The sequence below is a fragment of the Pelecanus crispus genome, chromosome 3 (assembly GCF_030463565.1).
Source record: "Pelecanus crispus isolate bPelCri1 chromosome 3, bPelCri1.pri, whole genome shotgun sequence".
Lineage (NCBI taxonomy): Eukaryota > Metazoa > Chordata > Aves > Pelecaniformes > Pelecanidae > Pelecanus > Pelecanus crispus.
This window is the reverse complement of record NC_134645.1, coordinates 43,302,938-43,425,393: the sequence shown is the minus strand read 5'-3', so window position 1 is coordinate 43,425,393 and position 122,456 is coordinate 43,302,938. Positions and strand designations below refer to the sequence as shown.

General features: G+C 43.9%; 2 protein-coding genes and 1 non-coding gene across 4 annotated transcripts; 2 read left to right on the top strand and 1 right to left on the bottom strand.

Annotated features, from left to right (window-relative positions):
• Positions 1-31,017: 31,017 nt before the first annotated feature.
• On the top strand, positions 31,018-31,104 carry TRNASTOP-UCA (transfer RNA opal suppressor (anticodon UCA)). Its single transcript has one exon. It is a non-coding gene; the product is annotated as a tRNA-Sec (tRNA).
• Positions 31,105-58,044: 26,940 nt separating this feature from the next.
• MRPL33 (mitochondrial ribosomal protein L33) lies at positions 58,045-65,014 on the top strand. Of its 2 annotated transcripts, XM_075707635.1 has the most exons (4): positions 58,045-58,084; positions 59,480-59,498; positions 62,374-62,480; positions 64,707-65,014. In XM_075707635.1, exons 1-4 carry the CDS (start codon positions 58,063-58,065, stop codon positions 64,754-64,756), a joined length of 198 nt encoding a protein of 65 aa, XP_075563750.1. In that variant the 5' UTR covers positions 58,045-58,062; the 3' UTR covers positions 64,757-65,014. The 2 variants fall into 2 exon arrangements, with proteins under 2 accessions (XP_075563750.1, XP_075563749.1); XM_075707634.1 differs by lacking the exons at positions 58,045-58,084; positions 59,480-59,498 and adding an exon at positions 60,414-60,701.
• Positions 65,015-66,035: 1,021 nt separating this feature from the next.
• On the bottom strand, positions 66,036-121,755 carry RBKS (ribokinase). The gene is made up of 9 exons (XM_075707685.1): positions 121,739-121,755; positions 121,460-121,525; positions 117,222-117,354; positions 111,966-112,029; positions 109,077-109,139; positions 101,237-101,401; positions 95,998-96,089; positions 86,076-86,264; positions 66,036-66,209 (listed from the first exon to the last, which is right to left on the bottom strand). The coding sequence occupies exons 1-9, from the start codon at positions 121,753-121,755 to the stop codon at positions 66,036-66,038; spliced, it is 963 nt and encodes a 320-aa protein (XP_075563800.1).
• Between the last annotated feature and the right edge of the window lie 701 nt (positions 121,756-122,456).

Below are 122,456 nucleotides of genomic sequence, written 5' to 3'. Positions count from 1 at the left end.
GCCCGTCCTCCGGCACCTCCCCGGCAGAGCAGTCAGCAAAGTTACCGGGGGTTGACCGGGAGCTCCCAGCCGCTTTGAACTCACAGGAAGCCACCGACAGGTTTGGCAGCAGTAGCAACAAGGGCTTTCACCCGCTGCCAACTCCATGCCAACCCCGTGCCAGGTGAAAGGTCCCTTTTGCCCATTACCAGTCCCCTGGGGCCAGCCGTGCCTTTTCTCCCAGCCTGCCTCCTGGGACCTGTTCGGAAGCACTGAGGCGGCCTCCACTTGTGTATGAACTCCAGAGGAGCACAGGCTGGTTAACGTTATCGGTTCCCCGTTCTCAGCCAGCACGCTTGTAACGAGATAAGGAAAGAGCACTCATAAAATGCTGACTGCGGAAAAGAAAGAGAACATCTTCGCTGCAGGGGACAGGGCCTCAGTTCAGCTCCAGTTAGCAAAGTATTTCTCTTGAAGGAGTACAACAGGCACAGAGTTTGAGACAGAGAACGTTTCTGCTTTTCAGATAGTGCCTTCTTAGAAGATACCTGCAGTAGGAAACTATCTCATCTATCAAACTCTGTGAGTTCTGCATTCACCCTGTGGACTTATTTTCACCCGGTTTTCCCCCAGTTCACACCAAACTGAAATCAGCATCCAATCTTATGACTCTAAATCACCATATGTTGTTGTAGATACTTCTGGTTTCCTTATTGCGTGAATACAGGAAAACAGGTGATAGTGCACATTATCAGATCGTTAGTCTAGCATCCTGCCTCCAACAGGAGAGAGTAAAATGCCAGATGAAAGCAGAAATCCTCCATATAGATATGCAATAATGTATCTAATATTAAGTAAGAATTACTCCTGATCCCTAAGCAATAATCAAGGTACATCCCAAAGCCTGACAACTGAGAGTCTCTTAAGTGAATGTCTCTTAAGGAGATTCTTTTTTTTTTATATAAAGCCAAATTCCCCAGGCCTTTATTCATTCCTTAATCTGGCACTGGAGCCACTGGCTTTCCTTGTAATGGTCTGTAAGATATGACCCATAAACCACAGTCAGCTTAAACTACTGGGTATGATTGCTTTCCCATATTTGAGCTCTCTGGGTTCAAGCGCTGAGACAGGCACATGCCAGGGCCCAGTTATTTATCTCAGAACAGATGAAGCTGGAAAAGCTCCCTGAAACAGAGCAGAGCAGAACATGCCACCCCACCTGCAGTACCTCACAACCTCTACCCGAACTCACACCTCCCCACTAAGGTGCTAAACAGCAGCAGTGACCACAGCCTTGTGGTGGGTTCCTTGCTAGACTTCCTAACCTGCTCCAGGGCCGGTGCTGCTAAGGACAAGCAGCAAAAGCAAGTGCTGACAAGGCTTTGTCATGGCACTTGCGATGTGAGAGAAACTAATACTATAATACTTTGTATTAACTCTGCTTCCGCAACCTTTGCCTACATGTGTTTCAGCAGATACCTGCAGAGCAGCTATTTCTTTCTTGCTTTGTATTTCATATAACCAGAATAGCCAGGAACACCAACTTAGGGTACACCCAGGTCTTTTGGGGGTCAAGTTATACACACCTGCTCCTAGTGTTTTCTCAGACTGCGCAGCCTTGAGCATCTCCGTCTTCCAGCAGGCTCAGAAGAAACTCAGGCTCTCAAGTTCCTCCTCAGCTAACCTTGCGCCTCGCACTGGTAAAGTACCATGTCCTCTCTCTTGCTCCACTGCTACGATGCCAGGAGCAGCTGATTGGCAGATCACAAGCTCTCCATTGATCCACAGCATCCAGCGTCTCCTCTGAATGAGGCACAGTGACACACTGCTGCAACCAGCAACAAGCAACTTAGCAGACCCCCAGAGGAAAAGAAGCCGTTGCAGAAAGCAGAGCTGCAACCTACTGCTCCAACTCTTGTCTTATGTGATCCTGCCCCAAGGATGAGGCTTGACACGCTAGATGGTTTCCCAGCAGATGACAAGTCATGCTGCTGCATTGTATACTGGAAAGAAAGGTTCCTGAGAGGTCTGGAGGTTTTGCTCCTCCACACACATACAGGTTGCCGAACACTACCAAGTAACTTCCATCCAAAGATAGCAAAGTATTTTCCAGGGGTAAGTAATAGTATTATTCCCAAAGGAGAAAACTAAGACAGAGGAAGGTTACTTGATTTTCTGAAGGTCACTGAGGGAAGCTGTGGAAGATCCAAGAATAGAAGTGGTATCTCCTGGCCCTTAGCTGTGTGCTCCCAGACTGTAATCTAGCCTGTTACTAGATCACACTGCTGGAGCTATGCAAAATTCAGTGGTTTCACTTCCCAAGCACCTCATCTGATCGCTTTGCTTTGGTTTTGGTTCCTGTGGGTTTCTCACCCTTGGAGTTTTGATCTGCCTACTGGGTTCAAACCAAATCCAAATCTCAAACCTAGTCAAAGGGGCCAAGTTTCCTCTGGTCACATGATAAAAACATGAAAAATGCATTGCATAACATTTATGGTAAGCCCACACACCTGCTCCAGCATTGCTTGAAGATCTGTTTAAATTCCTCATGGCCAGACCAGGAGCAGAAGGAAGGCAAGCCGCAAGTTTTCCCTGCAAGAACACATGGCATTGTGGAGATGGAGGCTGTGAGCTGAGCCAGGATCCTGATTCACTTCCACAATACCCACAGGTCCCTGCCTGCTGCTGCCATGGGGAAGACATCCCTGGAGAACTGCCTTAGCTCTTGGTGTGCCACATCTTATTTTCCCTCGGAGACATTCCTCTGTGGGAATCCTGGCCAAAGAGTACAATAGGGGAGACAGGCAGGAGGGGTGAAGACAATGCAGCGAGGATTAGTTTAATGCACAGATTCTCTCTGAGCTGTGTTTCCCATTGTTCCCGGAGGACAATCTAATACCTTCTGCAGCTTATCCTGCCCAGGGTGTACCACTGACACTGCGAGATGCAAGAACAGGAATGTGTGTAGGTGCAGAAGGCCCCATTAGGCAGGCCTGGCCAAGCCTTCTCATAAGGAAAGAGATGCTATTTTCACGCTTTGAAGTCACCGGGGGATTTGCCCAGCCCACCTCGCACACTGAACTGCTCCATAGCAGGATCACGCTGCATCTGTGTGCATGCTGGTCTGAGCATCCCGATGCGGAATGCAAAAAAAAAAACCTGCCAGCGAAGAGGTTCAAGTGCCATCTATTGGGGATCTCCCCTCATTACACCAAGGGAGACAAGGATGAGCTGGAAAAACCCCATCCACCCCCTCTCACTTAGACACTAAATGGGTGATGTCCGAGGCAGACACTGGACCTACAGCCAGTGCCGGGCACGGAAAGAGCATCTGTCTGCCAAGGGCCATGCTAAAAGCAAGGCAGAAGCAGGATGAAAGCTGACCCTAGAGCTTGCTTGGAGGGAGACATGGGCACATCTTGTGATGCCACGGAGCAGTGCCATCCACCATCTCAGCCCAAGTCCAATGTATGTAGATAAAAGCAGGGGAGAAGGACAGTCCACAAAAAATAATGAGAACTGTTCCTAGAACAGTATGACTGACAAAACAGGCAAAGAGCACTGAGCTCTATCCCCAAGCCAGCCACCGATCACTTATGACAGGTACCACAGGGCATCTCTGCTCCTAGTGTGTGAACTGCTGAGCTTGTAGGCTCCTCCAGAAGGGATCATCTCTGTCTTTGCCTCTATGCAATGTCTGCCCTAACACAGGCCAACCTAAGCCAAGTACCCACCATACAAACCATAAACACCCCATGACCCAGCTGCAGGGGTGAAGTTGCAGTGCACACAAGTGCTCTCCGAGCTCTGGCCATGTGGTCTTGATACCAGGGGTGTGGGGCAAGCAGTGGGGAAACGTCCCACATGCTGTCACAAAGGAGCCCTTCACTAAAGCTATAGGTACCCAAAGGTGGGACCTGCCCACTGTTGCCTTAACGGCTATAAAGTGTCCCAGAACTGAGCCAGCTGCTGTTGTGCAAACACTTCGGACACTCAGGGAGTATCAGGAAGGGCTGGTCAGAGATGGTCGGGACTGACAGCTATCCATTCTCTTTTAGATACATCTCTTTCAGGCACATCTGAGCGATGAGCTACCCAGGATACATGTTTTTGCAGATGCATTTTTTGACTGCCACGAAAAGAGGAAAAGAAGCAGAAAAGAAATTGAAGAGAAAGGTGTTCAGAAATTACTGATGCCTGCTATTCGACAGAGAAACAAAGACCATGCCAGCACAGGCCACGTGACAGCAGTAAGGAAAAGAGATTATCCTCTTAACAGCACTGCTGGGCAGCCCCATCTCTGTTATAACTCCCTTGCTGCCCATTCTCTCCCTGCAAATTGCTAGGGCCAGTTGGAAAGTCAGCATGTGGCTAATACACTGAGAACCAGGCAGAGCAGGGTTACCATGGCTGTTTACACTAGCTGGTACTGCAGACATTCATTCCTCTGCAAACAGGGCTGGAAGGGGCCCCCTGATGCCCACTGGGTAATGGGCTGCTTGAACAGCACTCACAGAGACAGAAGTTGAGCTTGGTCAGCTGGAAGCTCCAGGGTAGCAGGGCAGCCTGGCTCCTCAGAAACACAAGCAAAGAAAAGTGATGATTTCTGCTTTAGATAGCTTCTTCCCTCTAACCCCTGGAGAAGAGGCATCATCTCATCTGGCTAAAGGATCTCTGACCTTCTTTCCTTCAAATACAGTCACTGCGACTTACTCACATCTTTTCATTTTCAAATGCCTTCAAGCTAACAGTCCTCAGCTGGGATCACACAGTGGTTCTGAGCCCTGCCATGTAACTAGCCAGGAGCAGTAAGTCCAAAGATGAAAGAAACATCCAGTCCATACATCCTACCCCCACAGAGAGGACCAACCAACTCTTTGACCCCTGAAGAGGTCAAAGACAAGAAACCTTAACTACAATGCTTAGAAGGGCAGCATCAGAGAGAAATGGCCTAGGTTGCTGTGAAAGCAGGAAATTTCTTAAGCAAAAGTGCTAGGAAATGAGCATGCTCAGTCTCGCAGAGGAAGGGAGAAAATATTATTGTGTTTACTAGTTTGATGGGGGGAAATTCCTTTCTGGAACTTCCTGGCTGCCCAGACAGCCTCTGGGCTTATCCCAAGTGTATAAATAAAATACATCTTTCAACATCAAAGAGGTTTCCCAGTTCCTCTTGTTGGGCACCCCATCTAGATCTGTATTTGTGAGCAGTTTCAGTGCTTCTAAGGATAGTGAAAAAGAGCCAGATTAGTATCACCAGGGAAGGAAATTCCAGGAAAAATTTCCAGGAGGTGCAAGTTTGATCTTGCTGCCTTGCAGGAGGTGCGAGTTTGATCTGCTGCCTTGCAGCTCATCCCTCCCTGGGCATCATGCATGGATGCGGAGAGCAACAGCCAGGCCGCACCCATGCTGTAAGCTGGCTGGGCCAGCCTGGGGGACTCCTGCCCACAGTGCCTCACTGTGTGCCTGGCCAGACCTCTCAAATTGCCATCAGATGATCAGAAAACACCAGCCTGGCACTGGTGATGTTTCACAGAACTGCTAGGAGTCCCATCAGCCTACATACGCCCCATCTCCAGCTGCTGCCAGGCTCCAGTTCATCAGTGGGAAAGGAAGACAGCCAGCGCGTAAACCAGTGCTACTGAGCTGCTCTCAGCATGGCAGGGAAGGCTGGGGAGAGGAACACGAGTACTGCCTGAGGCCTCCACAGGAGTGACAACACAGCAGAATCCTCAGAGAAAGGCTCGGGCGTAAAATATACAGACCTTAAAATAACTGTAAAACTGAAAAATGCTCTAATGACTGGGGATTTGTGGCCACAAACCAGCTGGAAGCCAGCTGAAGGGGTCCAAGTATCCAGTAAAACTGCACTTTGAGGAACTGAACAAGACAACCTGTCTTCACAAGCCTGTGTCTTAAAAACTCAGATTGCTAGACTGGCCAAGAAGGACCGACCTTAGAAGATTTTGTAATGAGAATAAATCACAAGCATGTCATTCACTCCTTGCTTTCTGAACTCTGTGAATGCACATTGCATCTGTACATCGCCCCCCGGCTCTTCTAGAGGCCAAGGCCAAATGCTGAAACCTTTATCGGTTTCTCACAACTAAGGACAGTTATTTGCACGCTATCCACCAGAAATCCCAGTTGGAACAGCTCTCTAGGCAGCATGGCTGTGTAAACAAGGATGAAAATGGCCTTGGGAGAGAGGAAATGAGTTTGGCATCAGAAACTGTGAGCTCTGCATGAAGGCACGCTAGCACTAAAAATGGTCAAAAAAGGGGCAAGAAAGGTGGGCTAAGACAAAGGGCAGATAAAGGATGGAGGTGGGATATTTTCATGGAAATCTTGTATATCGCTCCCTTATGTCTCTTTGTTTCCAGGGTAAAACCTTTCAGCTAAGAGGTACTGTCAGGACAGAAGCAGGATCTGGTTGATCCATGGAGACAGAAGAGCCATGGCCTACTCCTGTCCTACAGACCTCCCCTGTGGGGAGGGTGGCTAAAAGAAATCTTATGAAAAGCCCTATATTGTATCTGACACTTTCTGTTGCCTGTATTACATACCAGCCGTCCCCAGAGGGCACAAGAGACCACACTTTGCCTCTGCACCAGCTCACCCTTTCCAACCAAGCACTGCCAGGAGAAGGGAGAGCGGTCTGGAGGGGTTCTTGGTTTTTCCCAGCTCTGCCTCTGTGTTCTTCCACATGGGCTGAGGGCAGAACCCGGATTACCACATAGCAGCAATGAGCTGCTTTATGTTGCCAAGCACATGCGCAAGCAGGAAGTTGCACTTTATTAGCCAAAGGTCTGGGTGTCTCACGCACAGCCAGCCAAGTTGCGGATCCCAGGCTCTGCACGCTCCTTGGTCAGTGCTTAAGCTCAGCGACAGTGCAAAAGGCCAGAGTGAAAGGTTCAGGCCTGCCTCCAAATCCCACCCTAGGATGACCTCTCCTTGTCTGAGTGCATGAGAGGTGGACACTTACTAGGGTCTGACAGAAGTTACCCCCCACCACCAGCCTCCTAGCCCTCAAAGGAGAACATAAGTATGGCACACACAACCTGACTGCGTTCAGAGGAGCCAATGCAGAGACAAATTCTCTTGGTCTTAGTTTCCACACTGCAGCCAGCATTCCTAGAAGAATTAATGACTAATTTTCTGGAGCCTGTTTTTGAAAAACCTCTCTCTTTCTCAGCCAGATCTGCTCAGCTGTATTCTGGCTCCCCTCTAGATGGGTAATGGGCCCAGATACGTAGCATCAAATCCCCCAAATTAACCTGCTTACACATCGCAAAGAAGCACATATAGCAGATGCATGCGATTCCGTCTCTGGGAGACCTACGTAGCTGTGTAGCAAATTGCCAGAAAAATAGGAGAGACAGATTCAGTCTAAAGGATCAGATGTTAATCTCATCACTCCCCAGCTGTCCCCTTTTCTCCCTTGTAAACCCAAAGGATGACTTCTGAAGATCCAACCAAATTTGCTGTACATATGGCAGACACACATCATACCAGCAGGTAAATAGGTTTTCAATATACTTCTGCCCAGTTCCTTGCTGCTATCATCACCATACTGTATCATCATCACACTGTCAGCGCTGTCCCAACACTTATTTCCACATCGAGCAGGCTGTGGTTGGGATGGTTGGATACTCAAGTCACATATTACAGAGTGGAGTGGCAGTCCCACCAGATCGACCAGAATCACACAGATAAGAAGAGACACTCGTTATGTCAGTGTTCATCTCAGCCCTGGCCTAAGTACTCTGATGCTAATGTGGTGGCTGCATTGCCAGAAATGAAGATAAAGTTATGGTAAGAGTCAGGTAAGAGGATAACAGGCAGAAGGAGTTAGGAGAACGAGCTATCGTTAGACCAGACAGATGGGTCAGGAAAAGTACACGACTTGGAGCACTGTAATTAGCATCCTGACCAAAGAAGTTTTATTCCTTCATATCAATGCAGGTTTGCTGCTATCAGTCAGACACCCTTCTGTGCTGCTCTTCAGAGGACATAAAAAAGCTAAAAACTCAAGTACATTCACATAGTGGAAACTTGATAGCACCATTCCCAAGAGATGTTATACCACAAGGATCGTTATAACTGAATACAGTTGCAGGGGTGTTCCCTTGCAAAATCAAGTCAGTCCCTCCATAATATCATATAGCAAAATTAGTACAATCTTAAAATCTCCAGGTTTTACCTGAAGGCAAAGGAATTTATTTTCTACAAAGCCTGATGAAAATGAGCCATGCTTTGAAAAAGTACTGTTTCGTATGGTTTTATTTTTTTCTCTTATGTTTTATGTGACTTTCTTCCTAAAAATATAAAAAAAGGTTAATTAAATGGAGTTCACTGTTGTTTTCTGTCACTGTCATGAAGGCAGCAATAATAAAAACTGTGTAATTACAACGCACTTTACCTTCCACTGGGTGTCTGCTATTTAGGGAAAATGCTAAAGGGTCATTAACACCAGAAGGCAAGGCTTTTTAGCTAAGGTGATAGAAGATTTAAAGGATCAAGGCCCATGTCCACAAAAAACACAAATTCCATTAAATGGATCTTGGGAGAAATCAAATATCTAAGTCCAGGCATGCAGCCCTTAAAACCCTGCCTAATCCCTTGGGCTCCTAGACTATGTCTATACCAGTAAAGTAAACGTGCCCAGGGCTGTTCTCTGGCACTGAGGGCCCTGGCACAGGATGGCTTGCACCCATAACATTAAACTCTTCTATCCTTCAAGCAAGGCACTTGGATCCAGGTGGTTGTTGGGAACGGCCCCTGGCCCACACTAACTCCCTCAGTCACGCCTGGGAGTTGTTTGGAAGAGCGTTAACCGGCACAGGCCAAAACCATGGCAAGAATAAGTTAACAGGAATCAGCTATTAATTTCATAGACAATGGAGTTGTAGTGCCTCAGAACATTTGCTGATACAGATGTAACCCTAAAATCCCATCATGTGCACATTTAGTATCTATATATACTTATATACTATCTATATGTATATGTTTATGTAGAATATTATGCACTTATACCATATACTTGCCAGTATCAAGTTTGGTCTGCACAGGAAGGACTTCCTGGCAAAATTGTGTTGGGTGGATGTTTATGTTGCTGGTTGACTAGCCATCAGGAGTCCTTACTCTTCATTCCTCCCCTCCAGGTTAACCTTGAATTTCTACCTTCTCAGACACTGCAATTTTATTCTGAGTAACTGGAAACATTTGGGGGTAATTTCCACATTCATTTGCACAACTGGAGTGTGTATTTGTCCATGCTTAGAGGTGTTTGTCTGGAGATTGCTTTTGCTTTTGAGAGATGCTGTGAATCTCTAACACAGTCTCGTGTCTCTGCTGTACGCAATCTGGCAGATCCTGGGAACAGCATGAAGCCCGGGACTCTCCTGTGGTTGAGCACCTCATGTCCACCTTGCCAGAAGGGAGCCTGAACCTCCAGCTCTACCTGCTCCTCATGGTAAACACCACTGCAGCTCTTCAGAGCTGGAAGCCATTGCTCTGTCCTGCCTGCCTGACGTCAGTCACACAATGTCATTTTGCAGAGGCAAACAGGACACACAGGGATGACGGGATTGGCACAGCAACTGTGGGCCCGTTCCTGTAGCAAATATAGGACCTTGAGTGTGTCCCAAATTACAAAGTACACTTTGATTTCTCCTGGTAGTAACAGCTGGTTTTCCCTAAAACTACTCCAGGCAAGTCATGTGGAGGCATAAGTTATTTATTTACAGGTTTAGCCTTCAGACCACTCCTGTTTATCCATAGATAGGATAGCATCCTTTGTCCATCCAGTCATCTTGCTTCAGGGGTGGAACACAAGCAGTAGCTGGTCTTGCCTGTTACAGGAAAGAGGCTGAGCTACAAAGTCAAAATCTCGTGCTGTAAAAGAAGAAACCTTTCATTCACACAAACTTGTCCATATAAATTGTATCATGTACTTGTTCATATAAAACAGTACACTGTACACATCTTAGGTGCAGGGGACAGCCTCTAAACAGTCTGGGCAATATCTGGATTTAGGTTATGTTTCACTGTACCAGAGGTGTCTGAATCAGCATGAGCTAAAACTCACTGCCTTAAGACATGACTCCGCATGGGGCTGGGACATGCAACGCCGGGACACTCACAGAAGCCTGTTGCCCTGTGCAGCGGATCTTCCATGCTAACGGGGCAGTCTGAGCTCGGAAAACCTGCTCAGTGGGACCCTGAAGCTGGCTCGCCTGGCCCACGAGCCACGCTGGCACCTTTAAATCAGCAGGGGATATATATATAATGGCCACCAAGAAGGCTGGGGAACAGCACCCTGCCAGCTGCAGTTAGTGCCCGATGGGTGCTAAGGGGCCCGCAAAACAGAAGCCCAGGGCTTGTCTCCAAGCTGCCCATAGCCCACGTGTGAGTGGGTGAGCATGTGTCCGCATCTGGAGACCTGAGCCAAAAGCCAAAGCAATATACTCGGTGACTGATGCCGCTGAGTCAAAAGGAAATGACCCACTCCTAGATAGCACTGCAGGAACTGTTGCAGGGGTAGAGTCATACACATGCACGATCAGGCAAGGCACCCTGTAACCGAAAGCATCTGCAAACCCGCTCTGCAGCAGGGGCTCAGCCAAGCCGTGCCCCGCGAGGGCAGCGAGCGGGGCTCACAGAGCCAACGGGTCAGGAAGGAGGGCGCAGCCTGCCCTGGCAGCGCCTCTCTGCCGCCAGCCGCCGAGAGAAGCTTTTGCTCATCCCTCAACCCAGGCGGGGAGACACTTTCCCCTTGCCAAAAAAAAAAAAAGCCCTCCCGGGGCCTCCGGCCCTCTCTGCTCCGTCCCCGCAGGCCGAGGGCCGCCACCCCGCCCGCCCGGCGGGCCCTTCCCCTCAGCGGGGCTCCCGGGGCGGCGGCGGCCTGCGCCCGGCAGGGGGCAGCAGCGGCGCGCGCACCAACGGCCGGCCGGGCCCGCGCAACGGCCCTAACGGCCGGCGGGGCGCGGCCTCCCGCCCCGGCCTCTGCCCGCCCCGGGGCCTGCCGGCTCCCGCCGGGCAGCCCGCACCCCCGCGGGAGCAGCCGTCTCGCTTGGCGGCGGGGCGTCGGCCTGGCGCGGTTCGGCGGGGCGAGGAGAGGAGCGGGGCTGTGCCCTGAGGCGGCCCGGGACAGAGGCAGCCGCCCAGCATCAGCCGGGCGTCCGCAGGGGGCTCCGGAGCCCCCCAGCCCTCGGCCTCTGTCTGCCCTCTGTGCTGCCCCCAGCACGGTCACCTCCAAACAGGGCTGCCTGAAGGAACCCCGTGCTCGACTGCAGCAGCGCCGGTGGCCCGTTTTAGCGCATGCAGCGACCAAAACCATCTCAGTCCCCTTCTCCCTTGGTGGGGACACAGTATCTCCGGGTTTCCTGTCACTACAGTAGGGCGGTGGTATTGAGCCTAAGGGGAGCATGGCCTCGGCTGCCTCCTCGCTTTACCCCAAGGCCTCAGCCAAACGCACCAATCCAGGGTTCGGGTTTATGTTTGCCTTTGCACACCCCTTTTCCAAGCTTCCCTCGCTTCAGCGCAATCCCAAATCTTCTTGTAACAGTTGGGACATCAAGGCCAGTTGCAAGCCTGCGTGTGCAAGTCCCTGGCAAGATTTTCCCATTGTCACAGCTTGCTGAGTTCCTTCCCCTCCCTCCACCCACCAAATCCTGCTGGGTTACTGGAAACACTGCAGTCCTAATGTACCAGTGTCTTCAGGCCACCTATGGCAGAAAGGGATTTTTCCAGGAAAGGCACTTAAGACAATCACAGTCATTCCCGACTTCTTTGCCACTTGCAACTGCTTCTTCTCCCTTACTGAAAAGGGGTGATAACCTATTTTGACACCATAAGCTACTAGAGAGGGGAAAAAAAAAGGGGGGGGACGACGTTAGGTGAACCTATATTCTCCAAGCTCCAGGACGCAGCCAGGCTGGCCAACCTGGTCCATATAAAACCTACTCCGGTCGCTAACTCCATCACTTCTGTAGTGACCAGCCAGCAGGTGTGCAGATTGCCTAGACAGTGTCTTCGCCTCCCCCCAAACCTCAGGAAATCTGGGGGGAGGGGCCCAACCAAAAAAAAAACAACCCAAAACCCAAAACCAAAAACCCTAGGGAAACAAGGTTGTCTAAGACTCAGAACAAGGCCATAAGAATCAACATTTCTGTATTACAGGGTGAGCTTTCATTTTCCAAATCCTTGATCACATTTCTTAATCTCACTGAGCATCATAATTTTCAATATAGCAGCATCCTACCCACCTGTGCAGTGGCTGGAGCATTCTGATGAAGGTGACTATGTAGGCAGGCACTGTAATTATATGTGTTTAAAGTGACAACTGGATCTTTTTATGATTGTGACCTGAAGGAAAATCAGACTGCCAATTAACTAGAGGTGGAGAACACTCCATTAATGAAGGCAATGAAGGCAGTAAGTCAGGACTGTGAGGTTCCTGTTCTCTTTCTTAGGGCCGGATTATTCTGTAGTTCTGCAAAAGCCAATTCACTTTTAAATGCCTTGGCTCCCCAAACTGCAAAATGGAGGAAAATGCCTATTGCACAGGAGCAATATGAGATTTACTTAAATAAATAACACTGGCGAGGTTCTTGGAAATTGCCAGATAAAACATGTCACATCAGAACAGAGAACAAAGTAAATATGGCCAATAGCTTTATCATGAAGGAAGTAGCAAATAACTTTGTATGACACTGAGAAATATAAGGGATGAACAGCCTCTTTTTACATTGTACCTTGCATTTGCTTGCTGAACATTCCCTGCTAGATATCCAGTTTGCTACTGAACAGAACTCAGAAGGACTCACATGTTATTTTCCCAGCATATCAGACACAACTGTACAGAGAGTGAAATGCAAACAGAGAAACAACCAGAAGCTTTCTTGTACAATCAAAGATGTAGGAAAAGGAGCAAGGAAAGGTGGCAAACCACAAAGTTTGCCCAAGAGAGAGGCCAAAACAGAGGCCAAAACAGGGAGAGAAGCATCAAAAGCAGCCACAGGCATCTAGGAGGAAAGCACAAGTGAGTGGGAGGAAGACAATGCAATAATACAAAAATAAAGCCCCTAGCCCATTTGGGCACGTTCAGATTAAAGGGCAGGGGCCAGCCAGACTGACAACTATCTTGGAGCTCTTCCCCAAGGAGCAAGGCATTGGGTGCTTTCTGTATATCATAAAAAGGCTTGAGGCACTTCTGTTCATGCCAGATCCCTTTATTACTCACTCCTGAGTGAACTAGAGTCTTCCCCCAGCAGCCTTGCCTGAACCCTTAAGGCAAGCGCTGCTTTCTTCTGCCTGCAACAGCAGCAAAAGACAATATCCACCACACACCCCACCATTGCCTGCCCCACCAGACCCACCAAAGTACAAAATCTGCTGGAGCAATTTGCTAAAGACTTCCTTGGTTTGGCCATTCTGAGGGCAAAAGTCACAGGGTTTTAGTCACATCTCAGGTGCACACTTTACCCAACAAATCCCCACTGACCTAATGCATGAGAACCACTAAGCGATGCTGGCCAGCTGCGTTGGATCTTCACAACCATATGAGCACGCAGCAAGCCAGCTCAGTACAGCACTGTAGTGGTGCAAACTGGAAAGGCAGCTAGGTGATCTCCCTCCTCTCCATAACTCCAGCAAAGATATACACCTGGGAATACCCTGATGTGCTTTTTAATGGCTTTTAAAACATCCAGTTCTTGCCCCACAATTCAGACCCCTCTGCATCCCAGTAGCACAGCGCACGCAGTATAGCATAGCCCAGCAAAACCAGGGCATGAGGTAGGCAGACTCAGAGCCCCTACCTCTGTCTAAAACTTTTCTACAGAAGTAATCCTCACAGCCCTGTTCATCACCCGTAAGTAAATTCTGCTCCAGGTTTGGCATCCTCTGTGCACTGCTGGAACCTCAGGACTCTTCCTTGTCTATGAAGACCTTTGGTTTCCTTAGGAGTTTGCATTCACAGTATAAGAGCAGGCCCTGTAGTTGCCCTTTTCTCCAATGTATTTGTGAGATATGGAGAACTGGACTGGTGGGAGCCCCTGGACACCACACTTGGGAGAAGTACAGCAACCCAGAAAACGCGAGAAAAGCTGGTACCACTTCAGGCTTTTTATTGCCTCCACTTAGTTAGGGTGTGATCCAGCCCCATCCTGCTTGAAGAACCTCCAGCCAAACTGCCCACTGATCTTTAATGAGATGCATGAGGCTGAAAGGACACAGCCTGGTGCCCCCCACAAGCTTGGCTCACCAGGTTGATGGTAGAATGCTTTTGGTGTAAAATGATGGGAAGAGCCTGAGTGTCAGAGCTGTTGTTTGTCCTGGCTCAAAGATTCACTAGGGAAACCTGGTCCCTTTGCTTTCCTAGATCGGAGGAGCTTGGCTTGACTCCAGAGAGATTAAAGGTGCTGAACTGGGGAGGGAGGGAAGGATGCTGCCATTAACAAAGGACCGGTTGCAAGTCTGGAGGAGTCTATTCCATTATTAAGTTATCTCCGTTCCCTCTGGGAAGCCCTTGACCGGCAGGAAGGGTCTGAGTTCGATGTCATTCTTCAGGCAGGTAATTAAGCAGGAGGCTGGTGGAGGAAGCAATCGCTTCGATCTCTCCTTCCTGCTCCTGTCTCCGTAGACATGAAAACCCATGAAACAGAGTTCCTTACCAGTGCACAACCTTTACCTATTGCCAAGTGTTGGGAAAGCAGTGACTTCAGGAACTGTTAGGAAAAGGTCACTGAACTGCTAAAATCTGACAGCATCTCCATCACATCCAAACCACGGCAGCCAGTTTGCTCTCTGTACCTCCTTCCACAGCTACAATAAAAAGTGGGCAGCCCAGCAGTTAATGCTTGCAACTCAGAGTAACTGAAATTGCACAGGGCCCAATTCCAACCCTGCTATTGTGCAAGTCTGGGAAAGGCACCAATTCTCCCTGTGTTCTCCCCCCCGCCCCCTGAGTGAAACAAAACACCCATCAAGCAGCAGGCTAGCTTGTCTGAACGAATTAATAGCTGTAAAACAATTCGAGTTCCACACATGTCCGTCAAAGCCATTATCAGGAGTCTGACACTGGCTATCACCCGCTCCTTCAGAAACAAGGGGCAAACAGAGGCTACATCAGGCAACTGCAGAATGACCTAGCCTGAGAGAGAGATTTGACATCATGCAGATACCTAACAGTAACATTTATCCATCAGGACTGACATAAACTAGACTTGAACCTGGCAATCTGGAGTTTCACAGCCACCCTCTTAGTTCCTAAGGCTCAGAGCCTTAAGATTTAAGCAGCTAAGTAACATCAGCTGCCTGAAACCTGAATACCTTTGAAGAGCAGGGCCTCGGGATTAGCCTGCTAACCAGAAGAGCCTAACTTCATGCCAACGGGAACACCAGCCCTGACGTCTCACCTGATACTTGCGAAGAGGCAAGTGACGATTGAGAACCCACCTAGTTAATTTTAATTAGTATCTTGCTTCTTAATAGCGAGATATAATCAATGTTAATCTTTTGGGTGTGCTCCTAAATATCCAAAGGGGATGTTTGGTCTGCAATTTCCCTCTTCCTTAATGGCAGCTTTTCCCTAACCCTGCACAATCAGTCACCCTGCAATTCACAGCTATAAATATTTTGGCTTGCTTGATAGCTGTAGCATTTCAGTGTCTTTCACCTCAAGCTTCAGCTCATCCATTATCCGCTCTTCCTTTGTGGCAGTTTCTGACATGATCTCCTCCTGTTAAGCTACACAGGCTGTGAGCTCTACGTAGACTTTTCCTCAAGCTCTGGATGCCAAGCTGATCCACACCAGGTACCTGGAAGGGATAGTATCAAAGGAGAGCAAGCTCCTGCCTTGGGCAACTCAGAGAAGATGCAAGCCATTTGCCTGAACCACCACAGACAACAGAGATGTCCATCTATGAAGAAGACGGATTAGACTGGGAGGCAGGGTAGAATGAAGAGGGGAATAGAGAAGAAAAGGGACAGGAGGGATAGTCAGGAGAAGGGCAGGGGGAAGCATAAGGCAGGGGAAAGCTGAAGCAACAGGCAGTGGGGAGAGGCAGGATGTCTAGGGAGAAATAGGGTTTGAAATAAAGGAGTGGGGTGACTGACAGAGTGGGCATGGCTTAGAGTCAGAGATGAAGGCTAGCTGAGGAGACAATGTACATGGAAGGGTGGAGATCATGTGAAAGAAGATGAAGACAGTTGTGAGTATGGATGGAAAATCTAGTTATGGATACACTTGGGTTCCTTCCTAGCTATGGAGGCAGTTTGGGAGTTGCTATACAGTGGGCTTAGCAAGGGCCTAAGAAAATCCAATGGCTTTTTACAATGGGGCTTGAGATATCTCTGACATGACGTCTGGAGAGGACATGTCCAACATGTGACTGGAGAGAATGAAACTTTGTAACCTGGAGACTCTTCCTAGGCATAAAGTTTGGGAGGCTTGGGAATAGTTGGTGAGTAAACAGCAAAGGTGCCATTAGTATTCCTGGAGGAAGAAAAGCAGAAAGGGTGTGCAAAGAATATGAATGGATTGAAGGAAAAGCAACGCTGGTACCATTGTTCCTAGCCTCTTGGGCAACCATGTGCAAGTGCCCTGGATGAAGCTGGCTTTGCTGCAGGCTTTACAGCTAATGCCATTTTTACTTCTGACATGTCACTAATGGAGAAAGATTTAACATGTATTTATTCAATGTCACTAAAAATACTCCAGCAGTTGCGGGGGAAGGAGGATAGGGCTGATTGATGGGGGAGGGTGGGGAGGACCTGCACTTCTGTGAGGACTGAAATGCGACGCTTACAAGCAGGGCTTGGAAAGGCTCTCTCCCAGTAACTGCTGAGTATCCTCTGCCACGAAAACCTGCTGTCAAGTGTCATGTCAAATCAGGGAGACTGCGGGCAGAGGCTGAGAGAGACCCTTCTCCTAAGTGCAGCCTGATGGACGGAAATTGCACTGCTATGGCGTTGCCTGAACCTGGCAGGGTCTCATTAGAAACAAATACTGTTTCCCTGGTAATGACAGAAAGGTTTAATCTGATTTCACTCCAGGTGAGTATGTTCAGTACAGTGAGTCCCTTTGCCCCTGTTAACACTCACTGCGTTAGCCGTGAGTGGTAATCTGGCAGGTTTTAATCTATTTCACAAAGTCTGCAGAAAGCACGGGGCAGTAGGTCAGCTGAGAGGACAGCTGGGTGCATCATTCTCTTCCCCCTTCTTGGGCATGGTGCAAAGCCAGGTCAGTGGCTCCTATCTTGTGCTTTTCCCATGTGCTACGTGGGGAGGCTTGGATCTGCAGTGAGGGGTGGCAGAGGGCCTTCTCTCTTCTTGCCCCAGAGCTGGATGCAGCCTTGATGCACAGACTGTGCAGGCTGTTCAGATCTGCAGCTACTTCCACATTGTGTGACTGGAAGTGGGCGACACACCGGGCAGGGGACCACAGCTCCCTGCACACCCTTGGTAAACCTGCCCCTGCCTTCCCTGGAATAATGGAAAGAGGATTTAATACCTCCTGGGCCAGGAGTGACTGTGATGTCCTGACTACTCCAACCCAGCTGGGCTTTTGGTCGGTAAATCATAAAGCAACAGGAGGCTTCTCTGCCCACAGTATACAACTCTGTCCCTATGCTTGCTAATTAGAGATGGGCTCACGTAAAATGCGATTCAAGCCTCCACGAGCACCAAGGGAGCTCGGATCCAGATTAGACAGTGCTTGGATGCTTTGGTGATTGGCACCTTAGAAATTACATAGATAGACAGAGCACAGTGGAAATAGATGGGACTTTGCAGCTTTGGCTCTTCTCCGCTAGTTACAATTATTTAAGATGATGTTTCACATCACATTCAAGCTCCTGTGCAGATAGCAGAGGCAGAGAACAAGAGATCTCAGCCACCTAGGAGAGGATTATGTGGATATGACAATGTTCAAACCCACTGGGCTCTGCCACGCTGCATTATTTAAGCCCAGTAACCAAATTTAGTAACCAGCCCCTGAGGCGCTGAGAGAAAAACACAGCTTCCAGAGTTCCTTGCCTGCAGTCCTGTCAGCTTCCTCCCTTAAAGGAGCCAGCGGCTTTTCTCTTCCTCTCTCGGCCCCGCCAGCCAGGCCCGACCTCCCACATTACTCCCACAGGAGCAGCGCGGTCCTTTGCACAGGTGTAACACGTGACCCAGGTACAAGCCATCACACACAGTGTGAAGCCACAGGAGTCCAGCGCGGAGTTACCCACACGGGGCAAACAAGAGCCATTCCAGCTCCAGGCCTTCAGGATGCAGGGCACAGAGGTTGCATCTGTGCAGTGAGGCGTGAGCTCAGGCATAGGCAGGCCAGCCCTGCAGCCTGTCTGGACTGCTGACTGTCCCCCAGCCATAGCTCTGTCCCAGATACCCATGTGTGCTCAGGCTGCTAACGCTCTCCGCTATGCCCGGACCAGGCTCTTACCTTCCTGGGAGCTTTGCAGCTCTAGCCAAATCTATGCATGAATGTGCCTGCTGGTAAAGTGTGTGGACAGAAGCAATTTTGGACATGCAGACAGGCTCAAACTTGTGCTTGGGTGAAGATCTCTCCTTGCCTCCCTTGCCCACCAAGCGCTGCAGCTGTTGGGAGGACATAGGCCAAGCTCTACCTCCCACCGGCTCTAGCCTTCCCTCAACAGCAGAGCTTTGTCACTGCTCCACAACGTCACAATGCCAAATGATGGCACTTGTTAACCAATTTTCAGAAGGATTAAGGCAGAGGGAGCCTGGGAGGCTTGGGCAGACCCTCTTCGCTGGCACCTCAGACTGTTGGTCATCTGGCTTGCGTTCAGTGAGCAGGTGCTATGCTGTGCCACAGCAGGCCCTTGTCTCCCCACTAAGATGGGAGTGCCCGAGACCATGTGTATGGCCAAGCTGTCTGGAGCGATCTGTGGGGAGGAGAGGTGGAACAGAGTGAATATTTAACCAGCACTGTGTCAAATGCAAACACATGTCCACTGTGACGTTCGTCATCACGGGGCACTGATCTTGTACATACATTTGAGGCAACGCAGCTTAACTCCCTGCTGATTCTGACAAAGCTGGCTTGAGAGACCCAGAATTTACCTTGGCATGTGAAGAGGTCATTTCAGTAAAACCCAAGCTCAGCCTCAGGGAGCCACGAAATAGTGCTGAGACCTGCTGGTACTGTAGGTGACTCCCGCCACCGTGGCTATTAACTGTAAGGCGTGCCCTCTCCACGGCGGCGATCGGACGCCACAGCCTCTTAAACCTGTCTGCCGTCTCTTAGATCCCTCCCTGGCCTTCTGCCCAGAGCCCTGGGGGCAGCCAGTCGGAGACTGGTGTTTACAAACACAGCCTTTTAAACCTTGTGTGGAATGAGAAAAAGGAGCAAGCCCAGCTGAAGGGCCCTGGGAGGAGCAGATCTCATCGGAGCTCACTGGGAACATCTCCTCTCTTGACCTGGATGAGCCGTGGCTGAGCTGCCAGGATAAGGAACCGTGACAGGCCAGCAGCGAGGGGGCTTTCTAGGCAGTCAGGCCTCCTGCCAGATCTGCCTCACACAAGCTGGGCCTCTCTGGTGGCTACCGTGCCAGGGAGCATGCAGCAACACTGATGATAAAGGCCAGCTCTGGAAGGAAAGGAAGACTTTGGGGCTGCACAGGCAGTATCAGCTAGTCCACAGGCCATGAAATCTCTTACCATCTTGGGCCATTCCCAGATGCTGAACTGTGGGTATTCAGCATTGATCGGGCTTTTTAACAACTTTGTTGGTGGTGGTTTTGCAATACTCAGCCTGACCAAACTCGAAGATGGGTTATTAATCACATACCTTGATGCCGTGACACATAGGGCCTGTTGCACCAGTGCCCCTAAGCTACCCCTACCCCACAGCCATTTTACCTGTAAGCCACAGGCTCCTTCCCAGTACTCCTATTGTTTCAGTGACCAGCAGAGCTGATACCAGCACTGGCTTCTGGTGGATGGTCCCAGCAAGCCGGCGACACTTGGCGTAAACTGAATTCTTCTCCCTCCCTGAGCCCCCATGCCCAGTCAGCTCTTCCCTCCACCACACAGACCCCCACCAAGGTGCTGCGAGTCTGTGCCAGCGAGGATGGCAGTAGTGGCTGTCATGTGGGCATCGGTCCTTGGGGAGCTGTCCTCATCCAACGCATTTACCCCAGGACACCAAACCCCTGTCAGCCACTGGCTGGCTCCAGCTGCGCAGTGCTGGGTGTGATACCCAAGAGCAAGGTGATTTTCTGTGAAGCCAATTTACTCGAGCCCTTTCTGAGGTCTTGTCTTGAGGGGGAAATTCTCCAGCGTTGCTGTTGTGGGAGAAGTTATTCTGCAATAACTTTTAAAATAGCTGCCCATGGGGACACAGTATGCTGGCAAAACAGTCATTTCATTCTGGTGTGATCCCTCCAATTCATGAGTCTGGCTCTTTCCCCTCCCTCCCATCCACTGGAAATTAGCTTGCTCGACTCAGCTGCAAGCTCTCTGCAGGCAAGGATTTGAGGGCCGCGGTTTGGCCTGCGATAGGAGAGCCGCCCAGCTCTACAGGCTGGTGTGCTCTCTTCGCTGCTTTTAAACAAACGGCAAAGCGTGCAAATGTGCAAAGCTAGCGTGTAGCCTGCTCTCGGGAAGGGATGTGACTCTTCAGCCTTCTCTAGGGACTGGCATGGAAACCGAGCTGTGAAAATAAAAATAACGGTCCTGGAGAGACCACAGCAAAGACTTCCAGCAGCTGTGACTAACATTAAACCACTTGGCAGAGGCCTTCTCGCTCTCGCTCTCTCTGCCTCTCCCACTCTCCGGCAACCTCAGAAAGGGCATAACTGGAATCCCTGTCTGGGGAAGAGGAGGATGAAGAACACATAGATACCCAGCCTGGGATTTCCTGCAGCTATTGCTCGTACCAGGCAGACAAGGGCCACATGCAGCACCTCCGAAAGCAACTCACAGGAAGAGAAAGGCGTGAGATTGTTTGTGTGAATTATATACACCAGGGCTGGCTGAGGGCAGCCCAGACCTCTGTTTCCTTGGATGTGGAAGCAAGGCCCGGGGCTTTGCCAGCAGCCTGCCACCACCCAGCCTGCTCTCTTACACTTGCGGGGATGCATCTGCAGCAGCAACCATCCAGGCAGAGGAGATTTTCAGGATGGGTTGCTTGGCAGGGAGGGAAGGGGCGAGTGGGTGTGGAAGAGGATAAACCTGTAACATTCCTCAACTGCGGTGCAGAAACAGGCCTCAGATTTCCTCCGAGGGCTCGAAGTTACCTCGGCAGAGCTCTTATCAGTGCTCAGCCACGCACTCACGCAGGGAAAGAGCCACCCCTGCCTGGTGCACTGGGCCCTTCCTGGGACTGCTGGCTCCGTTCTTCTTCTGCCCTACAGAAGAAGTAGGGTGCGTTACAGCCTTCCTCAGGGCTGACCCGGTTGCAGCTGAATGCCACAGGAGGCACGTGGATGCAGCAGAACCAGACAGACATAAGCTGTGCTCTGGCACAGGCAGGATGAGGCAGTTGCCTGTGGGGGAAGCTACTTGGGGGCTAAGAATCTGCTGACTGCCTCTACACAGAAGCAGGCTCAGGAATGAAACCCCTCCTAGAGAGCTGAGCTCTGTCCTATCTCCTTTACACCACAGAGCGCGTGCCACTGGTGTAATACCCTCTTCAGGTATCAGAAGAGTACACCGGCCATGGCCCATCATTAGCTGCTGAGCAGCACCCTTCCTGCCCAGCCAGACCATCCTCTCTACAGCGTTAACCTCGCTGAGGAGGGGCAAGCAGGGGAACAGCACTTTTAAAGCAGTCTGCCCCGCAAACCGTGGCCCCAATATTGTTGCACTGAAGTCCAAAAGCAGGAAGAAGATCAGTCTGTCTTCTTTTTTTCCAGACAGTCAATAAGTAACCTCTGGGACCCGGCTGCTTACGAGACACGGAGAGAAAAATTTCTAAAAGACAGCAATAAAGAGAACGTGGGTGCAGGGGGAGGAGGAAGGCGGGGATGGGGGAGAGGAGGGATACGTATGTCACAGCTTACCTCAGAGCCAGAATTAGAAGCTGGGTAAAAAAAATAAAATCACAGCAGGAAATAATGTGTGGCTTAAAATAGCAACATCAAATGGGAGCGAGAATGGGGAGTGGGTGGCATTTAAGGTTGCTGCTCTGTTCCTCCCTCAATGGCAGGGTGATTAATATGTCTACACTACTTGTGTTTATGTAACAAAGGGCACTAAAGGCCAAAGCTGTATTTTCACTAACACTGCAGGGGAGTCTGTGAATCTTTTCTTCCCCCCATAGCATTAAGTGGGAGGACCTGCACTTATGCTTCCTGCCCCAGAAACAAACAAAAAAAAAAGCTAAAAAAAAAAATCCGTGCTTCAGCACTGCACACACATTTCCACGGCTTGGCAGGGCGGCACAGAGACCTTTAAGGCTTTGAAGGCGTTCTTCTGTCTTTCATGGCTCCCCACAGAAAAAGCCTGTTCCCAGAGCACACCTGTAAACATGGTTGGGTTGTCTCTGGCTGGAGGCTGCACTGTAATAGCAGGCAAGGTACCACTGCATGTTACTACATATTTTCGTGCTCATTCTCTGTATTCGCAGTGAATCATAGATCTCTGAGACGGGTCATGCAGTCCATTTCCTTGCCAGCGCAGGATTGTTCCCAGCCATATCCTTAATCCCTCACGTTTCTCTTGGGAAGACAGTGATTCAGACTGATCAGTCTTTTCTCTACACACCTTGTACCCTGAGAACTGCATTAAAGACTGGCAAGCACTCACGTGTTTTGGTAAGGAAGGGATATTTCTCTTGGGTGCATCAAGAAATAAAGCCCACCGCTTCACTGTTTACTGATGATGCTGAAGTTACCTAGCAAAGCGGCTGAGGGAAGTATGGCACTTGTTTTTTAGACTGCTGTGGTCTCCTCTGGACTAATAAGCAGAACAAGCCTGCTCTGAACTTGCAGAGAAAGGTGGAAAAGAGTCCCAAGTGAGCCCCAAGGGTGCAGGAAGCTTGCGTCTCAGTTGGCCACACTTAGTACCTCCCACTCCTCTGAAAGGTGGTGTGCTGCTACAGCTCACCTCGCTCAATGTTTGGTCCCCTCAGAGAGCAAAGCCAAGAGCAAAGACTTTCCTTTACCTGCACACATGGTGTAAGCCTGCACACCCTCACAGTCACTCCTCCTATCAAAATACCTGTTTGCAAATATCTGTACATGCAAATAGGGTAAGACCAAGTTTGTTGTGTGATAAAAACCTGCTGCACGGGCCTGATTCTGATACTCTCTGACATCAGCAAATATCTTTGACATAAGTTGGGCCTTGCTGCTGTCAGAGGAAGGAGAATCTGGTCCAGATCTGATGCAAATCTTCCCACAGGCAAGCAGAGCAGCACGATTTGTTTAAACATGGCACGCTGGTGGCTGCAGACAGAGATCACTCCCAGCAACTCCATCAACATGTATAATATCCTGCTAGTTAAATCCAGCCGTGGTAAATATCTCCACCATGTTATCCCTCCAAGCAAATATAGTACCTGTATGGAAGAAATTCCTCAGAACGTTTCCCGTCTGGAGCTGAAGCTTGCCAGGGACTGAATTTCCTGTGAGGCTACAGTTGGGAATGCAAAGCAAAGAAGCTAACAAGAAAATGAGATGATACACATTTGAACCTGCTCTACACAGATCCCCCTCAGCAACCACATTCCCCCCTACCCCATTTAAATAAAAATGAAGCACTTAGATTTTCAAATATCGGCTGGGTTATTTTTCATTAGTAATTCTTATTTTTATCCCACTGCCTTTCTGCCTATTTTTTTTCCAGCTGCAATTCTGTGACTTACACATCCTGAAAATGAAAGAGGTTGTTTTTGCCAATAGCAAAGTGCTATGCATCCTTTCAGCCATCTGGAAATGGATTTTTTATTCTTCCCCTCTCCCAATCACACACGCACGTGCACACACACAACCAAGTCTTTGTCTCCTGGAATCATTTCCCGCACCAAAGCTGATGGCCATGAAAAGAATTCAATAAAAAAGTTCCACAGGCATTAAGAGGCCGAGACAGAATAAATGGGGCGACTTCCTGAGCACTTGTTCTCGTCCAAACTGCCACCTCACGAGGAAGTGATGAATGCAATGGAGCATACGGTTCAGTGGTTAGAGATGAAGAGAGGGAGTTAAGGCTCCTGTGTTTTTGTCCTGGCTCTGCTACAAATCTCCTTTGTCACTAAAAGCAAGTTGCCTACCTGCTTAGTGCCTCAGCCCCGCCCCCAGCCATAAATAGGAATACAGATACTTTCTAACCCCGTGTGAAGATCAATGCATTTGTGTTTGTAACGTGAGCTGATCTCCAGAGATCAAAGAAGTAATCTAAAGTGAAAATTGCCATGATAGCTCTATGCTGAGACTAATAGAGTCAAGCAGGACAGTCTGGGAGCCAAAGACTAGACTTGATCATCTCTTGCCCAGAGGCAAATGTTAAGTGAGCTATGTCACCATGCTATCCAGATGACTGCAGGTCTGCAAGAGGAGACAAAGAAGAGCCAGAGCCACACTGACTGGTACAAACATGCTTACGGTGTCCAGCTGAGAATGAGTAACAGCTGCTTGCTCATCATCCTGATTTCTGTCACTACTAGTGCTTCTGAATGCTGAAGTGTCCCAATGCTCTGACTCAGGACTGTGAGTCATGGGCTGTATGTCTCTACCGCATGGAATCACTCACTTGCTCTCTCCGATGAGATTGCAGAAATCATAGATCATCTTGGGTCTCCTACAGTGGTTAGTCTTAAAAATATAGGCAAGTATTTACAAACACATCCAGAACAAAGTCATTCTGTCTCCACTGACTCTCTATCCAGGATTTGTATTAGAGATCATTTTCGCATACACAACCCCACCCAAAAAATCTAGAAAAAGAAGTCTTTTTTTTCCTTCTGTGGACATTTAATTCCTATATCCCTGAAGCTCTAGTAAATCTGGACTAAACAGGATGCAGTGCAGGTAGCATTCAACCTTTTGCCTCCCCTGCTTTTACCAGTCACATATTTAGACCTGAAATGCTGACAGCAGGGCGACACGCTGCTTTTTGGCACCGGATCTGCCTCATCCTTGTCCAGGCTCTCCAGCCTTCCTGGTAAGGAAGCGTTGATCTAGTAGCATTCTCCTAACCTCAGTGCTAGGCTGCAATTAGTTGCACGCAGGGCTGCAGCGGGAGCCCTCTCTGAGCTGGCTGGCAAGACCTCTGAGAAGACACCAGATACTCCCGAGGTGTCATCAAGACCTGCGTTGACCACATACAACACGGCGGACAATTTTCCCATCTACAGACTGCGAGAGCAACCAGCTGTGCATTCAGGAGCTCACCTCCAGTTTATATAAATTCTCTGTTGATACAGGTGCAGCTGAGATGGCTGCTGCTTCCTCTTGAGATGAGGGAGCCAGGGCTCACCTCAAAACTGAGGTGCAAAACCCTGAGTGATCTCACCGGCTGGGAACCTCCTGCACTGCCTGCCTGTACAGCACCTAATCAGTGAAACAGAGGCCCCACGCTGACGAGAGTGGGATTGCCACTACTCCTCTAGTGGCAGCGTGGTTTGTGTTGGCCAAAGAGTGTTTCTCTTGGCATATGCCTCTTCCCTGAATTGATTAAGTCCTGCCTGTTTTTGCAAATATCTCTGCAGCAAGGTGTTTTGTTGGTGTAAAGCTGTGGTAAAGAATCTCTCCCCCTGCTCACAGCCAGTCTGAATCCTTCCCCCAAAACAAGATAAAAGACTCCGACGGCAACCTCTCTGAGTGAGCCTTCTGTGTGCTGAGACAGGGTGAGTGCACTTACACGTCTGAACTAATGCAGACAACCCCCGAGATCCATACTAGGAAAGCAAACACAATGCTCCCAGCACAGGGACTCCCGAGTGATAGGAAGTGACTTCAGCACACCAATTCCTCTATTCCCGTAACTCTCTGTGGGCTGGCCAACAATCCTTATCGTCCTTGCTGAGAAAGGAGTGCCTTTGCTAACTGATTACATCCTTCTTTCCTTACTGTGGTCAGCCAGTTGCTGCATGCCAGAAACAGCTGGTATGATTGATAGATAAGCACATGTCTCAATGTATTTTCCTCTGCCTGCTGTAACAACATCCATCCCTACAGCCACTAGAACAGCAGTTCTAGAAAGGAGTGAAACAACACAGAGCAGTTTTGTTACCACTACTGGTTTTCTAAAAACACTAATCCAGGGAATCTCAGCTTTTCCCATATTTCTGCGCAAAATACTGCAGATCTCCATGAAGGCAGGCAGGATGGTCACAACCCTCCTTACCACCCCCCAGCAACAGCAGGTCCCACAGCCCAACAACCCCTGCAGATGAGGCAACTCATCTGCTGGACCAAGAAGATGCAGGGCTGGAGACCCTGAGATATCAGGACCCCGAGACACCACCTCCCAGCTACCATCCGTGCCCTGCACTGAGGCAGGGTGGGGTCTAACAACGCAACCTGAGATAACCAAGAAATGCGCAAGACCAGACTCTCTGAGGTCAAGCATGAATGCATTTGGAATTTTACCCCATTTTGATTAAAGCTCTGTCCACCTTGAGTTCAGCATTTTTGGATAGCCTGAAAGCATTCTTCAAATGCAACAGCACAGCTAAATAATAAAATGCTTCAGGATCACCTCTACTCCAAGCACATCACCCTCTTTTAAGCAGCACATCATGACAAAAGGCATCTCAGGCCAAATTCCTCTTCGATTTGAGTCACAGGAGTGACATCAGAGATGGAGTTAGCCCAGCTTGTTAAGTGACTAGAAGATGGCCAATTTTATTTTGTTTTTTTTTCTGTACTAGTTCCTGGAATCTGGTTTGTAGACACAGCCCTTCCCTTGCTGTTAGCTACACCATGAGGTGGGCAGGGACATTCAAATAGCATCTTCTTTGACCTTTCTGGTTCTGGGATGATTGTTGTTGCTTTTTTGGAGGCTTCTGAGAAGCTTCCACAAGCCTCTGTCCCCCCATCTTCTGAACTGCATCTGCAGCATCCAACCACAGTCCCTCTGGAGGGCAGTGCCACTCTCACAGTGACGACACCACACTCTTAATTTGTTCCAGCCTGTTTCACACTGACATTTTAGCACTGACGTCATCAGCTGCTGAAATTTCATTGATGCTGCTAAGAATAACAGCCCTTCTCATCCCCCACCTTACGCCAAATAATTATTTATTAATACAGTAGGGATCTAGGCTTATCTTTTCTGACACAAATCAGGTTCTGGTGGTTAAAAGAAGAAGTAAGAACAAAGCACGGAAGATGCTTATATGTTCTGTCAGCCTGGGACCCAAAAAAAAAAAAAAATCAAGAGTGTATTGTTAAGTAGTAAGAGTGCTATAAAAAAATGAACAGGAAAAGTTCAGACTGATTTGTTTCAAGGCTTCCTTGCTGGACAGTCTTAGACACTGTGAATTGCTCAAATAGCCTAGGCTACAGTCTGCCCCAGAAGTCACTGACAAAGTGCCTTCCAAATTCTCCAAGGCTTTGTACCTTGAATATTTGCTTACACTAGTGCAGCGTGGGCATAAAATACTGCCAAATCAGAATTCTCCTTTGACCAAATCCCATTGATTTCTGTGGGAGGATTTCTATTAACTTGAATGGGCATTGAATCAAACCTAAATTGGCACTGCTCTGCACCCATTTGGCATAGCGTAGTTGTCTGCATAAGGTGGAGAATCAGGTCCAAAGACACTGAGAAATGCTTTAATTAAAAGCTTTACTGAGGAGAGCGAGCTTTTCCGTTGTTAAGCTGATAAACTGAATTTATTCTATACTTTTAATGGCAAAGGGTCAGATTTTCAAAGAAAGACACTTGGTCTAAAGATGAAGCTCAGTGCTTAGCGGACTTCCAAGAAATGTTTAAAGGCAAATCAGGTGCTGAGGAGTCTTCCAAATCAACAGGTCCGTTAACTTATTTACACACTTTTGAAAATCCTGCGAGGTACCTATTTGCATTTTTGGTAGCCTTATAAATCTAATCGTAAGTCACTAGCCTCCGATAATAGTTCAGGGATTTAGTCATCGTATGCATCAGCCAGGTTCCTCGTATCCCAGTGGCATCCGCAGAATTGCTCGTTAGGGCTGGAGTCAAGATAACCGCTACCTGCAGCCAGCAGCCAGCTCAAACCCACTGATTCCTGATCAGCACCTGGGCCCTCAGAAGCATGCTGAGCATCAGCAGCTGAGAGAAAATGGCACCAGGAGCGATAACTGCACAAAGTATTGCCTATAGGTACCTGCCCCCTATGGCCCCTCCTCACAGAAGGAGACCGACACCTCCGGCCGGGGCAGCAACTCACGCACAGTCCCTCGTGGTCAGGGGTGACAAGGGCATTTGAACAGCAGACACACAGAGGTCCTGGAAATGTTATTTTCAACCACTGCTGGGGAAGTCAGTGGCTAGTACAGCTTCCGCTCCAGAAGCAGATCTGAACCTAGACGCACTAGCATCCGGTCAAGGAGAAAATTCTCAAAACTTCTTTGTTACCGCTTCCCCGCCAACTCTGAGGTCCGACATCATTTCCTATGTTACTGCTGACCCTCTCGGACGCCTTCCTCCGCTGCTTGATCTTGGGAAACTGCTGCATTCGTTATCTCTGCATGTGCCTTTACTGCAGAATAAGGGAAGTTTTAGGAGCTGGCCCTTCCGATGGATCCTTTGGTTACTTGGCTGGAGTATTCTGCCTGGCTGTTATTTTTCATTTGGACTGGAGTGCTTGGCGTAGTCTTTTTCTGGAAAGCACGGGGAGATTAATCACGAGACATGAAAGACCGACATCTCCGCTTAAAAGTCCTAGAGGCCATAAAAGAGAGAAGATGAGAGCAGAGAGCAGCATTTTCACAGCCCTTCCCCTGAAGTGCCACAGGGGAAGAGATCCAGAAAAGGTAGATGCTAGAGAGGAAAGCAAAGAGAAAGTGAAAGTGTTGTTAAAGTCAAGCCTTGAAAATGAAGTACAGGAGCTAGGAATGTCTCCTCCGACCCCTGGCAGCCATTCTTGCTCATTCTGAATCGGTCAGCAAAGTCACATGCCTCTGGGCCGACAGAAGCATATCTCTGAGTTGACGTGCTTTTCCCAGCAGACGTCAGGACCGGCTCAGCTGGAAGCCGAAGGGATTACTGCGGCCACCTGATTTCCTCAAACCCCCACGCTAACCTCTTCCTCCCCATGACTAATTTCCCTGCACCTCCTCCCACGCTCGCCCCCAGTTCCTCACCCCGTGCATTTTTATGCACAACAGAAACTTGCTAGATTACGCCACCTGCTACTGGGATAAGTACCAGGTAAAGAGATAGGAATGTACTGGGGGACACGACTCCTACAAACCAAGGAAGGGAAGAAAAATTCCTGCCTGGCATTGGCAGGTACAGGAGCAGCTCTCCAACCAGCTCCTTCTGATAAAAACCCTGCTTCTGGGTTGGAGTTTAAAACGTGCTCTAAAAACCACATTTAAATTCCTAAAAAACCTGTTCACTACAAGCAATAAGGCCTCAGATACACTCATGCCCATGTTGGGGAGTCGGCAGGCCCGATGGTACCAGAGCTGGTCCCGTTCCAATGGGCTAAGTCACGCTTGGAGCCACATGCTGAAAGCAAAGCTGTGTGCAGCAGTGTTCCCAGGTGTGAGCGGGAATGGTGCTGCCGCACCATGTATTTTTTGCTTTCTTTTGCTGACATCTACAAAACGGCTCCCAGCTTCGGGCTGTCACCCTGGTTCTGTTCCCTACCAGTTTTACCCTGGTGCTGCTCCACTGAGGACCACTTTTGAGCCTCAGCTTCCCTGGGGTGAGCAAGAGAGGGAATGGGCCTATGGTTTTATTTGTTGCTTACACCAAAAAGAATCATCTAATTAAGTATCACTGGAAACCACATGCATTTGCAGAAATGGCTCCACTTCAGAGGAATCTCTCGAGGCAAATAAGTGAGTAATTTTTCAAAGGTTTAGACATTTATGAAAATAGCCTCTATAGTTACGCTCGCTAGGATAAAATTACAAGTGTTTTCAATCCTCATACTTTGGGGCATAAGTTGATCCTCAGCTGGGGGCCAGGGAGGAATTTCCTCCCAGAGGATATTATTGTTCTGCGAGGTATCTCGTGGGAGATTCACGTCTTCCTCCAGAGTATCTGGCATTAGCCACTGCGGGGGGGGGGGGGGGGGGGGGGGGAAGACACTGCGAAAAGAAAAGAAAAAGGTATTTCTCAAAATGAGCCAGTGCTCTGGTCTCCTCTGCCAGGCCCTGCATATCATATTTATATGTTCTTAACTAATTGGGCAGCTGTATTTACACACACTTAACGAACCGGGAAGCCCCACGGGTGGGGAGAGAAAACGCGGACCCGCACCCCAGCCGCTCCCGCAGGGGGGAAGCGAGCGGGAGCGGGGGAAAGGCGCAGGGGCGCCGGGACGCCGCCAGGCGCTGGGGGCTGCACAAAGCCCGATCCCGCAGGGCCCGCTGCTCCGCCAGCCCCGGGGCCAGCGACCGCGGAACAGGGGCGATCGCATCACCTCGGGGGCCAGGAGCGGGGCCGGGGCCGGGGCGGCCCCCGTTGCACAAGCTGTCCCGTCCGATGTTGTAAGGGACCCCGGAGATCCGGGAAGGGCGGCGGGCAGCCCGCGCTGCTGGCACGGCCCCGCTCCTTCTGGGAAGCGCCGTGACTCACCGCCGGGCCCGGCCGGGCCGGGGGGCGCCGCCAGCGCCGCGGCCCCTTCCCGGAGCGCCTCCCGCCCCGCCCCTCACTCGACACCAGCCAATCACCGCCCTTCATATTTGCATACAGCGCCCGGGGGCTTCTGGGCCGGTAGCGGGAGCTGCACTCGCCCGTACCCCTCCCGCCACGGCGGCACCCTCGGCCCGGAGCGCGGGGATACGGGGGGCTGTCCGCAGAGGAACCGGCGGAGGGCAATTCCTCCGGGAAAGCGGCCCTCTCCGTGGCCTCAGGGCGGGTGGATGGTGGGGGTTTATATAGGGAGAGGAGCGGTGCTTGCAAGCTGCCCGGATGACCCTCAGTGGTCTGGGGTGCAGGCTTCAAACCTGTAGCTGTCTAGCGACAGAGTGGTTCAATTCCACCTTTCGGGCGATGGGGACAACCCGACCACCATTACACTTTGCCCCGGGGATGGTCGGGACCCGGCGCCGGGTCCCGACCATCCCCGGGGCAAAAAGCCTGGCCCGCTGTAGCATTACCCCAAGATAACACAGCACAGGGAGACATTCTCTTACCCTCGTTCCACCTTACCCCACAGAGCACCCTCTCAGGCCACAACAGGGAGGTCACATCCAGCGATACATCTCAGTTCAGGCCAGCAAACACAAATTTGGGCACATCAGCAAAGCAAGTTTTTTTCCCTTTCATTGTTTTTGACCATCGGCCTCGGAGCACGGCACTGGAGCGATGAAATGGCGGTGCGCTGGGTGCAGCCGAAGCAAGGAAAATCTCCCCAGGGTGCCTAGGTGACAGCTCAGATTTTAATTGAATTCTGCTAAGCAGATCTTTGTTAAACAGTCACACATCTTACAAGAACAGAAAAGAAGTAAATAACAGAAGCCATTCTCTAGATCTGCTCCATATTGACGATAACCCATCTCCCACCCACGCTACAACAAAGATGCTTCACTTCAGCAGTAAGCACTGGTGCTAATAATGTCACCCAGCCCCATGAAAAATAAAGGTTAACGTGAAGCTAAAAAACATATTCTTTAAGCAGAAGGCATTTATTTCGTGATATCCTATTGCAACGACTCCAACAGATGATTTGTGGAGACTCTAGTTAGGATGAGACCCCAGCCACCCCACCGCAGGGAAGAGTGAGGATTTGGAGGGCATTTCCTTGTCGCCTCCTGGTCCTGTGGGCAGAAAGGGCGATTCTGCAGGGTGAATCCCCCAGAGGGAGAGAAGAAACACAGCGTGAATTATCAGGTCTCCGATGTTCCTGGGTACTTTTTGGGGGGTGCAGTGCCATCCGGAGTTAAGTAGGTAAGCACCCCTGAGGATCCAAGCAGAATGACTGTGCTTCCTTTACACCAAATGACTCACTCCACCTGAAGGCCTGGGAGAAGGGAAGGGCACAGAGGACCCTGACACCGCTCCTGCTGGCTGTGCTGCTTCCAGCCCGCCGAGCGCCCGACTCAGTCGGAGAGGAGCAGCTGCGGTGCCAGCGAGGCCCGCCGCTCCGAGAATACACTGTCCCGTTATGGGAAATCGGGGGGGGGGGGGGGGAAACCCTCCGCGGCTCACACGGCACATGCCAGCTTTTTTATGGCCTTGCAGGAGATGTGCGTGTGCTCTCCCCAGCGCAGTTGGGAGCGCCCTGAGCCCCAGATGGCTATCTATCTGCTCCGTGCCGCCTCGTTTACCAGCCTGCCTCCTCTGCCCATAATGAGCTTTCTATGTGGAATTTTGCTGCGGCCTCAGAAATTGGTATCTGCACCGCAGTTTGGCTGGGGGCTTTTGTTTGCGTCGAGGGGGGGAGCGCTGGAAAGGCCTTTGCCCAGTAGTGGGCAGCTGAGAACGTTAACATTCGATGTCAGTTACCAAGTAGAACATAATACCGCTCTTTCATGTGGTGTTTATAACTGAACATGCTGTTTTGTGTCGGCCTGGTTTTTTTTTTTTTCTTCCAAGAAGTAGTTTTGGATTAAATTATGACAATTACATTCTTATATTCACCCCCCTGCCAACCCCCACCCTTCCCCTGCGTGCACACAAACACAAATGGGAATTATGTGCTCTGAGCGCGATTTGAACTATACAGCCTGGGATCTGTGCCTGGCATTGAGTTCACTTTTTTTCCTCCAGAACAAAAAAGGCCACATCCACTCCGCACTCTTTCATCGCCTTAGAATAAAATAACATGGTCAGATTGCTGGTGTGGATGATTTGTCCCTCAGGGAGCTCGTGGGGAAAACAGACTTTCAAGCACATGAGAAAGGAGGCCAGGGACCCCCGGCCAGGGAGATTGTGGTAAGCTGTAGGGGTCTAGGTTTGTGAAATCCTGTGTGAATCCCCACCCCGAGCTGCTTATGCCCCTCCGGCTGGCTCGTGTACCTGGGCAGTGCCTCATCGGGTCGGTAATGCAGGCGCAGGGCAGGAAGCGATCCCATCTCCCAGGGCTGTGCCCTCCAGGGCTGCACCTCTAGCACAGGACTGAACCTAGGAAAACACGAGGGTTAATTAGGACAGGAGACACAACCAGGCTGCTCTTGCAGCCTTTAGCTGACATGGTAGGTGGGACAAGGCCTTAGGAAACAGGGCACTCTATATTTTGGTGCTATTTTTTAACCACTGGTTGGAGGAGGACACCACTGTGGAGGCCTGTGTAGATGATCTGGCTGTAGGAGGGACATTTTGCACAATGCTATCCATGTCTTCTTGCCTGAGTTGGCTTTGTTTGGAGTCACTCATTAGTCAGGCAAAGCTTTCAGCTTTTGAACCTGAATGTCACTTTCTTCCCTGACAAAGGGCCAAACTAAGAGGAGCCAAGGGCTTCACTACTGGTTAGAAGGCAATCCAGGGGTTACTCAGAGCCAAGATGCACGAGAGCCTGGCTCCCCAGCCGAACGCAATCTGCCTCCTGTTGTTTTCCCCGTGGAGTCACAGCACTGTGAGGAGGATGTGCTGGTGACAGATGGCTGACGCGACTTGCTAAGCGTACGGGTGACTGGGCTGTGACTCAGCAAGTGTTTGGTTACAAGAGATCGGGAACATGTGCTTTTGCACTGGTAACAGTGGCCCTAGCTGGGTCTCCTGGAGGACTAAGCACGGGCTGTCACCTGAAGCCTGTGACTGCCATCCTCCCTGGGAGGAAAGCAGGCACACGCGGCCTATTTCAGCAGAAAGTCAAGCTCCTAATTACTGTTTACATTGGTAATGGATAATGTCTGAGTGCGTATAAATATATGACCTGCCAGTGGTGCTTAGATGTCCTACTGGCCTTCAGAAAGGAAACCATTCGACATCCTGGCCTAAAATAATGACGATCTGGCTTGGAGGGAGTGGGACTCAGAAAACTTCTTTTGTAGTCGAGTCACTAGAGGGGGACAAAGACCTAGTCTGGGTACTCATCCCTCTACCAGCTCCCCCACTGCAGCTGTGGGAGGCACCTTGGAGAGGCAGAAGCAAAGATGGCCCTTGTCTTCCTGAGATTTGAAGGTGCCCAAGTGCTGGGACAGCTTTCTGGAGGCTGAGCAGGCAGCTGGGGATCAGCAACACGTTGGGGAAACAAAGCCACTCCTTTTCCCCCAGAAGCAGGATGGCGCATGTATGTGCACGTGTAGTTCAGCAGCCTTTATATTGGCTCTTCCAGCATTTCTCCCTACCTAGGGCCAGCCCATCCATAGCTGGCCGGGGCTTTCAAAGGCTAAATTCCAGCCATTGCACAGCACAAGACAGCGTCACCTGGGCAGAGGACCCAGGCAATCATGTATGTTTACAGGCACATGCCACTTTTCTCCCTTCTCCTCTTTTATGAATGGGGAAGAGCTGAATTCTCAGGTCTGGATAGGTGCCAGGTGTTATTGCTGTCTCTGTGAGTTAAAGACGTCATGGAAATACTGGAGGACTTGAACTCAAACAGAGTGTACCTGTGTGCATCCCACACGCGCAGAGAGAGCTGAAGTGGCCGTGGCAAGCAGCAAGGCAGTGTTTGCAACTAACATATTGACCTGAAGTGCTTAAAAGCCACTACACACGCTCCCCTGGCGAAATGTCGGCCGGAATGACTCATACGAATGGATCGTGATACGCAGCCCTCAGCCCAGCCAGGCTATGCATGGAACCAAGACACTCCCATTTTCTTCCCTCCAGCATACTTTCCTGACCAAATCCAGGATTGAGCCATTTGGCTCTGACTAGAGCTGGTCAAAACATGTTTTTCTTTTCTTCTCTTTCCCCCTTCTTCACCCTTTGGAAAATGTTGACATTTCAGCAAAGGGCTGAAAACCCAAACCCTGAATATTTTCCATTGGAAAACGCTGGGGGAAAGGGAGGGGAATAATCCCCAAACTGCCAACAATCAAATCTCTTTTGCTTTTAGGGCTTTTGGGTTTATGAGAGGGGGGCACATTTGGAGGGCAGCGAACACTTTCTATGAAAATATCTGTTCTCTCAAAATCCATTTTTTCACTAGAAAAGTGTTCCAACTGGCGCCCTTTTCACTGGTGATGGTTTGGACATTCTCTACATCTAATTTTGGAATCGACCTGAAGAAACCTTAATTCATTTTATTGGAATATAAGGCACAAATGACACTCCCACAGCACAACTGGTATTCGCTTGGTATTCTCAGTATCATGAGAATATATCCTGATATTCTCCCTTTGTCAGCAGCACTGTTTACAAAAACATCTCAAGCAAGTTTGGCACCCGGTCTCTGGAGACGCCACGCTCCCAGAGCCCCAGCTGACTTGCCTCAGACCTCATTCCTGAAGGGAATCTACCTTTCACGAGATTACATCAAGCCTGTAAAGGAGACAATATGTACTGAAAGGCATGTTACCTGTAACTGTCCCTTGAGTAATTGATAGCACAGAAACACTTACAAAGCATTTTATTCTGAGGTCTTCAGCTGATTTAAATTTCTGTCTGAATTGTAACATAGACCTGAAACATCTGTTTCATCTTGTCTTTGCATATTATTCTGCTTCCCTGTAAGTTAAAAATAAAAAAGGGACAATGTTAGCATAACAGAAAACACATATTTGTAGGAGATGAATTATGCCCTAAAACTTTTACTAAATGTGGCTAATAGCAGGTTAGAGTTTAAAAAAGGAAAGATCTTAAAATGGGCATACACTGGTCATAAATAAATTCAGGCTGCAAATTAGCAGAAGCTTTCAAAACAACAGCAGAGTGAAGTTCAGAATAACCTCCGAAGAGGAACAATGGGAATAAAAACTTTATTGAAGTTTGAAGACAGATCTTTATCAGTTGTCGGGTATCATGACAGCAGAGGAGTAGATTCAATGACCCAGAGGTCCCTTCTAATTTGTTGTGCCCCTTTCCCATTTTCTCCCACACTGGAGCTTCCCAGTTACACTTTACATTCTTTCTGGTATGATTTAACAGTTGCACCGCTGCGCTTTGTTCTGATTTAACTCTCTCCCTTGTCACCTCCAGGTTTTTCTGAACTAGCTACCTGTGTTTGAATTAAGTCAGTGCCAAAGAAGGGGCATATTCGACTCCATCAAATCCCTATTTTTTATTTTCTTTTCAGTTTAGGAACATCTCTCTGTCATTGTTAAAGCTTATAAAGCAGTGGGCTCAAAAAGACAATGATGCAAAATCTCAGTTTTAGACCTCATCTTTGTCAGGTGGGCACAACTGAATTGCACATTGATAAAAGGAAGAGGCACTGAATGTCTCTGATACTTTAGTGGCAAGAAACACAGAGCTCCTAAGGACCTGCATTGGTGCTCTGTGTCCTTTGTCATAATTTTTCAAGATAAGTAAGCAATTTTTTACTTACAGAACTCTACTCTTGAGTTAATAAAGTCAAAAGATCAAGAGCTTTAGTCTCTCATCCTGGAAACACAACTGCATGCAAGAAGCCACAGCAGAAACCTGAGAAATAGCCATCTGGAGATGCAGAGCTGTAACTAGCCATTGGAAACCCATACACACATAGCTGAGATGTAGCTGTATGATCTGCCAAAGGCTGAGCTGTCCTTGCTCCCGTCAGTACTAAAAGGGCGGGCGCAGAAACAAGGAGATCCCAAATAAGAAGACAAAGGGTCAAATGCATCAGCCAGTCACTGCATGAAATGTAACGACTGGGAGACCAAACAGATTAAGCCAGGGCTTGTGACTGTTAACATTCATGGAAACATGTTCCTCAAATCCAGCTTTCCGAGAAAAATCAGATTCTATCTCCTTCTGGTAATTCAAAGAGGCAACAATCTGTTCATATGACCTTCAGATTGGGCTGGCACAAGGACTGAATCCTACAATAAAAACTGAAGAACGGCCCTTCTGGGCCACAGCAGTGGTCCTCCCCACCCAGCACTCTGCTCCCAGCTGGGACAAGATGAGAGAATACCCGGGGAGCACATAGAGGCCTGGACATTTCCCTCTCCCTTGTGTTTCCTCAGCATTCACTTTTATTGGATCGGAATGTGAGATTGTTCATCTTGCCTGTTCCTTTAGTGTCCATTTATGGACCTGTTGTCTGCAAATTTGTCTAATCCCCTTTTGAGCCTGCTGATGCTGTCTGCCTCTGCAGCCTGCTGGGACAGCAGCTTCCAGAAGTTCTCTACCTAATGTGATGTAATTTCTTTAATCTGTTTTAAACTTGTCTCCTACTAGTTTCACTGAGTGCTCCTTGTTCTGCTGTTGACGGATTTGCCTACTAATGGCTCTGCATTCACCTCTGCCACCCTGATTTTGTGAACCCAGTCCTTAATCATCAGAAAAATAGCTAAGAATTGCAATACTGGGTTGCTCAGCTCACTTCCGTCCCTGTTGCTTGCTGACCTGCCCAGAGTGGTTTTATGCCTGGAGCACTCTGGCTGTTACCAAACTCGGAGGAGAGAAAAACGACAGCAAAGCACATGGAGTGCAACTTCCTTCCAGTGCTCTACTCCCTGCGCAGCTGTTCACCGGTGACGCAACGGGTCCGTTTTGCGGTTAAGAGCTGGATGCTGATGGACCCTGTCCTTCCCTTGGGGATCTGCAGTTCCCAGCCCAGCAGGGGGCTGCAAAGCAGCAAGCAGGATTTCGGGGAGGGTAGGCTGGCAGCCCCGGCGGGGGTGTCAGGGGCATCTTCCAAAGTGGCTTTAATTAATGAGCACATGTGCAGCGAGGAGAGTTACAGCATCCCACTCAAATTGTTGACTTGGAGCCGCTTCTGGAGACAGCCGTATTCTGCTCATTAGGAAAGAGCTTTTTTGCAATGCCCTTGGATTGGACGGCTCTTGGATTGCACCACGAGATCAAGTCCACGTACGGGCTGCCTGCCTTTCGGCTGCCAGCTCCAAGAGGGTTGTTTTTCTTGTCTTCTCATTCTCAAGGAGTGCTCAGCCAGATGGCCTGTTTTTGAATGCACTGTGCGTTGGTTGGATGTGTGTTTGGAGAGTCTGCCAGCTTCACGAGAAGGAAGAAAGAGCAAAAGAAAGGGAAAAAAGCGCCATTTGGTATCTATCTCTGGGACCCAGCCAGAGTTGAGGCTCCGTTTGAGGAAGGGGGGAGTCTTAAGAGAGAAACTCTAGACCAAATTGAAAGCTGGAAAAACTTTCAAGCTTGACAGACTGGGAGACTGAAGTTCTGTACAACACCCATCCACTACCTGGCTCCCTTGCAAACGTATAGCAGAGTCCCTCAAAAGCAACAGTAAAAGCAAGCGCAAGCACCAAGCATCTATCTCGCTGCTCTCCCAGCATACTTCACCTGTGGGCTGAGTTGCGGAGAGGTGACCCCACAAGCCTGCCCGCCGAGGCTGGGTAATGCTGCCTGTGGCTTCTGGGATTTAGCTCTCAGTTCACCAAAAACTGAAATTACAGCACACAGCCTGGACACATCAGCCCAGGAAGCGGAGCCACAATGGAGTAGTACAAAATAACCACCACTATGGCCCAACTCTCGAAGAAGCTAGCCTTAATTTTACTACAGGCCAATGTCATTTTCTTGCAGCCCCTGATGTTTGCTTCCCAGAAATACCTTCTGTTGATTTTGGGCAGCAAATAAATACAGGCCAAACCAGAGCAACGGCTTTTTCCAGCACTTATTGGCAAATAATTTGAACCTGACGAGAAAAATCTGTTGGTGAAGGGAAGGGGGAAATTTTGAAGTTTGGATGGATTGTGCTTGGCTTTCTTTTCTTAACTAGATGTCGTGTTGTGGTAACAATACATTGTTCCAAGCAGCGGGAGGAGGTCTTGTTAAGCAGAGCCGGGGAAAGCCACGTTTGTAACCAACCCTGCTGGCTGACACGCCACTGTGTCTTACAAGCAGACTTGTCTGCTCGCTTACTGAAACCATGGCACAAAGACGATGGTTGCAGGAGCGTGTGTATCTGTGCAGGTGGGTGTGCTAACTGCAAACCCCACATCTCTGCTGATTGCATCAAATTGTTTTCCCTGAAGTGATCAGAATTCGTGGGCCCAGGGCGGACAGTGTGTCCATGGCAACACCAGCTGGGCTGTGGATTGCAGACACTCTGCAGACAGCCAGGGCAAAGGGGGCTCTTCTCACTCCTGCTGTGGGCCACACATCTCGGGCAAAACCTGCTGGTATCTACGGCACGTCATAAGCACCTGTGGCTTCCCAGGACTTCCCGACCGTCACTGTGCCAGGCCCAAGAGGTACACAACGTTCACTTCACAGCAGTAGCAAGGACAGCATTTGCAGTCCCCGGCACGTAAAAAGCGGGACCCTTCCCCGAACACAGGGAAGCATCGTCAGCTGTTGGCAAAACAGTAACTCTGACACTGAGACCTAGTGGTGCGGACACCATCCTGGAAGGGAAGGAGGATTAGCTGCTTTAGGACAGTGACTACATCACGCAAATACATTCTTGTATGGGTAGGAAGGCTGCACGATGAGATCACCTCCCTTCCCACTCCGACACGACCCAATTTTGGTAAATAACCCTGGCATAAAAAACAGGCTGCAGTACCTACATTCACAGCTAAGATCATTACAAGAGATTTGACCTTCTGTCTGCCAGGAAAGCAAGGTGGGAAAATCCAACAGCAAGTTCAGCCATTCTCTCCAGGGCTTTAAAGGGCTCATTAAACCATTCAGGCAATTACCTGATTGTCACCGAGTGTTGCATCATGGAATTGGTAAAGGAAGGATTTCTGTCTTTAATTGCACAGAAAATTCAGGGGTCCAGGAGTCACAAGACTGTGCTTTGCCGCAGCCTGATGAACTGCCTTAGGCTATTTACTGCACCTCTTGGCAAATGGAAATAATAGTTACCAGAACATTCACATTGAGTACTGCTGGGAGGAGGTAGCTGCACATTGACAAAGGTCCTCGGTGCGCTTTGGGTGGGAGATCAGCTAGAAACAACATCCAGCCATTTGCTCACCCAAGCTGCACTGGCTGTGTCAGACACCAATACCAACCTCTGCATTTTTTGCATATGGTAATTTTCACTTGCTTTATTTCATCGCTGTAGTGCTGCCTGACTCCTGGACAAGTGCATCTCCAGCACACTGCCAAACATGGGGCTTCAGGCACAAGTTGACAGGCCAGTCTGAAAAAAACAATTTCCTCTAAGTTATCTGGCTGGGTGTCATTACATACCTAACATTATCCAAGGAGCGGAAGCTGGAAGAATTGCCCAAACATGGGATTTTGGAAATTTGTGTACTGTAAGAAGGGGGGAGGCATGCCTTGTAGCACCAGTCCTGGCTGGTCTGCCACCAGCCTTTGTGTATAACTTTTTTAGCCAGAGTCAGTACTTGGATGGGAGAAGTCCAACAGATAAGGCACCAGAGGTTCAGAAAGTCTCCTCTCTCCAGCTAGGTAGAGGTCAGTACATACCTCAGCATGGCATGGGTGGTATCGTGTTGTCCATTATGAACAACAATCTTGAGTGTGGCTGCACCCGAGTTCAGTAACACCTGCTGAGGTACTGCGGACAATGGCTCCAATTTTGCATCAAATAGCTCACTTAGGCACCATCCTCCTTGAACGGCTCAAGGCTTTGAAAGGGAGTGAGCCCCCCAACCCTGTTAAAAAATGGCCACACACTCCGTCTTCCTCCATGCGTGGCCTCACTCTGCACCCAGAAGCTCTCAGAGCATATTCTTAACTTCATTAGAAAAATAATGTTGCTAGCAAGAAGAGATGATGAGGAGCACATTCAGCTTCTATTTCACAGTTGCAGGGGAAAAATTCTCTCTGCGCTATGTCTCCAAACAGCAGGAGATGAGACGACAGGCATAGGACAGAGCTGAACATTAGTAGCAAGGACATGATGATTGAAGCTGGAGATCTGGTTTAAGTTTGAAGCCTAGATATACACAGAGTGGATGGTGCCTGAAGATCCATACTGCTTGTGTTGACAAGCCTACGCAGGCCAGACATGCAGCCAATCCTGTTCTCCTGGAGTATCTCACTTGCATCCATTCTCTCAGTCCATGAGCTTCCCGTGATTTTGTTGGTGGTCCATATCTCCTGTAGACCATATGCTTGACATTACTGGGGAAAGCAGAGGTTAAAAAGATTAGAACTCCTTTTGAAGTTAGGGAAAGGAAAAACTTTAGAGAATGACTTATGGCCAGAAGTAGCTTCATCAGTCAAACGCAGAGACCCATTTGACTCATGACTGGAGTTTGATCTAAGGACAAAGATGGTTGCTTTAAAAAATCCTGGTCAAAGGTAAAATAGAAAACCATGAAGTGGAAAACAACAGAGCACATGTTCAAGAAATTGAACTCTAAGACACAAATTCACTTCACTACCATGCTGCCTGGCTTTTAGACTGTGACTGCCAGTAGTTCACAAGTCTGTTTTCAAAATGCGCATGCACATACACACACACAGAGGTAAATATAATATATGTAGCTATTCATACGTGTTTTCTTGGCAGGCATTTTACCATGACTTGAGCAAGGCTTGATGCTGTCTACCACAGTATTCTTGTATTCAAGTTAGGATGTTATGGTCTGGATGGGTGGACTAGCAGAAGGTAAAAAACAGGTTTAGACAGTCAGGCTTGGAGAGGAGTGGATAACATGTCATACTCTACCTGGAGGCTGGTAATAAGCAGCGTACTGCAGGGGTCTATCCTGGGGCCTGGCCTGTTTAAACATCTTTAACAGTTGTCTGGATGAGGCAATGGAGTGCTTGCTTGTCAAGTTTGGAGATGACATCAAAGTGGCAGGGGGCAGTTGATATGCTTGAGTGCAGGGCTGACATTCAGAGGGCCCTGGACAGGCCGGAGGAATGGGCTGATAGGAACCTTATGAAATTCAGCAAGGACAAATACAAAGTCCTGCACTTGGGAAGGAAAAGCCCCTGTGGCAGTACAGGCTGAGGGCTGATGGGCAGGGGAGCAACTCTGCAGAAAAGGATCTGGGGATCCAGGCAGAGAACAAGCTGGGCATGGGCCAGCAGTGTGCCTTGGCAGCAAAGGTGGCTAAAGGCATTCTGGGCTGTATTAAGAGAGTCACAGCCAGGAGGTTGACAGATGTGTTTATCCCCCTTCCCTAGGTACTCAGATGGCACTGGAGTACTGAACCCAGTTTTGGGCCCCCAATGCAAGAAAGACGTTGACACATTGGAGCAAGTTCAGCAGATACCACCGAGATGGTTGGGGGCTAGAGCCCTGTGAGGAGACGCTGAGGGACCTGGGCTTGTTGGGCCTGGCAAAGAGATGGCTTTGTAGGGGACAAACAACAGCCTGACAGTTCCTACAAGGAGGTTATCAAGAAGATGGAGCCAGGCTCTTCACCGTAGTGCATGGTGGGAGGACAAGAGACAATGGACATAAATTAAAATAAAAGAGGTTCAGGCTGGCTATAAGGAAAAGCATTTTTGCCATGAGGACAGTCAAGTATTGCCCAAAGAAGTTGTGCAGTCACTATTCTTGAGGTTTTCAGGACCCAACTGTTGAAAGCCCTGAGCAACCTGTTCTCATCCTATAGCTGAGCTCCTCTTCATTTGAACAGGAGGTTAAACTAGAGACCTTCTGAAGTCCCTTCCAACCTGAGCAATTCTGTGATTGTATGGTTTTGAAAGGTATTTGGGAGCCTGAGCATTATCCACTTAAGGAGCAGACACAATACCATGTGAGTTGATTAGCCAATCACTCTGCACAAGTAGAAACTACTCAAATAAAAGTCACGTTGAATCATTCGCAAAAGGATTTGTTTGCATAAAACAATTCCTTGAAAATTTAGACTAACAAATAGTTAAGCAAAAGTCTGTCTGTCTGTTCTTCACAGTCTGAGAAGAAATGCAATTTCAGTGAATTTATTACCCAGTTACACACCAGTATTTCTTAATGCCCAGTCACCAGTTACTAGCTTGAAAGCTCTGTTGTCTCTCATTGAGGGCTGTCATCTATACATGAAAAAGAATGAGAATGCCAAATACCAAAGGCAGCTAGAAATATTTCTTTATTACTATGGCATCTTCCAACTGAAAACTCAGATTGCTTCACTGCTGTTAATTAATTAAGCCTAGAAACACTTATGCCAGGAAGTTCGATATCATCACCCCTTTTTACAGATGGGGGAAAACCAAGATATAACATTCACTCAGGGCCACTCAGTGAATGAGGGGCAGAACCAGAAATAAAACCTGGGAATCCTGGCTCAGAGTCTCCTCTTATAATCTCTAGACAAAGCTTCTTCCCTGTAAAATTCCATCTAAGCTCTTCATAGAATAATTAGAGCCAATTTATTTCCTCACTCGTTAACAATGAAATCTGACAGGCTTTGTACTCAGGATGCTGAAGCTCAGCTAGGGGACCAAGGCTCTTCTTCATGAGGGGAGGCCTGGAATGTCAGTCTTTAGATGGCTTAGTGGGGTCATGGTTCCAGCTGCCAGGTACTTGAACTCCTGTCCAAATCCCTGTGGCAAAGCTTTAGTGAAGAACTGGAACGTAAATGACCAAAGGGACCTACCACAAATCTTAGGGAAGGATTTAGACAACTAGCAGCTGGTTTTGTAATGATAATGCTTTGCCCTCAGTGGCACTTAAGAAGTATGAAAGAACATTTACCTGCCTCGGTATTAGGTTGGTTTCTCTTTTCCTTCGATTTCATTTGTCTATGAGCTGCGCTGGCAGCTTTTCAAGTGAGAGAGCTGACAAAGCTCTGAAACACAGGGAGGTTCATGGCAGTACTTCAGATGTGCCCCTCAATTCTGCCTTCTTCAGTTCCTTCAGATCCGGAGCACACAAAGTTCCTAAGGGCTTACAGCTCACTAGCGGTGACTTGCACTACTTTGGCATGTGTAGGAAGGTAATGAGTCATGGACTTCTCTACCTTCCCTACCCAGGGCAAATGGCTCACCATCCTCTCTGTCATCACTTCCAAGGTTTCCTCAGAGGCCAAGAAACTGAGACATGAAGAGCTCCAGAAGTGCTGACCATCCAATATTTTTAAACTAATGACTCTGAAGGTTGCTCAGCACCTCCTAACCACAGGCCATTATGTTTGAAGCTGGAGCATCCCAAACTAGGGGATGCATTTAAAAATGTGTCCTACTTGCTCAGCATCACATGAAGCAGGCTCTGACAAAGGAGGGGCAGACTCAAGATTTCCACATTAAAAAGCCTGCACTTTTGCTGCTCTGATGTGTTTTCCCTCTGCAAAGCAATACAAGAAAGACTATTCCCACAAAGCTTCCGGGGAAACTCTGAATGCCCTCTGCCTTGCTCTCTTCAGCTTTTGGCTATATGAAAGCTTTCAGCAGAGTAGAGTTGAGGACACTGATCATAAAGTCCAGAGACCAGAAGAGGTGAAGGAGGGACCATCTTTTACAAGAAATCCTTGGGGACTGTAAAAGTTCATTTTCCCTGGTTCTTTAGTGCCATCTGCCCCATCTCTACCAAGTCTCCAAGCTCAGGTCCAGTAGGTGGCATGTTTGAATTGACTTTGAACATCTGGAAATAGTTTGCTATTTGCAGTCCCCTCCCTCAAAGCTCCATTTGTGGCTACACGTGGTTAACAAATCGCTGCTTCTTTGGCCCCAGATGTCTGCTATGGCCCTTCCCTTTCCCTCTCAGGCATTTTTAGCCACCAGGACAGAGTGTGCATCGCCTCCTGCAGTGAGGCAGACTGACAGAAAACAATGGCAGGAAAGCCCATTGTCTTAACATTTGGGGCCAAATCACCTAGGTTCTGCCTGCCTACTTCCCTTGGTCCAGCACTGTCTGGGTGACCTATGAAGCAGAAGTTCATACACACCTTCTCCCGCAGGGATGATAAGGTTACAGACTCTCAGCCAAGGTCTGGGGAGTCAGGGGGTGAAAAGGGGAAACAGAGAAAAGAGGGAAAGCACAGAGAAGAGCACTTGTGTCTGTCAAAGCAAAACTAAAAGGTCTGGGGAACAAAGGAGGCTGGCTTTGGCTTTGGCTCAAGACCAAAGCCTGGAGGTGGCTGTGGCTTTCTGAACTGCTAGCTGAAAGTAGCAGAAAGAGGCTCTTTTTTACCATACAGATGGCACTGAGAGCTGCTTGTAGGGGTCCAAAACTGCAGAAAGAGAGTGAGACCCAAGGATGCAAGCTTTCCCATCACTCTGGTTTTCACTTGGAGGGGGAGAGGTTGGTGGAATTCGAGTGTCATGTAGCAGGGAAGAAAGTTTAGACCATACTACCTCAATGGCTTCAGAGACACCAAGAGCAAACACAACCACAATTGCCCGTCTGGTTGAAGTAGGGTCAGGGGAGGCTGCAGAATAGGGAAGGGGCTATTTCTTCACCAAGCTGTGTGTTCAATGGAAACATGCGCTGGCAAGAAAGCAGAGTTCAGCCGACACCTAGAACATGAAATTGAACAAGTGGCTTTCTAACGAAAAGCTAAAGGGGAAGTTCCACAGCCTGTTTCACTGCAGCAAATGACGGCAAAACATTGCAGCCAAGGAGAAGGCAGTCAGGTTAATTTGTAATTAAGAAGGGACTTGATACTCTGCTGAGCTAAAATTTGTGTAATTGTTGTATAGACACAGTTTTCTTGTGGGCATCTAGGTCTTTCAAATGTAGATGGGAATGACTGAGGACATTCTCAAGAGATGATAGCCTTCTATGGTGTTGAATCTTTGCCCAGAAGTCACACCAGCCTTCTGTTCGTTTGCAAATACCCCAGTATGTCAATCACTTAGCATGGGGCCTGAAAATTAAGATAAATCACTGGGATTGATAGGTTAGGAAGCACTAGATACAGTAACTAGCATCAGTTGAAGCAGACACTTAAGAAGCTTCTTGGGGTGATAAACATGCTCTTCTTTCAGGAGTTCCCCAGTTCAGGAGTATAGTTGATGTATAATAATCTCTCTCTCTCAGAATTTCTTGCATACCAAAGGATTCTGGCAATCTGCAGGAAATGAGAAGGGCAGAGCTAACCCAAGAGTGGCTGGTTTTTATGTCCCTTTCCATCCTGAGACGTGGGAACATTTTTACACATTAGCATGTTAGTTTCTCACTGTGGCTCAGCTGGGATCAATGGCAGATGGCATAGTGGCTTGTCCAGAAGAAGGACTAACGACACATAAAAATGTCTTCTATGGCCATTGGAGCTGTAGAAGAGACCTCTGCAGCTGTTCATGTTAACAACTCACAAACAATATAACCAACCAATAGGAAGGTTACTGTAAATTCATCAGGCAAATATTATTCAACCATCTGAAGAACGGCTTGACTAAGAAAAGGTTATTCCTGAATAATTCCAGAAGGATGATAACACATTGGAAAAAGTACAGAGAAGAGATACTGGGCTGATTAAAGGACTAGAAAGCATGCCTTACAGTGAAAGACTCCAGGAGCTCAATCTGCTTGAACAAAGATCATGTGAAGGGTTGACTAGATCATAATCTCTCAGCGCTGATATAAAAACAGAGGTTTGATAATGTAGGGCTATTCAAACTGGCAGACAAATACATAAACCAATGACAGAGAACTGAAATTGGCCAAATCCTGACTAGAAAAATAACATGATTTTTTAGAAGTGAGAGTAATTAACCAGTTTATGTAAGGCTTCTGTTGGATTTCTCCATTCGCTAGCAATATGTAAAAAAAAAAAAATAAATTGAGAAAAAGCAATTCAGTGTGATCCTGCAGCCTATGGTATGCAGGAGCTCAGACTAATGATGCCACTGGCTCCTTCTAACTTTGTAATCTCTGAACCAACAAGCAAGTTACTCAAAACTGATAGCAGAAGGTAAGGTGCTAAACATACCAATGCACCGATGCACCCTTTGTGAATGTTATTCAGCAAGCTCTAATTATGATGTTTGTAATGACTGAGGAGATCAGTGGAAAGACTCCTAGTGATGACATCACCTTGAGTAAATCACTGTCTACAAGACACACCTTCACTCCCTTTATTCTTCAAGGAGCAAAATCCTCTTTGCAGATGCATTTTGCCCCTTGCCGTGCCTATCTCTTTGCCTTCCACCAGTGAAAGGAACTTAGCACTGACTCGGGAAGGATTTGTGAGTTTTAACTCACTAATGATTGCACAGTGCTTTAGGATCCTCATCTGGGAGATTCAGTCTATGCCTGTGTGATCCCACTCACTTATTCCCTTAGACAAATGGGGGGAGGCACTTGCCTCCTTATATCTGGCAGCTACTGCAATAACAACTTTAAAAATAGATTTTGGCAGAGAATTTAAAAAATCAGAAGTGTCCTGACTTTAAAGGCTAGAACAGGGATTAGACAAGGCTGCTTGATCTGGTAATTCACAGGGAAATGAAAAGTTCCATGACTGTGTATCATTCGTTGAATAAAGAGCGAACATTCCCAGTTCCATGTAGCTAAAAAAAAAAATATGCCACTCTTCTTGTGGCCAAATGCAAAGCCACTCTTTGGATCATGCAATAATGTCATAAGGGTTTGGTGTGATTCATTTTAAGAGAGGAGGTTTTCATATCAGTGAACAAGGCAGTTCAGAAAATCAGTTCAGCCTCTACCCCATCAGTGGATTTCACATCTAAAATCATAACAAAAGCTGCCAGAAGGGAAATAGGCCCACTGCCCAGCTGCCTTTCTTTGCGTATCTACTTGAAACCAGTCTTGCAGAAAGCTCTTAGCCTCTAGACTGAACATTAGTTGGAGCTGACAGTCACTTGGTAATGTGGTAATGTGGTTGTACTGGAAGAGAAGAGAGGAGCTGATGAAGACAGAAGTCCATGTATGTGGATTCCTTTGACAGTGGGTTTGCTTTGCTGAAGTATAATAATTCCTTGCATTTCTATAAAGCTTTATTTTCAAAGACCTCCAACTTTTTTATACATGGGGAGATAAAACTGTCCTTATGCTAGAGCTGCCAAGAGGTACAAACAAGGTAATGTAACTGTCCTTATCTCAGAGCTGCCAAGAGGTACAGAGAAAATTAACTGCTTGAGACCACACAGGAGGACTGCCTAATGTAAGGCACTTAACTAAAAGACCTAAACTGTAGTTCTCATGCCAACCTACAGCTAATGGAAAGAGATATGATTTCATTTGCTCTCTGGAGTGGTACATTCCCCTAGTTGACTATAGCAGTTGATGAGGCTTTAAGTATCGGGTTCGATGGGATGAGGTTAAGACCTCAGCCCAACCTCTTTGTGCTTTGTTTTAGCTGAAACTCCCTCCACAAAACTCACTTAAATCAGTGGGAAACCTCTCGAGGATGCCAATGAGCTTAGAAGAAAGCCATACAGCTGAAGATCCAGGTCTTGGTGGTTACCACTTTGTTTTGGGAATTTTAGTCTAGATTTTCAAAACAGTTCAGCTGCGGGTTCCAACCCATTACCAGGACTGTTTCATTCGGCCTGATTGGGAATGGGTGTCCTTTCCTGTGGGAGAGTCAGAGGCTGGGGAGACACAGCATTTCCCCAGTGACAACTCTGAGCCATGTGTGTGGGTCAATCATGCATGTTTCCAAAGTGGCTGGAGTCCTGGATGCAAATGCAGTGGAGATGGTCTCTGTGTGTGTGCTGTTCCACTGCCCAAGATTTCTGGATAGCCACTGTCATACTGGAAAATTCATAATTTTGCTCAAGAACCTCAGCCACTCCTACCTAATTTCTGTTGATCAGTCAGTGAGGTACAGGCTCCTTCTGGAACAGAGAAAACCTTGCAGGAAGCAATGGCAATGAACACAGCAGAGCAGGCAGCTACTCCATCCTCTGTTAACCTAAGATTGCAGCAGAATTATGGAAGATTACACCCACCCATCCTGGACTGCATCGCTAATTGCAAGTTGTTCCCTTTCTCAAGAAAAAAATCATCATAAATCAAACAGCCTTTGCTTATTGTTGTATTTCACACTATTTGACCTTTCTGCTCAGCAGTTATTCTTAAGAATGAGTTGCCAAGATTGGCAACTGGTAGATTTGCTTAGAAGGGTTAAATGATAAATTGCATCTGACTGAATGAACCCGGGAGGCCTACAGCAATTCAGTCTCTCTAAATCTTGGGATTTTATTGAAGGGGGTATAGCTGCATGTGATATGAACATATGCAGTGGGAAGACACAAATGCCCTATTTCTAAGCTTACTTCTGACTCTCATATTACCAAAGCCCTTGGATACATAATATATTCTTTCTTCTGCACTGCCACTGCAAAGCAAATGTGGGACTCACTTCACTTCATATGACAATTTTGGTGCTTACTGTGGAGTAGAGGCAATATAGGTCATCTTCCATTCACAGCTGCTGCAAAAGCCTAGTTCCCCTTGCAGTCCATGAAAGCGTACTATCTGTACAGCCTGGCCCTCAGGAAGGACCTGACCAACCTGCTGTTGCTCTCATTTCTGCTCACAATTGAGTGTGTTTGACCAAGGGACCATACAGCTCCTTGTAAGCTGAACTCATCACTGCTGTATCTGAGCGTCTCCATGCAGGGCCAAAATCAGGACCATCAAGGACTTGCTGGCAGTAGGGCAGAATTTGATCACAGCAGCATTTCAGGGGTGTGCACCCCAGAGGATCATCTAGGCTCTTACAGAGAGTCTGACAGCTCATGATGTCAGTGATACCTAACACCAGGAGATTTAATGGGAAGAGGGAAGCAAACTGCAGAGATATGTGAGCAGGCAGTGATTTTTTAACTCTTGCAATGAAGGAGACCTTTCAGCTATTTGCTCTGAAAGTCTGTTCTCATACCATTCCTGGCAGTGGCCCATGCAGAGCCCAGTCCTGGGGAAGAGCCTCCCAAGCATTTATAGCAGCTGCAGATGTAAGATACTATTGTGGCTGAAGAATGGGCTAGGATTCTTGTTGAGGTACCAGTTAGTCACTGGTCTCAGTGTGCTGCTCTCTGAAGACAATGCAGTGCTGGGTCCTCACTGCACATAAAAAGAAGGAAAAAGAAAACACGAAAAAAAGCCCAACAGAGGATATTTTCCATAGGCAGAACTAAAAAAAAAAAAAAAAAAGACGACTGTCCTTTTTTGGAGGAAAATCTGAAACCCAGAGACTTTTGTATCTAAATTACTTGAATTTTTTTTTTTTAATTTAAAAAAGACAGTGAAAAATGTTTACTCTTTTCTTACCTTTTCTTTCTCCCCTTCCACTTTTCTCCTGTGCCATCACCGAAAAGGGGGTAAGAGGAAAATTGACAATAAAGCCTGGGTCCCCCAGGCTTCAGAAGAGAGTAAAATGTTCTTTGTAGGAAAATTTTGGAACAAAGGACTATGAGCAGCTCCACATCTTGACATTTGACATGTTGAGCTCCTCCCTCCATAGTTTCTTTGTTCTTCGGGGAAATCCATTTGCCCCTGGGGTTAAGTGCTTCAATTATTAATCCAGGTATATAATCAGGGCTGAATACAGCCACTATGTGAAGCGTGACTGCTCTCTCATTATATGACTGGGAATATTCACAAAAAGTGTAGAGAAGGTGTGACCTCTTCATGTTCCTGTGTAACTCTGCTCCTGATTAACTTCCCTGAAGGTGAGTTGATCAGCATGAGACCTCCTGTTGGACAGGTAAGTTGGTACGGAGGGTTTTCATTCTCCCTGCTTTCCAATTATTATTTCATGAAAAATACATCAGTTATAAAATGTCTGGAATGGATCCTGAGCTACATATGGAAGTGGATTGTTTGCCAGTGCCGGATGCTACCGTAACATGTACGTCACCATGCCTTTCTCAGTTGGTGACTAGTAGTTTGCAAAGTCTGGGTGAGCATGGAGTGATTTTACCAGACATGAGTGAGATGCTATGTAAAAGCAGTCGTATGGTGTTTGAGGTTTGTAACTGGCTCCAGCATTCAAATACACCTCCTCCCAAGCTGTTGTTTCCTACTCTGTACATAAATCTTCCATCCACTTAGCTTGAATTTTGGTTTTTGCTATGAAAGACCTTATAGATATGAGACATGATTGCCTAAAGAGGGCAGGCAGATAATCTCAGTTGTAGAGTTATATTTTTCAGTGTTAGCTTTCCGGGTTTGCCCTTTAAAGATATGACAGTTGTATATAAGTGGAAGTAATTTAGCCCTGGAGGGGTGAAATTCTTTTTTAAGCTCTTCGTGCAATCTTAGTTTGTTATTGCAAAAAGATCTCTAACCAGGAGCAACTGGGTCCAATCTGATGCTGAATTATAAATAACTAGAAATCCTGGGGCAGTCCTCTGCAGTGCCAGAGCAGTTGCCAGATGCAGTTGGCGTCAGATGTATGTCCAACTTGAAGGCATTTGCCTGTGTTTCACCTGCAGGTATCGCAGACAGGAGGGCCGCTGTGGAGGTGTCCTGCTGACTGTCCTGCAAGTGGAGGCTCACCAATACCATCATATTGGTGCAGAGGATCAGACAGGGTGGCACCCTACAAAACTAGCAGCTGTGCAAATACAGAGTAGAAGGCAGTCCCTGCCTAGAAGAGGTAAAAGGCTGCAACTGGCAACAGAGAAGTGCAATGACTGCCTCTGGTTGTTCAGCAGCTCAGAAAACCCTTGCAATTGATTTGGCTCTGCAGACACTTTAAAAACAAATTTAATCCCTTTCCAGTAAATCCTTCTGTCTTACCGCTAGCATGAAATGCCCTGATCACCATTTTACATACAAGCATGAGGTCACTACAGACAGTATTGGATTATGTGCACTCTTCAGTGGGATCATCACGATTTCAAAATGATGCAAGAGTATTTTTGTACTGAGGAAGCAGTGAGATCTTCAGTTATGCAGAACTAGGTCATCAAAAGCTAGTGCAGGGCAGGGCTGGGAATATCAACCCGCCAGTCTTCTCCCATTCCATCTGGAGTTTAGACTGGGGTGTGTGAGCAGGCAGAATGTTTGGACAGGAATTTATCTAAGGTCAGGTGCTATGGACCCGGTCTGCATCACATTTACATATGTGATTCTTAGGCAGCTATGCCCCTTGGACACTTACTGAGTTTAAACTAGATAGCAAGGCACCCTTAAAGAACTGGACTAGAGTTACGGGATCAGTTACCTTTAGGGAGCAACACCTAGTCTCTTGTTGATCTTCACAGTTGGCAAGAGCAGTTTTTCCTGTAATGGTGAATTTAGAGCCCATGTTGTAAGAGTTGAGAAAAAAAAGGAAGGTGAATGTTTTTTCTGGTTCCTTTGGGTAGGCTAACTTTTGGCAAAAACATGTGATTCAGTCTAGCTTTGGTTTGTCAGCAGTTCAAGAATATCTTGGTCTATCTAATGATGCAGGGAAATAGCTTGTTCTTTGTCAGACAAGGAATATTTCCAGCCAGCTAGCTTGAGCTACCTTTCAATTATTTGACCTAGTAGTCTGACAGCACTGAAGAGTTTAGCATGGGCTAAAAGGTGACTGGAGTGTACAGAAACCTTCACTGATCAACAGATCCCTTACAACAGGCCACCTGTGAATATTGCTATAGTCCTTATCTTGTTAACCTAATGGACTGCCTTCGCTCTACAGGAGGGAGAATATTTCTTCATACCCAGGGATATGACAGGGCAAGGCCAGATGGACAGTGCTCAGGAAATAGAAAGAGGAAAGACAATCTTTTTGCAGAGACTATGCAAAGGTCACAGCACACACACTGGGCGTCATCACATCACATTGTACTTTGAAATTGCTTGTATGTTTTTAAGTAAAATGGGTCTAGGGAGACTACAGCAGATGAAAAAAAGTTTAGGGAACTAGCCAGAGACAGTTCTGCAAGAGCCGAAGACTTCAAAGAGATTTCTACATATGCTCTTGCTGAACCTCATTTCTAGTACTTGTTCCCTTATGATGATTCCTATTTCTTTTTAAGTATTCATCCCAGCTCTAGCTTGAACCTGAGCTAAGCAGACAGAAATGAATGGAACACTGCTCCACTTAACTCTGTTTTTCTGCTCTCCTGTCAGGTGCAAATGACTGCCTGGCTTCAGAAGCACAAATGCAGAGAAAAAGGAGCGATGATGCATTCAGTGCTTGCAGCAATGAAGCCCTGGTCTTAGCCCAGGGTTCTCAGATCAAGCAGCCATGAAACCACACGACACCTCAACTTTATGTCCCTCTCCTCCTTCCCAGCTCTCCACCCTTCATAAAATCCATCAATTCCTACTCCAGATTCCCCAGAGACACACTATTACCAGACAGCCAGAGAGACAACCATCAGTTAGTGAGGTACAGCTCATGAGTAGTTCACTAAAGAGCCTGCTGGGATAAGGGAGGGAACTGCTGTGGGTGTATTGTTCCAGTCCCATCATTTCCCAAAACACTGAATGAAATAATAACTTGTTTATAACGATGCATGACATCAAGGCAATACTACATAGCAGCACTTGAGAAACAGCTTTGAACCTTATGACCTTCCTCCAGGTGAGAGAGTCTTTAGGGAGGCCATGGGATGCAGAAAACCCTATCCTTCTTCAGGTTCTCTAGAAGAATTTTTTTTTTCTCCAGAATTAAAAAATGGGCAGGACCACATCCACTTACCATGCTTGAACCTGCCTGTTCTCTTTTCCCTTAGAGCTGATCGCTCTGGCTTAAAGCTGAAGATACCTCCCTTGCCAAGAAGTGATGGGAGCGATACACCAATTTATTCCACAGTAGGTTTTTGACATAAAATGAACCATGTCCAGGCACTTCAGCCATTCTCCTCCAATAAGCTATGGGAGGGAAAACTTCCATTCCCTATCTGTGTCACACCATGTTCACAATACATAATTATCCTTTCCTTTTGCCTTTCCCTACCCTGCTTAAAAGTAACTGGCTTTACAGGTTCATAGCTTTCTTTTTTAAACACTCTTGCTTTGCCACAATACCATAGCTAAATCTCTTTGTGCTACACGGCCACCAATCCCACCTTCCTTTGATGGTGCACTAGGCATGCTGCCTGGTTGCAGTCCATGTTTCTAAGCAATAGAAAGTGTTTGCTGACCAGGTAACCTCTTGCATTTTACTGGTTTACAGTGCAGTAAAAACGAAAGCAATCCAAAGCATAGAGGGGAAAAAAAAAGCCAAAACAAATGAGAACTGATCCTGTTCTCCTGAGAGAAGATCTGCTTTAGAGATGTAATCTAGTGAACCTTCTAACCCATCCTCCCTGTAGGCAGCTGCTTCTTCCAAAGAAAAGAATAATATCTTCAGCATCAGTGTGGGTGACATGTCTGGGGGACTAGAAGGTCTCAGGACTGAGCCCTGCTGATGACTTAAGCTGCTCTGTGTACAAAACCCCATGCATTGAAGGCAGAAGCCTTGTTTTGTTGCCCCAAAAAGGGAAGAAGGTTTAGAGGCTTGCTACAAACAACCTCTGATCAGCTGTACACATCTAGACAATGTTGTCTTTAGTGTCCCAGATGGTCCCAGCTGTTGGCATAAGCAATGACAATGACATTCATTTCTTTGCATGAGACTCACCACATACAACCCATGCAAGTCCAATTTTTCAGCTGCTTGCTGATGGGAAGTGAAATTCACCCAGAAAAAAGCTGTCCTTGAGGCCCACAAGATCCCAAATCCTGTGGAAAAGTCTCAGTGGGGAGGATTAGTCGTATGATCACTTCCGGCTACTATCTAATTTTATCTGTGTATCACTGATACTGAACGTCATTCTTTTTATCATGAGAACCCCTTGACAAACAGGACTAAAAATAAAAAGCAAGAGCTCGGAGTTGGCACAAACTGTGCTACATGGACTCCAATTTGTATAGCAGGAACTATAATCACTCTGAGACGTGCCCAAGCCCTCGGGCATCCCACGGGATTTCAGTCACTTGTTTACAAGGTGTTTTGATTTGCAGCTGTTTGACTACTGTGGCATTTCGAGAGGGGGCGGTTTGAAAGGATGTTGTTACTTTGGACGTTGGGATTGGGAAATAGGTATTGAAAAATCACACAAGAAAACAGGCAAATGCTGGCTTTGTTCTTCCCCCCTTACATATGAATGATGTCAGTGCTGGGGAAAGGAGCTCCAGGAACAGATCGAGAGGCCAGTGCTCTGGAGGCAATAAGCAGGGAACAGGTAAAGCCCCGAAAATGGAGCTGTGCCCTAACCTACCCACACCAGAATGCCCCGTATCTGATCTGGGGGACCTAAGCTCCGGAGGTAAGGCGGCAACCGTCCAAGCCCATTTTTTTTCTGGCTTTTCTAACAAGGTTGCCAGCAAATAAATTGATACGGTGCTGTGGACACCCCTAAGAACTGGGCTAAAGGCTGTCACCAGCTCACTTCAAACAGGCCTGCAGCTGAAATGGATTTGGTCACTGGCTCAAAGTGATTTACCAATTTAGATGGCTCTTTCCATCATTCCTGCTCTCCTGACCTGGACAGTTCCTCTTTCAGAGCTGCATTAAGCTAATGCCCACTTTCTTGTGCGCCCTCTTGGGATAATGGATTCAGATATGCAGAAAGAATGCAAAAATCCATCTGTTATCCGGGATGAGTGATTTGCACAATAGTGCCCATGAGTGTTTGTTTAACACTGTGGACAGCAAGAACCCTGCTAAGTTGTAACACGCTGAGAAAGGGAAAGCAAGAAGAGAGGAGAAAATAGCCTGACTGTTTTAAAACCATGTCCACCGAGCTGTGTGCATTTTTTGGCTTAGTTAGCTGTTTGCCTGTTTTTTGTGGGAAACCAGGAAGGACACGTGGAGCTTTTCCCAGGCATTAGAGTGTTATTCTCTTGTTTCCAGCATTGAGTTTTTGTATGCGTTAATTGACAGTAATTCATGTAGAAAATATAGCGCCAAGAGGTTATTTACCTTGCAAACATTTAATCTGCTGCCCCTCTCTCCTTTCCTGTGACTCTTTCAGGTGACGACTGACTTGAAGTGCCACGCGCACCTGAAGAAGCATCACCCCTGCCAACCTTGGGCATAAGCCCCCTGCCTGCCCAGTGTGTGCCAGCAACCTGACCGCACTTTCTGGGCAAGGAGCAGCCATCTCCTCACTTCCTGGAGGTACAAGAGGGCTCAGCCTAGAATGTAAAGCACAAAAATGGAAAGAATCAGTTAGATTATAACACGACAAATTGTCGTTTTTCTAGCTGAAGAAAAACCCACCCCGTGTTTGATTCTGAGTGACACTGATCGGTTTGGCACCAGCAGCTTCTCCGCTGGAGACATGAGTGACTTCTCTTTAAGCAAGCATCAGAATTATCTAGGCTGGCATTACAGTTCATCACACTCCTTGCTTTCTCTAGGCAAAGTTGAAGGAAAAATCTGCATTTGCATTGCACATGTCATCGAAGATCTCAAAGTACATGACTTATCCTAGCCCACACAGCAAATCTGTATTGGAGTTGGGGTCAGAAATCCTGACTCGCTCTCCTTTCCTCCAGCCAGGATGCCTCTCCCTCAAGGTTAGCTATGACTACTGCCATCAGGGACGTGCTATACTGTCACCATCTTGCCATACACACCAGTTTTAGACTCCCTGTTTTTCAGCCATAGCTATGGAAAACTGTCTGCAGAAGAGGCTGCTAGAAAGGAAGTCGAAGATTGCTGAAGTCTATTCTAATCCACAGCGTCTATATTTATGCAGCCCTTGTCACAGCAGAGCAGAGAAAATGTCACTGGAACAGTTTTATTTTTGCCAGCAGGCAAGAGGTTTAAAAAGAGGCAGTATAACCTCTATTTGATGATGTGTTTGTACAAATGTTTAACTTGCTATTTCATTTAAAAATCATCTTTAATGTTGATTTATATTCCTGGCAGTGAAGTCAGGAGGTTGGCAATCCCATTCCATTTCAGTCTGTGCTCTGACTGAGGCAGTAACACAGATCAAAGAGAAGTCTTACAGCACTCACATTTTGTCATCCTGAATGTTTTCAAGTTCTCACTCTGATATTCATGGGCAGATTATGTAACTACGAGATTTATACTTCTGAAGGCCAAATAGTAAAGATTGAAATGTTGTATCATTAAGAGGAAGTATTTGGAAATAATTGAATTGAAACAAGGAACAACATCTCAAGTGAACATTTGACACAAGCAACACTGCTTTCCTTGAGATGTCGTCTTGCTCCAGTCTTCTGTTGGGTCAGCCATTTGTTTTCACGCCACAGAGTATCAAATTAACTACGTTACCATACATTCCAAGTCTTGCTTTCCATCTAAATACATCAAGCTGACACTTTTATTGCCTTAGTAATTGCTAAATATTCAAGGACTTGAATTCCTTCATTAACAGTTTACCTAACCGGTGGGAGGAGAATTAAGCCACGGACCTTCTGTGAATTCTTTAGAGGATGATAACTTCCAGTTCACTAACGGGTCAGAACATGAAGACTGGCCTTGGTGCCCCCCTCGAGCCTCCCTGCCCATTGCTTTTGCACTGTATGCCATAAACACTGATAGGTTTAGCTGCCTAGCACCTCGGGGACTCTGATGCCATAGCAGTACCCTTTTCATACAAAGGGGAACAAGGACAGGCAGAGGTTAGCAGATGCACCAAAGGACAAGACTGCTGCAGAGCAGCACTCGGATCTGCTGCCGGCCGGAGGCCGTAGGCATCCCCATGCCCCCGGTGGCTGTGGGGCCGTCAGAGCCGGACACGGCCCACCCTGCACAGGCCCTGCGGCCGCCAGCCTCCCCAGCGCAGGGGCCGGCGTCGCGGGCCTGCCTCGGCCTACGCGGGGAGATCCGGGCTCAGGCCCCGCCCCGGCTCTCACAAGCTCGGGCTCCGAACGAAGAAGGGCAGCTCTGCCTTCCCGCGCTGCCGGAGCTGCCGGCTCCCTACCGCCGCCTCGCCCAACGCCCGCCACCCGCCGCCGGCACCCGTTAACGGTCACCGCGCCCCGCCCACGCACGAGCCACGCCCCGCGAGCGCAGGGGGCGGGGCCGGAGCCGGAGCGCGCCCCGCCGAGCGGGAAGACAACGGCCACGCCCCCGCCTCAACCCCCTTCCCCGCGCCCCGGAAGCGCTTCTGCCGGGCGGCCCGGAAGTGGCGGCGGCAGCGGCGGCGGGGGAGGGGGCTGGCCGGGGCGGCTCTGCGGGCACCGGCGTGATGTTTCTAACGGTGGCGGCCTGTAAGTGGCGCAGGGAGGAGTGGGGGTGGCGGCTTGGAGCGAGGGTGGCCTTGGAAGGCGGGCGGGAGCCCAGGCGGCGGCGGCGGCTTGACCTGCCCTGCCCTGCCCTGCCCTTCTCCTCTCGCCGCGGGGGCCTGCAGCTCCCGGCAGGCAGTGCGCCGCGCCGGGACTACACTTCCCGGCGTGCCCTGCGCCGCCTCATGCTGGGGCGGGAGCAGCCGTTGAGGGCGCGAGGCCGGGGCGGGAGGCGACCCGTCCCCTGCCCTTGGGTCGGCGGGGCCCCGCCGACCCAAGGGCAGGGGACGGGTCGCCTCCCTCTGTCCTGTGGCGATGGAGCCTGCTGCTCCGAGTCGGCTGGGTGTCCCCGTCCCCGGGAGGGATGGGGCTGTCGTCCAGGGAGGGGTGGTTTCTGCCGGGGTGAAGATCAGGGCCGGTGGGAGAGGCCGGCGGGGTGTCTGTGAGGGGCGCCGTTGGCAGAGCGGCCTAGCCCTGTGACACTGGGTGAGGTGGGGAACTCGAGCGAAGTGGAACTCGCCAGCCCTCAGAAGTGAGGTTAAGAAGCTTCATCTCTTGAGTGGAAGAAACGGGAAGTCGGTGGAGGGAGTCGGGTGGTGTGGGGGAGAGCATGAGGTGAGAAACGTGCCCCTCATGGCATCTGGATAAGCTTGGGTGTGGTGAAGGAACAGTGCAAGACGAGGTTGATGGGAAGCTCACAATGGCCTAAGCAAGACTTGCATGGATGGAATACAGATGAGCAATTTTTAAAATTTTGGTGGGTTTTTTTTGCATTTATGCTGTAGATTTATGATTGCTTTAAATTCAGTGAGCTGACAGAAGAAAATAATTCTGCCTGTTTCATGCTATGTGGCGAGTTAGATCACGGGGCCTAAAATCAGCCTTGTGAGAAGGTTGGTCTTGTCTGAGAACAGCTCCCCAGGACGGTTCACCATGTGGCCATGCAAACCTTAGTGTTGGCACTATGGCAGGAACTGGAGCAGGAGTGGGTGTAAGCAAGTAGGGGAGAGTGGGGCTCCTGTTTTCACCAGCAGTGTTAGTTCATACCTGCCTTAACCATGTATTCATCTAGTGAATTCATACTCAGCATTGAAGCTTTCTATTGAAAACATCTGGAGGCTGCAACAAGTGCAGTGTACTTGTACAGCTGCTTATAAAGGCAGTCTGATGGAAGAAAGAGCAGGCAACTGGTAGCACACAGATGGAAGGACAAGTGGCATTTTTTTGTCACAGTAAATCTCTGCACACTCTCCCTGGGGCTATTGCAAAGGGAAGGCAGTGGAAAACCCTTAATCTTTATATGTTCTTATAAAGGAAACAACATAAAACAATAACTGTTTCTTCTTTTTTTTTTCTCCTCTTCATGCTGCAAAAAAACAGTGGCCAAGAGCAAATCTAAGTAAGTCACCAGTTTTTTATTTCTGCTACCACCCTGTATCTTCAAGTGACTTTACAAAATATTAGGCTTCTCTAGAATTTTTTAATATAGCTGAGAGAATTGCAATCCTTGAGTCTAGCTGCGTCCTCTGTCCTTCTGCATGTGTGTCTATTCACAGGTAAGTACAGAATAGTGTGAAAACTCCCTAGGTTCTAAAAATGCGGCAAAGGCAGGTTTTGTCCTATGGGCTGTCGCGTTGAGCTGAGCTGTAATATCCAAAGCGTGCTGCGCAGGGGAAGCACGCCTCTGCACTTTATGATGAAAGAGAGGTTATAAATTATCCACATAATCTTCCACTTGTTTACCTTTCATACTTTTAGCTGAGGAGGGCAAGCTGAGGTACAGCGTGGGTCTTTGTGTTGTTTGTGGGCTGGGCTTTGGGCAGGTGCTGTGAACTGTTCTCATGGGCAGGGTGCAGAATGCTTCCCAGTTTTAGCACGTTTGTATGTTTATATGTGAGGAGCGGACGGGGCGCAGTCAGTGCTCCAGCCATCTTGATTTGCTCTGTAGTCCAGCTCAGGAGAGATGTTAGTGGGCTCTGAAGAAAATTAGTCACAGTCCTTTGCCCTGTAAAGAAAGCTGATGTGTTTTAAGGGTTGGAAAGGAAGGAATATATACTTCCAGCACACCAGTAGTCTTACAGTGTGGATGCAAGCAGAGAAGATTCAAGCATTGGAACAGGCTGCCCAGAGAGGTGGTGGAGTCACCATCCCTGGAAGTGTTCAAAAAATGGGTAGATGTGGCACTTCGGGATATGGTTTAGTCTAGTCTGCCCTTGATTGGTTCACGTGGGCTTGGTAGTGTAGGTTAATGGTTGGACTGGATGATCTTAAAGGTCTTTTCCAACCTAGACGATTCTATGATTCTAAGATCAGGTGGAGAGAATGACTTGCATCCAAAATGTTCTTTGTAAGAAAATTAGCTAGACAAACCCAGGGAGCTAAACTGATACACTTATATGAATACATTCCTGTCTTCTGTTTCTCAGAAGTTGCGTTCTGTGCAAGTGCATTACATTTGGTGCCACACAACCTCGGGAACTATGGCCTTTGGTACATTTTCTGATTTTTTTTTTTTAAGAATCAGCCCCCAACAGAGCCAGTACCAACCACTTGCTGGGTTTGAAGAGAGTCTTCTGTTACAGGATTTCTGCACAATTGTCAGGTTTGAAATTAAGAAAGCACTTCCCAAGTATGTGCCTGACAGGGAAGAGAGCAGTTTGACATCTCAGCATTCTACTGTTATCTGTTCGCAGAAACAAACACAGCAAAGCAGGATGTTTCCACGAGGTGAAAAAGTAGCTTTTAAGAATGGTGTTACCAATTTTAATGTAGTGATTTGGTTTTTTTCTTCCCTCTCCTTTTCTTTTCCCCCCTGATATTCATTTCTCTGTTCTTTGTATAGTGCCATATATACTTCAGGAGTATGTTATCTCCTTATATTATTTATCCTTCTGTGCTACCCTTGGGTTTCCTCCCCGTGTCCTGATAGCATTCCACTGTTCTTTTCTGCCTTTGCTCCTAGTTACATTTCTTCACTGGGCAGCAAGTTTTCTGAACAAGGTGTATTGTTCAGAAAGGGCTTGGCCTCAGATATGTGGTGCACAAGAGTGTCAAGGCCTGGTCATACTGATACCACTGATTCCACCAGAAAGGGGGAACTGCACGGAGGCTTTGAGGAAGTGGGTAAGGTATAGGGGAAGGGGTCTGTGTGGTTACTGGTGCTACACACCACACCTGCAGTAGTGTAAAGGAGAGGACAATAATTGGGGATAATCCCTAGACTATGCTTGGTCAGTTGTTCTGCAGGAATCTGGTGTTTTTCTGTTTATTTTGAACTCAGCAGTAAATTATATCGCAAAGCTGAAAAGGGAGAGCTCAAGGAAGTACACTGGTCAGAGCTGCGCAAGTGAGGAAGAATGGATGTCTCTTTGAGGTTACTTTTGACAGCTCATTTTGTATTAGAAGCAGGAAAATCCAGGAAAATGAATTGAATGCCCATGTGCAGAGATGTATCCATCTCATTATTGCCATGGAGGAGAAAGACGTAATTCACAGACTGGTTAAAGGGTTTGACCTTTCTCTTGAAACTTCAGAAGATGCCCTGTGTCTGGGAAGTCACGCAGATCTCGGCATGCTTCCAGGGTGGAGGGCATGGCGGAGGCTTTCTCAGTCTCCTGGCTTTCCCTGCTCCCAGGGATACTGCAGCTGCTGCCAGTTCACCCCACAAACCGAGAGCCCTCCAGTGGGGAAAGGGGTTCCCCTGGCTGGGTTGACATCAAGCCCTGTATCTCTAGCGGGATGGACGGTGCCAAGGGGCCCTGCCTCTCCTTTTGCATGCCTCTTGTTCCATCCTATCTGCTCGGGTTCCTCTCTGCATGTGGAAGTGATAGCCTGCGATGCAGTGTTATCTACAACCTGAACATCTCTAACTACTATCACCCTTCCTTTCTTGCCATTATCTTTTAAGCTGTAGTGACTCAATTGTATACTGATTTTTTGGATTTTTTCTGTTCTTTCCTTCTTTCCCGTTCTTCCTGCCCCCTCACTGTTTTGTGGAGGAGCTACTTCTCTCTGGGCTTGTATTTTGTTCAGGAGTCATCTACCTCGTGATGGAGCTTCTGGTTCATAGCAGGCTCTTTGTCTGTGTTGTAAGTTTAGCATATAGTATTGACGCTCCCATCCAGAACATCTGTGAAGTTGAGATGAAGCATCTTACGTGACTGTGCCAAATTGTTTATGCTAAAAGCTTGTCCATTTGACCATGCCCTGGCAGACACATGGTGGGTCGTTGCTGTGTGCCTGTGCACTGACACAGAGATTCCTTCTGACTTTAGATACATTCTGGTGAGGATGAAAAGTGCGGCTGAGACGGGCTACTGTTTCAACATCAGGAGACTCCGACTGCAGGAAAAACTGGTCCTGCTCAGATACGATCCCATCGGTAAGAGCTTGGGGAAGAAGTCAGCCTGCTTTGTATAAGCTTCTCTGACTGTGTGGGGCAAAAGAGTTGACTATAACAGGATTTTTCCCATCTAAGTAGAGTATGTCATAACATGTTTCATACTCGGATGACTGTACAGTTGCTGTTCTTCATGACATTCCAGTGGGAAGTAAACGTTACCCTCATTTTACAGACTGTGGCAGTGAAACAAAGTAATGGCTTGCCTGACACATCAGAGTCTTTGATGACAGCCATGCCACATGTCAGTGGCAAAGCAAAGTGACACAGGAGCTCTTTCATTCTGTTTCTTTGTGTGGTTTGCTAGACTGTGCTACCTCCAACAAGCAGCCACGAAGTATGCATCAATAGAAATGTTCTGTTAAGCTGCCACGGGTGCTCTAGACAATAAATTTTAACCATCACTTACAAAATGGACTTTTTCTTTTAAAGAAATAAACACAAGTTCTTTCTCCTCCACAAATGATATCGCTCTCCAGATGACAGTTTGTGGGTTCTTTTATGTTCCTCTGGTCCTTGCAAATTTTCTCAGTTTAAGAATCTGATTTGTTGGGTGGTTATAGCACTTGCCAAGTTGCCTTTTGCTCACCAAGCTTTTTGAAAGGTGACTAAGAGCTTGAGTTTCTGGTGGAGGAACCAGTCTGTAGTTAACATTAAAAAGCTTAATTTAACGTTAAAAAGCATGATCTGGGGAAACTTAGAATTTAAACCAGACCATGCTAGAAATAGCACGGGGGAGTTAATGCAAAAAAGGTTTATTTAGATCTATAGGATAAAGAAATATATCAAGCAGCTCTACGTAGATAACGTAATGCATGGCCAGTAGTTAGGTGGCTCAAGCTGATGTTTTTCTTATAATTTTATGTTCTTGTTAGATAACTAACTTTTTCATACTCAGATCTAACAGTACAGGAGCTGTATGGCAGGTGAGAGAAACCACCAGAGAAGCAGTATGCTCTCATCAAAGCACTCATGCTGACAGAGGTTGTGGCTCTCCTTCTGAATTCCTTACAGAAAGGGAATCGGAGATCACTGGGATTATTTTCTTGACTAAGACAAGTTTAAATTACTGCACTGAAACATTGTGCAAAGTGATCCTCCAGAAGCTTCGCAACTTGTAGGAAAAGTGAAGAGAGTGGAGAGCTGAGGCTAAGTAGCGCTTCTGTTGCAGAACATGTAGTAGGTTGTTGAAGTACGAAATTGGAAGTAATTAAGAAAAAAAGCTCTGATCTTTGTAGCCTGTAGTAGAACACAAGTGAGAAATTGATGTGAGAAAGTGCTGCATGTGTGAAGGGAAGTAAATTTGAGTCTAGATACCAACTCACATCAGGAATATGTTAGGAAGCATTTTCACTTGGCATCCATTTTCACCTTATGTTTTGTACTTCTCAAAAACCTGGGACCTCCACAGAATGAAGCTTCTTAGTGAAGTAGTGGCAGTAGTGCCCAAGTTTCACTACCTCCTAACTGCAGCAACAGAATGTGTTACTAAGTTGCAGTATTTCTTAAAGCGAAACTTTTATGTGGAAGAAGAGATTTGTTATTGCGTGGATTGCTCTTGCATAGCTTTCAAAGGAATTCGTATAATAAAGTTCAGTCAGAACAGCGGTGCTTTTCAAATGGCATTGTAAAGCTTTGCTTTGCTTTAGTTTTTAAGGTGGTTTTTTTTTTTTTTTTTTTTTAGTAATGCATTGGTGATGCTTAACCTGTAACTGAACTAACTTGGCTAACATCAGCATCAGGTGTTGCAAGCGGGGTCAGTTTGTGCCTCATTGAGAGATCCGCAGGACACTTAGTTAACTTCTCAGTCAGTCTGTGAGACCAACTAGATCCAGCTCATCATCTGTAGTTGTTTGGGCTCTGAAGTTGAAGAGTAGTAGAAAGCAGTAAGAACCTATTTTTGTCCCTGCACCAAGCAGCTGTGACTCAGAATAGTCACACAGAGCAGCTGTCGAATGTTTTCAGCCACTCAAATCCTGATACTTATTTTCACAGAGGTAAAATGGACCTCTTAGGAACTAAAAATTACATGTGGTAAAGTGAAAGCGCTACTAAACTCCTTCAAGAGTTGGTTAACAGCAGCGCTGTGCCAGTCAGTTGCTCCACGCTCACTTAAGCAGTGAAGGCAGCCAGGAGAAAGGGACGTAGGCTCGTTGAAATGAATTTTAACACTTCAGGCTTCTTAACAGATTCTTTTTTTCCCTATAGCAAAAAAACGTGTCCTCTTCACAGAAAAGAGAAAAATCCGCTCTATCTGAACAATGACTGGACTTGATTTATGCATGAGGAGATGATGGTGTGGGGGGAGGACAGGGTGAACGCTGATTCAGAAATCCAGCAGCATGGGCTGAAAAGAGAGGAAATGAACTGGGATCACCGTCTCCTGTGATTTGAAGGCCATTGTGAATAAACAATGTAGAGAGAGAAAATTCTTAATGTCTGGACATAGATCATCACAGTAACATTTATTTATCTTTTGAGTTATTTTTACAGTACTCAATTAAAAAAAAAATTAAATAGCAAATCCCATTGTCTGTGTTTTCCATTGTGAAAGAGGCTGTAATCTTCAAAGGAGCTATTGTTTTATAAGGCAATAAAAATTAACATTTTCCACAGCAGGAATTCAATGGCAGGATCGCAAGTTTTTCTAACCTACCAGCCACAGATTCAACAGTAGTGACCGCGAATTGGTGTCATTCCTTGGAGGGGTAGTGTTGCACCAGCTCTTTCCTAGGAAAGGAAGAAGCAATGGGAACCTGGTGAAACCAGATGAGCTTTTGGATAAGCTATGGCCACGGCTAGAAGGGTATACTATTTTCAGTCAGGTAAGTAGGATGGATTTTTCACTCCCGGATTTTTGTCAAGCAGGAAGAAAGTAGATAGCCAAAGTAGTTCTCTGATGTTTTTGGAAGTTGTTCTTCTTTAGTTAGCTCACCTATGTTTAGAGCAATATGGCTAGAAACATTTTTCAAAGTCTACCTCAGTAGCACTCTTGTCCCCTTTCCAGTTCAAGGGACCTTCCACGGTCTGGTGGAACGGCAGAGCGCAGTGCCGTGGCACATGGGAATAGAGGGGCCAGGGCTGGATCTACAGTGCCTGGCTACCAGCCAAACGCTGGCCTGGGTGTCCACAGCTGAGGACTGAAGTTGTGGTCTCAAAGCTAACGCTCTGCTTCATGCACTGCCATTGCACATCAATTGTTCTGATAAAATCAAGTAAAAATACTACCAGGAGCCCAATACCCTCCAGATGTTTCGCTGTAAACTTGATGTAGTTCAGTACAGCATGTTGTGTGGGATGGCCGCAAGCCCAATGGTTATGTGTGGGGCCAGGGGGACCTGCTGTGCTGTGTGTGAAAGACCCACTGCCCCCACCCCATCTTACTCTTGTAGAACAGGAACTCATAGGATTCCTCAAATAAAAAGCAAAGAGACTTTCCTGGTCTTTCCAGTCAGCAGAGGAGAACCTCGGTGCAGTCAGAAGAATAATGCTGTCTGGGATAAGATAAAATCAGTACGTTGAGCTAGACAATGTCAATTAGAAAAGGTCCTGAGGCAAGTCCTTCCTGTAAGGATATGAAGATTGTGTCCCCGATGCCTGGACGCTCACTGATGCGACACGGTTAGACTTCCTGATCATTTCCTCCATGGGTAACTTGGGATAGTAAGCCAGGTAGAAGGCCAGTGCTCCCACAAAACTGTCTCCAGCTCCCTAGAATAAAATAACAAACAAGTTTAAGCGTACTCACACAGGGAAACAATTCAGATGTGTTTACTGGAAAGACAAAAGTTGCAGCACTGAGTGCAGGAGTCAGGAAATTGTTCAGGGCTTCGAGTTCAATTCACTTTTCTATGCCTAGGAAATTCTGCTGTGTTAAACTAATGCCACGATACTATCTTTGTGCCTAGCTGTTGAATCAAGGTACACACTATAATATGGCTTAAATTTAAAGAAAAAGAAAGGCAAGTGTACTACAGTTCAGCAACATGCTGTTATAAACACTGCTTTTGAAACTTCCTGTTGTTGGAGTGTCCGATTTTGATTTCTCAACCCGAACGTTTCATTAAAGCTATTTTTCTCTGATTTAACTTCTGTTTTTCATAAAGGGCAGTGGTAGAAAGGACAGAGAAAAGGGGAAAAAAATAAGCCATGTGGCTTGTGGTGTCTGTAAATTCCTAGTTGCAGAATGATACATTTTGATGCCTCCAGAACTTGGCTGTTGTTACGAAAAAGGTCCCAGTAACAAAGGTCTATGCTGTGTCTATCACATAAACTGCTCTTATTCCTGGGGCAAGCTTTCCCACCTGTGCTGGGTCTGACCACGGCGGTGGAGGGCAGTGACATTCACTGGGAGCTCTGGCAGCCGTGGCCCTCTCATGTCTCCCCACGAGAGCTGCCTGATGCTCTGCCCGCCCCGCGCAAGCCCTCGGCAAACAGGGAGTACAGTACGCCTTCCCCGGGCCGTGGCTCACTCTGACCCCCTAGCCCAGACACCGCTAGTCCTGCTCTGGTCAGCGGGGAATGGCAACTGTTTGCCTCCTGAGTGCTTTTTAACAATAACTGTTGTCTTGCGATGTTCGGCGCGCTGTAGCGTCCCCGACAACTGGCAAAATTAATCTTTTTTAACTTGATTTGCTCATTTCATTCCACAGTGTCCCTTCTCCCTCCTCCCCTAAAACTGGCTTGATTTCTAAGGCCAGACTGATAACAATTCTCGTTGGCACCATAAAACTGGTTCCAAGGTCCCCTTTTTTTAATCATACTTTTATACCAGTAAAAGCATTACGCTGGAGACACTGGTAGTATCTTATTTCACTCGAGAACCAGCATAGGGACTATCTCCCCTGAGGGGTTTTGCCTCTGTAGTTGTAATAAATAGGCCCCAAGAGTCATGGGACAAGAGCAAAGGGCCTGGAAAAAGTTAGTTAAGATAGCTGAGCAAAATTTCTAACTGGAAGTTAAGGCTAGGAAGTAATTTTCCAATTTTGAGTTCTAGTGGTTCTCAGTGTTAAACTCCTACTTACCCTAAAATCAGCTGCATATAATATCATTCCAGAAAAAAAATACCATTTCCACAGAAATCTGTTTGCGACATTACAAGCAGCTGACAGGGCAGAGCAGCGTGGCAATTGCAAGGGAAGCCCACGCCATGCCTTGTCTCTCCTGGCCCAACCCTTCCATAGCAGCTGTTTGCACTGGCGTTCCCAGTCAGGAAACTCCCTGCTTAACTCTTGCTTAGCCTGAAGCATGGATGCTGTCTTCCATCACCTTCACAGTGGGGTAAGACGTAGAGTGTCGCCTGGCAAATTACAAGTTAATAAACAAAGTTGTACCAGCACCTGTTTCAACAGTTCTGTGTTCCTGAACACACCAGGGGCAGGCGACAGCTTTTATCCATTTCTGTTGGGCCTTTGTCTCCCTTCTGGTTTCCAGAGTGCTCCCACAATGGCAGGTGGAGCAGGAGCAGGTGACTGCTAGTTAAGCATTGCCAGTGTCTTTTGTCTGATGCATAATACAAAAATCTCCAGCCCATCACAGAGTTTATAATCTAATCGGCGCATGATTAATTATTAAAGTATTTTGGCACTGCTGTTACATACAGAAGTAGAATTTCAGCAAGCAGATCTGTTAAGCTGTAGCTCTAGCAGGAAGAACTCGTCATTTTTACATCAAATATTTCTCATACAGTGATCACTGGGTAATGGAAGTGGCCAAATACTATTTTAATGAGGACTACTCAGAATATCTGGTGTCAAATAGCATAAACTATTACCTGGCAGCAGCATGGAGCAGAATACTGTCTTTTTGCTTGTTTTTTTTAACGGAGGTAACTAAATACTGCCCCAAATAGTTGCTGCATGGTTTGCCATTGGAGCAAAGAAAGACGAACCGCACGTCACCCAGGTCTTAGTTTGGATGGATGACGGTGAGACGGAACGGAAGTTCTCCCTGCAACATCACCATGCCTCTCCACTTGAGGGTGATGTTCTGAGGTTGTGAGGTGGCTGTAGATCTGCCTTTTGGCCAGGCTGAACAATGTTAAATGACTACAAAGGTGGAAAACGGGATGAATGGCAGACTTCCATACAGAATGGAAAAAGGCCCCCTAGTATTTTTTTGCAAGAGAAAAGATTATGGAAGATTGAGGAATATACAGAAGGATTTGATGCCAGTAAACTTTTGCTGAAATCCTTACTTCCCATGCATTGGCTGAAGCAGTCAGTATCTCTAAAGCTCAGATGCTACAGACCCCAAGGGTATCATAAACTCAGTTGTTGGTAAGTAAACATTTTGTGTGGTGGGGTGTTTTCGATATAGGAGCTACTACACTGAAAACAGCGGCGTGCATCAGGCTGACTGTAGATACCCTGTTCAACCTTGCTTCTGGTCTGTGCAGACATGACTGGTCAAACGTGACTTAAAGAGCAATAGCAGAACTGATTCAGCTGCAAGGTTAACTGCAAGTAAGAACTATTTTTGGCTTACAGAAACAGACCTTCCCTCTTTGGTATTGTGGATTAAACTACATTGGGCTTGGTAGATTCAGAAAAGGTCAGCACAGAGCAGAAGAAGGAACAGGCTAAGAGTAAAATCAAGATTATCCGAACTCCGGATTAGCAACTATTAGCTTTACATTTAGCTGTTTCAAAACCTGCTATAAGGGAAAAAAAAAAAAAAACCTTACTTTGCAAAAATAATGTATTTTGAAAATGACCAGTAAGGTGCACTTATTCTGCCTACTGACAAAATACAAACACAGAATATGTAATATTTTACATTCTTCAGCATTTGTCTTCCAGGAATCCTAATACACTGCAGACTTTGAGATAATCCTCATATCCTTGAGTGCCTGGAGACAATTCATTCCATAATTATAAAAATATAACTTGTTTAACATTTCTCTAAAGCAGAAGACGCTAGTTTGTATGAAATAAAATAAAGAATTGGATCAGAAAAATTGGCTGATACGGCGTGGCTAGTTCTAAAATGCAAATGTTACGGTTTTGACTAAGTTTTATGGTTTTGAAAACTTATTTATATTCTGTGCCACTAGTCTGGAAGGTCCTTGTTTTCCTGTGTGTCTGGAAAAGGGCATTTTTGTTTTTTACAATCCAGCACTGATTGAGATTCTGTGCCTCTAGAGAAGAGAAAACCCACGAAAACACTTCTATTTATACCTTAGCTTTTGTTAGTCCTGATTTGTCAGAAGCTGGTTCACAACTTTAGTATAACTATTTTTATATGATGCTGCCCTGAGAAGCTTTTTAAGGAAAGTGCTTTGTAAGTGGAAACTATATTGTTCAACAGTCTTTCCAGCAAGTAAAGCATTTTTCAATCAGTCACACGTAGAATAATAGGATGCTTTTCACTTATAGAATAAGATGACTTGTTCACCAAAAAAATTTGGAGGCCAGGAGGCCAAAAGCTACAGTTCACAGTGTCACAGCAGTTGTAGTGCCTTGTTCCAGGGCAACCTCTTGCTCAGCCTTCGCCCTCCCAGCCTGTCCTCTTGGGCAAGAGTAATGGCAACCATGGAAGAACAGGAGGGGGCTCTGGCTCCTGAAGCCTGACGTTGTTACTGACCCTCAAAAAACCCTCACAGTCCATGTGCACTCTGCATATTACATGGATTCATTCTATTAAATACATTGTAAGAGCATGTTACCAAGTCCTAAAAGGAATGATGTGTTGTATAGCAGCGCAAGAGAAACATGAGGCATGCCTGTAATGATAAATTCTTCGTTTAGTGAATAAATCAAAACATCAATCCAAAAGCTGGCAAAAACTGCCTTATAACGTAGACTCAACGATATTGCTTGCAATGATGCTTCTGTCTCCTAGGAGCATTCACAGCAGTGCTCAAATGAACGAAGCCTGAGGATCACAGTGATGTAGTGCAGTCTAAATGCATGGCAATGCGGAGATGCCCAACTCCGTGGAAGGAACTGGGCCCTGGAGAATTCCTGTTGTATTTATAGCACTCCATAACCGTGTGATACTGGATTATGCTAAGGATGTTATCGCTCTGCGTCACATCTGCTCAACACTCTTTGCTGTACCCCTGCCTGCTCTGTACCCGAACTACAAATTAGCCCTACGTAAAACGAAAATATCTGTCAGCGAAGATGCTCACTATCGTAAGTGGGGAAAGCCTATGTCTCCCTACAAGAATCCCTGGACTGTGCTTTGATGAAAGGTTACTAGTGGAACTGGAGAAACATTTCCAGCCTTTGGGATATATTCAGACACTCTTGTGCCAAGAGGGTCTATGTCTCAGCTAAGAGATAATTTCAGCTGAAATGCTCAGGCAGTAAAATATCTCTTGGTAACAGTGGTTGAATCAGTTACGCACAGGTTTTTTTTCCCATCTTTATTTTTATGATTTCCTTCTCCCTGAAAGAGCCCATGTTTATCCTCTATGTGATGGAGAATAGTTTATTTCTGGAAATGTTACTGGCTGTTTTTTTGACTTTTGCATTTATTTGCCCGTGCAATACTGTTTTTTGTTTTTTATTTTTGGGGGGTTTAATATTGCCCCCCCCTTCACTTTTCCTTATGTTTCACTGGAGAGATATTTTGGCAGTTTGAAGTAAGACAGTCTTTAAATTAAACTAACTCCGTTATCTTGAAACTGTCCTGAAATTAAACAAATTTGACTATCTTCAAACTATTTCCTAAGCTCAAGGCCTAACAAGGATGACTACTCCCATGGCATTTGGGGTTGCTGTGCGGAAGGATTGCCACCTTTGTAGGGCTTCCTACAGATACTGCTGGGGCTCTGCATGGCTGTGCTTACAGGAGCAGACCTTTGGTCACAACCTCTAAACCCTGAAATATTTGAAAATTACAGAGAAATTTGCCACCAGCACAGTTATTCCTGTATCTATGCATGGAGTTTTGAGCCAGAATAAAATGATGAAAAGTCCTTAACATGGAACTACCAAATTTTGCAATAAAAACCAAATGAACTTGAAACAAATAGCAGAGCTCGCCTTTTTAGATCTAAGTTAGGCTTTTGGTGCACACTAGAGAGCACTACAAAGCTACCTGGATTACAGATAAAGGAGAAGTACTAGGAGAGCACACTGTGCCCCAGACTTTTAGGGTCTGGATCCACAACTGCATTACTGTGCTTAATCTGTGCTCTGGTAATTGAATGTTCTGCAGTCTTGTCACGAAGACAAGCTAGAACATATTGCCCTAAGCCAAAGGAAAATACACAGAGAGAATCCATGGTAGCGGCGCTCGTCTGTTCCTTTCTTCTCCCCCCTCTGCCTTCCCCAAACACACACCGGTGCTGTCTGATGTGGTCTGCACACTCCAGGCCAAGTCACGGGGAGCTGTTATGCTATACCCTGCCATACGCTCCTTCCTCCCAGCCACGTGCAGAATGGCTGTATTCAGCTGCTGTTTAAGAACGGCGGGAGGTGTAAGCTAACACATTTTAATTTGCATTCCCTGTAGGTTGACAGTGCACTCTTATTTCCAGTGATTCAGACTGCAGTTTCATAATAGGCTTAAGCCAATCCATGGTTATGTTATTGCTGAAAGGCTCAGTCCCCACTCATGTTTTTATCCTTGTCTCATGTTCCCACGCCCTCCCCTACATCAGATCTAGGACTCGTGCAGCCAAGCAGTGAGGCAGACCAGTTCTCTGATCCGTCTGAAGACCAAGCCAGCCAACCCTGACCAAGAAACATTAGTTTCCATCCAGATGGGCAAGCTGCTGTATTACCATGATAGCTAGTCCAATGCAAAGGAGAAAGAGGTTAGAAATGCTCCTTTCAGCAGCAGCATGATCTTGGATCAGCTTAAGCCAACTGTGAAACCTCACCCTCAGTCAACACCAGGCCATTCATTAACTCAGTTGTGTATCCAAGTCCTAATACTCCGGCTCCTCGTTCAGACAGGGAAAGCCGCCTGTTCCACTCTTCCCCCTGTACCCTGTGGGCTCGGACCAGAGGAAAGAGGGAACGATCACACTTCCTTTCTGTATCTTTTCCAGACTCTGTTCTGGGAAGCCATGGGAAGGAGCAATCCCTGACTTTCTTGCAGTTATGTTGCATCGTACTTGCATAGCCATGCATGGGGAAAATTTCTTGCTCACTTACTCAAGCTGAACAAGGGCAGAATGTCATCTGGTCCTTCACATTTCTTAAGAACTTAGAGGTAACTAAACTACACCCACGGTAGACTATCAGTTGAGAAACATCAAAACCAAAGCACACCACACAATGCTTCACATCAGCCATCAGGAATTTTTACCCACTTCCTGACAGATTTCCTGATGGTTCATTAACAGTGATTAATCAGCCTGACCGTTAACCCCCTGCATTCCTGAGAGATTAATCTCGATACAAGGCCTCCTGCATGCATTTTCTTTCCTTTCTGAAACATCCTACTACATTAAGTTATTCACTGTTTCTAAAAAAATCAGCGACAAGCGCTACAGATGCATGAATTCCCCTGAAAAGTTATCTGGTTTGTGGTAAATCTTGGAAATAAAACATACAACGTTCACAACTCTGCAATCTTTAATATTTATGTCATCTAAAAAGCACAGCTGAAAGTACCTAGAGATCTGGCAATATCACACGGTCCTGCTTTACATTTCAAAGCCCCTGTACAGCATCTGTTTTGAAGGCAGGTAATAGCGCTCTCATTTCACATGACGGGAAAAGAACCCAACTTAAGATCAAGGATGTTAAGAACACCCACTTTGAGACATCTATGGGCTGAATCCAGAGCTCCTGACCTTGCATGGACTTCAACGGGAGTCACATGAGCTACTCATCCTTCAAAAATCAGGCACAGCTAGGGAACCCCAAAACTGAGGTATCCAAAATTAGTAAGTGGACCTCCATGAGTTGCCCACAGCTCTGCTAGACTCACAGTCAGGATCAGAACAGAGGAGCTCCCGCCACGCTGTTTACAAGAAGAATACTGCAAGGTGTCTGTGAGGTGGTGGCTTTCCCTTAGCGCACACTAGTGATGAAATCTGGGAGGGAGCATGGGAGAGCTTCATTCTGCCAGGTAATAATGTTCCAGTATGCCACTCAGCACCAGGGAAGAAAGTTATTCTGTGTTACACACTAACCCCAGAAAGCCAACAAAGTATTCATCCAGAGGGAGCACTCGTTTTTCTGAATCATCGAAACAATTCAGTGTGATGATGCTCATATAAACTCCTTTCAACTCTAGATAGCATTAATGAGAGGTGACGAATTTCTTTCTTTCTTACACAATGGAGTAAGAGCACTGAACCAGGAACTCCACACGCCGTTCTGAAAACAACGGATCCGTGTTGCTGAACCTGTGAGATTCCCATCAACAAAACAATTCACCACTAGTCTGATTCCTGCGCTACCAGTGTGATAGATATTTTGGCAAGGAATATTTCAATTTAGGATACACCTCTGTGTAAATTTTCAGTTTAAGCTTCAGTTAGCTTTTGCCTTGGTACCTGCTTCTTCGCTGGTTTCACACTTGAGCTGTGATCTGTGACCTCCTTTCATTTGATCTGAAAGTTCATACCTCACAGAGAAACCCAAACCAGCAGAGGAAACCCTCCACACTTGTTTTTTTGCTGGAGTGCATATAGAAAACTTACGACATATGAAACACAGCACTGGAAAACTCTCATTACACTTCAGCTCAATACAAAGCTCTCCAGTGACATAAAGAACAGCATATATACCAAGATGTGTCAACAACAGGGAAGCACGCAGACACTGCCGCTAACAGAAATAAGACGGATTTTCAGTTGAACATGCTACAGGAGCTGTATCTGCCTTTCCCAAAGTTTGAACTTGCACGGAATCAGAGTCATGGTTGAAGCTCGGCCCTAAATATAGCAGCTCCTCAGAACGTTGATTTGTACTTCTCAAACTGGTTTATCAAGCTTCAACAACACGCAGCTACTCTCCTACTCTAATCAAAAGCTTCACTTATCTCACTTCCTTGAGAAGCACTTCACTCCCTTCATTATTCATGTCACACTCATGCCAACTTGTAATTTCTTCCTAACAAAGCTCACGCTTATGTGTTAATTTGCAAATTTCATTTAATGAACAAATGAAACGAGAGCCCAAGCCCTGCCCAGAATCCATCACGTTATTCTGATAGTACACTGCAAATACTGGCAGTGGGTTTTCCTTCCAAACAATGAGCTCCCCAGCCAGAAGAGAACTGGCCAAATTGTCACCGACTGTGTCACCCAGTATCATGTCAGGGGCTGACGTGGCTTCAGGACCCCGTAATCCAACAGCCAAGTCAGAAGGGGGAAATCTCCTTGCTGGGCAATTTCACTAGCCACGTGTTTTTTTCCTCTCAGACTGAAAATGCCAAAAGACTCTTAGTGATCCCATCTAATCTGATGAGATGCACTCAGAATGACACAACTGCCATCTCGCCTGGAATTGATCAAAAAAACATTCTTTTTTTGCACGAAAGCTCCATATGCTCGAGTGCCTCTTTCAAAACCACAGTATCTAGCCTTTGTTGGCTGGCCACTGCTCCCGCCTACCTCTGAACTACACATCCTGGAGGGAAAAAAAACCACCAAACTTCAGGAGGTTTTTTTGTCTGAGCTCACTCTAGCATTGTCCTCTTGCCAGCTCCCTGCATTCTTTTTCCTACTGAGTTTGTCTAATCTTTTCAATGAGTACTCTCTAAGTTCAGTAAGATGTGACCTATAAGCCAGAACTGCTGCTCTGCTCTGGAGTATTCGTCCTGGTTTCAGCTGGGATAGAGTTAATTTCCTTCCTAGTAGCTGGTATAGGGCTGTGGTTTGGATTTAGTGCTGATAACACACTGATGTTTTAGTTGTCACTAAGTAGTGTTTACACTAGTCAAGGACTTTTCAGCTTCCCATGCTCTGCCAGGTGCACAAGAAACTGGGAGGGGGCACAGCCAAGACAGTTGACCCAGACTGACCAAAGGGCTATTCCATACCATATGATGTCATGCTCAGTATAGAAACTGGGGGGAGTTGGCTGGGGGGCAGCGATCGCTGCTCGGGAACTGTCTGGGTTATTGGTCAGCGGGTGGTGAGTAATCACATTGTGCATCACTTATTTTGTATATTTCTTTTCCCCCCCTTCCTTTTCTGCCCTATTAAACTGTCTTTATCTCAACCCACAAAGTTTACTGGGTTTTTTTTTTTTTTTATTCTCTCCCCCATCCCACTGGGGAGGGGGAGAGTGAGCAAATGGCTGCATGGTGTTTAGCTGCCTGCTGGGTTAAACCAGAACAGTATTGTTCTCTGCTACCCACCCATTCTGTTGTCCTTAACCTGTGGGGCAGGCGTGCAGACAATAGGGCTCCCACACCTCATTCATGGTCTTCAGCAGTAGGTGAGCACCAAGGCACCGATTCTGACAGAAGGGCATTCTCTGCGGGATTCCCTGTAAAATGGATCTTTCCAATGAACATACTGCTGGCTTAATGATTTCAGGAACAAAATCAGACACCAGTAATGAGGCACAAGCTTCCAGAGAGCTTCCTTACCTTTTCCCTGTATTCCCGTGTCTATTTGTGCTTTGCAATGAATAAAAACAATAATCCTTAGCCATCTGGGCAGCTGAAAAACCTTGCTGCCAGAATTTGGGAATCTGCTTTTCTACAGCCGAGTTGTTCTAGAATAGCTTGTTTTATATCTGTATGTCTATCTCTACACACACAGCCACAAAACAAAACCCTGAGAAAAGTGACAAAATCATTACACTCAACTGCAAACTGGCCATTAAAGGCATTCCTATAGGTTACTGCCATCAATCACCAAAACTTATGGGTTTAGCTTCCTTCTATTTGTCTAGTTGAAGCTGTGAAATATATTCTGTCCATGGGACAGGCTACGAAAGATTAGCTCCTTTATTCTTGATAAGAAATAAAACTTCTGGCATTTTCTGTGGTTAGAATTTGCAAAAGCAAGAAGCCTGATTTCCCCACTATTCTCATTTCTCTGTTCTTGTTCTTTTGAAAACCTACTTATGCAATATCACTGATCCAACGCAAACCTTTCTGGTTTCTGTAGTGACCAAAATTACTTGGCAATGAAAACTCTGTTGTGGGAAATCAGGTCTTAGTTCAATATCAACATTACTGCAATTGGCATTTCCGGGTAACTAATTAGGCAAGGGGCTCGTGAGCCAGGTTTGCCTTCTCTCCCACCATAGCCAGAACTGATGTGAACAAACTGACAAGAATAGGTTACGTTCCACAATAGCCAGGATGATACCTGGTTCTGCAGAGACTAGCTTTAAAGAAGAAAAGGAGGCATATGACATTTGTAAGCTAACCATAAATGCAAGAGGTAAAAAATGATGAGGAGTTTGGCCAAGAATATGCTGCACTATTACACATCGGATCACATTTTCAACTTCCTACGGCTCAGGCCAGAAAAAGATACTTGGGAAGGTGACGCTCTGGATGTGCCAGAAGCGCCAGCTTCCAGTAGCTATTTTTAACTGCAGGAATTTAATTAGAAAGGATGGCTGCCCACAGTTGGTCTTCCTTCCTCTCCATCCTTTGTGCAACTCAGTTATCCCAGAGTGCTATACACCATTACAATGGACACCGTCTTGCGTGCATGCATTGGCAGCCCAGTATTTGCTCTGAACACAGGGTGAGCTACATACCAGGATTGAACATCCTCTTGGAAGAGACCCTGTGCTGGCTTCATCATAAAGACAAGGGGAGGACAGCAAATCAAGAAAAGGGATGTGGCGCGTTCTGCTGCAATGATTTTGACTTGCGTTGCAAGCCATAGTTAGCCCACGAGAAGCAATAAAAGGGTCATTTCCTACTCTGCTCTCAACCTGTATAAATTATACCATTGTTCCATTTACTAAAGCATCCCAGAAGTGAGGTGGCACAAAGATAGCTTCAAGGTATTTCTGAACTCAGCTTCCCTAGACCTCATCAGAATGTAATCTCAGGCCCAGATGTTGGATGCTGTATCCTTCACGTGTTCTGGCCCCCAAATAAAACATTTGAATTGGTGCATAAATGCTGCCAGTGTCCCTACCTTCTTCTGTCCAGACCAATCAAGTGGGTTAACTTCCAAACTGGAGTATTTCTCAGTATGACAGTAGTGGAGCCAAAGTACTCATAGCACGTTTCCACAAATCCCTTATAGCCTCTTCAAGAAGCATCCAGTGCAAAGCAACTCTGCACTGCTATGTACTTTCTCATTTACGTGGACATCTCCAGTGATGCCCGGTTCTAAAAATGAGACAGCTGATATCCTGACAATTTTTTTCCTCCAGTCCTAGTTCTCTTTGAAGAGAAGCACAGAGAAGAAGTTATGGTTTTATGAAGGGAAGCAGGTTCATTTGCCACTGACAAGCCAGTCCCTGCGTGCTTTTGTTCCCATCTACAAAACAGTGGTAAGAATAGCACTTTACCTCGTGTTGCGAGTACAGAAGCAGTAAATAATGTAAGGTGCTTAGCAACTTTACGTATATGTATACGTGGATATGGAAGAAAGCTGTAGGACGCAATGGGACAAGATGTCATGACTGATACTGATGGTGTGTAGCAAAACTAAACAATTCTTGGTATCACTAAAGTAACCAAGACAGAAATTAAGTTTTACTATGAGGTTTTTGTTCCCTGGCACCCTGCAATCTTAGAAGGGGCTTAGAAAACTAAATATTGGTTTTAATCTTCTTTTTATTCTACATCTTCATTAAGTACCCTCTTGTAATTTAATGCAATTTGTGGCAAATGCTAATACTGCTTTGGGCCCACTTCTCCCTGTCAGCTGTATCTCTGTTAAATTATGCATTTCCATCTGGAAAGAAACTGTACAGGACTGTAGGCTCTCTTCCACTTAGAGTCAGGAATGGAGAGGGATTTAATTAGATGCTCCGTGGTTGAGAAAAGGACTAGAGCAAAGCCTGGGTGGTCTGTGGAATCTTCCAATGGAAAACAAGGCTGCAAATTGTTCTGTACAAGCCTGCTTCTGTTTGCTCATTTTGTTTACATTGTTTGTTCTTACAGATGAAAATAGACAGTTACTAGGCAGATAAACAGTATTTCCTTCCATGACAATATTGTCTAGAAGTTGAGTAGCATGGGACAATACATGCCCGTGCTTCATTTTTGGCTACATCACCCCTACTCCCTCTGTAACTTGGAGCAGGACATTTTTAGCTAGTGCTTCAGAGCACCTAGTCACTAACATTTTTGTTCCATTGTTTCTATCTATCTGTAAAATGGGGATAATACAGCTTTCTGCTTTCAAAGGGGAAAGAGGGTGCAGGCAGCTTGCTCCACCTTTTCTCAGCTGACTGCCATTGCAGAGGGATGCAACTCTTGCAATGCCCCTTGTCACTGCATACCTGTACACCCTTAGGCCACTGACCAAGCCTTCAAAAACTGAAGTGTCTTTAGAAGGCCTGAATCAGAAGCAGAAACTTGTGATGAGCCAAACAATTCCCATCTACACTTAACTGTGAGTCAACTCAAATGCAGTGATTTCAGTCATGTGCCCTTTCACAGTTCAGCTGAACTTCAGGACATAATAGATGCAGCTTTAAATAGATTTACAGTGCAGATTGCTGATTGGAGTGTCTGGCAGATTAACTTATTCCTCATGGTTTTTCTGTTCCAAAATTCAATGGATTCCATATTTGCAAAAGAGGGAATGCAGAAGGCTAAGTCAGAAAGTGGGCTATGACTGGAACTAAACTTATTTATTAACCTATTTTGGTTGCATGTTAAAGAAAGGAAGCTATTATGCTGTCAGTTTGTGGGATGTTAATGGGAGCTCTGGGCATAATTACTCTGTGTTGGTGTGTGAATAAACCCCACTGATAGATAAGCCGTTTGCCCGATAGTAACTTTTTCTTTTTCCTTGAAAAAGAAAGAGAAAAAAAGAGAAAAAAGAAAGAAAAAGAAAAAGAAAAAGAAAAAGAAAAAGAAAGAAAAAGAAAAAGAAAAAGAAAAAGAAAAAGAAAAAGAAAAAGAAAAAGAAAAAGAAAAAGAAAAAGAAAAAGAAAAAGAAAAAGAAAAAGAAAAAGAAAAAGAAAAAGAAGAAAGACCTTGCTCTTTGTGGTCACTTTACTCCTTGCTACATCCTTGGGTAGGAAAAGGTTAAACACTCAACAACATTTTTCCCTTCTTAGCAAGTTAGAGAACTGTACATCAGACACATTGTCTGCCAAATGCTTCATTTACTACCAGCTGCATTTTTACTTTGTTGAGAGATAGCTGAAATAAAATCACTGTTCTTTGTGCAAACGGCATGCTAAATAATGTACGGCTACAAGATTATTAAATAGCAAAGGCATTTGATAATATTAGAGTCAACCACAAGTCCCACTTCTGCTGATGCACAGAATTTTGAGTAATTAGTCATTGCACAGAGTGTTGTATTTATATCCCCTTGAGCCTCAGACGTTAGGCCACAAAGTCAGGAGACAAAGAATTGCTGTTATTAGGAGGACTGTTTTGGATTTATTTATATTCTAAGGCTTTATTTCAGTGTCCACTTCACTCCTCTGGCTCAGGCTTCCTCCAAACCAGAAGATACAGCTAAGTCAAAGAATTTTAGTGTAAACCATACTTTTACAGACAAGACCTCTCAACTTCAAGCAGAAGAACTTCAATGAGTTTGCAAAGCCCCCGAAGAAGCACAACTGGCCTGAGGTTATATGACAAGCCTGGGAAAAAGGCCTCCCAGGTTCTGTTCTGATCTCTAACAGACTTCTCATGGTTTATATGCAATACATTAATAGCAGCTCCAATTTATGGATGGATAAATTGGGATACAAAGAAGACAAGTAACTCTCCCAAGGATTTACAGCAAGTCTTTTGCAGAGCCCTGGAACTCTTACTCAGTCCTTTGTTCAAATCGCTAAACCACCCTGCCTTCTTTAGACCACAATTACTGCACAGGCCTGAATACTGTGACATATCTAAAATTACATAGCTATACACTTAATGAGGCTTTATTAAAATAAAGATTGTGTAACATCTTCAGAGTTCAATACAAAGCTGCTCAGTGAGCACTCTACTGCTTAAAGACAGCCTTTTTAACTCTCTCCCATAGTAAAAGAGCCAGCTCTAATATATTGTAATAAGAAATCAGAGGGAAACTTAATAGGATTTGAACACAAAACATCTGATGACAAATTTATATTGCAGCAATGAGCCTTCATTTTGCAGAACTGACATGAAAAAATAATGGTAACATTTATGATTATGACAAATAGTATGTATCATCCCTCTCTGAGAATGTCGTACAGAGAAGGACTATATAGAATAAATCGTACACTCATGTCAGATGTCAGGCATAACTGAGTAGATTAAATTTTGAATTCTATCATGTCTCATAAATGAGTTGCCTGTTTATAAGCATGGCGCCTCAACCTGTGATCTCCTTGGCTTCCCTCAGCAGGTTGTGCACTCTGTATCTGAAAAGCACAGCCAGAGATGGGAAATTTAATGGTTGTGCTTAGAAATACTGCGAAGTAGAACATTCTAGGTTCTCCATGAGATTTAAAAGGGAGACCATGGACTTGCTGTGATTACTAGGGGCATCACTGTGAAAAGTGATTCCAAATTTTCATCTAAATATTGCATGCCCAAGTGTCTCCATTCGCTTTTACAGAGAATACATCCATGCCTAAGCCAGATATGCAGATGCCTGATCTCCTGATTGTGAGTGTGCTAATGAAGGACTTCTGTGCACATAACATTGGCATGTGTAAACCTAGAGGTCAAGTAGAAGCTGATGAAGAGATCTTAAGCAGAGCAACTGTACTATGTATTTAAAAGACCAGATGGGATGGAAATTAGAAAGTCACACTAGCTGATGCAAGCATGTATAGATGCTATTCAGCATCTTGATCCAAACTGGGCTCTGGAGCAAAGTTGAGGTTACAAAAACTAACCCTAAGTACTTCCCCCGACAAAAGTGACCACCATGCTGCAACTTGGAGATGGGGGAGTGGCATCAGGGCAGCTCCCATTTTCCACTAATTCCCCCGCATAGGAGAAATTCTGCCTGTGCCAACCCTCTGATTCGAAGCAGGGAACCTAGACAGGACACTCCACCTTCAACTGCAAGGAGCAACCACAGTAAAAGGCAAAGCCCCAAGCCCTGGGGTGCAGCCCCAGAGCCAGCAGACACGTTCCAGCCTGCTGTAGCCACCGACCACCAGACTGCCTCACCTCCAGAGGAGGCCTGGCATGGACAATCCTCTAAAGCCCAGACCCCACATAACCTGGAACTCCAGACAGCCCAATTGCCTCTGCAACGCCCACCTGCACATACCAAGCCCTAGGCAGGCCTCTGGCAGCACCTCACGGGCTCGACTTGGTCCCCAGCTGCCACTTGAAGTGCTCGGCTCTATCAGATCCCATAGTGCTTTTTTGCAAAATGGAAGTGAACTAATCTCACTGCTGGCCAAATTCCAGCTTTGAGTAATTACATTCTTCTGACAAATTTTCCTTGGCAGTTTCAATGGAATATAATTAGTAAATGTAAATAGATGTAAATAGTGCTGTAAATTACACTTTGCGTGATTGTCAGAAGCAGAGGAGGTAGCGAGGGTGAAGGGGCAAAAAGAGCAGAGCTTCGGTCTCCCATATGGACGATGTTGTGGCCTTCTCTGTCACCACACTGTGTGTGTCTCTGCCAGGATGGCGTGTACACGGCTACTGCAGCAGCAGATGCCATGATCCAGGACCATCGTGTGGTTCATCACACAGATCATCCACTTCACCTCAAGTACAATTTTGACCTGACAGTGTTTGGTCATGTCCTGCAGCTGTGCTCGCAAGCAGCTGCTGTGTTCCACCTCAGCTGTGCTTCTGCTTCAGCCACAGGCAAACTGCTTCTCACACACACATGCGCGAAACTGCAAAATGTGTATATATGATATTATTGTGTCCTATTAAATGATTATCAAATTTGTGAATGGTTTGTGAAACCTTCTGCTACCAACTGAAGAAGTGTCATATAAATGGAATGATATAATTATCCTTCACAGCTATTTTAATGCAGCTTCATGTACTAGTTTCACCTGAAGTGGAAATAGCTTCTTCCAAAAATAAAGTAAATGCATGTATTTAACTTTATGTAGTCAAGTAGATTTAAAAGCAACTATTTAAAGTAATGAAAATACATTATAATGTATACCTTTCTTATATTATCTACATATTAGTGCTTTTCTATGTGTCAAATGTCTCTTACGTACATCCTCTGCTTCAAATACAAATTGATATAGCTAGTGGGTTTAATCAGATCTTTCTTTCATACAGAAAATTGGAGGATGATTTTTCAATAATTCACTTATTTTTATTCAAAATTTGCATATAGAAAATAGCTAGCAGAAACTAGCAAAATGAAGGGAAAGTTTATTTTCTTAACAAAAGCTTGTTGCACTATTTAGCTATAACAGGAGAAACAGATGTTTCAGCTTTACAATACCATGTCTTGCAAAACTTCCTTCTAAACGACTATTCGTGCTCTACATGTTTTGGACTGTGTATGGAGAGCTCTGCTAACAGTCATGGCAAGCATTGCATACATTAGTAAAGCCCACATTAAGATAATTAGTGCTAAAAAAAAAAAAATCAACAAGCCTTTTTTTTTCCCTTTATAGTATTGATTTAGTGTGGGTGAAAAATGCCAGATTTTCAATCTTGAAGATTCATGTTCCACCACAGAGCGAGAGATGGAGCCAGCTTTTCCCGGTGTTCTGCCAATAAACTCTTAGATTAACCATCTCAAGGGCTAGGAGGAAGAGCCAGGCTCTACGGTCTATCAACCCTTAGTCTCTCTGATGAACCCATAAACACAGAGAATGGGGAGCACACCACCTGGGACAAGGAACTCAAATTCTTAATCTTTGTGGCTGTACCTACCCAAGTATTTTCTTGTCAAAGATTTTCAAAATTGCTGTGGACAACAGAAATGACCAGGAGGCAGTATTGAAGCTGCGCTGCTCCAGAGAGGACTCTGGGCAGTGGTAGCAGCTATGGGAAAATTTCTACGGTGAAAGAGGCCTTTGAAGCTCATTTAGTATCTTTTATATATATATCTTCTAAATGGCAAACTCTGTTTTAATACAGACTATTTTCATAAGGGCTCTGTAACCTTGTGTAAATCCTACGATGGGTTATACCCATCATTTAACTCTTTGTCCGGCAGTAACTTTACCTTCTGCAGATCCAAACAATGTCAATATGGATACAGGCACATAACCAGATGTGATTGGATTACGGCAGCTTAAAAATTTACTGCCTGGTCAAGATGCTGAAGTCAGAGCAGTTTAAGGTAGCAACTTTTGTTTAGTATTAAATGGCATGTTAAGAGCATGCATATGAACAGCTGTGAATACTCTGTGGATAGGTGGCTACTTGCTAAGTCACCTTACAGCTTGAGCTTATTCCCCTGGGGAAGGACCCCGTGCAGACATGCATCTGTAGAGAATAACATGTCCTACCAGAACGTTTAGGATTTATTTTAGTAATAGAGCTATCTAGGTTAGCTGAGGATGACATTATTTTGCTTAGTGTTTGGAAGGGTTGCTTTAAAACCACTTGCTTTCAGGCAAAGCAATAATCAGTCTAAGCACTGTAAGGCTTTTATAATGGAAGGCCAACACATCTTTTTTCATTCAGTCTGCAAGAGTAAACCGAGCACAGCTGTTTTACTGAAAACAACCCACTGGTATTTAAGTAGATTAACAAAATTAACTGTGAAAATCCTCTGCTATGTGAACGCCAATAACCTGTTGGCCACAAGGAGGCAGGGCAACGATTCAGTAAACTCAAAGAAATTGCTTTTTTTTAAAAAAAAAAGAAAAGCGTTAAATTAGTTCAGTCATGAAACTCTGAACTGCTAGGCAAGATAAAAAGCACTTTTCAGCCACAGTGTGTGGTTTCACTATTGCTGTTTTATTCCAAGAGCAGCAAATATCTTAAGATATCCAACAATAGCTGATCTGGCAGCAATTTTCTGCTTCTTTTGAAGAAGCAGATCACACATGTTTCTTCTTCATCACTTCTGTGTGATGTAGGGAAAAACTCTAACAATAAGCTTTGACAGCAAGAGTGGATTTACCAACTCGGAGCAAAAAGCTGTACTGCCAGGTTCACAAGGTTAATAAATCCTGCTTCTGGGCAGCTTTGGGAGCTCTGCCTTTCACTCCCTTGGCACTTCTAATTCTGAGCTAAAAGCAGGCAGAGGCAGTTACGCGTCTGTAGTCCCCTACCAAGTACCTTACACGCAGTACAGTCCAGTGGTGCCTCCCTTAACCAGAACTTTAGGGCATTCCAAAATCAGCACTAACTTGAGGTCAAACTTTTAAATGACAAAGGGCAAAATAGGAAAACAAAGCCAAAGTATCTCTGTTTCAGAGTTAAATTGAAAAGGATTAAATTTAACAGTGAAACAAAGCCTTCCACAGTATCAGCCCATCACAGTCCAAATCTATGAGTGATCTTCTGCTTTAGAAGAAGTGACTTTACTCCTAGCTCTGCCCCTGCATGCTACTGAGCTAGGTAATTTCAGTCCCCTATGCCTCTGCTTCCTCATCTTTTAAGCAGTTGCTTTCCTTCTTTGTGAAGCAGTATGAGGTCCATGGATAAAAAACATGCCACAAGAACTAGTTATTATTAATGCAATTCAGATATGGAATGCACCAGATGGTAAAATCTCCAGGATTTTAATGAACTATTGTAACAGAACATATGTAATATGACGTTATTATAGCAGGCATTTAAATGTATAGTTAGTACATACAACGTGACCTGCTCTGCTCTCAGTAACTCCACTGGAATTATTTTGGATTTAAGTCAGATAATACTAGGAACACAAAATAGCCCCATATGTGCAATGTGGTAAGGTTGTCATAGCAATGCTATCTTAACTATTGCCTGTCCTGTTTTTATTTTTTGCTGGGGGTATTGTATTTAGTGGTCTGTTAGAGTACACTTTCTGCATTTAATTCTGAGCAGGAAGTAAAAAAAAAAACCCTCATGTCAAAGACTAAAATGCCTCTGACCAAGTATGCCTTAGCTATCATCATAAAATAGTCACCATGAAGCAGCAAGAACTGTTGGGTTTTTTTCCACTATATTCTGTAAAAATTGTGTCTTTGATGCACCTTACGCTAGACTCGGTAAGCAATTCATGCTTGTGTCAGAAGAGCCAAACATTCAGTTTCAGACTGTGAGGGCAGTAGTATCTCCTTTCTCCCACAGCATTTGAGTTCTGGGCAAGATGAACTATACGACTGGGCAAAGGTGAAAAAACAGGACTGCAGCTCAAGCCACTGGCATCACACATTACAGTCAGAGACAGGTACTGACTTCAGTAAAGGAGGAACATGAAGATACTATCAGTATGTATAATAATTCTAGCACATCTACAATACAGACTATGAAACTCAAGTGAACTGACATTTAATATACGAGAGGCTGGAAGCAAGATATCAATTTCACATCATAAATTAGCCTTTGTGCTAGTGCCCAAAAATTTGGCTGATTACTCATTGCTTTCCCTTAGTGCTTAAGCAGTCTTTTCCAAAGCAAGACAGTTAAACCACAAGAACGTACCGTAGTGTCCACAGCCCTGACCTTCCCAGCAGGAATGTGCTTTGGAATGGGTTCTTCTCCTGATATCATCATGCAGCCTTCTGCTCCAAGAGTAACAATTACGAGCTTACACCCTCTTTCTAACAGCATGTGTCCCACCTTTTCCGCATCTTCAAGATTGCCAACTGGGACGCCCGTTAAAATTTCTGCCTGGAAAATAACCCACGCAAATGAAAATCATAATCTGACAGCATTCATTTTTGGACAACAGTTGCATTTGAAAACAGTATTTAATATCTTTTTAAAATGTGTATTATAGGATGATCATGAAACCACTTCCTACACTGATATTCGGCTATGTCTTGCTCCTCGTTTGAAATCAGCGAGTACTTCAGGGACAGCAGACTAACAGACAGCAGCCTAGGCAGAGAGGCAGGAGACATGGGTTCCGTTCCCGCTTCTACGACTTGCCTGGTATTCAACCCTTAGAAAAATCACATTTCTCCCATGTGCCTCAGTTTCTTCACCTGTGACATGGACACAATGACACAGCCTTGGCAAAAGCATTTTGTGATCTAATGTGAAAATGCTACATGACAACTTGGTCACTATTGATGGGGGATATTTATCACTAAGTGAGAAACTTTTAAAATTCTTTTTTAAATTCTCAATGTTCAGCTAAAGAGAAATCACACAGGAAAATTTCTTTAGGAAAAAAAACCAATTGCTCAACTTCGACCACTCTGTTTACTATGATATATATTTTTAGACAAGAATACCTAAAATTTATCTGAAGCTCTCTTTGGGTAAAGGCCCATTACAAGATTATCATATATTTGTGTTATGGCAGTGTCCATAGGCCTCTGTCAAGACAGAGACTCTTCTGTGTTGGCTCTGTGCAAACACAGATAAACTCTTCTTCTAACAGATGGTGACCTTAAGTCAACTTCTCCCAGTTGGCTCTTAAAATTAATCTGTTCTAGTTCCACCCAACTAAGAGCAAAATTTCCGAAAAATCTGTGATGAAGACTCCAGAATCAAGCATCCTTTTCACCACTTCATACGTTTTCTTGATGGCATAGCATTGTCAAATGTCACGTACTTTTTCTTTTTTTTTTGGCAGGGAAGAGAGCAAGAATGAAACAGGAAGAAAGCGAAGAGAAAATACGGTGCATTTTATTTGAAACAGTCTAGCAGGCAGTACTCCTGCATAACACAGTATGCCTGCAATTGTAAGTAAGCAGGCATATTATATTCTGCTGTCTTTACTAAATCTTGTCCTGCTTGCCTGAGAAGAGGGAAGTCCTACTTTATCTTGCACTACAAGGCTGCTGCTGGATCCTGAAAAATGCAGGCTGAAGTATTTTCAGATAACCGCCTAGTAACTGGGCATAGCTTCCACACTGTCAGGGCTTATTTTCAGTGGAAAACTTACTTCGGAACCTGTTCACCAGCTACAGTTCCTGACTGCTGCTGCATGGGCAGCTCAGCTTCTTGGGAAGCAGCTGGGGAAATATTTCAAACTACCTTCCTCTGTATTACTGAAACCTGAAGTCAGTGCACAGATGTCTTGATATAACGGACTGTAAGCTACAGTGATGAAACAACTGCTCCATAAAGCACAGGCCATGCCTGTAGTAAAGAGAGGGAGGGCAGACAGCTGGGGACAGGAACTACTACAGCCATCCCAAAGTAAACCGCCCCCAGCTGTGAGTCAGTGCCCGCTGCTCGCCACTGTCATTTCCTGTGTTTCAGCCTGACCCAGGAGAGAGAAGCCACCCTTAGGCTCTGAAGGGCCAGATTATGCCAACACACTCCCTAGAGTTTATAGTATCATTACCAGAGTACTTACTGGTTTTACTTTTCAAACTTACAGGACCAAGTTCTGCAGTCCCTGCTTAGACAAATGCACAAATGATTTCAAGTGTTGTTGATCTGATCGCTACAAGGCAGAATCTGGTGTGGCAGGCCTTGGTGGGTACGCTTGTGCACTGCAGGGGCAAGGTGTGGTTAACACGTACATGCAATTTAAAACTACTTTTTTTAACCATACTGATTCCAGACAAGAATATAGTAAGCTTCAAATTATGAGAAGGCAACCAAACCTATCCAATTTTCTCTTTGGCACACCACCATGCTGCTCAAACTTCTCTTGCAGTACAAATTATTTAAGCAAATTAAACCTATTTCTGTTTTTAAAAGGTTATAAAAGTATTTTCAAATAAGAAAATTTGTTTCAAAAAGTATCTCACAAAACCTTTTCAATGTATCTTCTTGCAAGGCTTGCAAGGAGTCAATACACCAACAATGGCTTTGGAGAAAGTAAGGATAGATAATAAATAGTATTTATATAAAAATACATATATATATATATACACACTCTGTTCTAATATTCCAGCATCTAAAGAGTCTGTGTCTCATCATGAGATCTCTGGAGCAGGAACTATGCATTCCTGTATTCAGACTACCTAGCACATCATGTTACAAGAATAAAAATGGATTAACACAAATCCTTGAATGAAACTGGTTAACTGAATTTCAAATGTACTTCATGATGGGCAATTATTCCAAACATTCTACCTATGTTGCAAAGTCTCCAGGACAAAAGTGGATTTGGGTTTGGTAGAGAAACAGTAAATCTAATTTGGGTTTATTTACTGGGTATTTACACTTCTGTAAGCTCATGAGCAAGGTAAATGAAGTACTTAAATATAATATTCTTCCTAATGAAATGCACATGCTGTATGCTTAGCATTAGCGTTGTACCCCTCCTTGTGATGTCTGTGTCCGAAGTCAACAGGATTTCTTGCTTGGGTAGTGAAAGAATTGTTCTGGGACTGATATGTGAAAGGTTTTACAGAAATCTTTCTTTTCATCTTTACACTGCTTATACCAATAAACAAAATTATTTTGAACAGAGTCTGTATAAAAGTAGATCTTCAACTGCTTGAAACCACTATCATCTATCTCATCTACAGCAGGATGGTAAAACTAAAAAACACTGGAACAAGCTGGAAGAACCATAAAAGCAGCAGAAGCCAGACAGATTCTGTGCCAATAATTAGAGATTGCGGTAAATGTCAACTGATGTTAAATACTGTGGTGAGTTTTTAAGTTCCTCCCTTCAGTAGAATCTTATTTAAAAAACAAACTGTGGTACAATTGAAGGAAATAACTAATGGTTATGTAAAGAAAAAATTAAATAACAATACTAAAAGCCCAATGTGGACATTTGCCATAGTACTGTACAAAAGAGCAGCAAATTAGGAATTGTATTTTTCTGCAGCTAGTCTCATAAAACTCCTCGGTTAATGGACCTATTAAAGCAAGAGGACATTCCACAAAACTGCTGTCAGAATAAACCTATGACGGATATTATATAATTAATCTATACAGAATTTTCTTAATTTTGTTTACAAAAGTGGAAGCGAAATTTAACCAAAGCTTTTAATTTAACTGATATGAGGGTTCTTGCCCATAATCCTCACTAATCTTAGTTAACTCTCCATATCTTTAGGCTGTGGAGTCTAGTCACAGTAAGTTGACACAAACCAGCACTGCTACAGGAAAAAAATGGTCCCCTTTTTTTCCCTTCCGCTCCTGTCCACATGGCCCATTCTCTTGTGCCAGCACAGCCATTTACGTAGCCAGGAAACAAATTGGATTGCAAGGCAGATTTGTGTTAAAATTAACACCACCCCCAATCCCACACCACCCCCAAAAGCCAACCCAAAACAATTAACTTCTTTTGACAGCAGTACTAGTTTACACTGGCTAAAAGTGAGAATGAAACTATGATATGAACCTTTGCCAAGTGTTCCTAGCTGTGATGCATTTGGGGCAGCCTATGGCTTACACAGCCACTTTCAGGGAGATGTTCTGGATCCTCTGCTTGGCATTTGCAAGACCAAATCTGCAGCATGGTATCTAGTTTTGGGATCCCTGGCACAAGTTAAGACACTGACATACAACAAATCCAGTGCAAGGCCACCAAGACAGTCAGGGGGCCAAAGAGCAGGACATACAAGAAGAGGCTGGGAGAAGCAGGCTTGTTCAGCCTTAAGAACACAAGGCTAAGGGGAGATCCAACAGTTGTCTACAGCAATTTAATGGGTGGGTAGAGAGAAGATGGAGCCAGACTCTTCTTGAAGGTGCACATGGATAGGGCTAGAGACAACAGGTACAAGATGGAACATGGGAAATTCCAGCATTAGGACAAGCTTTTTTACCATGAGGGTGATGAAGCAGTGGAACAGGTGCCCAGAGGTTGTGCAATCTCCATCCTCAGAGATTCAAAACTTGACTGGACAAAGCCGTGAGCAATCTGACTTAAACTGGCCATGCTTTGCCAGGGCGTTGGACTAGAGACCTCCAGAGGTCTGTTCCCAACTTCTGTGATACTGTGATCATCAGCAAACAATAACAAGAAGTGTTAATTCTCTGGGGAGCAGTCCATCATTCAGACTGCTTTTTGTGCACCTAGCACAACAACAACTTTGCAAATGTCGCCAGGTACTGCTGGAACAGAAATAATAAACATTAATAGGGAAATTGTGCCAGTTTTAAGGCTAACCCATCTAAAACTACATATGATAGTTTAAAATATTTTTTATTTTAAATACTTAAACACAGTAAGCCAGTTGGCTACAAACTTGGCTTGTACCTTAGGAGATGTCTCTGAGAATGACAGAACAAGAATTCATTCTCATTAATTCTAACACCACATGTGAACAGTCCCAAAGAAGTAGTGAGACAGATTTGGTGTATAAGCAATTGCAAGATCAGGCCACAAGCCAAGCCAGTTCCAGTTGTTCCAAATTATAAAATTTTTACATACATACAGGCAGAAATACTTATCGTGCTAGAATAATTAAAAACTGATTGAAATGAATTGGCTTGAAGCTATTCCCTCCCCTCCCAAAAGTAACATCTTTCATTTTAGACTAAATATGGGAAATTTCGTAGTTTCCAGCAACTGATAAAATGGGGTTTAGAACAAAGTTGGAATTAAAGTATACTGTGAATTGCTGGCAACTTCTACATAACGCAGCAATAGTAGCTTTCCATTACTTAAATCAGAAAAGGCAAGTTGAAGAGATGTTCTGAAATATTTTAATTCTAAAGGACCTTTTTTTGTTTTGACTACTAGAGATACCAATTATTTTTTCTTAAGAAAGACTATCCTTAGTATTAATCTCTCTATATTAATAAACAGTATCTTAAGTGTCCTAATCCAAGGCTCCAGATATAGTTTTATAAACTTGATATTCTCTGAATCTTGTAAAAGTCAATATTGCGTCTTGATTTTGGACATACTAACAAGAATTTTAATTCTTAATATTTCTTCCAAAAATTATCCAGCCTCTAGTAATAGACAATAACACTTAAAAGGAAACAGTATCGTAAATAGGATAGTATCTATTTTTCTGTAATATTTTTATACATCTTGCAGATTTGTTTAACAAAATTAGCAATTAACTTACATTTAGTTGTACTGCTTTCTATCACTGAAGCCCCAAAGTATTCTGTTAGCATTTAATTAAATCTTTGCTAGGCTTTTTTATTTAGATCAGAAGTCTGATACCCATTTTACATTAGGGAGAAAGCAGTTCCCAGTTTTGCATTCAAAATAGCTTCACAAACCAAATCATTTGCTGTAACCATTTAGGAGTTTTCCTTCTCCTGAAGGGCTCCTCAGTATTCTTTGAACAGAGAAGCAGCTGTTCTTCAAAATGTTTAGGACCAAACTGAAATTGCTGATGTGCAATATATTTTGGTTCCTAACCTGCAGGGTTATGTAATTGCATGCACACATTAAATAAGAAAAACAACACATGAACTGTATTGACATTGTGGTTGTGCCTAGAGCCATACTGCAGCAAGGAATCACACAAATATGTGGGAAAACAATGGTAACTATTCCAAAGAGCTCATCTTGTATAGGGTTGTCTCTTTTTCAACATTTATAGATGACTGAAAAGAACAACCATTGGTTTTCACTAACATGACATTGGATACATTTATTTTTCATTAGAAGAATTAAGGGAATGGAGAACTAGCACATTCCTGCACAAACCTCAGGGATTAGGCTGTGCTACATCTGGGAATTAACAAACTAGTCTCAACAAGTTTGATCTTTCTGGGAAAAGATAAAACTGAACTACAGGCTAAGCAAAGAAAGAACTGATAACCTTGCAAGATTTGTTCTGAGTTTTTTTGTTCATGAACCACATAAAAAGAAAGTAATGTCAGACATAAAAAAAAATTATTATTGCAACAAGCAAGAGTGAAAAGAACAGCTTGTGAAGAGCCTTCTAGACAAACTAATGGTAGATAATTCACTGATAGTATAATTTTGTTTGCTTCTCTCTAGCACATAAATCCATAAGAACAAGCTGTGCTGTTATACCAGATACCGTGTGTGATTTCATTAAATCCTAAAGCATTTAATGAATGATGGAGTATAAAGTGGGATGTTGTATTTGATACTTGCATGTTTGGGACCCGACATCCCATATCCCATAGCTGTCTGAAACTATAGCTGACATTTTAAAATTTTTGTTCTGTGACAAAGCAGATCAAAACTGCTGACCTTCATGCCAGTAAATAAAAGAAACTTCTGACTCAGTAATAATTCAGCTAATCACGACTACCCCCTTTTTCAATACAAACACTCCACATAGTGTATGAGATGTCTTAAATGGCTAACTTTCTCTTCTACAGCTAACATAATCTTCTGTTACAAACATATCATTCACATAATATCCACAAACCACAGGATTTTATCATTTAAAGGTATTTCTTGGTGAACAAGAAAGATAAGGACATTTTGGTAAAATTGTGTGATAAATCCTTGTAAATTTAAATGACTAAGAAAGCCAAACTAAGCAATAAAAAAAAAATCAGTGTAAACTTAATCTTGTCTTAGCATATACGTCTGTGTTAAAAAGAATGTTTTAGAAGCAGTTGAACTGGATAGCTCTAAAGAGTTCATCTTTAAATTCAAGATGATTTATTAACTGTTTAAAAGATTTAGTAAAGATAAAGCAGAAATACACTATTTTTTTTCTGGTAGTGCCTAAAAATCCCAAATAAAAAAATAAAAGATCCCTAAAGCGCATAAGGCTGGAACAAGTAGGATTTTGGCTAGAAGGACGTTATATAAGACTTAGAAATACCAAGTAGGAGGGGCAATGGAGCTGGAATAGAACATCTCAGGAAGGCAGATGTAAGCAGCACATTCAATAAATTTGGCCATAGAGAATAATAAAAAAAAATCATAAAATAAGAATGGCCATAGTGGTTCAGACCAAAGGTCCATCTTATGCAATTGCTCTTTTCTCAATGCTAGTAGATACTGAGGAAAATTAAAAAAAAAAAAAAAAAGTATAAAAAGATCTTTTCCCAGTATATATTCTGGATCATCAAAGTCTTTAGGTACTTCCTGATTTAAGAACATGAAGGAAACACAGATGTAGTTGGTTGAAAGGACAAAGTTTAAAAAATTAGAATTATCTTTAAGATTTGTAGAATTAACTTATTGCTTTTAAGTGCCATACAGAGATGTGACTGGTAACCTTTATTTGCGTATGTAAACATTTATCTCTATATCAAACTTCTCAAGTGCATACATTACAGGGATCTGAAATTAAAGAAAGTCATGAAAGAAAACAGAAAACAGATGGCATATGAATATATAACAATTACTAAAAAAACAACTTTCAAACTTGTGACATAAGAAAAACAAATGCTTCATTTCTCCTCTTTTCTCAGCAAAAAGAAAGGAACAATGGCAATAGTTCATCCCTGAAAATCAATTCAGTAACAAATCAGACACACAGAGAGGATGAAATCAAACATAATTGATTATTACAGTCATGCTAATGTAATTGATTTCATTGTAAAGTATGAAAAGGTTATTGTTAAAAGCAAAGGTATTTATGTGCCATTCTTGTTCTCAGAATATGCTGTTGGAGTCCCACACTTGGATCTGTGCTTCCATGATATGCTGGCAGGAACTTCCATAGGTCTACCATTTCCATAAATTCAGAAGAGATAAGCCTCCTCAACAGTAGAGAGCCTATTTCTGTGTCTGATTGTGCGTACAGTGATCCCAGCTATCTACCGATGGTAATTACTTTTTAAAAGAAAATAGCAGAAAAGAATGCAAACTGTACCCCCAGCTCCACAGGAAAGATAGATGAATGAGCAGGGATCTATTATAATTATACACCTGTATTTCTTGTTCTCCAAATAGAAGTAATTTTCTTTTCTCCATGTGGTAGTAATAATAATAATACACCCTGGCTCCAGCAAGCTAAACTTTTCAAAGAATGTCACTTTCTGGACTGTCCTCTAGCAATGAAGTATAACAAAGGGAAAACTTTAACATGTGTGTTGCAAAGGGCAATGAGAGAAAAGTCAGGAATAGACAAGTAATGAAAAACAAAGTTTTGTTTCTAACATATGGGGGATAAGTTTTTGCAGGGGGAAAAGAAGTAACTAGTGACCTTATGAAAAAAGCAGACAACAAATTACATTTACTAAATTGGTGGGAGAGTATGGGTGTTCTCAGCCCAAAATGTGTGCTGTTGCACCATTTAGCCAATCCAGGGGCATAGTCCAGGCATAAGTGCTTTCTGAAAGCATGAAGAAAACACCATATGGGTGTCCTGCAAGTCCCCTGAACAAGAATAAATACTTTGCCTTAGCATTCTCTTCATCACATATAATTGAGTTCTGAGAGCTGTTGGACAGTGTCTGAGCTGCAAATGATATCACTGCCAGTTACACTGGAAACTTTGCCTTCTAGAGACCTGAGGAGCCGCGGCATCTTCCACCTTGCTATTTTGCTAATTCTTGAATGCTCTGGAGTATCTGAACCTGGCAGACACATACTGAAAGATCCCAGAATAAAATTCGGATATCCACTTGGGTTACTTAGAGTGACCCTTAAATGCTAGAAGACTCATGAACTGAGAACTTCTGATATGGTTTGGGATGGGTTTTAACAGAAATTTCAAAAGAGGGTAACTGAGCCTTGAAGAACTTACTCTGATAGACATTGTCATCAGATAAAAAAATCCTATAAGTAAGCAGCACCATGCTTTTTTCTAGCTCTTCCCCCTCCTCTCCACCCAAAGGTATTGTGTTCATTGCAGAAATCATGTTTGTTGGAGATAACTTTAACTATGATCAAGGCATGGCTTCTATCCACTAGGTTGCTTCTCCCACATTCCTTTTTATATAAAGAGAGGGTGAGGGGAAGGAACACAGCATACATAATGCTAATAAATAGGAAATTTAAGAGAAGGCCTTATGACACGAGCTTAATTTGTCTCTTGTGACAAAAATAATTTCCTTTGGGAGAAATAACACACTTGAATTAGAAAAGAGAAGAGAAGGAGGGGGGAAAAAAAGAGGGAAAACATACAGTTGAAGGGCCAGAGAAACAGATTCACTGAAAACAGATCTGACAGGAAGAGGCATATGAAGCTACTATTTACCATCAAGTGCGGCATGCGTGCATCACCTTCTGGCAAGTGAGTTTAAAACTGTCAGAACACTATGGCTAGCACATTCCTGCTAATCATATCAAGGGACTGCAGAACAAGGACAAGGATCTATTTTAATATTTACCACTCAGTGATAACATTTTAAGTGTCCTTTTATGGATTGGTTTTACTCACCTACTTGTAAGGAAGACTGGACACAACTTTTCCGCTGCAAACAATTAATTTAATTTTGAGTGCAACCTAGAGGTTATTCTAGAATGTTCCTCTTTGCTCATTAGGTCAGGGATCAAACTTGTCACCTCCTAAAGTCCTATGTAAGGGGAGCATGCCTCAGTTTTCCTGCTCCCTATGCTGCATTTCTGAGAACAGAATCTCTCTGAAATTTTACTCCTTAAGACTCCCTCTTTAACATGACATATGACCATTACCTCAGTTTCATTGCAGCAGAAGATATCAGAATGGGTATAAAATTGTGGATCTAGGTCAGCAAGGGCTGGAGCTGGATTAAATAAAGTCTTTACTGAAAAAAAAAAGAAAAAGAAAGTCTAAATCTCTAGTGTTTTAGATTCAGAAACCATCACCTGAAACACCATTTTGGTTAATTCACAGCCCCCAATGTTTATTATTAACATACAAATGGCTCTCAGTTTCTGTGTCCTCATTTTATAGAACTGCTAAAAGTTTTGTTTATTATATTAAAGTTCCCTTCTAATTCATGTGCAGGCACCTGTCATGATGGGAACACGACAGAAGAGTAACAGAAAAAATAATCAATAAATTATTAAATTAAAAAAAAGACTTAGACAGTAATGCAATTTGTTTAACTGAAGATGCTTCTTCCAGGATTTTAATAAGTTTTACAAGAACTGACTTATTTCTAAAATTTTTTCAGTGTTGTTATCTGTGTTCTGTACATGAAGAAACAGGGGTATGGAGTAATGAAGGGCATGTCCAGACAAGGAGTTAAACATGCTTTTGAATGTGTTACCTAACTTGTTCCAACTGCCACATTATAAAACTGTAGTGTAGACAAGGCACTGTATATTTTTAATATGCTATCTGGCAGAGCTAGACCTAAACTTAACACGTAGTAGAGTATGTTAGCTAACCTAACTTTAAACTGTAGCCTAAGGCCCCGTGTAACAGCAGAAAAGGTTTGTCATGAGGACAGTGTAAGTGACTTACTCACTGTTAACACAGGAAGTCTGCAGACTTGGTTTCTCACTTTGCCAATTTTATGATTAATACTTCTGTGTCTTAACCACAAGGCCATCATTTTTATACAAAGCACACTTTCTTACTTCAGAAATATTCCCTATAGTAAGTGATCAAATCTTCCAACTTGGATGCCTAAATTTTCAGTCCTAAATGCATATTTAGACCCTAAGATATAGCACATAATATTCAGACACCCTGAACACTTGTGAATCCCAGTTAATGCTCTAAAAGAGAAAGATGCACAGACACTTCTGAAATCTGAGTACCGAGAAGTTTAGATGACCTTTTTGATTAACACTCTGAAAGTTTTAGCCTTTGACTATACAACTTTATCATGCTTCTCTACCTGCATTGTTAAAAAGAGTATTAAAGTGACAAAGACATTTACTCAGAAGTCAGAAAATGCCAGGATTAGAAAATGCCAATGAAGTCTTAATTTGGCTCCCTTATATTATTACAATACAGTATGTATTATAATAAACTCTTTAATTATATGATCACATACCACTGAAAAACAGCATGTGATCACATAATTAAAGACTGCAACATAATACATATGCAGAAAGGAGACAAATTAAGGTTTCACAGGCAACCTTAACTCTTGCATTTCCTATTTTCTGAATTGCAACCCTAATAAAGTTTTTTTTAAACACAAATCTTGAAGGTATACTTTCCTAGGTAAAACAAACACAGCACATATTGGAAAACAAAGTCTGTCATGTGGTATCATACTGACATATACATGGGTCAGGAGCAGCACTGGAAGTGTTCCAACTTGGGTTTTAAGTAATACAGGCTCATCATGAACAGGGTGTAATACATGACTATTAGTTTGCTCCCATATTTAATATCTGCCGAGCAGGGGGGAGGTAGAGGAACCCTAAGATTCTCTTTCAGGCTGTGAAGAAGAGCATGGCTTGTGAACAGGGCAATCTGTTTGGTCCCCCTGAGGAACACCAAATTATTTTCTGCCCAAATTCTTTCTCTCCCTTTGCCAAAATCCATTCTCTTAAGTAGTTTCCATTCTTTATGACTCCTTGCATAGGCACTATACAATAGTAACCTTTTCACCCAACTTTCATCACAATCATCTCTCTTTATGCCCCCTCTCCTATGCTTTCTTTTTCCCACTTCCAGTACCCACAGCCTGCTCCCCGACTCTACCTCCACATTCCAATCTCTATTCAATAAATCCTATTCTTTGTTCCAATTTTGTTCCACTTTCAGTTTCTCTCTTGTTTCTTCCACTGCCACCCCCAAAATCAAGCAAATCCCTCCTACAATTCCCTTGCCTGAAGTCTACTCTCCCTCCCCACCATTCCTGACCAGTGTCGTCTCTTCTGTATTCAAATCAAGCAAGCTCCTTCTCTGCACTTCCTGGGTCTACAAGAGATCTTTAATAGTATAAAAGAAGTTGCCTAAAACCAGATTCAGGAATTACACTGAAAGTCATGCTGCCCAAATCAACAACCACCTGCGTGGACAGACTCTCAGGGGAAGCTAGCTGTGAAGCTCTAACAATTTCTCAAGTCTCTGTGAAAGGTAGTTATTTTCCAAAAGCAGATAATACAGTAAAAATCAGGGAGATTTCCATCATGTTGTAATGGCTTATCTTTAAAAGAAAGCTCCCTTGCTATCAAGTCTTAAGTAAATTTTAAGGTAGCCAGAATTTATACTTTAAACAGGGCAGGGTGGGAGGCATTTTTCTGTTGCTTGGTTTCTGCAGCCACTATGCTTTGGCAGAAATTTTACAAAGAATTTAACCAGAGACAAACAGCTGTTATGAAAAATTGGAGCCTGAGATTAGAAAGTTGAAACACCTGAAAAATAGACCCTTTACTTGCAAGTGGCCTGCAACCTTGATAACTGAGGCTGCTTCCAGCCCTGGTTATGATACATTTTCATTCTTCACTGCAGTATTAATAGGCTGGACATTATCAGCTGCCTTTTAAAGAATCTGTCATTACAGAAGCCCTGTCTGCTTTACAGGCTTCGATATACAATAACATTTTGCCCATCAATGAAGTGGTACCCTTCTTGGAAGCAGCAGCAGCTTCACAACATGTGGCCTTTAAAAACCTAGAATTTTCCAGTCAGATTTCCACCACAATTTATACCCAGTTATTCAAAACCCTCCTTCCTTCCTTCCTTCCCTCCCTTCCTTTCTTTCTTCCTTCCTACCTTCCTTCCCTCCCTCCTTCCTTCCTCCCTCACTCCCTCCCTTTCTTCCCCCCTCCCTCCCTCCCTCTCTCTCCCCCTCTCTTCCTCCCTTCCTTCTCCCCAAGATTGTCACAAGATCTTTAATAATCAATGCCACAATGAGAGGATGTCAGAACATGAGATGTCCCTCTCTAGCTTACAGATCCAGGTGATGTTCACTGAACAGAAGCAAAGGGTTCCTACCTGTGTGTCCACATTCTTTCTCCATCTTATTGTTTATTTCTTTCAGTAAGAATGAAGAAAAACAAGCAAAAAACCCTTCAAACAGAGGTTTGAAGCATCTGGGTATGCATCTGTTTTAAACAAAAATAGTCTAGTGCACATCCTAACATGCAGTACTGCATTATACATGAGGGTATTGCAGGCTAAAAGAAGGGAAATTGCATTAACAATTTAGAGTTGGCTAAGGATAGATTTTTACAGTGCTACAAACTCAGCTGTTTACTTAGATTTGACTGCACATGACATTTGAACATGTGTACTCTATTGCTTTAAAGAAGAAGCAACCAAAGCTTTCCTGATACGAGTGCTGCACCATGATAGCAGATTGACAGCACAGAACTATAGCTGGCCCACAGTTAACTACTGTCTTTTCTCCATATATTGTGCTGTCTACAGTTGCTAAATGCTTGCATGTCTGTTCCGTGTATCAGGTTTGGATTCTTTTTTAATTGCCTTTAAAAAAATCCTATCTTTTCTTCTCTCTCAGGCTGGCATTTTGCTGTAAGGGCTTCATACAAAAGTGTGAAGCAACTTTACCAAAACTATGCATAGAGTTAGAATTAGACAAAATAAGTCATGGATATTGACTCATGACTCAACTATAGTCCAGTAACCACTAGATTAAGAATGCTTTTACCCATCTTCATAAACCACAATGAAAAAATACAGTAAGCTCTGTTTCCCCCACACACACATACATTTTAAGCATCCCAGGTGCTACTCAGTTAACTTTTATTTAGTTAATTTTTATTTAGATATGCATAAGCCCAGTTTTGACATTTCAAACAGAAGTCAAAATAATTTTTCCCCATGCACAGTTCTGTTTATAGAGTTTATGACTATTACTACCACAGTTTCAGAGCCACTCTCTCCCAGCCTTGCATCTAACATAGCTGCTTAAATCAGCACAAAATACATGAACACGATGCATAAAGGTCACCTACATCTGACGTCTTCACCAGTGCGGAAACACTAGTGATCACAACAGGTGCACAACAGACCTCAGCGCAGAAGGAAGACTGAAGAGTCAACAATCCCAAGGTGCTATGACCTACTGGAGCAAGCCTGGGCCCAGCTGCAAGGAACCAGTTAGTTTTGATCCCAGTTCCATCCCTGACCTGCTGCGTGATTGACCATACTATGGCTTGTCCCCTCCCAGTCTTCTCTTCCGGATAGACAAGAACTTACTTTTAATCTCACATAGATGCCTCACTTGCATAATTATTTACTTAGTGTTCAAATACAGTGGTAATTGTGCTTGAGTAACTGAAAGCACTGCAGGCACTTAAAGAACAAAAACATCATGTCGGTAGTGAAACCCCATCCTGTTCAAGCAAAATGTCAGGTTTTATCTACGTATATGCTACACTGAAGGAACAATGGCCTACATCTAAAAGTACAGCACAGTAACAATTACTAACAATTTCACAGGCCATGACTCTGTCTATTCAATGGCAACATGCCAAGTCACACTCTAAGAATTTTGGTTAGGAAGAAAAAGCTTTATTTTTTTTACTTTAAGGATGTTAACTTCTGTATAGAAAATGACAGCCATACCTACTGCTGTGCTGGGAGAACAAGGGAATAAGTCTGGTTTTGAGGTCATTTCATTCACTTTATTGTGTATGGAACTTCACTGACTTGCATTCATTATGCTTGTTCTGCTCTGGAATAATACCAGAGTCAGGCCCATAGTTCCTGACCTAACAACGTTATACTGTATTTAGTCACAGCATGAAAATAGGAGGAAACGCAGCACCAGACCTATACGGGGAGATTATAAGGGTATGGGTTGATTTGCCATTCAAGGTAAACACTGCAAAATTTAAAAACTGAATTCAGTTTTCATTAATGTAGCATGAATTTGTTGGCTATTGTTTCATTTCTAAATAAAACTAGTACGACAGAAACCGGAATAGACCACAGGATCTTTATTTAGAAAGCACGATAAAGAATATTTTTCATGCAACACAAATGAGGGAGACAGAATGACTTATGTTAAATTACCTCCACTGGCACGTGCCATTTTCAGAGCTTCAAGAGAAACAGCAGGGGTTATTTCTAGCTGGCAAACAACCACTTTAGCTTTACAGATGACATCAGAAGCCCTCTTCAGGTCTTCAAAATTTAAAAGCAGGTTGGCTCCTGGGACTATGACAATAACATTCTGTCCTAAAGAGAAGATATTGTGGTTTTTACATTAACTTTTGCAATAAAGTATGTAAAACAATTCCTTGCTTTTCTACAATACATTTCAGATGAGGATTTCAATTTGCTTTCCAAAAAAAACCCACTAAAAATGTATACATTGCTGACATTTTCAAATATCCAAAGATTTCAGAAGATAATAAAAAAGATCGATGGACTAATGAATGCTACACTGCACAACAAATGCAGTATATAATTATTTGGGAAAAGTCATGTATGGGCTTTCCCCAGTCTTATTTTGGTGTTTTCTATGAACTCTAAAGAAGCACTGTACTAGTCACAGTGGAGATGGGGGACATACACTAAGGCTGATATTTGCATTTTCCTAAAATATTCCAGTAGCACTTGGAAGAGAAAAGCATCAATGTGATTACTGAGTTCATAAGCCAAAAATGCCATAAAAATTTTACTTTTCCCATCAGCTGGAAACAGAGAAGATTTCACACAGCTATGAAAATTATGCATGTTCTTTAGATTTCAGAGAAGCAGGCTTGCTCCATTTACCATGACACTTCAGGTTAGGGCCCCTAACCATCATGAAAACCAGAATCAGCTTGCCACCAAAACCCACAAAGGTAACGCTTATGTCTAAGGAAAGCTTTATCAGACGTGAGTAGAGAAGGTGGGTGGCTGATTCTTCTGCGCTTTAAAGGTGGTCAGTAGAATGGTCTAAGCAAAGCTATACATGCAGAAGCATGGCAATATCTCAAAGCACATCTAAGATCCTCTTCATTCTCATCGTTTATTTTACAGTTAGGTGAGGAGGTTCATTTACATAGGTTCCAGATATTCTTTTGTTTTTCTTCAGACATGCAAGTTGCCTTCTTTTATTGCAGTTTCTTTCATTCTTTCTTTCTTTTTCTAATCTCTGTTACAACACCTAGAGACCTTCAGGCATGGGTGCCTTCAAATTAAAATTTATTATTAATCACTCAGGTATTAAATTCAATAAGTCAGTTGTTCCTTGATTTACAGGCTCAGCCCGCCCCCGCTGAAGATTCCTTTAAGGACTGCCAATCATTAAAGGCTACCAATTCTGTAATGAACTGAATTACTCTGTAAATAAATATTTATGTTTTTAAATACATTATTTTTGTTGAATGCAACTTCAAAGTGCTTTGAATAAGAAACGTGCAAAGCTTGTCTCCCTAAATATGTTCTGAAAAGAAAGCAGGACAATGGAAAGAATAATATAGTGATCTCAGAGGGAAGGGCCCAAGCTTTCCAAAGCAATTCTGCTGTCAATGGTTTGGTACAGAACAGCTGCATAAGAAAAGCAAAACCTCAGCATTTAAAGCCAACGCCCTGCTTTTCAACATACAATGATGGGCATCTTGGATAAAAAAAAAGAAAAAACCTTCTGCAACAAGCAAATGCTATCAAAGATACCTGAATCCTGTTGAGGAAACATTCAAAGGCAAATTGAATTCTGCCAAATATATATTATGACAGCTTATAGGGTGCAGCAGTGCAAACAGTAAAAGGCAGAGAATCAGTGGAACAAAAATATATTTAATTTCTGCCTGGACTCTGTGCTACCTAGAATCTCAGACTCTATCTACATGTCTTGCTGCATTATCTTGCTGAACTATTTAGCTATACTGACATTTATATTATTATTAGACTTTAGAACTAATGGCCCAAAGCGATAAGGAAGGCTGTTTGCTTAAACCCATATGTGCAAATTCAAGGTAGACCATGCTGCAATGGATCACAGTTAGAAGCTTTTCTTTGTACCTACAAAAGGTCAGAGACTTAAAGTCTGCTTTCAAACCTGCCAGGGAAATGCAGTACCTACTGTGGTGTAACAGTCTGGGCGGGCTCAACCCAAGTGTTAGAGAAAAAGCCATGTTCTATTCTTAGCTACATATACCACGCTAACTGTGAATGACAGCAGTCACCACAAACTTACACTAGCGTGCATGAAAGCAGAATCTGGACCCATGCACTCACAATTAATACCAGAATTTTGTATTACCAGCAACCATTTTGTTGAAAGCAATTACTTCTTGCCAGGGAAATCAGATGGGAAATCAGCACCAGGGACAACAGAGTTAAAGACAGATGGCAAAGAGGGGTGGGATTCATCTTGTCCAACATTAACTAATTTTTAAAGTTTTCAAAAAAATTCCACATTCTAGAAAATTCTAACAAAACTAATTTCTAAAAATTAGTTTTCTAGGTTCCTTCAACAAGGAGGAGAAAGTATTTTCAGAGTTTTTTTAATCTTAGTATCTTAGATACCTGTTTGAGGAGGAGATAAACAGTCGTCTGGAAATGCCTATGAATCTCTGCTAACTCTAGAAGCTGTGAAGCCTTAAGCCGTACACCTACCTTTGAAACAGCTCAAGTGAGGTAAACTGTTGCCCACACTAAGAATGAGAAAAATATACTTATTGCATTACAGTTAATTCTAACATACCATTACTCAGACTAAAATTTCTCAGTTTTGATGGGAGCATCTATATAATTTTAACTTTTGCAGACATCAGCTAAAATATTAAGGCCACATTCACAGTTGCTATAAGCTAGAACAGCTAAATGAAGCTGATAAACTTGTGCAAGCTTACACCAGATGGGGACTAGGTCCAATCAATACTTAAAAGAGCGTGAATGCTGTATATGTAAATACTGTCCTCAGTTGGGCTTCTAAACCTGCTACTGTCACTTCTTAGAAAGACGGGTATCTCAAGCTAGTTTTTTTTACAAGTGTTATTTAATAGATCCCACCAGATGAGAACTGCCAGTGGAAAAATCAAAGGTAAACCAGTAAATACCACAGTGCAATAACCCTCACTTTTTAAAATGGGGTGACGAGCCTAAAAGCCATCAGTAGTGATTAGAACTCATCAAAATCTCAACCAATGCAATTATAACAATAACTGCAGAGCTTCTGCATAATAACTCATAGGGAAAAAAGGTTATATTTGTGACCAGGAAAAAATGTTACAGGAAAAACATTTGCTGCCAAATCACACAGTTCATGAATATGAGGGCAAGTTTTGGGTGTGTCATGGTATCATAATTTCTATGCAATTACTTGGTAGGAGCATTGAATAGTCTTGTACACAAAACATTTAGGTTCATGATGAATGTAATACGTAGAAATTCTATAAAAATTCAGGTGACATTTCTTCATAACCCTGAAGATTCAAAACAAAGATTTTCCCTTTGGAAAGTATAATTCAAACAAGCTGGCATATGTATTCTAAGCTTGCCTTGCTTATTTAGCCTTATCTAAACATATATTTTGAATGTTTTTATACTAGTAATGCTTTGGTATTGAAGGTACACTCACTTACAAAATAATGCCTATTCACTGTTAGTGAATGATTAATAACTTTATCGTAAAGTCAGCACTCAAGTGAGAGTGATTTCGCAGTGTTCTGTGTAGGTGAGCTTTAAGTCCTAACTTGGAATAATCAAGAGCACTTTAATCATGACCTGCCAACCTTTGTTGTCCCTCCACTGAATTTTTGCTATGAACACGGAAGTTGTCAAACTGGTTCAAACTACTGGGCCCGTCAGGCCAGCTTAACGGCGCCATGAACAGTCAGTACCAGCTATGGACAAAGGTGCAATAAACTTCACAGATAATCATGAGCGGTGTTCCCCAGGGCTCTGATTTGGGGCCAGCCTTGTTTAATATCTTTATCAACGATCTGGATGAGGGGATTGGGTGCACCCTCAGTAAGTTTGCAGATGACACCAAGCTGGGTGGGAGTGTCGATCTGCTGGAGGGTAGGATGGCCCTGCAGAGGGACCTGCACAGGCTGGACCAATGGGCCAAGGCCAGTTGTATGAGGTTTAACAAGGCCAAGTGCCGGGTCCTGCACTTCAGCCACAACAACCCCATGCAACGCTACAGACTTGGGGAAGAGTGGCTGGAAAGCTGCCTGGCCGAAAAGGATCTGGGGGTGTTTGTCGACAGCCGGCTGAACATGAGCCAGCAGTGTGCCCAGGTGGCCAAGAAGGCCAACAGCATCCTGGCTTGTATCAGGAATAGTGTGGCCAGCAGGAGCAGGGAGGTGATTGTCCCCCTGTACTCGGCGCTGGTGAGGCCGCACCTGGAATACTGTGTCCAGTTTTGGGCCCCTCAATACAAGAAAGACATTGAGGTGCTGGAGCGTGTCCAGAGAAGGGCAGGGAAGCTGGTGAAGGGTCTGGAGCACAGGCCTTATGAGGAGCGGCTGAGGGAACTGGGATTGTTCAGCCTAGAGAAGAGGAGGCTGAGGGGAGAGCTTAACGCTCTCTACAACTACCTGAAAGAAGGTTGTAGTGAGGTGGGTGTTGGTCTCTTCTCCCAAGTAGTTAGCGACAGGACGAGAGGAAATGGGCTCAAGCTGCGCCAGGGGAGGTTTAGATTGGATATTAGGAAAAATTTCTTCACGGAAAGGGTAGTCAAGCATTGGAACAGGCTGCCCAGAGAGGTGGTGGAGTCCCCATCCCTGGAAGTGTTCAAAAAACGGGTAGATGTGGCACTTCGGGACATGGTTTAGTCTAGTCTACCCTTGATTGGTTTAGTGTGGGCTTGGTAGTGTAGGTTAATGGTTGGACTGGATGATCTTAAAGATCTTTTCCAACCTAAACGATTCTATGATTCTATGTAAAAAATTATCCATAAAGACCTTTTTTTTCCTCCCTATGTGTGTATGTAAAAGTACAACAGACATCATCACTTTATGGAGTTCTTACCATTTAATAGCACACTGTTAGCAGAAGGTGTGCTAAGTGACAGAGCTGGTGGAAAGAAGGCAGGCTGAAAAGGGAAACAAAAGCTGGGGTTCAAAGTGGTGTGATGCACCTCAAAGAAAACATGTTAAGAAAAGCAGCTGGATGTACCAGCTTTTCTCCTTAAGGGAGAAAGTACAGATTTGAAGTGTACAGGGTCCTGGTAAACTGAAGCTTGTTTAGTCAAAACCTATCTGAAGAGGCAGTCGCATAAAAGAAAACAACTGAAAGGAACACAAGGTTCCAGAAAAAGATTTCTGCACAGATTTCTGAGACCAGCCCAGAGGGAACCTTTGCAGCATCTCTGGGCTGCACGTTTTCCAGTGCAGCAGTATAAACCTGTTAAACGTCTCTCTACCATTTTGCATTAAAGCAGGGATTTAACCTCTCTATCTTTTACTGAAACTACACCGTATTGTCCCAGAATATAATGCAATTTTGAGAGTATCAAATGTGCCTAATAATTTTCAAATTTCTAGTACTTTGCCAATTACAATAATGGATGAGTTATAGCTGTGCAATTCAGTAACCACTAAAAATCATCCCAGAAATTCAGCAGCACCAGGTAGACAGACACAGGTAACATCAGGGAAAGTTCACCTCAGAGCCTCATCTGACCCTGCTCTCTACAGCTTGCTTTTCCTTTGCCTTCACTCACCCATCATAGTGTGCTCCCTCTACTTGAGTATCTCTCCTACTTCCACCTGTGATTTTACTCAGTTGATTGGAGCTGGTATTTTTCCCAAGTATCGGTACTTGTAAAGAATTGGCAAGATGAATTGCAGGTTAGGTGTGTGAAAATACAGCAATTAAAACTTGGTGATTTAAAGAGATGATACCTATGTTTTTTATTTGTCCCTTGTTGTCTTAACACAAAACACCATCACCACCCCCAACTTCAAATGCTTTCATTTTAGGTATAATTTGAACCAGCAGAAACTGCTTTACGTCAGTGCATTGAATGCTGTGGTGTTTCAGCTATGCCAGCACAAATACGCGGTAAAACATGCATGTGTAGACAAGCCCTTTGAAAAGTGCTGTAAAACCTGTTTAGGTCCAATCAGCCAGGTTTCTACAAGAAAAAAAAAAAAGTGTCTCTTGCAACAGCAAAGCACATAAGTACTGCTAGTTTATTGCAATTTACTCAATTCAGGCACCAGATGGTTTTAGAGAGAAGTAACAACCAGAACCATTACCAATTCTGTGCGTCTGTTTGCTTTATAGCATAGTTCTGACCAGGTTTGCTCTTCTACTAGATTTTAAATGAAATCTGAGGCCAGTGGTAACTTAATTTAGGATTTTTCAGTTTCTGAAAGGAACAAACTGCATGACAGTATGCATTATTCATCTCACTATGTGAATCACAAGACTATCAGAGACCCTTCACACTGACACTAACACTGAGAACCTCACGGCACTGAACAGTTTCTCTTTCCTGGTGCTTATAAAGGTTTTAGATCCACAAGATGGATTTGTTCCTTTTCCTTCAGAAAAATTCATGGTCTTATAATTTTAACAGGTCATCTTCTGTTCATTCAAGTTTAGAACATGTTTATTTTAGTTGGCCATGCATATGAATCAGGAAGTAGTAAGACTGCTTCTTACTCAACTATTCTGCACAGCAAACCCAGTGCAAAACATGGTTACATGTACAAAACAGTGAGGCCTGGGAGCGAGCTACTGGATTCTCACTGTCTCTCTCATTTACAGTGCCCAGCGTAGTGACTGTATGTGGCATAACAAAGTAGTTCTTAAGAGTCTCTGTGGCAATTTACCTGCTGACCCAAACCAAGAGAAGGAAGTGGAAGTAAAAGGCAGGTATCCAGTTTATTCAATGTACTAGAGCTACCTTATTTCTGAATTAGAGCTGTCATGCAAGGTTTTGATTAATCTTACTTAGAGAAAATTAAACTCACATCTCCAACTAATTTGCCTAATTTTCCTGAATGTTCCTGTGTAGACTTGCCTTTAGTCACAGTTCCTTCCCAGGTTTGCTCCTGGAGTGAATAGTCATGTTTTCTTTCCCATTTTGAGCTGTAGCCCAATGTACTACCATCAGGTTACATAGGAGCTTGTTAAGTTGATGTGTCAGCTAAACTGTGGTAACTGTTCAAATGAAGGCTCCTAGCTGCACCAAAAGTGAACTAACCCAATCACACTTAATTTGTTATGTTTGCGTATACATTACTGGTCCTGAGCTCTAAATTTTGGTCCAGGCACACGCACTTCTCCTAAGAGATCTCAATAGCACAACTTGCTTGAGGAAAAGATAAACAGAACATTTTCAGAGGATAATTTAGCAGTCTTGAGGAAGAATATGAAAACAAGCCAAATATTTTTTTCTTCTTCCCCTACAATATGAGAGCAAAGGCACAGGCTAAGGAAAATTAACACAGAAAAAACAAATATGCCATTTCACTGTGTATTCATCACTGCAGATGCAACTTGGGATCAAGAATTGTAGTAATATTACAAGATCAACATAAACATTTCTACTTATACTAAGGACAATTCCTTTTCTTGATTCAGGGCATAATGACTCAGCGTGCTGAAGAGGCAAACCCTTTCCTCATAGTAAAAGTGCTAGGTAAGTAGTGGTGGAAAAGGAGAGCTTTAACCTTCTGCTACTACTCTGTGTTCTGGCCAATGTAAAACTAGACAGATTAGCTGGCTGACTGAATTATGGCTATGACACTGCTAATCTAAGCATCTGATTCTGCTGCTTTTAGCACCTCATCCTACAACGTTGCCTGTAATAAACAGAAGTGCAATGAAGTGTGAATAAGATAATGAAAATAATTAAAGATGTAGAAAAAATAATTCCACAATTAACAGTGACAAGGCAAAGGTTTCTTTTATGGCCGCAGAGGCAGAAAAAAAGAGGACAATTCAGAGTAGAAATATGTACCTTCACTGTTGACAATTATTGAAGCAGTTCCAGTAGCAGCATCTGTAGTCTGACCTACAAATGCTAAGAAAGGGAAAAGTTACAGCATGCATTAGTTCAATACATTACTTTCAACCAATAGCATGTGATGCAGTTTAATTGAATTAAATCTAAAATGAACCCATAACCTCCAGCAATTTAAAAATGCTAATTACTCTTTCATGTGCAACAATGCCAGAGAAGCTAACAACAACAAAAAGTGTTAATTTACACCCACAAAACAGAAATGCGAGTCCAACATTCTTTAATTTGGCTACATCTTTGCTTTAGAGAAAGCGTGTTATTTATACAGCCTTCTCAGGCATTCTACTCCTACATGGAAGTATTTCTTTTATCCAATGAAACAATCGAGTCAAGGCTGGAGAAAATGAAAATATTAAAACAACACAGCATTTAATTCTCTGGAGATTTGCATTTCAGCAGTAATATTAACATGTGCTATGAAGGCAGCGGTGAGGCTATATGTTTCCTCTTTGGCTTATTATTCAGATAAACTAACTAGAAGTGAGGCTGGCAGCACTATTATAGAGATTGTTCCGTACTTACTACTGTTAAAACCTGTTTCCAGCTGTCAGCAAATTTGTCAAATACTAACCAGTGGTCTGAAACTTTCTGTGACAGGTGGGGTTTTTTTACATAGAACTGTAGTAGAAAACTGTCAAAAAAATTGAGGGTTTTTTTTTCTCCCAAGAACTGTATTTGAGAAAAATTTACTATTTTATTTGAGACAAATTCTGCTGGCCTTTTGTTTAAGAAGCTCTGGTGTTCTAACATTTTAGAACATGGACTTGATACTGGGCAAAGGTTGGCTTCTTTCTCAAGATGTGCCTTTTGTGGCCAATTTAAAAATCTGCTCAGATTTGAACAAGGCTGAAAAAACACATAACATCACGCTCATTCAGTTTTGCTAAAGTATTGTAGGTACTTGCCCTGGAGGTACCCTTATCTAGCTCAGTTACAAGGGTCAGAGCAGAACTTTTGTTGCAATTATAGCTTCTTTTCACCATGAGCTAGGTCTGCACACTGGAATTGAAAGCAGAAAGCTTGTGTTTCTGTGCTCTCAATGCTCTTCCTGCAGAAAATAAGCAGCATGAGCAGCAAGCTGCCTGGTTCCAATGTGGGAGAGGGAGTAATACATCAGTAAAGGTCTAAATGGTCTGAGCAGCACTGGTAGCTGGTAGGTTGTGGAAGACAGGAAGACTGGGAAAGGGGAAAATTATGAAAGAGACTGGAATTGGAAAGAAAAGGGGTATGGTGATACATTAGGAAATAGAAGAGCAACATAAACAAAGAAGACATATAACAAGGATCCAAGTTATGAAAGTTGGCAGAACTGGGATTACAGCAAGGATTTTCTCCAGCACCCAGTATCCTTATGTATAACAACAGGGATAGGCTAGACAAGGATTCAACTGAGATGAAAAGCCAGGCACTGAAATAAGATGGTCCTAAGCAAAAAGGTCTCTGCACACTGAATCGTCCTTGCCTCCAAATCTTGGAATGCACGTTGGGATCCCAGACCAGCCTCACCAGCAGTACATCCTATCTTCCTCCAGGGCTGATCAACATAGGGGGTGACAATCTAACACCATTCTGAGATATTTTTAACTCAATCAGCAGAAATTGGTACTTTGTACCTAAAATGTTCCAACCCTTCAATTGATATATCTAGGTATCAATGAAGTGCAATATGATGGAATTTCTGAATTTTTTTCCTACACTTTTCCTTTTGCCGCCATAAAGACTATTTAAAAATTTATGTTAAGATTGCAAGATCAATCATTTAAATCAGAAAACATGAGATTTAAGGTTCCTTGTGGAATATACATTTTCATTAAGTGCTATGCATTATAATAGCTTTATTTACATGATCAAAGACTTTATTCATGAGGTAGGCATGCTTTAGAGAGATTTAGAACTGTACACTAACAGACACTGTTTTTATGGTATCCTTGCCTGGTTTCTTGCATAAGTTGGAAGATATGCAATGAATAAACCTGTATATACATTTGTGAAATATTTAGATGCTATACTGATAAGCATAATAAAAAAGCCCACAAAATACTGACAGTCCTGTCTTTAAAGCAGGATTTGAATAATGCAGTAAATGAAGCTTGTGGCTGCACATTAAACAGAAAAGATAAACAGAATATTGAATTGCTACTTAGTGATTGCATTTGTCCATCCTTGTCCACCCTGAAGGAGACGAGAGTCATGTAGACAAAAATGTGATCATGTAGTAAAGCAGCACACCATAATACATTTAAACAAGAGAGAGAATTAGGGTCACAAAGGTGCAAAGATAATAGAATATTGTGAATGCTTAATTTTACCCTTTCCCAAAAGCCTTTTAACATTGATTTTTGTGTATATGTGTTTTAACAAACATCAGCTGCAGTCTCTAAAATGACTGCACGTGTCATTTCACAAAATAGAGGTGAAATGCACTGAGCTGACAAACGCATTTCCACTCTATCCTTCTCCGCCCCACGTGAAATTGAGAATGAATAATCAGACTGGATTTTTCAATTTCTCACCAGGCATTATCATCATTAATTCCCACCTAAACAATTGTGTAACACCAAGATACCTTGAGGTGACTGGCACTGATGTAATCGTCTGAGATTTAGAGGTAACAACATTACATTTTATTTTGAGTGGTACAGCTGATTTCCGAAGTCCCCGTATTCTCACCCATATTCATTCATTCCTGCCAGTTGTGTCAAAATAATTATTCATAGTTCTTAATGGTAAAGCATATCCAATAAGGCAATAAAATAAGAAATCCTCCACTACCAATTTTTAAAGCTTAAAAATAATACAAAAGGCTTCTTTAAAATAAAATTTTACCTATAGAAATACCATTCTTCTTCAAATTTTCAACATAATCATTGCCAAAGGAATCCTTCCCAACCTATACAAAAGATAAAAGGATAGGTTTTCTCTACAGAAAGGTGAGAGGATAGATAGATCATCTTTAGACAACAGAATGGTCTAACGTAATTTGAATTCAACACTTTCTGTTTTGCAGCACTTTACCTTATTAATAACAAATAATAAACTAATAAATAATAGTAAAAATGTATTAATAGTATTAATAAACAATAGGAGTAGTGTTTTGCCATTTTCTCCTCCTCTATTATGAAACTTTCCCCTACATCCATGTTACTATATTAAAGTTTCATTCTCTTAAAACCACTGTGTTCCCTTGACACTGAAGCTGTCTGGGGATTGTAAAATCTGGAAGTGTACTGAATCTTATGCTCCTGGATCATTATTCAGCTTCAAACTGAAAACATTTATAGCAACTCTGGTGTCCTTCTTAATTGCAGTACATATTTTGAATTTTCTACCTCAAGTTTCCTCGGTGGAAAAATATCAAACTGTGTATACGGTTTAGAAAGTGACGATAAACATGGCATTGCTGATTTCTATAATTCTCAGTACTAAATGTACTGTTTACAAATTCAACATTTTTTGTTTGTTTTATCCACCAACAGCAGACCAAGTTGAGTTAGGGAGTCAAGCTATGCTCTATTGTTTTTCTAACAGCAGGAGCTTGTCATTTCAGCTCCACTAATCTTTTTAGCTGAACAGAATTCTGCTTGCTGTTTATTCAGACTAATAAACATTTCTTTTTTTTACATCACACAAGCTGAACAAAGGAGACGAGGTATATGGAGAAAAAAATGGTATAACCTGCTTATTTTCAAAATAGCATTTAAAATATATTTATAAAGCAAACATAGCCTTTAATTCACCAGTTTTAGCCTATGTCTTCAGAATGCATAGTGTGTGCTCCTACTTCCACAAGCAAGTTGTTTATCTGAGTGGTATCAAAGACTGACCAATGCTACAGCAAGTCATTTTGCAAGAGAAAAAAAGCCATCTTTCAGATTAGCAGTCAAACCAAGATCTTGGTCGCAGCCTAGACAATGAAGGAATTACACAAGGAGCCCCAGCTAATGATCCATCTTCCAATAAAACAGTGCTAAATAGCTAACGCTCTATTTGAGTCACTGGGTGCACAAAGCAGCTGCTTCTTTTAGCCTGCTGTTAGAAATTTGTCTATTTATGAGCTCAGTCCTTTAGAAAGCTCGGAGAAAGCCTGAGTACTAGCTAGTGATCACAATAATCAAACCCTGAGATTCAAAATTCTGAAATTTAAAGTGTCACGGATGGATGAGCCTTCCACACACACATTCTATTGCACAACCATGTTTTGAAACCTACTTGCATTTCCTACAACCTCTGTAAGGGATTTTTCTAAAGCATTATTAGGGATGGTCCCAGTCCTTTACCAAAGGAGGACAGCAATTTAGGTCAAAACAGTCTAACCAGACAGAACATTCCTCTAGTACATGGAAAGAAAACCCAACAACATGTAGTTTGGTCACTGTGTTATTCCTTGTTTGCATGTTAGAGTATTTCTGTATCTCTGACCACTCCCAGTTTGCAAGACAGGGTGGGTTCTCAGAAGCTGCATCTTCCGACTGCTGGATGACTGCAGCCATCTGCAATTTAAACCTGAGTCATGCTCACCTCTGCAGCCTAACAGTTGTACTACTGGAATGCGTTCCACCTGATGGTACCACCTCCTCCCTCCCTCACTGCTACAAAGCTTCTACAACAAATCTCAGGATTTGCTCAGTTATTTCAGCAACGAAATATTTCATAACCATTTTCCAAAAGCTCAATTGAAACTTACTTCCTTCAGTTCTGGGTCCTACACAATTGACAGACAGGCATCCCTTATTGTTCAACTGTCATAACAACTGAGATCAGCTGTGGTACTTTTGCTCACAGCGAGACATCTCAGTGCTGGAGGGAAGCCCTTGGAGGGGTCTCCATGGAGGTCCTTTTCCTCTGGAAACTTTTTTCCATGTTAGCTCATCAGCATCCAACCCAGTTAATCCTAGTGCATTTGAAGGGCTTATCTTTCCATTCAGGCTTTACCCCCAAGGAAGACAGAGTATTGGGCATCAGACTCATTTTAGATGAAAGGCATTCTTACTGACCATGTCAAATTATATAACATTGTTTTAAATATTTTCTGCTTTTGCACAGACCCTGCTAGATGGACTATTGAGTAAACAGAAAAATAAATGTCTTAGTGTGCTGACCACAGAACATTGTATGTGCTGAAACAGCATTTCTTCTTTCTTGAGTTCCTAACAACAATAGCCATTTGTACAAGCATTATGGTCACCTAGTTTGCATATTAGAATGAGTGGAATTACATCAGTATTTTTCAGTCTGGGTTTTCCCTGGTTACTATCATGTTTTCCATGCGGAGCTGGCATCATACCAGCTAAAATTCTAGCAGCCTAGAGAATCAAACTCACTTGTACCTGAAAATTAATTACAACAAAAACATGTACCTCTTGATAATTGTTTGTTTAATCTATCCTGTATGCTCTCTTTTTTTGAGAGTGTTTACTCTTTTTCTTCATTAGGGGATTAAACAGGTACTAAAGACAAGTATAAGACAGTAATACAAAAGGAAAAAACAGTTGAAGATATCCATCATTCTGGGCTGCATCTGAGATATAGCTATGTTCTTACAATGAAGTGAGTATTCAGGCTTACAGCACTTTAACTTAAATTTGGCTTACAGATCATCTAAAGAGAGAAGGCTACACAGTATGGTAAGACAGCACTTCCTATTTTTAAGTAGGAATCAAATGCAGCTGGGGCTTAAGTGAAATTTAGTATATGCAGTATCAGGCTAGTGACATCAATGGCCAGTGAGGATCATTCCAAATTGTTTGTCAGAAGTAAATCAGGACTTTTTTCAGCACATACAATGTCTTTCAGACCAACATCCCTCCACCATCTTAATCTAGGATGTTTAACAGATTTTTTTGTTAACGGCCACTACAAAAAAAAAATAGTTTCGGGAGTTTGGAATCTCTCAAGACCACTGTATATTTTTCAGTACTGCAACAGGGTTCTTATATGAACACGAGCAATTAAATTATTTGCTTAGATCCTTTAGTTCCCTGACAGTAATCCTTTACATTTCTCTGAACAGTTGTCTTGTCTTTTTGAAGTGGCAACTATTCCATCAATACATTGTTTTACTGTACTGAGCAAATTGAGGAGGGGCCTTTAAGACTGGTACTGGGATAACCCAGAGTAACAGTGGCCGCTTGCAGAGACATCCAGACAGAAAGTAGAACACTGTTTGCATTTCCACTACTCAAACTCAGTACCTGGATTTTACATTAAAATCCACAGCATTCTGTGGCATCTCTAGTCATAACTGTAAGTCATTCTAAAACTCCCTCTCTCAAACCCTCACCAGATAGTCACTGGCTCTCTTTTGTGTTTTCAGCTCTGAGGTATGAAGAATGCCTTAATCTGAGATGTCTACCTCTACTCTTGTTGAGCAATTGTTGCACCTGTACTGGATAAAAAATGTTGGGAATTATGACCAAAACATAAGCATATACTGAGCACAGAGTGTGTGCGTGAGGGGCAATCTGGCTTTAAGAACCACTGAATGCTTAAGAGAACTTGTTGAAGTAAAAATAATTGAATTGTAATGGTTCATTATTGCCTGACTCTTCTTAGTTTATTCACCAAGAAACTTTATACTACATCCCATTGACCTGTGCAGATATAAGACTGTACTGCTATGAGATGAGACTATTTTGTGAGGCTATAAAGTACATTTTCAGTTTAAAAAGTAAGATACTAGATTTATAAACACTAGAGTCATTCTCTGCTGTTTCTTTTCTCCAATAAATACACATCAGAAAGAAAGAAAGAAAGAAGACTAGGTTTTACTGAAATAACATAAATATGATTTTAGAAAGTAATTAGAAATCAGAGTAACTGCTAAATTTTATTAGGAATGCAAATGTTTCCAGAAACATGTATGCACTGAGCAAAGGCTAGACCATTAAAAAATAAAACAAAATTCACACTTTCAGTGGAAAAAAACCCTTTAACATTTAGCAGAAATGTTAGCAAGGAATTCATTGCCAGTTCATCTTGTACTTGAATCTGATCGTTCTTGAATGCAAAGATGATCAAATATACACAATATTACAGAAGCACAACCATTGCCAATATAAAAAAAACCCCACACTGTAGAACAACTAGTGATAATCACCCACAGAAATGCTTGCAGGTGTAATTTAGATTTATAGCTACCATTCTTTAGCCTAAATATTGCATTGGAAAACCAGTGAGAAAGGCTTCCTTAAGATGTTTCCAGTAATTCTCAAAAAATCCCTGACAGACAATGATCAAACAAATCTAGCATCCTCCCCAGCTATGGCAATAACAAAGTATGTCCAGTCAAGTTGAAATTTCATCTACAGTTAGGACAGGATAGACAATAAGGCTACAGAGAGAAAATCTGATCTTAACCTTAGTAATGATCACTCAAAGCTTACAATGTTTAATGACAAAAATCAAAGAAAAACGTTGTAAGAATATAGCATCTGCCCAGCTGAATCAGCCTGATGGCCTGTGAGCCAGTCTTTAGAACTGCTATGTATCAGATGTTTCAGGAAATTGGGCAAAAAGATCCTAAAGCATCCAAAGGTTCTAGAATTTGGATGTGAACATCTCATCCTAACCTCAATTAATGAGATAATGATTTAACCCTTGAAGCACAAAGTTTTATATTCCTTCTCAAATTTGTTACTGGCTTGTCAGTGTCTGATTTTTAATCATGTATGAAGTAAATTTCAGATTGACTATAGCACCTAGCACCCAAATGTCATCAATGAAGCCCTGATCATTGTAACAGTGGGGAACATAAAGAGGAGGGGCTAATCAAGATTACTTGAATTTTGAACATCTCAAATTCTCTCCGATTCTTTTTTCCATGTTACATCTATCTAAGTTTTGCAATCCTTCTTTACATGCAATTTCTGCCAGATTCCTAGCCAACTACTCTTTGGTTCTGGCAGTGTTCTTAAAACAGCCTCCTCCATGCTTAAATTTATAGCTGAAATAACGAAAAGGGAATTAGAGAGGGATTTAAAAAAAAAAAAAAACAAACTACTTTTCTGTAAGTCCCCTAAAGGCTTACTGGAATTTGCATGAACTTTTAGTTCAGCTGTAACCCAAAAGCAAGTCAGTGCTTACCTTGCAGATCAACGAGGTCTTGGCCCCAAGTCGAGCAGACTGGACACACTGGTTGGCTCCTTTCCCACCAAAACCAATGAAAAACTTATGTCCAAGGATAGTTTCTCCAGCTCTTGGCAATCGCGTAGTAAGGCTATTCCAATTTAAAGCAATATTTACATACATTAGTGACTGAAAATAACAAGCATCTTCAAAATAAGAGTTACATTCTTATAAACCTAAATGGTCCAACAGCCAGCCAGTAAGACCGAAAAAGACTTGAAAGACCTTTTAATGTCTCTACTCCACATCCCACCAGTTTAAGTTTATTCCTTATATGCCACCCAGTCAAGCTTCTCATTTATTACTCAAGAGAGGGACTGCATTTCTTTTGTTCGTGTTTCATGTTTCTACAGGAAAAGAAGGAAAAGATTCCTGACTGGGATTCCCCAGTGCTAACTCAATACAGATAAATAATAAATCTATAGGTCTCACTGCTTATGTTGTTTTACTGTAACATTCAGCTCAAGTTTACGTATTGTTCATTTAATTTCATTACATCTAATTATACCTCTTGAACCACCCTAAGTAATTTTTCACTTTGTTGGTGTTCACACCCCTCAAAATTGTAGATCATTATCAAAATCTTCCTCCCCTCTGCTGTCACTCAGGCGCATGGTACATATTTAACTTCTGCCTTATTTAAGTTTTTCTCTTACAAATCAAGCTTTACAACTTCTCAGCATTTTGTTGTTTCTTGAACGCAGTCCAATTACATTTACATCCTTCTGCGGATGGGTGCCCAGAACCAGATGCACTAATACAAGTGGAGACCCATCAGGCGAGCATTCAAGTTTAATTTCCATTTTGGAAAAAAACAAAACAAAACTGTAATTTTGTTAACCCTACCAGATGCTTTGCTATCTTCAGCAAAAGTTGAAAGGAAAAGACACCACCAAGACTATGTAGAAGAATTTCTCCAAACGCAAAAGGCTAGCTTGCTTTTGCCACTTCTATTAAAATGCCTAACTCAGAGCTGTGTTTACAACACTCAGATTACCAAAATTTCTGCCTCCTGAAGCCATACATTCCAGACACAAGGTTAAAAAATGAAATCCCTTCTTAAGCTACAAACAAGTTCACAACACGTGTGGAGGGAAGGCCTCCTATGATGTCCTAGCAACCCATTCAGTCAATGACAGTTAGCTCAGACAGGCTTCCAAAAGTCTGCAGGAAAAAAAGGGAGAGTGGGGAAGGGGAGTCTGAAAGAATGCAGAGGAATCTGCCATAATGAGGAACACATTAACTTCAGCTCAGTTTGTCAATTTATATTATTTTACCAATAAATTTTACAACAGCTTCAAAATTGCCAGCCCTCCAATTCAGAAAAAAAAGGTGACATGCTTCTGCACTAGCAAATCACTACAGAGTTCTTTTTGAAAAGGATATGAAGAATACGTGTCTATTAGTCTCTGAGTTTATGCTGCAACTTCTGGGGCATACTGATGTTTGCAAAATCTTATGGACTTAATAACAGAGCACATCCTGATGTACTGAAAATTCTCAGCAAAAAGCAAGCATTTTTTCCCTACTAATTTTCAATTCCAGCATCTATCAGTCCAAAGTTTTAGAATCATTAGGAAATCAAGAAAACTTAAAATTAAACTAGTGAAGCCAAACAAGTCCTGAACTCCCAGAAATTAAGATCTTTGCTTTGAAGGAGTTGTTATGGGTCTGTGCTTCATCAGTAGCTACAGTTTCTGGAGAGATGCAGGTAGGGAGCCAGACTCTAAGTAGGGATGCTCACTAATAGAGCACCCCACATTTTAGTGTGAGGGTATGGTACTCAGCCAGCTGGTTTATTTTGTGTGGGTGACAACAGAGAAATCCCAGAAGGCTCACACGTACAGCTAATGGCACTCATTTTGTTTCCAGAGAGGCAGAGCCAGGAACATTCTGTTGGGAAATGTTTAAACCATTTTAAATAAAAATATAACAGCTTTTTAGAAGCATACTTATAGGTACCTTTTATATATATATATGTATATGGAAAGGGTTGCTAAGTTAAAGCTGTTTGCCCACAGCAGCATCTGGCAGGTTGTTTACAACAATGAGTAACTGTAATGTTTCAGGGAACAAGGTGTAATGAGTGTAGATAAATAATGGTTATTAATGGTAATGTCTATAATTTATCAATGTTTTCACCATTGGAAGCCAAAGTAGTGATGGTTGCGGACCAGAAAATGAAGGCCACAAAACTTAGATAGGGAAGCTCCTATTCAGCCAGTGCCAGGGTACTGCACGCTCACTTCTAAAATTATGTGCCGTTCAGTAAAGAATACTTATTTCACCCAGCCTTGGTAAGAAGTAGTAATAGCAGCTCTTGTATAATTCCTTTCATCCACAGATCTCACTACACTTTAAAAAGCAGAACAACATAATTATTCCTGTTTTGTGGGTGTGAAACTTAGGCAAGCCGTTTTGACTTTTTGTGCCTTGGGTCAGCCAAGAAGCCAGTGGCAAAACCAAAAAGAGAGATCAGCTCAGTCCACTAGCTCACACTGTCTTCTCATTTAAGTTCTGCAGTATGAAAATGGTATAGAGTCTCAAGTAATTTTCCTTCCTTAGGGTGTTTTTCAGAGATTATAGCTTATTCTAAATAGAATTTGTTTCCACAAAAAGCTAATGTATTTTTAGACAAAGATTAACAATTGTGACATCCCAGCAGACATCTGCTAATTGCGCTGCTCTGAGTTCATATGCATTTTCAAGAAGTATGTTCAACCATACATATTCTTGTTTTAACAGTGACCAAACCATGACTTGATTCTTCTCTCAGTTACGTTGGCATCAACATGCAACTCCAATGGAAGCATCATAATTGCACTGGTGAAAAAGCAGGCTTGGTGAGATGAGAATCTGGGCCTCAATGTTTCAAGCAGCATGGCACAACAACTGCCTGTGGGAATCAAACAGCTTGTTGAAGACAGGGAGATGACCTTTTTTATTGTTTTGATGGAAAGGTACAAGGCAAAGGGCAAGGGATCAAGTTGGAACAGTGATTTATAATTAGCCAATTTTAAAAATAGGTTAATAGGCTAGGCAAGAACATGCATCAAGTTCCTGTAGCTCACTGTAAACAAAAACGCCACCTTATTACATTTTAGGCATGATCGCCAATCATTTCAGACTGATTCTCCACTCCAGAAGCCTATTTTTATTGTCCATATTAAACAAATTCAGCATACTGATCTATATATAAGCCTGGAGGTTTCACTTCCACTGAAACAGGTATTCAAGAATTTTTTTTGCTTATATAATGCTATTCTCTTGTCATTTCATTTTGCAACTATACTAACTTTTGAGTCACATCAGACAATTTTAATGAACATTTCAGGCTTCTGTTATGAACAGGCAATGATGAGTAATCTGTATGATTAAGGAACCCTATAAATTCTTGGCTTATTGATGGTGCTACAAAGAATACTTAAAATAGCCTAAAAGTGATGAAACAGCTAATGTTACTCCAAAACTAGGCTAAGTAAGTTAATTAGAAAAACTGTCACATGGGCTTTCAGAATTGTTACATAAAATGTTTTCTAAAGCCATTTACAACTTTGACGTAATTTGAAAACACCGACCTGAAAAACGTAATTTAAGTTGCTAGCCAACAGACTACACTTTACTTATGTGAAAAATTCTGCTCAGCTTTGAGAGGATAAATGGTACACAGGATATTGAGCTCTTATGTCTTATGAACAACCAGAAACTAAACTTGAAAACCCCCAACACTTATTAGATGGGAAATAAAATTACAATATGTTTTGGAAACTGTGCACCATAGTACTGAATCATATTTATAGAAGAAAGTTCAGACTGAAGCATCCTGAAATACTTTGCACATTACGAATAAAGGAATATAATCACTCAGACTTTCAACTGAGTTTTTACAAAACAATATTTAAATGTAAAGCACAGCAACATTGCCCACATTTGTTCATGGGAAATGAAGACTCTTAAATCCACTTATGTTTCAGAGGCTTGGGATGAATAAAAGTACACACATAAGAATTGCACCACTGCAGTAACTTCAACCCTCTCTTCCAGTAAGTGTGTGCCATGAGTTCCCTTAAAGGCTAGAGCTGATTAGCATTTGTATTTTTAGACAGACACCCCTTCGGAAGGATGGCATTAGAAACAGAACAGAACCCCTTACTACTGTATTGAAGCACTGAATCAGAGGTGAAAGCACAACTTGCTGAGTCATTAATGTCCCTTTCCCTGATATTCTGGGTTTTCTTGAAAAGTTCCCATCTAAGCAGCGACTAGATCATATTGAGAGATAGAAAGTCTGAAGAAGGAAGGAGGGGAAAGGGAGAGATGTATATTAGTGACATTTGCATAAACTAAGCCTGAAATGAATCATGGTTTGCTTCCGATTCTTGACACCTAACCAGTGTCTGTTCATTGTTTTCAACACATGAAAGTACAACAAATTTGTATTATTACTGTTAGCTTAAGCTGATGTAAAACCATACCCCTCCCTCAGCAGCATTTTCCCACTGTTTCTCTTGCATTGCTTTTATTGCTCACGGAGCTTCCTAATTCAAAATATTTTTGTTCCAAGGGTCACTTTAATTTGCATCAGCAAATTGGTCCAACTTACTGTACAGCAGCCAGGGTGGGCCAGAACTTGGAGGACTGAGGAGAAGGTGAGTGAGGGGAAGAGCAGGAGCGCCTTTGCTGGCAGCAGTACAGCCAGACTGCCCTAAGCCAATGTTGAACCTGACTCGATCCTAATTTGTATGTTGAAAACACCGAATGCTATGTAACTAAGGTTTAATTAAGTAATACAGTATACTTAGCTCATTAGATGTACTGAAGAAAAGCATAAAGTATCGGTATGTTTCTGCGAAATTATGTGTATGAGAAAGGAAAATAGAAAAGTATATAAACATTTTTCTCAAAAAAAAAAAAGAAAAAATATTCTCATCAGGCAACTCAGAGGGAAAGATAATTTGTATGTTATATTAGATATCACATTCTCTAAGATGACTGTCATCTACATAGTATCAAAAGAAACATTCAGACATTATTTTTTCTCCCGAAGAAATGTGAAGATCATAGGGGTATCAAAATAGTAGCAGAAATACTGCATGTAAAAGTGTCTTAATAAAAAGGAATGTAATGTAAAGACCTAGGATTTATCTTTGATTCTGTTCTCTTTGAATCACTGAACAAAACTGGCTCTTTCTC

Bases quoted from the DNA above. Each gene is read 5' to 3' on its own strand.
- MRPL33 (XM_075707634.1), top strand. From the start codon at position 60,496: ATGAATACATTCCTGTCTTCTGTTTCTCAGAAGTTGCGTTCTGTGCAA. The intron at 60,702-62,373 runs GTTTGAAATTAA...TTCTGACTTTAG, and splicing joins GATTTCTGCACAATTGTCAG to ATACATTCTGGTGAGGATGA. The intron at 62,481-64,706 runs GTAAGAGCTTGG...TTTTCCCTATAG, and splicing joins GCTCAGATACGATCCCATCG to CAAAAAAACGTGTCCTCTTC.
- RBKS (XM_075707685.1), bottom strand. The intron at 112,030-117,221 runs GTAAGCACTGAC...TCTTTTGTATAG, and splicing joins AGACCTCGTTGATCTGCAAG to GTTGGGAAGGATTCCTTTGG. The intron at 96,090-101,236 runs GTAATTTAACAT...TTTTTTTTTCAG, and splicing joins AATGGCACGTGCCAGTGGAG to TAAAGACTTTATTTAATCCA.